The sequence below is a fragment of the Oncorhynchus kisutch genome, linkage group LG21, assembly GCF_002021735.2.
Source record: "Oncorhynchus kisutch isolate 150728-3 linkage group LG21, Okis_V2, whole genome shotgun sequence".
NCBI lineage: Eukaryota > Metazoa > Chordata > Actinopteri > Salmoniformes > Salmonidae > Oncorhynchus > Oncorhynchus kisutch.
In genome coordinates this window covers 43,566,272-43,710,450 of record NC_034194.2, presented here as the reverse complement: position 1 = coordinate 43,710,450, position 144,179 = coordinate 43,566,272, and the positions used below count along the sequence as shown (strand labels likewise).

At 43.5% G+C, this 144,179-nt stretch overlaps 1 protein-coding gene across 1 annotated transcript; it reads left to right on the top strand.

Annotated features, from left to right (window-relative positions):
• The first annotated feature begins 46,249 nt into the window (after window positions 1-46,249).
• On the top strand, window positions 46,250-132,892 carry LOC109880966 (fibronectin type III domain-containing protein 4). Its single transcript, XM_020473145.2, has 6 exons — window positions 46,250-46,863; window positions 85,532-85,647; window positions 102,542-102,746; window positions 117,040-117,129; window positions 120,416-120,549; window positions 131,722-132,892. The coding sequence occupies exons 1-6, from the start codon at window positions 46,788-46,790 to the stop codon at window positions 131,761-131,763; spliced, it is 663 nt and encodes a 220-aa protein (XP_020328734.1). The 5' UTR covers window positions 46,250-46,787; the 3' UTR covers window positions 131,764-132,892.
• Window positions 132,893-144,179: the final 11,287 nt, after the last annotated feature.

Sequence of the window (144,179 nt, the reverse complement as noted above, 5' to 3'; positions counted from 1 at the left end):
TACACTGTCTGTTGATCAATGTGTTTCTCTCTAATAATCAGGCTGAATACAGACAGAAGTGCTGATTAGCTCTACCACCTGTGCCCTTGACAAATATCAGTCTGCTTCCCAAGCACCCTATTTCCTATATAGTGCTCTATTTGGGCTCTGGTCAGAAGTAGTGCACTATGTAGGGAATAGGGTGCCATTTGGGATTCACATCAGTCCTGATAAATAACTCACTTCAGTCTTCATTTATGTATCAGACAGTATTCTAATGAGCTTTAACTCGGTGGCTTCCCTGTGAATATTAAGACAACACTGAGCATTTAGTGGTTTTCAGACAACACTCAGCAATTAGTGGTTTTCAGACAACACTCAGCAATTAGTGGTTTTCAGACAACACTCAGCAATTAGTGGTTTTCAGACAACACTCAGCAATTAGTGGTTTTCAGACAACACTCAGCAATTAGTGGTTTTCAGACAACACTCAGCAATTAGTGGTTTTCAGACAACACTCAGCAATTAGTGGTTTTCAGACAACACTCAGCAATTAGTGGTTTTCAAACAACACTCAGCAATTAGTGGTTTTCAGACAACAAATGCAGGTTTTTAGGAATCCAAAATAATGATCTTCTTATTTTATATTATGTTGGTAGAGGATTTTCATATTTAAAAAAAAAAAAAATGTTATTTTGTATTCATGTAATATGGCATTTTCATTTATATACTGTATGGCATCTTAGAGCACGTTTGGCTAAAACGCCCAAAATTGCTAATCTCATTACATATCCACAAATCATATTAGAAAAGTCAAGTCAAGGCAATCTAATTTACAGAGAAAGGAGAGGTAGGAAGTTCCCAGTCCCCTTGCTACCATAACACTCACTAATCCAATTGTGGTGTTTAGCATACAATCCTGCAAAGTGGTACCCTTTTCATCCATTAAATCACAACAGCGGTGGGTCAAATGTAGTGCACTATGTAGGGAATAGGCTTCCATAAGGCCCTGGTCAAATGTAGTGCACTATGTAGGGAATAGGCTTCCATAAGGCCCTGGTCAAATGTAGTGCACTATGTAGGGAATAGGCTTCCATAAGGCCCTGGTCAAAAGTAGTGCACTATGTAGGGAATAGGTTTCCATAAGGCCCTGGTCAAAAGTAGTGCACTATGTAGGGAATAGGGTGCCATTTGGGCACACATCCTCTGATGACTGCTAAAGAAACAAAAGCTTGGATTAACTTCATGTGAAACTGTAAAAGAAACCGCTGGCCCGGAAGTCAAATAAAACCAATAACAACAGAGTATTCCCTGCATAGTATTCAAATGACGGAACCTAAAGTAGGGGCCACGGTTCTTCTATCCATTCATTGGCTGTCTGTGTCCCAATATTCTCCAATAGTATCCTTTCCTGTTTTTTTCTCTTTCTAATAAACTTTAAGCAATGCTTAAAGTTGAGAATGAGAATCTATCTATTTCCTGTGTTTGAGGGCTGCAAAATCCACTTGTTACTTAAATCTCGCTGGATTGAATGGCGTTCATTTGACTCCTGCGATTCTTTCATACTGTCGCTTGTGCCTGTCGTTTAGTCCCGTTAACCTTTACGACCGCAGAAATGTTTGTAAATGACTTGTCAAACACGTCCCGGTACAGGCTGAAATGGGCTCAATGGAATACATGGTCTTTTCCAGTTAAATCTATAAGAACTCTACAGCTTTGTCTGGGATTTAACGCATCTTCTCGACCCCTTACGTCACAAGAAAGAGAAGAAAGAGAACTTTATTCTGATGGGTGTTCATTTTAAATAGTTAAATGAGAAAATAGATGCGCTGAAATGAAAGTAACTTCCAAAAATGAACACTTGGATTATAGCAGGATTTCACAAACAATGTAAAGTACACGTAAATAATTTAACAAAGACCATTATCCAGAGAAGCTGACACGAGGGAGTGGTTACATTTGTCATGCTTGATCCCCATGGGAATTGAACCTACAACCCTGGAATTGAGTGCACCATGCACTACCAACTGAGCCACATGGGACCACTACAACAGTAGGTATAGCTAGGTGTAATCTTTTTTTAATCTTGACTTTTTATCTTTTATCTTTTATACTGCTATTGACACACTTGTTGAATTATGCAAGAGAATATGACAACAATAGTAATTAATGAGGCACTCTATACAGTGTAGGTAGGCATGGACAGACAGCCCTGTTCCACTACGTTATGTTAATCTATTCATATATGCAAACACACCCTGTGTTTTTATGCAAATGAGGCACCTATTATTTTCTTGGTTTTAACACAAAATAAAAATAAATACATGATACCACTATAAAATGTGTATATGAATGCATTTGAAGAAGAAGAAAAAAGTGACATTTGACAATACATTGAATAACTGAATTCCTACCAAAATCCTTGAACTTTACGTGCTAAAATTCAGTCAAATATCTGATGGCTTAAAACAAAATTTAGAGTTTAGAGTAAAAGTTTAGAGTATCTTCATCAATTGTCCAACTGAGGCATCGACTAAACTTGTTTTAAAAAACTTTTTAAAACAATTTGAAAGACGATTGCTAAATAAACCCTTGTGTGTATGCAAGCCTAATGGTGGAAATATTTCACATGATTTCATTAATCAGAAAGGCTATACTCATAAAGAGCAGGATACGAAACAGAAAACCATTGAATAGTATTGGGAACCAGTCATTAAAGCCATTAAATAGTATTGGGAACCAGTCACCAAAGCCATTAAATAGTATTGGGAACCAGTCACCAAAGCCATTAAATAGTATTGGGAACCAGTCACCAAAGCCATTAAATAGTATTGGGAACCAGTCACCAAAGCCATTAAATAGTATTGGGAACCAGTCACCAAAGCCATTAAATAGTATTGGGAACCAGTCACCAAAGATATTAAATAGTATTGGGAACCAGTCACCAAAGATATGAAATAGTATTGGGAACCAGTCACCAAAGATATGAAATAGTATTGGGAACCAGTCACCAAAGATATGAAATAGTATTGGGAACCAGTCACCAAAGCCATTGAATAGTATTGGGAACCAGTCACCAAAGACATTGAATAGTATTGGGAACCAGTCACCAAAGCCATTGAATAGCATTGGGAACCAGTCACCAAAGGTATTAAATAGTATTGGGAACCAGTCACCAAAGCCATTGAATAGTATTGGGAACCAGTCACCAAAGGTATTAAATAGTATTGGGAACCAGTCACCAAAGCCATTGAATAGTATTGGGAACCAGTCATTAAAGCCATTGAATAGTATTGGGAACCAGTCACCAGAGTTATTAAATAGTATTGGGAACCAGTCACCAAAGCCATTAAATAGTATTGGGAACCAGTCACCAAAGATATGAAATAGTATTGGGAACCAGTCATTAAAGCCATTGAATAGTATTGGGAACCAGTCATTAAAGCCATTAAATAGTATTGGGAACCAGTCACCAAAGCCATTGAATAGTATTGGGAACCAGTCACCAAAGCCATTGAATAGTATTGGGAACCAGTCACCAAAGCCATTGAATAGTATTGGGAACCAGTCACCAAAGCCATTGAATAGTATTGGGAACCAGTCACCAAAGCCATTGAATAGTATTGGGAACCAGTCACCAAAGATATTGAATAGTATTGGGAACCAGTCACCAAAGCCATTGAATAGTATTGGGAACCAGTCATCAAAGCCATTGAATAGTATTGGGAACCAGTCATCAAAGCCATTGAATAGTATTGGGAACCAGTCACCAAAGCCATTGAATAGTATTGGGAACCAGTCACCAAAGATATGAAATAGTATTGGGAACCAGTCACCAAAGCCATTGAATAGTATTGGGAACCAGTCATCAAAGCCATTGAATAGTATTGGGAACCAGTCACCAAAGCCATTGAATAGTATTGGGAACCAGTCACCAAAGATATGAAATAGTATTGGGAACCAGTCACCAAAGCCATTGAATAGTATTGGGAACCAGTCACCAAAGATATGAAATAGTATTGGGAACCAGTCACCAAAGATATGAAATAGTATTGGGAACCAGTCACCAAAGATATGAAATAGTATTTGGAACCAGTCACCAAAGCCATTGAATAGTATTGGGAACCAGTCACCAAAGATATGAAATAGTATTGGGAACCAGTCACCAAAGATATGAAATAGTATTGGGAACCAGTCACCAAAGCCATTGAATAGTATTGGGAACCAGTCATCAAAGCCATTGAATAGTATTGGGAACCAGTCACCAAAGCCATTGAATAGTATTGGGAACCAGTCACCAAAGCCATTAAATAGTATTGGGAACCAGTCACCAAAGCCATTAAATAGTATTGGGAACCAGTCACCAAAGATATGAAATAGTATTGGGAACCAGTCACCAAAGCCATTGAATAGTATTGGGAACCAGTCACCAAAGCCATTGAATAGTATTGGGAACCAGTCACCAAAGCCATTGAATAGTATTGGGAACCAGTCACCAAAGCCATTGAATAGTATTGGGAACCAGTCACCAAAGCCATTGAATAGTATTGGGAACCAGTCACCAAAGCCATTGAATAGTATTGGGAACCAGTCACCAAAGCCATTGAATAGTATTGGGAACCAGTCACCAAAGATATGAAATAGTATTGGGAACCAGTCACCAAAGATATGAAATAGTATTGGGAACCAGTCACCAAAGCCATTGAATAGTATTGGGAACCAGTCACCAAAGCCATTGAATAGTATTGGGAACCAGTCACCAAAGCCATTGAATAGTATTGGGAACCAGTCACCAAAGTCATGAAATAGTGTTGGGAACCAGTCACCAAAGCCATTATTAAATAGTGTTGGGAACCAGTCACCAAATATATTAAATAGTATTGGGAACCAGTCATCAAAGCCATTGAATAGTATTGGGAACCAGTCACCAAAGATATGAAATAGTATTGGGAACCAGTCACCAAAGATATGAAATAGTATTGGGAACCAGTCACCAAAGCCATTGAATAGTATTGGGAACCAGTCACCAAAGATATGAAATAGTATTGGGAACCAGTCACCAAAGATATGAAATAGTATTGGGAACCAGTCACCAAAGATATGAAATAGTATTGGGAACCAGTCACCAAAGCCATTGAATAGTATTGGGAACCAGTCACCAAAGATATGAAATAGTATTGGGAACCAGTCACCAAAGATATGAAATAGTATTGGGAACCAGTCACCAAAGCCATTGAATAGTATTGGGAACCAGTCATCAAAGCCATTGAATAGTATTGGGAACCAGTCACCAAAGCCATTGAATAGTATTGGGAACCAGTCACCAAAGCCATTAAATAGTATTGGGAACCAGTCACCAAAGCCATTAAATAGTATTGGGAACCAGTCACCAAAGATATGAAATAGTATTGGGAACCAGTCACCAAAGCCATTGAATAGTATTGGGAACCAGTCACCAAAGCCATTGAATAGTATTGGGAACCAGTCACCAAAGATATGAAATAGTATTGGGAACCAGTCACCAAAGATATGAAATAGTATTGGGAACCAGTCACCAAAGCCATTGAATAGTATTGGGAACCAGTCACCAAAGCCATTGAATAGTATTGGGAACCAGTCACCAAAGCCATTGAATAGTATTGGGAACCAGTCACCAAAGATATGAAATAGTATTGGGAACCAGTCACCAAAGCCATTGAATAGTATTGGGAACCAGTCACCAAAGCCATTGAATAGTATTGGGAACCAGTCACCAAAGATATGAAATAGTATTGGGAACCAGTCACCAAAGATATGAAATAGTATTGGGAACCAGTCACCAAAGATATGAAATAGTATTGGGAACCAGTCACCAAAGCCATTGAATAGTATTGGGAACCAGTCACCAAAGCCATTGAATAGTATTGGGAACCAGTCACCAAAGATATGAAATAGTATTGGGAACCAGTCACCAAAGATATGAAATAGTATTGGGAACCAGTCACCAAAGCCATTGAATAGTATTGGGAACCAGTCACCAAAGCCATTGAATAGTATTGGGAACCAGTCACCAAAGATATGAAATAGTATTGGGAACCAGTCACCAAAGATATGAAATAGTATTGGGAACCAGTCACCAAAGCCATTGAATAGTATTGGGAACCAGTCACCAAAGCCATTGAATAGTATTGGGAACCAGTCACCAAAGATATGAAATAGTATTGGGAACCAGTCACCAAAGCCATTAAATAGTATTGGGAACCAGTCACCAAAGATATGAAATAGTATTGGGAACCAGTCACCAAAGATATGAAATAGTATTGGGAACCAGTCACCAAATATATTAAATAGTATTGGGAACCAGACACCAAAGGTATTAAATAGTATTGTGAACCAGACACCAAAGGTATTAAATAGTATTGGGAACCAGTCACCAAAGCCATTAAATAGTATTGGGAACCAGACACCAAAGCCATTAAATAGTATTGGGAACCAGTCACCAAAGTCATGAAATAGTGTTGGGAACCAGTCACCAAAGGTATTAAATAGTGTTGGGAACCAGACACCGAAGCCAATAAATAGTATTGGGAACCAGTCATTAAAGCCATTAAATAGTATTGGGAACCAGTCACCAAAGTCATGAAATAGTGTTGGGAACCAGTCACCAAAGGTATTAAATAGTGTTGGGAACCAGACACCGAAGCCAATAAATAGTATTGGGAACCAGTCATTAAAGCCATTAAATAGTATTGGGAACCAGTCACCAGAGTTATTAAATAGTATTGGGAACCAGTCACCAAAGCCATTAAATAGTTTTGGGAACCAGTAATCAAAGCCATTAAATAGTATTGGGAACCAGTCACCAAAGATATTAAATAGTATTGGGAACCAGTCACCAAATATATTAAATAGTATTGGGAACCAGACACCAAAGATATTAAATAGTGTTGGGAACCAGTCACCAAAGCCATTAAATAGTATTGGGAACCAGACACCAAAGCCATTAAATAGTATTGGGAACCAGACACCAAATATATTAAATTGTATTGGGAACCAGTCACCAAAGCCATTAAATAGTATTGGGAACCAGACACCAAATATATTAAATAGTATTGGGAACCAGTCACCAAAGTCATGAAATAGTGTTGGGAACCAGTCACCAAAGCCATTATTAAATAGTGTTGGGAACCAGTCACCAAATATATTAAATAGTATTGGGAACCAGTCACCAAAGGTATTAAATAGTGTTGGGAACCAGTCACCAAAGCTATTAAATCGTATTGGGAACCAGTCACCAAAGTCATGAAATAGTGTTGGGAACCAGTCACCAAAGGTATTAAATAGTGTTGGGAACCAGTCACCAAAGGTATTAAATAGTGTTGGGAACCAGTCACCAAAGATATTAAGTAGTACTGGGAACTACTCCACATGCCTAACAACACAATCGTCATTACAAAAGACAATGTGTTCTCATTGACTTACCTGATTAAATACAGGCAAAAGATAATGTATTCTCAATGACCTACCTGATTAAAGGGCACTATGAAGAAAAAGTCACTTCCTGGTTGCTAAAACTAAATGTTCTACTAATTTCAGTTTATGTGACAAAACAAAAGTATATTATAGAGTATCACTGTACCATCTAAACTACTGTAAAAATTATATTTTCCATAACCGAAGATATTGCATTTTCAGCTGTTTGAAACTTTGCTGTACAAAACTGAAAGTAAAAGACACAAAAACAATACTTAACAACTGGAAGCATAGAAAGAGCACACATAGAACAAATCAATCAAAGATGGCGCCGGAGGAGATGGCTGCTGGAAATCACGATCGGCGATCACTGCCCTCGGATTAGACAAATATTTTTTTCAACAACAAGCAGGACTCACACGATATTCTCCAAACACCCCACAGGGCAGACATCCCAATTATTTGCAAAAGGAAGCGACGCGGAGGACGAAGAGCCAGATGCCTCTTCCGGACCCGCAGAAGGCAACTAGGAAAGCTGCCGTTACCGTCAATATTACTCGCCAACGTGCAATCATTGGACAATAAACTAGACGAGGTACGACCATGAATATCGTACCAACGGGACATCAAAAACTGTAATATCCTATGTTTCATGTAATCGTGGCTAAATGACGAGGGGGGCGGTCTGTGCATATATGTAAACAACAGCTGGTGCACGAAATCTAAGGAAGTCTCTAGATTCTGCTCGCCTGAAGTAGAGTATATTGTGATAAATTGCAGGCCACACTACTTGTCTAGAGAGTTCTCAGCTATACTTTTCGTGGCTGTATATTTACCACCACAGACAGATGCACTAAGACTGCACTCAGTCAGCTGTATAAGGAAATAAGCAAACAGGAAACCACTCACCCAGAGGCGGCGCTCCTATTGGCCGGAGACTTTAATGTAGGGAAACTTAAATCCGTTCTACCAAATCTATCAACATGTTAAATGTGCAACCAGAGGGAAGAAAATTCTAGATCACCTGTACTCCACAGAGATGCGTACAAAGCTCTCCCTCGCCCTCCATTTGGTCAATCCGACCACAACTCTATCCTCCTGATTCCTGCTAACATTAAAAAATGAAAGCAGGAAGCACCAGTGACTCAGTCTATAAAAAAGTGGTCAGATGAAGCAGATGCTAAACTACAGGACTGTTTTGCTATCATAGACTGGAACATGTTCCAGGATTCTTCAGATTGCATTGAGGAGTACACCACATCAGTCACTGACTTTATCAGTAAGTGCATCGAGGACGTCGTCCCCACAGTGACTGTATGTACATACCCCAACCAGAAGCCATGGATTACAGGCAACATTTGCAACAACACCCTAAAGATTGATTCTATACATAGTTTGACAAGTTTTTTCGACCTGTAATATAACTTTTTGAAGTTTTCGTCCGACGTTCGGATGGACCTGCACGAGCGTTTGGGTTTGTATACCTAAGCCCTAACAAAAGTAGCTACTTGGACATTAATGGACATTATCGAACAAATCAAGCATTTATTGTGGAACTAGGATTCCTGGGAGTGCATTCTGATGAAGATCATCAAAGGTAAGGGAATTATTTATCATGTTATTTCTGGTTTCTGTTGACTCCAACATGGCTGATAATTTTATTTATTTTCTGAGCGCCGTCTCAGATTATTGCATGGTGTGCTTTTTCCGTAAAGTTGAAAAAAAATCTGACACAGCGTTTGCATTAAGGAGAGGTACAGTGGGGCAAAAAAGTATTTACAGTGCCTTGCGAAAGTATTCGGCCCCCTTGAACTTTGCGACCTTTTGCCACATTTCAGGCTTCAAACATAAAGATATAAAACTGTATTTTTTTGTGAAGAATCAACAACAAGTGGGACACAATCATGGAACGACATTTATTGGATATTTCAAACTTTTTTAACAAATCAAAAACTGAAAAATTGGGCGTGCAAAATTATTCAGCCCCTTTACTTTCAGTGCAGCAAACTCTCTCCAGAAGTTCAGTGAGGATCTCTGAATGATCCAATGTTGACCTAAATGACTAATGATGATAAATACAATCCACCTGTGTGTAATCAAGTCTCCGTATAAATGCACCTGCACTGTGATAGTCTCAGAGGTCCGTTAAAAGCGCAGAGAGCATCATGAAGAACAAGGAACACACCAGGCAGGTCCGAGATACTGTTGTGAAGAAGTTTAAAGCCGGATTTGGATACAAAAAGATTTCCCAAGCTTTAAACATCCCAAGGAGCACTGTGCAAGCGATAATATTGAAATGGAAGGAGTATCAGACCACTGCAAATCTACCAAGACCTGGCCGTCCCTCTAAACTTTCAGCTCATACAAGGAGAAGACTGATCAGAGATGCAGCCAAGAGGCCCATGATCACTCTGGATGAACTGCAGAGATCTACAGCTGAGGTGGGAGACTCTGTCCATAGGACAACAATCAGTCGTATATTGCACAAATCTGGCCTTTATGGAAGAGTGGCAAGAAGAAAGCCATTTCGTAAAGATATCCATAAAAAGTGTTGTTTAAAGTTTGCCACAAGCCACCTGGGAGACACACCAAACATGTGGAAGAAGGTGCTCTGGTCAGATGAAACCAAAATGGAACTTTTTGGCAACAATGCAAAATGTTATGTTTTGCGTAAAACAACACAGCTCATCACCCTGAACACACCATCCTCACTGTCAAACTTGGTGGTGGCAGCATCATGGTTTAGGCCTTCTTTTCTTCAGCAGGGACAGGGAAGATGGTTAAAATTGATGGGAAGATGGATGGAGCCAAATACAGGACCATTCTGGAAGAAAACCTGATGGAGTCTGCAAAAGACCTGAGACTGGGACGGAGATTTGTCTTCCAACAAGACAATGATCCAAAACATAAAGCAAAATCTACAATGGAATGGTTCAAAAATAAACATATCCAGGTGTTAGAATGGCCAAGTCAAAGTCCAGACCTGAATCCAATCGAGAATCTGTGGAAAGATATGAAAACTGCTGTTCACAAATGCTCTCCATCCAACCTCACTGAGCTCGGGCTGTTTCGCAAGGAGGAATGGGAAAAAATGTCAGTCTCTCGATGTGCAAAACTGATAGGGACATACCCCAAGCGACTTACAGCTGTAATCGCAGCAAAAGGTGGCGCTACAAAGTATTAACTTAAGGGGGCTGAATAATTTTGCACTGACAATTTTTCAGTTTTTGATTTGTTAAAAAAGTTTGAAATATCCAATAAATGTCGTTCCACTTCATGATTGTGTCCCACTTGTTGTTGATTCTTCACAAAAAATACAGTTTTATATCTTTATGTTTGAAGCCTGAAATGTGGCAAAAGGTCGCAAAGTTCAAGGGGGCCGAATACTTTCGCAAGGCACTGTAGTCAGCCACCAATTGTGCAAGTTCTCCCACTTAAAAAGATGAGAGAGGCCTGTCATTTTCATCATAGGTACACTTCAACTATGTCAGACAAAATGAGAAAAAATATCCTGAAAATCACATTGTAGGATTTTTAATGAATTGATTTGCAAATTATGATGGAAAATAAGTATTTGGTCAATGACAAAAGTTTATCTCGATACTTTGTTATATACCCTTTGTTGGCAATGACAGAGGTCAAACATTTTCTGTAAGTCTTCACAAGGTTTTCACAAACTGTTGCTGGTATTTTGGCCCATTCCTCCATGCAGATCTCCTCTAGAGCAGTGATGTTTTGGGGCTGTTGCTGAGCAACACGGACTTTCAACTCCCTCCAAAGATTTTCTATGGGGTTGAGATCTGGAGACTGGCTAGGCCACTCCAGGACCTTGAAATGCTTCTTACCAAGCCCCTCCTTCGTTGCCCGGGCAGTGTGTTTGGGATCATTGTCATGCTGAAAGACCCAGCCATGTTTCATCTTCAATGCCCTTGCTGATGGAAGGAGGTTTTCACTCAAAATCTCATGATACATGGCCCCATTCATTCTTTCCTTTACACGGATCAGTCGTCCTGGTCCCTTTGCAGAAAAACAGCCCCAAAGCATGATGTTTCCACCCCCATGCTTCACAGTAGGTATGGTGTTCTTTGGATGCAACTCAGCATTCTTTGTCCTCCAAACACGACGAGTTGAGTTTTTACCAAACAATTTTGGTTTCATCTGACCATATGACATTCTCCCAATCTTCTTCTGGATCATCCAAATGCTCTCTACCAAACTTTAGACGGGCCTGGACATGTACTGGTTTACATGTCTGTCTGTAACATGTTTCAAGCAGACCACCATAGTCACTGTGCCCAAGAACACTAAGGTAACTTTCCTAAATGACTATAGACCCGTAGCACTCATGTCTATAGGCTGGAAAAGGCTGGTAATGGCTCACATCAACACCATTATCCCAGAAACTCTAGACACACTCCAATTTGCATACCGCCCAAACAGATCCACAGATGATGCAATCTCTATTGCACTCCACACTGCCCTTTCCCACTTGGACAAAAAGAACACCTATGTGAGAATGCTATTAATTGACTACAGCTCAACGTTCAACACCATAGTACCCTCAAAGCTCATCACTTATCTAAGGAACCTGGGACTAAACACCTCCCTCTGCAATCGGGCTATCTGCATTGTGTCCCACCACCCGCCAACCCCTCTTTTTACACTACTCTCTGTTCATCATATATGCATAGTCACTTTAACCATATCTACATGTACATACTACCTCAATCAGCCTGACTAACCGGTGTCTGTATAGAGCCTTGCTACTAACAGGTGTCTGTATAGAGCCTTGCTACTAACAGGTGTCTGTATAGAGCCTTGCTACTAACAGGTGCCTTGCTACTAACAGGTGTCTGTATAGAGCCTTGCTACTGTTATTTTCAAATGTCTTTTTACTGTTTTATTTCTTTACACACACACACACACACACACACACACACACACACACACACACACACACACACACACACACACACACACACACACACACACACACACACACACACACACACACACACACACACACACACACACACACACACACACACGCACACACACACACACACACTATTGGTTGCTGGATATTGGCGAGAACAGGAACATGCTGTCATACACGTTGATCCAGAGGATCCTAAACATACTCAATGGGTGGTAACATGTCTGGTGAGTATGCAGCCCATAAAAGAACTGGGGCATTATCAGCTTCCATTGTGTACAGATCCTTGCGACATGTGGCCGTGCATTATCATGATGAAACATGAGATGATGGCAGCGGATGAATGGCACAACAATGGGCCTCAGGATCTTGTCACGGTATCTCTGCACATTCAAATTATAATCAATAAAATGCAATTGTGTTTGTTGTCCTTGGCTTATGCCTGCCAATACCATAACCCCACAGCCACTCAGTTCACAACCTTGGCATCAGCAAAACACCCACCCACACGACACCATACACGATTTCTGCCATCTGCCCGATACAGTTGAAACCGGGATTCATCTGTGAAGAACACATTTTGCCAGCATGCCAGTGACCATCAAAGCTGAACATTTGTAGTCGGTTATGACGCTGAACTGCATTCAGGTCAAGATTCAGGTGAGGACGACAAGAACGCAGATTCCCTGAGACGGTTTCTGACAGTTTGTACTAAAATTCTTTGGTTGTGCAAACTCACAGTTTCATCACCTGTCCGAGTGGCTGGTCTCAAACCATCCCGCAGGTGAAAAAGACAGATGTGGAAGTCCTGGTTTGTCATGGTTACACGTGGTCTGCGGTTTTGAGGCCAGTTGAACATTGAAGGCGGCTTATGGTAGAGAAATTAACATTAAATAATCTGGCAACAGATCTGGTGGACATTCCTGCAGTCAGCATGCCAATTGCACTCTCCTTTAAAACTTGAGACATCTGTGGCGTTGTGTTGTGTGACAAAGCTGTACATTTTAGAGTGACCGTTTATTGTCCCCAGCACAAGTTGCACCTGTGTATTTTTTTATTTTTTTTAAATTTTTAAATTTTACCTTTATTTAACCAGGCAAGTCAGTTAAGAACAAATTCTTATTTTCAATGACGGCCTGGGAACAGTGGGTTAACTGCCTGTTCAGGGGCAGAACGACAGATTTCTACCTTGTCAGCTTGGGGGTTTGAACTCGCAACCTTCCGGTTACTAGTCCAACGCTCTAACCACTAGGCTACCCTGCCGCCCCTGTATTGATCATACCGTTTAATCATCTTCTTGATATGCCACACCTGTCAGGTGGATTGATTACCTTGGTAAAGGAAAAATGCTCACTAATAGGGATTTAAACAAATTTGTACCAGAACATTTGAGAGAAATCAGCTTTTGTGCATATGTACAATATCCGGGATCTTTTATTTCAGCTCATGAAACATGGGACCAACACTTTACATGTTGTGTTTATATTTTTGTTCAGTCTACTTAGCCTCCATTTAAACACCACCACAAAAGCTTTGCCATTTAGCATCTTCCCAATTAAGTATCCTAGTTTTGTTGTTTGGCTACTTGAAGAGAACTAGAGACTATCACTCGCAGCCCACCTCTTCCAATGCATTAAGGAAAAGTGTACATCTAATCCTACTAGACGAAGAGCAGAAATGAGTACAACATCCTGGCATTTAAATCATACTCGATTTTCAAAAATGTACATACTATACAACATTTTATTTTGGCATACTGAGAATGCGTCATGCGCGATTGCGTTGTTTCCCGCTATTCGTTGATGTCGGTAGCTCCTCGCCATATCTAATCATCAGCTGTTGTCAAAGCCAAAATGAGTATAACATCCGGGCATTTAAAGTATACTTGATTTTCGAAATGTGGCATACTATTAAACCATATTTTTTCCGCATACTCAAACGGCACACTATTTAGGACATAAGTATGGGTATTTGGACAGTGCCAATGTGTTCTCAACAACTTACCTGATTAAATAAAGGCAAAAGATCATGTGTCTTCAAAAAAAAAAAAAAAATACAAGATATACATTTTTTTAAGACAATACAAAACATACCCATAAAAAAATACAATACACAGACACCTGCCCAGACCCACCTATTCTCAGCCCTCTCTCCAGGTCCATCACACCTGCCCAGACCCACCTATTCTCAGCCCTCTCTACAGGTCCATCACACCTGCCCAGACCCACCTATTCTCAGCCCTCTCTACAGGTCCATCACACCTGCCCAGACCCACCTATTCTCAGCCCTCTCTCCAGGTCCATCACACCTGCCCAGACCCACCTATTCTCAGCCCTATCTCCAGGTCCATCACACCTGCCCAGACCCACCTATTCTCAGCCCTATCTCCAGGTCCATCACACCTGCCCAGACCCACCTATTCTCAGCCCTATCTCCAGGTCCATCACACCTGCCCAGACCCACCTATTCTCAGCCCTATCTCCAGGTCCATCACACCTGCCCAGACCCACCTATTCTCAGCCCTATCTCCAGGTCCATCACACCTGCCCAGACCCACCTATTCTCAGCCCTATCTCCAGGTCCATCACACCTGCCCAGACCCACCTATTCTCAGCCCTATGTCCAGGTCCATCACACCTGCCCAGACCCACCTATTCTCAGCCCTCTCTCCAGGTCCATCACACCTGCCCAGACCCACCTATTCTCAGCCCTCTCTCCAGGTCCATCACACCTGCCCAGACCCACCTATTCTCAGCCCTCTCTCCAGGTCCATCACACCTGCCCAGACCCACCTATTCTCAGCCCTATCTCCAGGTCCATCACACCTGCCCAGACCCACCTATTCTCAGCCCTCTCTACAGGTCCATCACACCTGCCCAGACCCACCTATTCTCAGCCCTCTCTCCAGGTCCATCACACCTGCCCAGACCCACCTATTCTCAGCCCTCTCTCCAGGTCCATCACACCTGCCCAGACCCACCTATTCTCAGCCCTCTCTCCAGGTCCATCACACCTGCCCAGACCCACCTATTCTCAGCCCTATCTCCAGGTCCATCACACCTGCCCAGACCCACCTATTCTCAGCCCTATGTCCAGGTCCATCACACCTGCCCAGACCCACCTATTCTCAGCCCTCTCTCCAGGTCCATCACACCTGCCCAGACCCACCTATTCTCAGCCCTCTCTCCAGGTCCATCACACCTGCCCAGACCCACCTATTCTCAGCCCTATCTCCAGGTCCATCACACCTGCCCAGACCCACCTATTCTCAGCCCTATCTCCAGGTCCATCACACCTGCCCAGACCCACCTATTCTCAGCCCTATCTCCAGGTCCATCACACCTGCCCAGACCCACCTATTCTCAGCCCTATCTCCAGGTCCATCACACCTGCCCAGACCCACCTATTCTCAGCCCTATCTCCAGGTCCATCACACCTGCCCAGACCCACCTATTCTCAGCCCTCTCTCCAGGTCCATCACACCTGCCCAGACCCACCTATTCTCAGCCCTCTCTCCAGGTCCATCACACCTGCCCAGACCCACCTATTCTCAGCCCTCTCTCCAGGTCCATCACACCTGCCCAGACCCACCTATTCTCAGCCCTATCTCCTTGTCCATCACACCTGCCCAGACCCACCTATTCTCAGCCCTCTCTCCAGGTCCATCACACCTGCCCAGACCCACCTATTCTCAGCCCTATCTCCAGGTCCATCACACCTGCCCAGACCCACCTATTCTCAGCCCTATCTACAGGTCCATCACACCTGCCCAGACCCACCTATTCTCAGCCCTATGTCCAGGTCCATCACACCTGCCCAGACCCACCTATTCTCAGCCCTCTCTCCAGGTCCATCACACCTGCCCAGACCCACCTATTCTCAGCCCTATCTCCAGGTCCATCACACCTGCCCAGACCCACCTATTCTCAGCCCTATCTCCAGGTCCATCACACCTGCCCAGACCCACCTATTCTCAGCCCTCTCTCCAGGTCCATCACACCTGCCCAGACCCACCTATTCTCAGCCCTATCTCCAGGTCCATCACACCTGCCCAGACCCACCTATTCTCAGCCCTCTCTCCAGGTCCATCACACCTGCCCAGACCCACCTATTCTCAGCCCTCTCTCCAGGTCCATCACACCTGCCCAGACCCACCTATTCTCAGCCCTCTCTCCAGGTCCATCACACCTGCCCAGACCCACCTATTCTCAGCCCTCTCTCCAGGTCCATCACACCTGCCCAGACCCACCTATTCTCAGCCCTATCTCCAGGTCCATCACACCTGCCCAGACCCACCTATTCTCAGCCCTATCTCCAGGTCCATCACACCTGCCCAGACCCACCTATTCTCAGCCCTCTCTCCAGGTCCATCACACCTGCCCAGACCCACCTATTCTCAGCCCTCTCTCCAGGTCCATCACACCTGCCCAGACCCACCTATTCTCAGCCCTCTCTCCAGGTCCATCACACCTGCCCAGACCCACCTATTCTCAGCCCTCTCTCCAGGTCCATCACACCTGCCCAGACCCACCTATTCTCAGCCCTCTCTCCAGGTCCATCACACCTGCCCAGACCCACCTATTCTCAGCCCTCTCTCCAGGTCCATCACACCTGCCCAGACCCACCTATTCTCAGCCCTATGTCCAGGTCCATCACACCTGCCCAGACCCACCTATTCTCAGCCCTCTCTCCAGGTCCATCACACCTGCCCAGACCCACCTATTCTCAGCCCTCTCTCCAGGTCCATCACACCTGCCCAGACCCACCTATTCTCAGCCCTATGTCCAGGTCCATCACACCTGCCCAGACCCACCTATTCTCAGCCCTATGTCCAGGTCCATCACACCTGCCCAGACCCACCTATTCTCAGCCCTCTCTCCAGGTCCATCACACCTGCCCAGACCCACCTATTCTCAGCCCTCTCTCCAGGTCCATCACACCTGCCCAGACCCAACTATTCTCAGCCCTCTCTCCAGGTCCATCACACCTGCCCAGACCCACCTATTCTCAGCCCTCTCTCCAGGTCCATCACACCTGCCCAGACCCACCTATTCTCAGCCCTCTCTCCAGGTCCATCACACCTGCCCAGACCCAACTATTCTCAGCCCTCTCTCCAGGTCCATCACACCTGCCCAGACCCACCTATTCTCAGCCCTCTCTCCAGGTCCATCACATCTGCCAGACCCACCTATTCTCAGCCCTATCTCCAGGTCCATCACACCTGCCCAGACCCACCTATTCTCAGCCCTATCTCCAGGTCCATCACACCTGCCCAGACCCACCTATTCTCAGCCCTATCTCCAGGTCCATCACACCTGCCCAGACCCACCTATTCTCAGCCCTCTCTCCAGGTCCATCACACCTGCCCAGACCCACCTATTCTCAGCCCTCTCTCCAGGTCCATCACACCTGCCCAGACCCACGTATTCTCAGCCCTATCTCCAGGTCCATCACACCTGCCCAGACCCACCTATTCTCAGCCCTATCTCCAGGTCCATCACACCTGCCCAGACCCACCTATTCTCAGCCCTATCTACAGGTCCATCACACCTGCTCAGACCCACCTATTCTCAGCCCTCTCTCCAGGTCCATCACACCTGCCCAGACCCACCTATTCTCAGCCCTATCTCCAGGTCCATCACACCTGCCCAGACCCACCTATTCTCAGCCCTCTTTCCAGGTCCATCACACCTGCCCAGACCCACCTATTCTCAGCCCTCTCTCCAGGTCCATCACACCTGCCCAGACCCACCTATTCTCAGCCCTATCTCCAGGTCCATCACACCTGCCCAGACCCACCTATTCTCAGCCCTATGTCCAGGTCCATCACACCTGCCCAGACCCACCTATTCTCAGCCCTATCTACAGGTCCATCACACCTGCCCAGACCCACCTATTCTCAGCCCTATCTCCAGGTCCATCACACCTGCCCAGACCCACCTATTGTCAGCCCTCTCTCCAGGTCCATCACACCTGCCCAGACCCACCTATTCTCAGCCCTATCTCCAGGTCCATCACACCTGCCCAGACCCACCTATTCTCAGCCCTATCTCCAGGTCCATCACACCTGCCCAGACCCAACTATTCTCAGCCCTATCTCCAGGTCCATCACACCTGCCCAGACCCACCTATTCCCAGCCCTATCTCCAGGTCCTGCACTACTCTCTGCCACATTTCCTCAAATGGGTCCATTTTGTTCCTCTCCGTCGCCCGCTCTCTTTCAAATTTTAGATAATGAAGCATATGATTTTTTCCATTGTCTTAACGATGGAGGATTGGTTGATTTCCAGTTTTTAAGTATATGTTTTTTTCAAGGTAATTGACGAGAAGAGTATTGTCCAATCCATCGGGTATCTCACTGCACCCTCTTATGGCATGTCTTGAAGTATGCAGACACACGGATTAAAAGAACATGTTCTCATTTACAACTGCGACCTCTGGCCAAGATAAAGCAAAACAGTTTGACACGTACAACAACACAGCGTTACACATGGAATAAACAAGACTCCCCACTCATGAAGCTGGTTGAGAGAATGCCAAGAGTGTGCAAAGCTGTCATCAAGGCCAATGGTGGCTACTTTGAAGAATCTCAAATATTAAATACATTTAGTTTTGTTTAACACTTTTTGGGTTACTACATGATTTCATATGTGTTATTTCATAGTTTTGATGTCTTCACTATTATTCTACAAAGTAGAAAATAATAAAAAATAAAGAAAAACCCTTAATGAGTAGGTGTTCTAAAACTTTTGACCGGTTGTGTACATTGTAACAGCCAACTTTGCAACCCATAACTTTTTGGACATTATAGGGTTATGGTTAGACAATGACATACCTGATTAAATACAGAAACTCTGTAGTAGGATTCAGTCATTCTCTTTGGGAACATCCTCTGATGTCAAGATATAGTTTATATACCAAATGGTTCCCTATTCCCTAGTCTAATAACTATGGGCCCTGGTCAAAAGTAGTGCACTACAAATGGGAATAGGGTGCCATTTGGTCCTGATATAAAGTAGTGCACTACAATAGGGAATAGGGTGCCATTTGATCCTGGTCTAAAGTAGTGCACTACAATAGGGAGTAGGGTGCCATTTGATCCTGGTCTAAAGTAGTGCACTACAATAGGGAATAGGGTGCCATTTAGTCCTGATCTAAAGTAGTGCACTACAATAGGGAATAGGGTGCCATTTGATCCTGGTCTAAAGTAGTGCACTACAATAGGGAATAGGGTGCCATTTGATCCTGGTCTAAAGTAGTGCACTACAATAGGGAATAGGGTGCCATTTGGGACACAATCACAATAGAGAGATGTGGACAGAACATGCACCTTGCTGGACGCCTCTGCAAAGTCCTCTGGGTAACAATGAGCTCAACACTATCACTGCTATTAAGAGATGGTGTTTACAGAGATGATGTCCCTGTTTCTTGTTGTTGACTTTGGTCTTTAAGATTCTATTTATTTATTTTTTTCTCCATTAGCGGTTCAATGTTTTTTTTCATAAAGTGAATCAAATAAAATATGTTCACATGTCAAACAAAGTTATTTAGTTATTCAAATCTGAGTCTGATACTGGTTTTGAATGTGTCTGGTGTAAATACCTTTATTGTTTGGTTTCTATGGTGACCAAATAGCTGATCGTTGTTGTAATACGTTCCAGGACTCTTCGGCTGTTTCTTAATGGCTCTTTTATGGCACATTATCTACTTGGTAAAACAACAACAGCAGTAGTCTTTCTCTCGAGGAGGAGGAGCACAGGAGGCTCTAAAAATCCAGCAACACATTATTATGTCTTTTGACAGGTTTCTAATGAGCTATTTCCAACCCCTTTGATATGGATACTAGGCAAAGTTATTTTCTCTATGTTACAAAACAACACTTCCCTTTTCATAATGACAGGAAGTCAAAGATAAAAAACTATTTTCAAAGTATATCCAATCGCATTTAACATTTCTCAACAAATATATGTTGAGGAGGAAGCAACAAATATATGTTGAGGAGGAAGCAACAAATATATGTTGAGGAGGAAGCAACAAATATATGTTGAGGAGGAAGCAACAAATATATGTTGAGGAGGAAGCAACAAATATATGTTGAGGAGGAAGCAACAAATATATGTTGAGGAGGAAGCAACAAATATATGTTGAGGAGGAAGCAACAAATATATGTTGAGGAGGAAGCAACAAATATATGTTGAGGAGGAAGCAACAAATATATGTTGAGGAGGAAGCAACAAATATATGTTGAGGAGGAAGCAACAAATATATGTTGAGGAGGAAGCAACAAATATATGTTGAGGAGGAAGCAACAAATATTTTGTTGGGGAGGAAGCACCTTACTACAAGGTATATTATAAAGGTACTGTAGGCGATGCTTGGTGCTGGAATTCGTCAAGATTGGACAGTGGTGTCTGAGATATCTTGTTGGTTAGCTAGACTCATATCCCCGAGCATGTGTGCCAAATTTCATCAATCATCAATCATACAGATCAAGAGATATAAACATGTGCCCGTTATAGCGCCACCGTGTGGTCGATTTGGATGTTCTTGTATATGTTGAGACTGGACAGTGTTTGCAACATGTGTACCACATTTTGTTACAATATGAATATCCTTATTTATGTGCGTTTATGTGCCAGACCAAGCCCTCGTGAATGTTTATTGGTCAATGTGTTGTTTTAGGAACTAGTCTGGAAAATGTTGAATTGAGAGATCTTTGTCCATAGATGTCACATATCAAATTTTGTGCAGACCGGTCATGCGGTGCCAGAAAATGAGCATTTTAAGTGTTTTTCACAAACTTCTAAATGGCGGACCTTACGGACCAAATCCATAAGGGCGGACCTTATGGGACCATGATGCAAATGTGTTCCTTGTGATGAGAGGCACCTATGTACCGAATTTCATGACTTTGCATCAAACGGGGAGATGGGCGTGAGCTTTCAAAGATTGCATTCTCTTGTTATTTTTATTTGATTTCACCATTATTTAACCAGGTAGGCTAGTTGAGAACAAGTTCTCATTTGCAATTGCGACCTCTGGTCAAGATAAAGCAAAGCAGTGTGACACAGACAACAACACAGAGTTACACATGGAGTAAACAATAAACAAGCCAATGACACAATAAACAAGTCAATGACACAGTAGAGAAAAGAAAGTCTATATACAGTGTGTGCAAAAGGCATGAGGAGGTAGGCAATAAATAGGCCATAGGAGTGAATAATTACAAGTTAGGAAATTAACACTAGAGTGATAAATGAGCAGATGATGATGTGCAAGTAGAGATACTGGTGTGCAAAAGAGCAGAAAAGTAAATAAAATAAAAACAGTATGGGGATGATGTAGATTGGGTGGGCTATTTACAGATGGACTATGTATAGTTATAGCACCACCATTTAGCCAATCAGTGTAGTTTTGTAAATTCCTGATCTCTATTGCAAGAAGCATCATTCACCCAAGTTTTGTCAAAATCAGGCCAGTGCTGTCTGAGAAATCATGTGTGACTAACGTACGAATGTTTGAAAGGACAAACGGAGACGGAGACAGATCCATAGGTCCCCTCCCCGACAATATCAAAACATCCTCCACGATTTCAGTAAAAAGCTGAAAGAGTTATGGATGCAAGGATTGACCATCCACGATATCAACAGTATAGTTTAAACCATGTTTTGAGGCGACACAGTGTTTGTTTACATGATGATGCCGAACGTAGAGTCATATGACGCGAAATGCATCCTACAGGGATGATTTCAGAATTATGAAAGTTACATATCTTGAAAACTTGATTGCTGATTAACAAAACATTTTGGGATTATGTCAACAATGGACGAATGAAAAAAAAAAGGTTTTGGGTGGAAAAAAATAAATAAATAAACGATCTAATGGTTTTGAAAAAGTGGCAAGGAGAGAGGAGGCAAGGAATCAAGGCAATGCAACTGAGTGAAGACAATATTTGACACCATACTGCCAGATCCACTCGTTGTAAGTCTTACCAATTAGAACATTGCATATTGCAGCTGAGTGCAGCTGATGCACCCTATCCCCTATTTAGTGTACTTGCTATATATGCTAATCATATTTACTTCTCATTCCACCACCTTGCCTCCGTCTCGTTTTCCAGACCATCAGCGTTGAACGAGTGAGGAGAATGCCAAGCAGTGGGGGGGAAAAGGGAAAACTAAAGAAATGGACTTGGAAAAAGATTGAATTCATTAGTTCCTCCCTTGCTCATACATTACAGATAGATGCAGAATGAATCGTAGTTATTTCTTGATCAATATAGATTTTTATGAAGTGGGACAGGCACTAATGGAGTTTCCACTGAGGAGGCCAATGCAGAGACCTGCAGCACCTGGGGCAACGATGGATTTATGGGCGTCCGTTTCTTGCCGCCCGCTCCCCGGGACTGTCAAGATGGATTTGCCGGGATTGACATCTTGCCTGAGTCCCAAATGGAAAACCCTATTCCCGATATAGTGCACTACTGGGTCCTGGTTCAAAGTAGTGCACTATATAGGGAATAGGTTGCCATTTGGGACTCAGACGTTCTCTTGATATAATGGGAGCGTGACCATTTAGAATCCTAGGCCTTAGTGAGGAGGCATGCAGTAGGTTAAGGGCTGACGTGTGGTGCTTGGTAATGGACCATGTTGGTTGTGTCCTATTTATTAGTGAAACTAAAATGTTGTAACCTACAGTTGAAGTGGGAAGTTTACGTCCACTTAGGTTGGAGTCATTACAACTAGTTTACATACACTTAGGTTGGAGTCATTACAACTAGTTTACATACACTTAGGTTGGAGTCATTAAAACTAGTTTACATACACTTAGGTTGGAGTCATTAAAACTAGTTTACATACACTTAGGTTGGAGTCATTAAAACTAGTTTCCATACACTTAGGTTGGAGTCATTAAAACTAGTTTACATACACTTAGGTTGGAGTCATTAAAACTAGTTTACATACACTTAGGTTGGAGTCATTAAAACTAGTTTACATACACTTAGGTTGGAGTCATTAAAACTAGTTTCCATACACTTAGGTTGGAGTCATTAAAACTAGTTTACATACACTTAGGTTGGAGTCATTAAAACTAGTTTACATACACTTAGGTTGGAGTCATTAAAACTAGTTTACATACACTTAGGTTGGAGTCATTAAAACTAGTTTACATACACTTAGGTTGGAGTCATTAAAACTAGTTTAGGTACACTTAGGTTGGAGTCATTAAAACTAGTTTACATACACTTAGGTTGGAGTCATTAAAACTAGTTTACGTACACTTAGGTTGGAGTCATTAAAACTAGTTTAAATACACTTAGGTTGGAGTCATTAAAACTAGTTTACATACACTTAGGTTGGAGTCATTAAAACTAGTTTACATACACTTAGGTTGGAGTCATTAAAACTAGTTTACATACACTTAGGTTGGAGTCATTAAAACTAGTTTACATACACTTAGGTTGGAGTCATTAAAACTAGTTTACATACACTTAGGTTGGAGTCATTAAAACTAGTTTACATACACTTAGGTTGGAGTCATTAAAACTAGTTTACATACACTTAGGTTGGAGTCATTAAAACTAGTTTACATACACTTAGGTTGGAGTCATTAAAACTAGTTTACATACACTTAGGTTGGAGTCATTAAAACTAGTTTACGTACACTTAGGTTGGAGTCATTAAAACGAGTTTACATACACTTAGGTTGGAGTCATTAAAACTAGTTTACATACACTTAGGTTGGAGTCATTAAAACTAGTTTACATACACTTAGGTTGGAGTCATTAAAACTAGTTTACATACACTTAGGTTGGAGTCATTAAAACTAGTTTACGTACACTTAGGTTGGAGTCATTAAAACGAGTTTACATACACTTAGGTTGGAGTCATTAAAACTAGTTTACATACACTTAGGTTGGAGTCATTAAAACTAGTTTACATACACTTAGGTTGGAGTCATTAAAACTAGTTTACATACACTTAGGTTGGAGTCATTAAAACTAGTTTACGTACACTTAGGTTGGAGTCATTAAAACTAGTTTACGTACACTTAGGTTGGAGTCATTAAAACTAGTTTACATACACTTAGGTTGGAGTCATTAAAACTAGTTTACGTACACTTAGGTTGGAGTCATTAAAACTAGTTTACATACACTTAGGTTGGAGTCATTAAAACTAGTTTATGTACACTTATTTTGGAGTCATTAAAACAAGTTTACATACACTTAGGTTGGAGTCATTAAAACTAGTTTACATACACTTAGGTTGGAGTCATTAAAACTAGTTTACATACACTTAGGTTGGAGTCATTAAAACTAGTTTACATACACTTAGGTTGGAGTCATTAAAACTAGTTTACGTACACTTAGGTTGGAGTCATTAAAACTAGTTTACATACACTTAGGTTGGAGTCATTAAAACTAGTTTACATACACTTAGGTTGGAGTCATTAAAACTAGTTTACATACACTTAGGTTGGAGTCATTAAAACTAGTTTACATACACTTAGGTTGGAGTCATTAAAACTAGTTTACATACACTTAGGTTGGAGTCATTAAAACTAGTTTACATACACTTAGGTTGGAGTCATTAAAACTAGTTTACATACACTTAGGTTGGAGTCATTAAAACTAGTTTACATACACTTAGGTTGGAGTCATTAAAACTAGTTTACATACACTTAGGTTGGAGTCATTAAAACTAGTTTACATACACTTAGGTTGGAGTCATTAAAACTAGTTTACATACACTTAGGTTGGAGTCATTAAAACGAGTTTACGTACACTTAGGTTGGAGTCATTAAAACTAGTTTACATACACTTAGGTTGGAGTCATTAAAACTAGTTTACGTACACTTAGGTTGGAGTCATTAAAACTAGTTTACGTACACTTAGGTTGGAGTCATTAAAACTAGTTTACATACACTTAGGTTGGAGTCATTAAAACTAGTTTACATACACTTAGGTTGGAGTCATTAAAACTAGTTTACATACACTTAGGTTGGAGTCATTAAAACTTGTTTTTCAACCACTCTACACATTTCTTGTTAACAAACTATAGTTTTGGGAAGTCGGTTAGGACATCTACTTTGTGCATGACACAAGTCATTTTTTCCAACAATTGTTTATAGACAGATTATTTAACTTATAATTCACTGTATCACAATTCCAGTGGGTCAGAAGTTTTCATACACTAAGTTGACTGTGCCTTTAAACAGCTTGGAAAATTCCAGAAAATTATGTCATGGCTTTAGAAGCTTCTGATAGGCTAATTGACATCATTTGAGTCAATTGGAGGTGTACTTGTGGATGTATTACAAGGCCTACCTTCAAACTCAGTGCCTCTTTGCTTGACATCATGGGAAAATCTAAAGAAATCAGCCAAGACCTCAGGAAAAAATTGTAGACATCCACAAGTCTGGTTCATCCTTGGGAGCAATTTCCAAATATCTGAAGGTACCACGTTCATCTGTACAAACAATAGTACACAAGTATAAACACCATGGGACCACGCAGCACGTACTTTTTGGAGAAATGTCCTCTGGCATGAAGAAACAAAAATAGAACTGTTTGTCCATAATGAGCATCGTTATGTTTCGAGGAAAAAGGGGGAGGCTTACAAGGTGAAGACACCACCGAAGACACCAAAAGGGTGAGGCTTGCAAGCCGAAGACACCCAACCGTGAAGCACGGGGGTGGCAGCATCATGTTGTGGGGGTGCTTTGCTGCAGGAGTGACTGGTGCACTTCACAAAATAGATGGCATCACGAGGCAGGAATATTATGTGGATATATTGAAGCAACATCTCAAGACATCAGTCAGGAAGTTAAAGCTTGGTCGCAAATGTCACGCCCTGGTCTTAGTATTTTGTGTTTTCTTTATTTATTTGGTCAGGCCAGGGTGTGACATGGGTTTATTTTGTGGTATGTTTATGTATTGGGGTTTTTCGTAGGTTTTGGGATTGTGGCTTAGTGGGGTTTTCTAGCATAGTCTATGGCTGTCTGAATTGGTTCTCAATTAGAGGCAGGTGATTATCGTTGTCTCCGATTGGGAACCATATTTAGGCAGCCATATTCTTTGAGTGTTTCGTGGGTGATTGTTCCTGTCTCTGTGTTATTGTCACCAGATAGGCTGTATAGGTTTTCACGTTCCGGTTTTTGTTTTTGTATTATCGTGTTTTTTTCATTTATTAAACATGTATGAAAATTACCACGCTGCATTTTGGTCCGACTCTCCTTCGACGGAAGAAAACCGTAACAGCAAATGGGTCTTCCAAATGGACAATGACCCCAAGCATACTTCCAAAGTTGCGGCAAAATGGATTAAGGACAACAAAGTCAAGGTATTGGAGTGGCCATCACAAAGCCCTGACCTCAATCCTACTGACCATTTGTGGGAAGAACTGAAAAAGCGTTTGCGAGCAAGGAGGCCTACAAACCTGACTCAGTTACACCAGCTCTGTCAGGAGGAATGGGCCAAAATTCACCCAACTTATTGTGGGAAACTTGTGGAAGTCTACCCGAAACGTTTTACCCAAGTTAAACAATTTAAAGGCAATCCTACCAAATACGAATTGAGTGCATGTAAATTTCTGACCCACTGAGAATGTGATGAAAGAAATTAAAGCTGAATTAAATCATTCTCTCTACTATTATTCTGACATTTCAAATTCTAAAAATAAAGTGGTGATCCTATCTGACCTAAGACAGGGAATTTTTACTAAGATTAAATGTCAGGAATTGTGAAAAACTGAGTTTAAATGTAGTTGGCCAAGGTGTATGTAAACCTCCGACTTCAACTGTGTGAGTCAAGCTCAATGGCCCTTCTGGTAACTATACTGGGGAATATAATTACAGACCAGTGCACTGGTGTGGTAACAAGTTTCGCTAGCCAGTACGGTAACCAGTAATACGCATCACTAAACAGTATGGTAGCCAGTATTAAGCATCGCTAGCCAGTATGGTAACTAGTAATACGCATCGCTAGCCAGTACGGCAACCAGTAATACCCATCGCTAAACAGTACGGTAACCAGTAATAAGCACCGCTAGCCAGCACAAATCAAATCAAATGTATTTGTCACATACACATGGTTAGCAGATGTTAATGTGAGTATAGCGAAATGCTTGTGTTTCTAGTTCCGACAATGCAGTAATAACCAACGAGTAATCTAACCTAACAATTCCAAAACTACTACCTTATACACACAAGTGTAAAGGGATAAAGAATATGTACATAAAGATATATGAATGAGTGATGGTACAGAGCGGCATAGGCAAGCATTAAGCATCGCTAGCCAGTACCGTAACCAGTATTAAGCATCGCTAGCCAGTACAGTAACCACTAACACGCATCGCTAGCCAGTACGGTAACCAGTATTAAGCATCGCTAGCCAGTTCGGTAACCAGTATTAAGCATCGCTAGCCAGTACAGTAACCAGTATTAAGCATCACTAGCCAGTACAGTAACCAGTAATCCGCATCGCTAGCCAGTACGGTAACCAGTAATAAGCATCGCTAGCCAGTATGGTAACCAGTAATAAGCATCTCTAGCCAGTACGGTAACCAGTATTAAGCATCGCTAGCCAGTACAGTAACCAGTATTAAGCATCGCTAGCCAGTACAGTAAACAGTATTAAGCATCGCTAGCCAGTACAGTAACCAGTAATATGCATCACAAGCCAGTAGGGTAACCAGTAATACGCATCGCTAGCCAGTATGGTAACCAGTATTAAGCATCGCTAGCCAGTACGGGAACCAGTAATAAGTAGCACTAGCCAGTACGGTAACCAGAATTAAGCATCGCTAGCCAGTACGGTAACCAGTAATAAGTAGCACTAGCCAGTACAGTAACCAGTAATAAGTAGCACTAGCCAGTACGGTAACCAGTAATAAGTAGCATTAGCCAGTACGGTAACCAGTAGTTAGTAGCACTAGCCAGTACAGTAACCAGTAATAAGCATCACTAGCCAGTACAGTAACCAGTAATACGCATCACTAGCCAGTACGGTAACCAGTAATAAGCATCGCTAGCCAGTACGGTAACCAGTATTAAGCATCACTAGCCAGTACAGTAACCAGTAATACGCATCACTAGCCAGTACGGTAACCAGTAATAAGTATTACTAGCCAGTACTGTAACCAGTAATAAGTATTACTAGCCAGTACGGTAACCAGTAATAAGTATTACTAGCCAGTACGGTAACCAGTAATAAGTATTACTAGCCAGTACGGTAACCAGTAATAAGTATTACTAGCCAGTACAGTAACCAGTAATAAGTATTACTAGCCAGTACGGTAACCAGTAATAAGTATTACTAGCCAGTACGGTAACCAGTAATAAGTATTACTAGCCAGTACGGTAACCAGTAATACGTATTACTAGCCAGTACGGTAACCAGTAATAAGTATTACTAGCCAGTACAGTAACCAGTAATAAGTATTACTAGCCAGTACAGTAACCAGTAATAAGTAGCACTAGCCAGTACGGTAACCAGTAATAAGTATTACTAGCCAGTACAGTAACCAGTAATAAGTATTACTAGCCAGTACGGTAACCAGTAATAAGTATTACTAGCCAGTACAGTAACCAGTAATAAGTAGCACTAGCCAGTACGGTAACCAGTAATAAGTATTACTAGCCAGTACGGTAACCAGTAATAAGTATTACTAGCCAGTACGGTAACCAGTAATAAGCATCACTAGCCAGTACGGTAACCAGTAATAAGTATTACTAGCCAGTACGGTCACCAGTAATAAGTATTACTAGCCAGTACGGTAACCAGTAATAAGTATTACTAGCCAGTACGGTAACCAGTAATAAGTATTACTAGCCAGTACGGTAACCAGTAATAAGTATTACTAGACAGTACGGTAACCAGTAATAAGTATTACTAGACAGTACGGTAACCAGTAATAAGTATTACTAGCCAGTACGGTAACCAGTAATAAGTATTACTAGCCAGTACGGTAACCAGTAATAAGTATTACTAGCCAGTACGGTAACCAGTAATAAGTATTACTAGCCAGTACGGTAACCAGTAATAAGTATTACTAGCCAGTACGGTAGAAATGTGAGTACTGTACTATGTGCTTCTACAGAATACTTGTGTTGCTAGAACATCTGAAGCAAAGAAAATAGAAAGTACACATAAATGTAAATATTTGGACATTTGTTGGTACATGTTTTGTCTATGGCATCTGACTCAAAGGTGGCGAAGTTACACATGATAAAATAGACAACAAAGTATCATGTTTAATCCTCTTATTTGTAAAAGCAGGGTACGCTAACTAAGAACGGATGGTGTTCCAGGGCGAGTGCTCAGTGCATGCGCAAATCAACTAGCAGGCATATTCACTGTAATTTTCAACCTCTTTTTGTCCCAGTCTGTAATACAGGGAGGATGTAGTGACCTGGCAGTGTGGTGCCAGGACAACATCCTCTCCCTCAATGTCAGTAAGACCAAAGAGCTGATCATGTACAGGAAAAGGAGGGTTGAACACTCCCCCATTCACATCAACAGGGCTGTAATGGAGCAGCTCGAGAGTTTCAAGTTCCTTGGTGTCCACATCACCAACAAACTAGCATGGTCCAAACACACCAAGACAGTCATGAAGATGGCACGACAACACCTTTTCCCACTCAGGAGACTTAAAAGATTTGGCATTGGTTCACAGATCCTCAAAGTTCTACAGCTGCACCATCGAGAGCATGGTTGCATCACTGCCTGGTATGGCAACTGCTCAGCATCCAACCGTAAGGCGCTACAGAGCGTAGTGTGTACTGCCCAGTACATCACTGGGGCCAAGCTTCCTTCCATCCAGGACCTATATACTAGGCTGTGTCAGAGGAAGCCCCAACAAAATTGTCAAAGACTCCAGTCACCCAAGTCAAAGACTGTTCTCTCTACTACCACACAACAAGCGGTACCGGAGCACCAAGTCTAGGTCCAAAAGGCTCCTTAACAGCTTCTACCCCCAAAGCCATAAGACTGCTGAACAGCTAATTAAATGGCTATTTACATTGAGAGCCCCTCCCAACCCCACCCCCCTTTGTTTTTACACTGCTGCTACTCGCTGTTTATTATCGATTTATCTATGCAGAGTCTATTTACCCCTACCTACATGTACAAATTACCTCAATTAACCTGTACCCCCGCACACTGACTCACTACCGGTTCCCCCTGTATATAGCCTTATTGTTGTTATTTTACTGTTAAAAATTACTTTAGTTTATTTAGTAGATATTTTCTTAACTCTATTTCTTGAACTGTATAGTTTGTATTAAGGGCTTGTCAGTAAACATTTCACAGTAAGGTACTATTGTATTCAACGCATGTGACAATACTTGTTTCATTTGATTTGAAATAAAAAACCTTTTGGTTTGTCTCAATCTCTGACACCCTGACACAGCTGTTTCTAAATGGTACGCAGTTATATATTCCCCACGGGTTAAAGGGATGATTCTGACCATAATGGTTAATTACAGCTGTTTCTAAATGCTACGCAGTTATATATTCCCCACGGATTAAAGGGATGATTCTGACCATAATGGTTAATTACATCTGTTTCTAAATGCAAACAGCCAAGGTCGTGCACAAGCACTGAGGCTGAAAACAATTGTTATTAATCAATGGTTATCTCCTACCGGTGTGTGTATTATGCTCTAAGGATCATTTGATAAATCATACATTTTCTATGCGTAGGACCACTGTAAATTACATTCGTAAGTAGTATTGTCAAACAGTTTTTACGCAATATTGACAAATGAGGCTCCTGTTGGTTACGAAGCATGTGAAGCCAGAAACACTCTTTGAAATTGGAAATGATTCCTTCATCATAAGTCATATAAGCAAGCCTTGTCCGAGCCGAGAACGGCTCATAGGAGCAGGAGCCTATATCCTGTTTCTGTAGCGTGAAGGCATCTTGGTGTACAAATACACCACCATCGTAATGTTTCCATTTGAAGTATTCTAAAGGTAACCAAGAGAAGTGGACAGAAGTAGAAATGTGTGCCTTAGGAGAAGTGGACAGAAGTGGAAATGTGTGCCTTAGGAGAAGTGGAAATGTGTGTCTTAGGAGAAGTGGACAGAAGTGGAAATGTGTGCCTTAGGAGAAGTGGAAATGTGTGTCTTAGGAGAAGTGGACAGAAGTGGAAATGTGTGCCTTAAGAGAAGTGGACAGAAGTGGAAATGTGTGCCTTAGGAGAAGTGGAAATGTGTGCCTTAAGAGAAGTGGACAGAAGTGGAAATGTGTGCCTTAGGAGAAGTGGAAATGTGTGCCTTAGGAGAAGTGGAAATGTGTGCCTTAGGAGAAGTGGAAATGTGTGTCTTAGGAGAAGTGGACAGAAGTGGAAATGTGTGCCTTAGGAGAAGTGGAAATGTGTGCCTTAGGAGAAGTGGAAATGTGTGCCTTAGCTATTTCCACCAGCAACTCCATTCAAACTCTTCGGGTACGTCTGAAATGGTATCCTATTCCTTATAAAGTGCATTGCTTTTGACCAGGGGCCCAAAATGGTGCCATTTTGTGTCTCATCCCTGGACTCCATTTAAAGCTCTGGTGCTTCTCGCCAAGTACTTTAACAAGGCACTGAACACAAAGCAATTAACATTTGATTCTTTCCCAAAGCCAGCGAGGGGAACCTGTGTTCTCTCTCTCCTTTGGCAACATTGGGGTTGTTGGACGCTACAAAACTCATGAGAATAATTAAAGTCGTGAACAATATTAAGGAAAGATGGTTTAGCTGACGCAGGGAGGATGAAGTGAGAAATTTATGCCCCTTCTGTGTTGAGTCCAAAAGCCAAAGCTTTTGTGTGGGTTTGGAAAGCGAGATGATGACCTGTGCATTTTAAGAACTGCCTCCACCATCACAGCTGGATTCAGTTAGTATTTAAAAATAATTTCTGAAAACATGCTTTGCATAAAATAAAATTTCAACGTCTGAACTCATTTAAACAAGCACCTCTAATACCTCTAACATCTCTAATACCTCTAACATCTCTAATACCTCTAACATCTCTAATACCACTAACATCTCTAATACCTCTAACATCTCTAATACCTCTAACATCTATAATACCTCTAACATCTCTAATACCTCTAACATCTCTATTACCTCTAGCATCTCTAATACCTCTAACATCTCTAATACCTCTAACACATCTAATACCTCTAACACCTTTAATACCACTAACATCTCTAATACCTCTAATACCTCTAACACATCTAATACCTCTAACACCTTTAATACCACTAACATCTCTAATACCTCTAATACCACTAACATCTCTAATACCTCGAACACCTCTAATACCTCTAACATCTCTATTACCTCTAACATCTCTAATACCTCTAACATCTCTATTACCTCCAACATCTCTAATACCTCTAACATCTCTATTACCTCTAACATCTCTAATACCTCTAACATCTCTATTACCACTAACATCTCTAATACCTCTAACATCTCTATTACCTCTAACATCTCTATGACCTCTAACATCTCTAATACCACTAACATCTCTATTACATCTAACATCTCTATTACCTCTAACGTCTCTATTACCACTAACATCTCTAATACCTCTAACATCTCTATTACCTCTAACATCTCTATGACCTCTAACATCTCCAATACCACTAACATCTCCAATACCACTAACATCTCTATTACCACTAACATCTCTAATGCCTCTAACATCACTATTACCTCTAACATCTCTATGACCTCTAACATCTCTATGACCTCTAACATCTCTAATACCACTAACATCTCTATTACATCTAACATCTCTATTACCTATAACATCTCTATTACCTCTAAAATCTCTATGACCTCTAACATCTCTAATACCACTAACATCTCTATTACATCTAACATCTCTATTACATCTAACATCTCTATTACCTCTAACACCTCTGTTACCTCTAACATCTCTATTACCTCTAACATCTCTATTACCTCTAACACATCTATTACCTCTAACATCTCTAATACCTCTAACATCTCTAATACCTCTAACATCTCTATTACCTCTAACATCTCTATTACCACTAACATCTCTATTACATCTAATACCTCTAGCATCTCTAATACCTATAACATCTCTATTACCTCTAACATCTCTAATACCTCTAACATCTCTAATAGCACTAACATCTCTATTACATCTAATACCTCTAATACCTCTAACATCTCTAACACCTGTTACACCTCTAACATCTCTATTACCTCTAACATCTCTATTACCTCTAACATCTCTAATACCTCTAACATCTCTATTGCCACTAACATCTCTAATACCTCTAACATCTCTGATAGCACTAACATCTCTATTACATCTAATACCTCTAATACCTCTAACATCTCTAACACCTGTTACACCTCTAACATCTCTAATACCTCTAACATCTCTATTACCTCTAACATCTCTATTACCTCTAACACCTCTAACATCTCTATTACCTCTAACATCTCTAACATCTCTATTACCTCTAATACCTCTAACATCTCTATCACCTCTAATACCTCTAACATCTCTATTACCTCTAACATCTCTAATACCACTAACATCTCTAACATCTCTATTACCTCTAACATCTCTATCACCTCTAACATGTCTAATACCTCTAACACCTCTAACATCTCTAATACCTCTAACACCTCTATCACCTCTAACATGTCTAATACCTCTAACACCTCTAACATCTCTAATAGCTCTAACACCTCTAACACCTCTAACACCTCTAATACCTCTAACATCTCTATTACCTCTAATACCTCTAACATCTCTAACACCTCTAATACCTCTAACATCTCTATTACCACTAACATCTCTAATACCTCTAACATCTCTAATAGCACTAACATCTCTATTACATCTAATACCTCTAATACCTCTAACATCTCTAACACCTGTTACACCTCTAACATCTCTAATGCCTCTAACATCTCTATTACCTCTAACATCTCTATTACCTCTAACACCTCTAACATCTCTATTACATCTAACACCTCTATTACCACTAACATCTCTAATACCTCTAACATCTCTAATAGCACTAACATCTCTATTACATCTAATACCTCTAATACCTCTAACATCTCTAACACCTGTTACACCTCTAACATCTCTAATACCTCTAACATCTCTATTACCTCTAACACCTCTAACATCTCTATTACCTCTAACATCTCTAACATCTCTATTACCTCTAATACCTCTAACATCTCTATTACCTCTAATACCTCTAACATCTCTATTACCTCTAACATCTCTAATACCTCTAACATCTCTAATACCACTAACATCTCTATTACATCTAACATCTCTATTACATCTAACACCTCTATTACCTCTAACACCTCTATTACCTCTAACGTCTCTATTACCTCTAACACATCTATTACCTCTAACATCTCTATTACCTCTAACATCTCTAATACCTCTAACATCTCTTATACCTCTAACATCTCTATTACCTCTAACATCTCTATTACCACTAACGTCTCTATTACATCTAATACCTCTAACATCTCTAATACCTCTAACATCTCTATTACCTCTAACATCTCTAGTGCCACTAACATCTCTATTACCTCTAACATCTCTATTACCACTAACATCTCTAATACCTCTAACATCTCTAATAGCACTAACATCTCTATTACATCTAATACCTCTAATACCTCTAACATCTCTAACACCTCTAACATCTCTAACACCTGTTACACCTCTAACGTCTCTATTACCTCTAACATCTCTATTACCTCTAACATCTCTAATACCTCTAACATCTCTATTACCACTAACATCTCTAATACCTCAACATCTCTAATAGCACTAACATCTCTATTACATCTAATACCTCTAATACCTCTAACATCTCTAACACCTGTTACACCTCTAACATCTCTATTACCTCTAACATCTATATTACCTCTAACATCTCTATTACCTCTAACACCTCTAACATCTCTATTACCTCTAACATCTCTAACATCTCTATTACCTCTAATACCTCTAACATCTCTATTACCTCTAATACCTCTAACATCTCTATTACCTCTAACATCTCTATTACCTCTAATACCTCTAACATCTCTAACACCTCTAACATCTCTATTACCTCTAATACCTCTAACATCTCTATTACCTCTAACACCTCTATCACCTCTAACATGTCTAATACCTCTAACACCTCTAACATCTCTAATAGCTCTAACACCTCTAACACCTCTAACACCTCTAATACCTCTAACATCTCTATTACCTCTAATACCTCTAACATCTCTAACACCTCTAATACCTCTAACATCTCTATTACCACTAACATCTCTAATACCTCTAACATCTCTAATAGCACTAACATCTCTATTACATCTAATACCTCTAATACCTCTAACATCTCTAACACCTGTTACACCTCTAACATCTCTAATACCTCTAACATCTCTATTACCTCTAACATCTCTATTACCTCTAACACCTCTAACATCTCTATTACATCTAACACCTCTATTACCACTAACATCTCTAATACCTCTAACATCTCTAATAGCACTAACATCTCTATTACATCTAATACCTCTAATACCTCTAACATCTCTAACACCTGTTACACCTCTAACATCTCTAATACCTCTAACATCTCTATTACCTCTAACACCTCTAACATCTCTATTACCTCTAACATCTCTAACATCTCTATTACCTCTAATACCTCTAACATCTCTATTACCTCTAATACCTCTAACATCTCTATTACCTCTAACATCTCTAATACCTCTAACATCTCTAATACCACTAACATCTCTATTACATCTAACATCTCTATTACATCTAACACCTCTATTACCTCTAACACCTCTATTACCTCTAACGTCTCTATTACCTCTAACACATCTATTACCTCTAACATCTCTATTACCTCTAACATCTCTAATACCTCTAACATCTCTTATACCTCTAACATCTCTATTACCTCTAACATCTCTATTACCACTAACGTCTCTATTACATCTAATACCTCTAACATCTCTAATACCTCTAACATCTCTATTACCTCTAACATCTCTAGTGCCACTAACATCTCTATTACCTCTAACATCTCTATTACCACTAACATCTCTAATACCTCTAACATCTCTAATAGCACTAACATCTCTATTACATCTAATACCTCTAATACCTCTAACATCTCTAACACCTCTAACATCTCTAACACCTGTTACACCTCTAACGTCTCTATTACCTCTAACATCTCTATTACCTCTAACATCTCTAATACCTCTAACATCTCTATTACCACTAACATCTCTAATACCTCAACATCTCTAATAGCACTAACATCTCTATTACATCTAATACCTCTAATACCTCTAACATCTCTAACACCTGTTACACCTCTAACATCTCTATTACCTCTAACATCTATATTACCTCTAACATCTCTATTACCTCTAACACCTCTAACATCTCTATTACCTCTAACATCTCTAACATCTCTATTACCTCTAATACCTCTAACATCTCTATTACCTCTAATACCTCTAACATCTCTATTACCTCTAACATCTCTATTACCTCTAATACCTCTAACATCTCTAACACCTCTAACATCTCTATTACCTCTAATACCTCTAACATCTCTATTACCTCTAACATCTCTAATACCACTAACATCTCTAACATCTCTAACATCTCTATGACATCTAACATCTCTATTACCTCTAACATCTCTATTACCTCTAACATCTCTATTACCTCTAACATCTCTATGACCTCTAACATCTCTATTACATCGAACATCTCTATTACATCTAACATCTCTATTACCTCTAACACATCTATTACCTCTAACATCTCTATTACCTCTAACATCTCTAATACCTCTAACATCTCTAATACCTCTAACATCTCTATTACCTCTAACATCTCTATTACCACTAACATCTCTATTACATCTAATACCTCTAACATCTCTAATACCTCTAACATCTCTATTACCTCTAACATCTCTATTACCACTAACATCTCTATTACCTCTAACATCTCTATTACCTCTAACATCTCTAATACCTCTAACATCTCTAATAGCACTAACATCTCTATTACATCTAATACCTCTAATACCTCTAACATCTCTAACACCTGTTACACCTCTAACATCTCTATTGCCTCTAACATCTCTATTACCTCTAACATCTCTAGTACCACTAACATCTCTAATACCTCTAACATCTCTAATGGCACTAACATCTCTATTACATCTAATACCTCTAATACCTCTAACATCTCTAACACCTGTTACACCTCTAACATCTCTAATACCTCTAACATCTCTATTACCTCTAACATCTCTATTACCTCTAACATCTCTATTACCTCTAACACCTCTAACATCTCTATTACCTCTAACACCTCTAACATCTCTATTACCTCTAACATCTCTAACATCTCTATTACCTCTAATACCTCTAACATCTCTATTACCTCTAATACCTCTAACATCTCTATTACCTCTAACATCTCTATTACCTCTAATACCTCTAACATCTCTATTACCTCTAATACCTCTAACATCTCTATTACCTCTAATACCTCTAACATCTCTATTACCTCTAACATCTCTATTACCTCTAACATCTCTATTACCTCTAACATCTCTATGACCTCTAACATCTCTATTACATCTAACATTTCTATTACATCTAACATCTCTATTACCTCTAACACCTCTATTGCCTCTAACATCTCTATTACCTCTAACACATCTATTACCTCTAACACATCTATTACCTCTAACATCTCTATTACCTCTAACATCTCTAATACCTCGAACATCTCTATTACCTCTAACATCTCTATTACCACTAACATCTCTATTACATCTAATACCTCTAACATCTCTAATACCTCTAACATCTCTATTACCTCTAACATCTCTATTACCACTAACATCTCTATTACCTCTAACATCTCTAATAGCACTAACATCTCTATTACATCTAATACCTCTAATACCTCTAACATTTCTAACACCTGTTACACCTCTAACATCTCTATTACCTCTAACATCTCTAACATCTCTATTACCTCTAATACCTCTAACATCTCTATTACCTCTAATATCTCTATTACCTCTAACATCTCTATTACCTCTAATATCTCTATTACCTCTAGCATCTCTATTACCTCTAATACCTCTAACATCTCTATTACCTCTAATACCTCTAACATCTCTAATACCACTAACATCTCTAACATCTCTATTACCTCTAATACCTCTAACATCTATATTACCTCTAACATCTCTAATACCACTAACATCTCTAACATCTCTATTACCTCTAATACCTCTAACATCTCTATTACCTCTAACATCTCTAATACCACTAACATCTCTAACATCTCTATTACCTTTAATATCTCTATTACCTCTAACATCTCTATTACCTCTAATACCTCTAACATCTCTAACACCTGTTACACCTCTAACATCTCTAATACCACTAACATCTCTAACATCTCTATTACCTCTAATACCTCTAACATCTATATTACCTCTAACATCTCTAATACCACTAACATCTCTACCATCTCTATTACCTCTAATACCTCTAACATCTATATTACCTCTAACATCTCTAATACCACTAACATCTCTAACATCTCTAACATCTCTATTACCTCTAACATCTCTATCACCTCTAACACCTCTAACACCTCTAACACCTCTAATACCTCTAACATCTCTATTACCTTTAATACCTCTAACATCTCTAACACCTGTTACACCTGTTACATCAGCCTATTTAGACTGTAAACTCTCCTTCCAGACTCACATTAAGCATCTCCAATCTAAAATTAAATCTGGAATAGGCTTCCTATTTCGCAACAAATCATCCTTCACTTCACTGCCAAACATACCCTTGTAAAACTGACTATCCTACCGATCCTCGACTTCGGCGATGTCATTTACAAAATAGCCTCCAACACTCTACTCAACAAATTGGATGCAGTCTATCACAGTGCCATCCGTTTTGTCACCAAAGCCCCATATACTACCCACCACTGAGACCTGTATGCTCTCGTTGGCTGGGCCTCGCCCCATTCTCGCCGCCAAACCCTTCCTGGTTAAATAAAGGTTAAATAAAAAATCCCACTGGCTACAGGTCATCTACAAGCCTCTGCTCGGTAAAGCTTATCTCAGCGCACAGGTCACAATAGCAGCACCCACTCGTAGCACGTGCTCCAGCAGGTATATCTCACTGGTCACCCCCAAAGCCAATTCTTCCTTTGGCTGCCTTTCCTTTCAGTTCTCTGCTGCCAATGACTGGAACAAACTGCAAATATCACTGAAGCTGGAGACTCATATCTCCCTCACTAGCTTTAAGCACCAGCTGTCAGAGCAGCTCACAGATCACTGCACCTGTACATAGCCCATCTGTAAATAGCCCATCCAACTACCTCATCCCCATACTGTATATATTTATTTATCTTGCTCCTTTGCACCCCAGTGTCTCTACTTACACATTCATCTTCTGCACATCTACCATTCCAGTGTTTAATTGCTATATTGTAATTACTTCACCAACATGGCCTATTTATTGCCTTAACTCCCTTATCTTACCTCATTTGCACACACTGTATATAGACTTTTTGTTTGATTTTTTCTATTGTATTATTGACTGTATGTTTGTTTTACTCCATGTGTAACTCTGTGTTGTTGTATGTGTCGAACTGCTTTGCTTATCTTGGCCAGGTTGTAAATGAGAACTTGTTCTCAACTACCCTACCTGGTTAAATAAAGGTGGAATTAAAAAATTAAAATAACATTTCTCAATGCAATCAAACCTGCATTGCAGTATTTACACAGTAGCTATTTTTCCAATTGTCAAATTAACCAGACAGACTGGTCTTGGGTACTGTATAAAAACCTAAAACTACTACCAGGATGACCCCCCTCACTGGTGAGTGTGTGGGCTCGGGATGAATATTGTAAATAAAGAAACTATCCTAGCCTTAGACATCCATGTCATAACAAGGAAAGCTTAGATGGCGTTTGTTTATCAATGTTGAGAGCATTCAGGCTCTGTTTTTAGGGAGAATCCATTCACAATAGCTCCCCAATACCCTGCATGGTCGGAGGTACTCTATTCTGTCAATATAAAAGCTCATATGAAGCTAAATGCCACAGAAATGTCAGGCTATTTCTACAAACAGATACTGTGGGCTGGGACAGCTGTCATGGCAACTCTAATGTAATATTTACAAGGCCAATGTCAAGGCTGGACAAAAAAGCTTTGAGTCCCAAATGGCACCCTATTCCCTATATAGTGAACTTCATTTTTTGACCGGTGCCCATGGGGTATTAGTGCACTACATAGGGAATAGGGTGCCATTTGAGGCCCATCATATGTCTCCACTGAGCGGCAGGTGTCCAGAAGGATGATGATGTTGAGCGCATAGAAACCATGGCAACGTCCACGTAAAAGAAAAGGTCTATTAGCATCCCGCTGGCTGATGTTAATGGTAGAAACTTTCCACAGATCAATAGCACAACAAATGATGAACGCGTGCATATGGCCACACATAAAAGTTGCTTTGAAACATGGCGTCACCAAACGTTACCACGGAAACCCTAAATAGAACAATAAGACACAGATAGAACAATGAGTCAGATATTTCACCACATGTAGAAATATGAAGCATCCAGTTGACCTTTCCACTCACTACCAAATATGGTGATGACAGGAAGCCAAGTGGGCGGCAGTGGGAGGCAGTGGGAGGCAGTGGGAGGCAGTGGGAGGCAGTGGGAGGCAGTGGGCGGCAGTGGGAGGCAGTGGGAGGCAGTGGGAGGCAGTGGGAGGCAGTGGGAGGCAGTGGGCGGCAGTGGGAGGCAGTGGGCGGCAGTGGGAGGCAGTGGGAGGCAGTGGGAGGCAGTGGGAGGCAGTGGGCGGCAGTGGGAGGCAGTGGGAGGCAGTGGGAGGCAGTGGGAGGCAGTGGGCGGCAGTGGGAGGCAGTGGGAGGCAGTGGGAGGCAGTGGGAGGCAGTGGGCGGCAGTGGGAGGCAGTGGGAGGCAGTGGGAGGCAGTGGGAGGCAGTGGGCGGCAGTGGGAGGCAGTGGGAGGCAGTGGGAGGCAGTGGGCGGCAGTGGGAGGCAGTGGGAGGCAGTGGGAGGCAGTGGGAGGCAGTGGGAGGCAGTGGGCGGCAGTGGGAGGCAGTGGGAGGCAGTGGGAGGCAGTGGGAGGCAGTGGGAGGCAGTGGGAGGCAGTGGGCGGCAGTGGGAGGCAGTGGGCGGCAGTGGGAGGCAGTGGGAGGCAGTGGGAGGCAGTGGGAGGCAGTGGGAGGCAGTGGGAGGCAGTGGGAGGCAGTGGGCGGCAGTGGGAGGCAGTGGGAGGCAGTGGGAGGCAGTGGGAGGCAGTGGGCGGCAGTGGGAGGCAGTGGGAGGCAGTGGGAGGCAGTGGGCGGCAGTGGGCGGCAGTGGGAGGCAGTGGGAGGCAGTGGGAGGCAGTGGGAGGCAGTGGGAGGCAGTGGGAGGCAGTGGGCGGCAGTGGGAGGCAGTGGGAGATAAAAATGGAGCTAGATGGATTTTGGCAGACATTCTTCTAATTTTATTATCGATGAAGCATTTGATCTCTTTACAGTTTTCTGTTTCCAAAAAAAACTATAATCTGTAACAAATTGAGTGGACTGCGTTTTGTACACTTTAGCCTTTGTCAACGTTTTTACAAAATGGCGTTGTTTAGAAGGAGTGCATGGGAGAATTGAGTTATTGCACATGTGCACTTTACAGGGTACCTAACGAAAATATGTTAATAAGTGCTAGAACAGTCCAATAGGATCTCACTAGCTTGCGATTGGCTCTGAACACCTCCTTGCTTGTTCTGACCACTATGATTAATTTGCTCCAATTGGAAACGACAGGCTCTGGTCTATCTTGGGTAGAGATACTTTTGAGGAGATGAGAAACTCCATCGGAATCGTGTTAACGCCAATTGTGTATGTTGCCCATGTGTCGTCAATGGGCTGCACAATGCATTCTGGGCTATACTGGGAGAAGGATAGCTCTCCTTCAAGTAGTGAATGGGAGTCGATTGGGCGTTAACTCAAACCCCCAAAATTAGCATGAATTTTGTCAACATGAAGTACAACATTACAAATATTTAGTATCGTATAGCTTTGGAATTACAGCACATTCGAGGAAAATAGGCAGATTTCTCTAATCATACCTTGACTTTGAGAAGGGATTGCGGAACGATTAGTTTAGCAACAGTGTAAAGTAGCATGACTATTTGAACACGATTGGTTAACAGTCTGCTGGGTTGTGCGTTATACACTGCATGACCAAAGGTATGTGGACATCTGCTCATTGAACATCTCATTCCAAAATCATGGGCATTAATATGGAGTTTGTCCCCCCTTTGCTGCTATAACAGCCTCCACTCTTCTGGGAAGGCTTTCCACTAGATGTTGGAACATTGCTGCTATAACAGCCTCCACTCTTCTGGGAAGGCTTTCCACTAGATGTTGGAACATTGCTGCTATAACAGCCTCCACTCTTCTGGGAAGGCTTTCCAAAAGATTTTGGAACATTGCTGCTATAACAGCCTCCACTCTTCTGGGAAGGCTTTCAACTAGATTTTGGAACATTGCTGCTATAACAGCCTCCACTCTTCTGGGAAGGCTTTCCGCTAGATGTTTGAACATTGCTGCGGGGACTTGCTTCCATTCAGCCACAAGAGCATTAGTGAGGTCGGGCACTAATGTTGGGCGATTAGGCCTGGCTTGCAGTCGGCGAACCAATTCATCTCAAAGGTGTTCGATGGAGTTGAGGTCAGGGCTCTGTGCAGGCCAGTCAAGTTCTTCCACACCGAACTCGACAAACCATTTCTGTATGGACCTCGCTTTGTGCAAACTGTTGTCACAAAGTTGGATGCACAGAATAATCTAGAATGTCATTGTATGCTGTAGGTTTAAGATTTATCTTCATTGGAACTAAGTGGCCTGAACCATAAAAACAGCCCCAGACCATTATTCCTCCTCCACCAAACTTTACAGTTGACACTATGCAATGGGGCAGGTAGTGTACTCCTGGCATCCTCCAAACCCAGATTTGTCTGTTGGACTGCCAGATGGTGAAGTGTGATTCATCACTCCAGAGAACAATAGTGGTGAGTTTTACACCACTCCAGCCGACGCTTGGCATTGCACATGGGGATCTTAGACTTGTGTGCGGCTGCTCTGCCATGGAAACAAACAGTTATTGTGCTGACGTTACTTCAAGAGGCAGTTTGGAACTCGGTAGTGAGTGTTGCAACCGAGGACAGACGATTTTTACGTGCAACATGCTTCGGCACTCGGCGGTCCCGTTCTGTGAACTTGTGTGGCCTACCACTTCGCAGCTGAGCCATTGTTGCTCCTAGACATTTCCACATCACAATAACAGCCCTTATTAATTTGAAGGGGTATCCACATACTTTTGTATATATAGTGTACATTTCTCCATTAATTTCCCAATGGGATTCCCATCTCCTCCTTTCTCTAATATCTCTGTCTTGGGTTAGTTATGAAGAAAAAAAATTGGTAAAGAGGTCAATCGAACTCGACCCAAACAATGGAATCGCCATGGAAAAGCATGGGGGAAAGGGCCTCTGGGAATGATCCCGAGTCTCCTCATAACCACCCAGCAAAATGTGCCTACATTTAGGCTACTGTTTATACTGTGTGTATTTAACTCTATGTTAAAGGTACAAATGTTTGTATGGATTTCAACCTCAACACATGATCATGTCATCGTCACCAATCAACTGCATTACAGTTTTAAAAGAAAATCGACTTTGACTTCTACCACCACCACTGATTTCTGTATGCTAGCTTTCCCAACCAGTTTATATGAACGAGAGTTAGAATTTAGCGGTCACTTCTAAACCTGAAAAGGGACAACTTCTACATGTTATGCAGTCGGAAACAGACGAATATACTATACATAAATCATGATGAATATCCACTTTGTTAAATCAGACTTGCTTGAATGTGTTCCGAGCTGGTAAATGTGTTCCGAGCTGGTAAATGCGTTCCGAGCTGGTAAATGCGTTCCGAGCTGGTAAATGTGTTCCGAGCTGGTAAATATGTTCCGAGCTGGTAAATGTGTTCCGAGCTGGTAAATGTGTTCCGAGCTGGTAAATGTGTTCCGGGATGGTAAATGTGTTCCGGGCTGGTAAATGTGTTCCGAGATGGTAAATGTGTTCCGAGCTGGTAAATGTGTTCCGGGCTGGTAAATGTGTTCCGGGCTGGTAAATGTGTTCCGAGATGGTAAATGTGTTCCGAGCTGGTAAATGTGTTCCGAGCTGGTAAATGTGTTCCGAGCTGGTAAATGTGTTCCGAGCTGGTAAATGTGTTCCGAGCTGGTAAATGTTTTCCGAGCTGGTAAATGTTTTCCGAGCTGGTAAACAGAACATCTACGCTCCAATGGACTCTTCTATACAGACTATGGGGCGGCGGGCAGGCTCAGGGGCGGGGGCAGACTCAGGGGTGGGGGGCAGACTCAGGGGTGGGGGGCAGACTCAGGGGCGGGGGCAGACTCAGGGGTGGGGGGCAGACTCAGGGGTGGGGGGCAGACTCAGGGGTGGGGCGCAGACTCAGGGGCGGGGGCAGACTCAGGGGTGGGGGGCAGACTCAGGGGCGGGGGGCAGACTCAGGGGCGGGGGCAGACTCAGGGGCGGGGGCAGACTCAGGGGTGGGGGGCAGACTCAGGGGCGGGGGCAGACTCAGGGGCGGGGGCAGACTCAGGGGCGGGGGCAGACTCAGGGGCGGGGGGCAGACTAAGGCTTCCTACATAGGCATTAAATACGGACCTCAAATCAGTCCTATGATTTCAGTCCTGTATAGGATGAATGAGTACAGCCAATTATTAATATGAGTTATCACTGTGTCGGCTTTCAACACATAATTTGCTGAGACTGGGAAACGATGTAGCCTCAAGGCTGTGGAAATAAACTAGTAGCTTTTATTCATCTTTAGACTACACATCCTGCCTCCCAAGTTAGCCTACAACTTCGGAGGAACTGCCCGTTTCCTATTAAACATGCATCAGAGGGTAAGGCTACTCACTTCTAATGTAATGACTGGTGTGTGTGTGAGAGTGTGTGTGTGTGTGTGTGTGTGTGTGTGTGTGAGTGTGTGTGTGTGTGAGTGAGTGTGTGTGTATGAGTGTGTGAGTGTGTGTGTGTGTGTGTGTGTGTGCAACACTGTACACGTGAGCTGAGAGAGACACCCACCCACCCACCCATGCAGCCACTATAACTACCACTCCCCCAGACATGTCAAAAACGCTATTTGTGTCTGGCCAGAGCCACATACACATATATATATATATATATATATAATGAATGGCTGTGGATCTGTCAGAGACTACATACAATAGGTATGATTCTTGAATGGAATCATTGCCAATAATTTCAACAATGCTGTGACAGGTGGAGGTATGTGTATAGTTTGTACTTTGGACTTTGGACACCCCGAATTTCACATGAACACATGTAATTCTATGCATAGAGGAGGATTTTGCGTAAATAAATACAAACTATGGCGCGAGGGAGAGAGGCTATCACCTATCGCTGTCCTACAAGTGTTTCGTTAAATCATTATTGCGTTGAACACGGTTTCATTTGACCTCTCTCAAGAAAAAAAAGGCTTTCTGTGAGCGAGAGCACATTAAAGGGCAAGAAACGATAAAATCACTCACTGTTCATCTTCCGATATAGAACGTCAATTACAATCATCTAGAATTAAACACATGCTCCAATTGTACATTGTTGTGCCAAGTGCTATAAAAAAGCCTGTGTTCTTTAGAATTCCGTTGAAGCATAGAGAGAGAGAGGGAGAGAGAGAGAGAGAGAGAGAGAGAGAGAGGTGCGCTGCCAGATGCCAAGGCGCTTGTCTCTCTATAGTTCCAGAGCGATGTCCGTGATGCTGGACCTTCTCAACGTGTCCATTCACAGGTTACCTGTAGCCTATGCACTGACCACGAGACACGACGAACTGGAGTAGATCGAACGCCGTCAGATTCAATTTGGGTACCGCGGTTTGAGAAAAGAGAGAAGTCTTCAATATCGGTGTGATGGTTAACGAATACAAATGGGATTATTGTGGACATGAATGTACCGGGACGTGTTGACAAAATGTTCGTCAATATGATCTCTTTTGTCACATACCTGAAGTTAATTGATCTACTCTGAATACTTCGACTCAAACGTTTCAACGGTCGCTTGGATAATAAGTGATTAATTCGGGATTTTTTTACTTCTTCCAATATGCTTATGAATTGAACGCATTAAGTAGCCTGCAAGTGGGTACTTGAAGATCTGACATCTATACATTTTGATATATAGATCTGAGGAGAATAAAACACGAAGCCATGTCTTGTCTGCTGGTGTTAGTGAACTGTGTGATCCTGTTGCTCTTCGCCAGCGACATGTTGTTGGTCAGTGGAAGTAAGTGAATATATAATATATTTGGTTATTGTTCCGGGCTGGTAAATGTGGTTACCTATATTTGGTAGGTTGCTGGGTTAATGCTGTGGGTAGGTTGCTGGGTTAATACTGTGGGTAGGTTGCTGGGTTAATGATGTGGGTAGGTTGCTGGGTTAATGCTGTGGGTAGGTTGCTGGGTTAATGCTGTGGGTAGGTTGCTGGGTTAATGCTGTGGGTAGGTTGGTGGGTTAATACTGTGGGTAGGTTGCTGGATTAATACTGTGGGTAGGTTGCTGGGTTAATGCTGTGGGTAGGTTGCTGGGTTAATGCTGTGGGTAGGTTGCTGGGTTAATGCTGTGGGTAGGTTGGTGGGTTAATACTGTGGGTAGGTTGCTGGATTAATACTGTGGGTAGGTTGGTGGGTTAATACTGTGGGTAGGTTGCTGGTTTAATACTGTGGGTAGGTTGCTGGGTTAATACTGTGGGTAGGTTGGTGGGTTAATACTGTGGGTAGGTTGCTGGGTTAATGCTGTGGGTAGGTTGGTGGGTTAATACTGTGGGTAGGTTGCTGGGTTAATGCTGTGGGTAGGTTGCTGGGTTAATACTGTGGGTAGGTTGGTGGGTTAATACTGTGGGTAGGTTGGTGGGTTAATACTGTGGGTAGGTTGCTGGGTTAATACTGTGGGTAGGTTGCTGGGTTAATGCTGTGGGTAGGTTGCTGGGTTAATACTGTGGGTAGGTTGGTGGGTTAATACTGTGGGTAGGTTGGTGGGTTAATACTGTGGGTAGGTTGGTGGGTTAATACTGTGGGTAGGTTGGTGGGTTAATACTGTGGGTAGGTTGCTGGGTTAATACTGTGGGTAGGTTGCTGGGTTAATACTGTGGGTAGGTTGCTGGGTTAATACTGTGGGTAGGTTGCTGGGTTAATGCTGTGGGTAGGTTGCTGGGTTAATGCTGTGGGTAGGTTGCTGGGTTAATACTGTGGGTAGGTTGGTGGGTTAATACTGTGGGTAGGTTGCTGGGTTAATACTGTGGGTAGGTTGCTGGGTTAATACTGTGGGTGGGTTGCTGGGTTAATGCTGTGGGTAGGTTGGTGGGTTAATACTGTGGGTAGGTTGCTGGGTTAATGCTGTGGGTAGGTTGCTGGGTTAATACTGTGGGTAGGTTGGTGGGTTAATACTGTGGGTAGGTTGCTGGGTTAATACTGTGGGTAGGTTGTATTTGCTTCACCATGTTGTTGTGCTGAATTGTTATCATGTAATCACAACTTATTCAGACACATATCTGGCACATTTTAACGTCCTGATTGTTTACCTCAACTTTTATAAGTAGCCTATAACCTATTTCTAATTAGCCAGTGATTATTAACACATGGTTACAGAACTACTCACGTGTAATTAGCAACTTAAAATCTCTTACTATCCAGGAATTGATGTGAGGAAGCTCCCTATACGATCTCATTTAATGACAGAGCTCCCTATATGATCTCATTTAATGGCAGAGCTCACTATACGATCAAATTTAATGACAGAGCTCCCTATACAATCTCATTTAATGACAGAGCTCACTATACGATCTCATTTAATGACAGAGCTCCCTATACGATCTCATTTAATGACAGAGCTCCCTATACGATCTCATTTAATGACAGAGCTCCCTATACGATCTCATTTAATGACAGAGCTCCCTTTACGATCTCATTTAATGACAGAGCTACCTATACGATCTCATTTAATGACAGAGCTCCCCATACGATCTCATTTAATGACCGAGCTCCCTATACGATCTCATTTAATGACAGAGCTCCCTATACGATCTCATTTAATGACAGAGCTCCCTATACGATCTCATTTAATGACAGAGCTCCCCATACGATCTCATTTAATGACAGAGCTCCCCATACGATCTCATTTAATGACAGAGCTGTGGTCTACAATAATATTTTGGTCAAGTGTGTTTAAAAAAATCCTTGATACAGTATGTTAGTTAGCTAGCTAGACTTTATCTCCTAATCATGATTTACATACATGTTTATTACCCAGATTTACAAGTGCTCAAATCATGTCAGACATTTGTTTAATTTATAACTTAGAAAATGAAAAAGCCAGGTCTGTATCATGTGTTCCTTCCAGTAAACCAGGTCTGTATCATGTGTTCCTTGCAGTAAACCAGGTCTGTATCATGTGTTCCTTCCAGTAAGCCAGGTCTGTATCATGTGTTCCTTGCAGTAAGCCAGGTCTGTAGCGTGTGTTCCTTGCAGTAAACCAGGTCTGTAGCGTGTGTTCCTTCCAGTAAGCCAGGTCTGTATCATGTGTTCCTTGCAGTAAACCAGGTCTGTAGCGTGTGTTCCTTGCAGTAAACCAGGTCTGTAGCGTGTGTTCCTTGCAGTAAGCCAGGTCTGTAGCTCGTGTTCCTTCCAGTAAGACATTGTTCTTTTCTTTTTGTCCTAAAATGATGTCATCCTTACATTTTATGGTCAGTAAATGACAACTTCACAACAAAGTGAAAATGAGCATTATTACTTTGTGTTAGTTTTTGTTGTTGTTGAGTCCTTTGCCCGTCACCTTTAACCATTATTTAGGCTTGCCATAACGAAGGGGTTGAATACTTATTGATGCAAGACATTTCAGCTTTTCATTTTCAATGAATTTGTCAAATAAAATATTTTTTGACTTTATGGGGGTATTTTTTTGTAGATCAGTGAAACAAAATCCAAATTGAATCCGTTTTAAATTCAGGCTCTAACACAACAAAATGTGGGAAAAGTCAAGCTTTTTGGAGGCACTGTATATGTGTCACAGAAGTATTTTCTCATGATGTGTGGGTGTTTTTCAGAGGCAGGGACTGGGAGTCTAGTCAGGCTTGAGGGAAAGACGAACGGAGCACAGTACAGAGAGGTCTTTGATGAAAACCTGACACCTCGGTCTGAATTCACAATCTCATTGCCGTTCTCTACTTTTGAAATGGCAGCGAGAATGATGCACGGTGCTCCCCTGGGCGTCATTAGTTGTGTGGATTCTGTCCTTTGGGGACGTTGCGCATGCGTTTGGCCAGCTTGAGAAGGGTGCAATTACGGCCTGCAATTCGGGGTTTTCCTACATCTTTACACTTCTCTTTGTCAATTTTTATGTTTAGTACAGGCGGAGGCGCTCCAGTACAGTAGGTGGCGTTAATGCACAATAATGTTGGATAGCTAGCTAGCTAAGAAGACTCCAGTAGGTGGCGTTAATGCACAATAACGTTGGCTAGCTAGCTAGCAAGGAAGACTCCAGTAGGTGGCGTTAATGCACAATAACGTTGGCTAGCTAGCTAGCTAAGAAGACTCCAGTAGGTGGTGTTAATGCACAATAACGTTGGCTAGCTAGCTAGCCGTACATCGGTAGACGGTGTCCTTCACCCTCCACATGACGGGCACTGTTTTCCAGCAGTGCTGTTAACGATGGTGAGGATGGGGGGGGGGGGTGATTAATCTCTGTGGGAAAAAGGGAATTCTCAGAACCATCAAAATCCGTAATATCAATGAAATAATCATTAGGACTCTCATGCGTATGAATGAGTCGTTGTGAATGAGGATGATGAAATAGCTGTGGCTGTTATGTTGCCAATTGTCATCAAAGCAGAAATGAGACCGTTGGGATTTACGGTCTGTCTGACGTTCATTTGAACAGAAAACAGAATGTAAACGACTTGTGTTCAGTTTTATGGTTCCCCATTAAGTTTTACTTTCAAGATTAAATTGCATGACAGCAATGAACAGATGAGGAATTGAATGTGTGAAATAACTGTCACAGAGGGAAAATAACGAACGGCCCACCTATCACTGTTGCAGCTAGCGATCAGGTGTCCCCAAAGAATGTGTGTGTGTGTGCCAGACATGTCACATCCTGCCAGGCAGACTATGCCACCATAGAAAAAAGTGGAATTTGGTCTCTGAATAACGTGAGGTCTCTGCTCACAGACAGGTTGGTTGTTTAGCAACAAAACCAACACGTGTGCGACTATGGGGCAGAACAGACAGGGTTGGCTTAGATCGTTGACAACATGTAAACTATATTGTGCACACATTTGCACAATAAATTGTTACAGTTGTTGGCTAGCTAGCTAACCCGGTCTATTGGGCTACTGTAGAAATGTAGACATGAAGGAATACGACAAGACGTAGTCCAACTGGTGTCAGAAACAAGCTAATTTCCCCGACTGTTGTCACCAACTCACCGACATCTGCAATGTCACCATGGTCACTTGCCCCAAGGTAGAGTCCCTGCGAAGAATACAAAACGGACACACACTCACACGAACAGGAGGGAGTCAGCATGGGTTATAATAGACTAAATAACCTTGAGTTGATCTTCTCCGTCCAAATGGGTGACAAACAGAGAAGATAACTTGGGTTGATCTTCTCCGTCCAAATGGTAAGAAACAGAGAAGATAACTTGAGTTGATCTTCTCCGTCCAAATGGGTGAGAAACAGAGAAGATAACTTGGGTTGATCTTCTCCGTCCAAATGGTAAGAAACAGAGAAGATAACTTGGGTTGATCTTCTCCGTCCAAATGGGTGACAAACAGAGAAGATAACTTGGGTTGATCTTCTCCGTCCAAATGGGTGAGAAACAGAGAAGATAACTTGGGTTGATCTTCTCCGTCCAAATGGTAAGAAACAGAGAAGATAACTTGGGTTGATCTTCTCCGTCCAAATGGGTGACAAACAGAGAAGATAACTTGGGTTGATCTTCTCCGTCCAAATGGTAAGAAACAGAGAAGATAACGTGGGTTGATCTTCTCCGTCCAAATGGGTGACAAACAGAGAAGATAACTTGGGTTGTTACGGGGGCGTTTTCCACCTAGGATTTACCCTACACCAGTGTGTATGTTTTAATGTTAGCTCTAGTGTTATTGTGTGAAATTCACCCGTGTTAAGACAAACAATCATTTATGCTTTCAGATACACCAGCATGACGCTGGTGAGGATTGTATGAGGGGGTGGCAGGTAGCCTAGTGGTTAGAGCGTTGGGCCAGTAACTGGAAGGTTGCTGGATCGAATCCCTGAGCTGACAAGGTATAAAAATCTGCTGTTCTGCTCCCTGAGCAAAGCAAATAACCCACTGTTCCCTGGGCGCTGTGGCTGTTGATTAAAGCAGCCCCCCCCCCCCTGCAGCATCTCTCTGATTCAGAGGGTTAAATGAGGAAGACATGTTTTATTTTAAGGCATTCAGTTGTACTGACTAGGTATCCCCTTTTCCCTAAAGAATTAATGGAATTATACCAGCATGACGCTGGCGAGGTTGTTTGAATGCACAGCAGGAATTCATGAACGGGGCAATTTACTGAAGTCTCACTGATAAATTGGCCATGGCATTCATAAACATGATTTATTTATTACAGTTTATATTTATTTATTTAATAACCTTCATTGAACTAGGCAAGTCAATTAAGAATAAATTCATATTTACAATGACGGCCTTCCAAGAGGCAGAAGGTCTCCTGTGGGGACGGAGGCTGGGATTCAAAATAAAAATATAAGACACAACACACATCACAACGAGAGAGACACCACAATGCTACATAAAGCGAGACCTAAGACAACACAATGGCAGCAGTACAACACAGCATGCAAACAACAAAACATGGTAGCAGCACAACATGGTAGCAACACAACAACATGAAAACAACACAAAATGGTAGCGACACAACATGACATCAACACAACATGACATCAACACAACATGGTAGCAACATGGTAGCAACACAACATGACATCAACACAACATGGTAGCAACACAAACATGGTATCAACACAACATGGTAGCAACACAAACATGATAGCAACATAACATGACATCAACATAACATGATATCAACACAACATGGTAGCAACACAAACATGATAGCAACATAACATGACATCAACATAACATGGTAGCAACACAACATGGTAGCAACACAACATGACATTGACACAACATGGTAGCAACACAACATGACATCAACACATCATGACATCAATACAACATGACATCAACACAACATGACATCAATACAACATGGTAGCAACACAACATGACATCAACACAACATGACATCAATACAACATGACATCAACACAACATGACATCAACACAACATGACATCAACACAACATGACATCAACACAACATGGTAGCAACACAAACATGACATCAATACAACATGACATCAACACAACATGACATCAACACAACATGACATCAATACAACATGACATCAACACAACATGGTAGCAACACAACATGACATCAATACAACATGGTAGCAACACAACATGACATCAACACAACATGACATCAATACAACATGACATCAACACAACATGGTAGCAATACAACATGACACCAATACAACATGACATCAACACAACATGGTAGCAATACAACATGACATCAACACAACATGGTAGTAACACAACATGACATCAACACAACATGGTAGCAACACAACATGACATCAACACAACATGACATCAATACAACATGACATCAACACAACATGGTAGCAACACAACATGACATCAACACAACATGACATCAACATAACATGACATCAACACAACATGGTAGCAACACAACATGGTAGCAGCACAACATGGTAGCAACACAACATGACATCAACACAACATGACATCAACACAACATGGTAGCAACACAACATGGTAGCAACACAACATGGTAGCAACACAAAATGGTATCAACACAACACAACACAACACAACATGAGATCAACACAACATGGTAGCAACACAACATGACATCAACACAACATGGTAGCAACACAACATGGTTGCAACACAACATGACATCAACACAAACATGGTAGCAACACAACATGACATCAACACAACATGACATCAACACAACATGGTAGCAACACAAAATGGTATCAACACAACACAACACAACATGAGATCAACACAACATGGTAGCAACACAACATGACATCAACACAACATGACATCAACACAAACATGGTAGCAACACAAACATGGCACAAACATTGTTAGGTACAGAGGGGCAAAAATACCAAAATACGTCACGAAAAAGTGTCTGTAAGAGTGTTGCTAGCCAGAAACACCACGTAGTCTGATTGGGTGGGTAAGAAACATCTATCGATGGATTCAGGATGGAAACACCATCTGATTGGGTGGGTAAGACACATCTATCGATGGATTCAGGTTGGAAACACCATCTGATTGGGTGGGTAAGACACATCTATCGATGGATTCAGGTTGGAAACACCATCTGATTGGGTGGGTAAGACACATCTATCGATGGATTCAGGATGGAAACACCACGTAGTCTGATTGGGTGGGTGAGACACATCTATCGATGGATTCAGGATGGAAACACCACGTAGTCTGATTGGGTGGGTAAAGTACATCTATCGATGGATTCAGGTTGGAAACACCACGTAGTCTGATTGGGTGGGTTAAGTATATGTCGTCTAAAAATGTCATGGCAGGCCTGATGGAAACTTACCAAATGCACACTACCTTTCAAAGGTTTGGGGTCACTTGGAAATATCCTTGTTTTTGAAAGAAAATCACTTTTTTTTGTCCATTAAAATAACATCAAGTTGATCAGAAATACAGTGTAGACATTGTAAATGTTGTAAATGACTATTGTAGCTGGAAAACGGCTGATTTTTTTATGAAATATCTACATAGGCGTACAGAGGCCCGTTATTAGCAACCATCTGTGTTCCAATGGCACGGTGTGTTAGCTTATCCACGTTTATCATTTTATAAAGGTTAATTGATCATTAGAAAACCCTTTTGCAATTATGTTAGCACAGCTGAAAACTGTTGTTCTGATTAAAGAAGCAATACAACTGGCCTTCTTTAGACAAGTTGAGTATCTGGAGCATTAGCAATTGTGGGTTCGCTAGACAAGGTAGGATCTTTTAGTGTCTGTAAAATGAACTATGCAAGAAATGTTGGTGGAAACACTTTTATGTGCAAGTTTATTTATTTTACCTTTATTTAACCAGGAAAGTCAGTTAAGAACAAATTCTTATTTTCAATGACGGCCTAGGAACAGTGGATTTAACCGCCTTGTTCAGGGGTAGAACGACAGATTTTTGCCTTGTCAACTCAGGGGTTTGAACTTGGAACCTTCCGGTTACTAGTCCAACGCTCTAACCAGTAGCCTACCCTGCCGCCCGTATTGATATTCATCAAATAAAAATATATTTAAAAAAAGAAAAAAAAGAACCATCATATCAAAGTAAACTTGGAGTCACGTGATGACATGTTGTTTGTTCCTTCCCACTGGGACTCCATTCAATAAATGATGATGAACTTCACAGGCTGGTGAAAGTGCACAGTGATGAGCTTGATGCTCCTTTCCAATAAATATTGAGGGTCTTATCCTGGTGAGATGATAATTATTATGATAAATGCCGTTTCACAAATAAAAAGGATCCAGCTCTTCAATCAATCAAATCAATCAAATCAATTAATAAGGCACCTTTTTACATCAGCTGATGTCACAAAGTGCTATTACAGAAACCCAGTCTAAAACCCTAAACAGAAAGCGATGCAGATGTAGAAGCACGGTGGCTTGGGAAAAACTTCAACTCCAAGGAACCAGGCTATAAGGGGTGGCCAGTCCTCTACTGACTGTACTGGGTAGAGAGGAACCAGGCTATGAGGGGTGGCCAGTCCTCTACTGACTGTACTGGGTAGAGAGGAACCAGGCTATGAGGGGTGGCCAGTCCTCTACTGACTGTACTGGGTGGAGAGGGTGGACCAATTCAATTTGTCTGTGATGTGTATGCCGAGGAACTTAAAACTTACTACCCTCTCCACTACTGTTCCATCGATGTGGATGGGGGGGTGTTCCCTCTGCTGTTTCCTGAAGTCCACAATCATCTCCTTAGTTTTTGTTGACGTTGAGTGTGAGGTTATTTTCCTGACACCACACTCCGAGGGCCCTCACCTCCTCCCTGTAGGCCGTCTCGTCGTTGTTGGTAATCAAGCCTACCAAGTTTCACATTTTGTTAAGTTACAGCCTTATTACAAAATGTATTAAATTTCAATGTAAAAAATGTCTTCATCAATCTACACACAATACCTCATAATGACTAAGCAAAAACATGTTTTTTTTATGTAAACAAAGTGGTATTATTTGATATTCATCAAATAAAAATATATTTAAAAAATAAAATAAAATAACCATCATATCAAAGTCAACTTGGAGTCACGTGATGACATGTTGTTTGTTCCTTCCCACTGGGACTTCCGAGGGCCCTCACCTCCTCCCTGTAGGCCGTCTCGTCGTTGTTGGTAATCAAGCCTACCACTGTTGTGTCGTCCGCAAACTTGATGATTGAGTTGGAGGCGTGCGTGGACACGCAGTCGTGGGTGAACAGGGAGTACAGGAGAGGGCTCACAGAACGCACCCTTGTTGTGCCCCAGTGTTGAGGATCAGCGGGGTGGAGTTGCCTACCCTCACCACCTGGGGGCGGCCCGTCAGGAAGTCCAGTACCCAGTTGCACAGGGCGGGGTCGAGACCCAGGGTCTCGAGCTTGATGACGAGCTTGGAGGGTACTATGGTGTTGAATGCCGAGCTGTAGTCGATGAACAGCATTCTCACATAGGTATTCCTCTTGTCCAGATGGGTTAGGGCAGTGTGCAGTGTGGCTGAGATTGCATCGTCTGTGGACCTATTTGGGCGGTAAGCAAATTGGAGTGGGTCTAGGGTGTCAGGTAGGGTGGAGGTGATATGGTCCTTGACTAGTCTCTCAAAGCACTTCATGATGACGGAAGTGAGTGCTACGGGGCGGTAGTCGTTTAGCTCAGTTACCTTAGCTTTCTTGGGAACAGGAACAATGGTGGCCCTCTTGAAGCATGTGGGAACAGCAGACTGGTATAGGGATTGATTGAATATGTCCGTAAACACACCAGCCAGCTGGTCTGCGCATGCTCTGAGGGCGCGGCTGGAGATGCTGTCTGGGCCTGCAGCCTTGCGAGGGTTGACACGTTTAAATGTTTTCCTCACGTCGGCTGCAGTGAAGGAGAGTCCGCATGTTTTAGTTGCAGGCCGTGTCAGTGGCACTGTATTGTCCTCAAAGCGGGCAAAAAAGTTATTTAGTCTGCCTGGGAGCAAGACATCCTGGTCCGTGACTGGGCTGGTTTTCTTTTTGTAATCCGTGATTGACTGTAGACCCTGCCACATACCTCTTGTGTCTGAGCCGTTGAATTGAGATTCTACTTTGTCTCTATACTGACGCTTAGCTTGTTTGATAGCCTTGCGGAGGGAATAGCTGCACTGTTTGTATTTGGTCATGTTTCCGGTCACCTTGCCCTGATTAAAAGCAGTGGTTCGGGCTTTCAGTTTCACGCGAATGCTGCCATCAATCCACGGTTTCTGGTTTGGGAATGTTTTAATCGTTGCTATGGGAACGTCATCTTCAACGCACGTTCTAATGAACTCGCTCACCGAATCAGCGTATTCGTCAATGTTGTTGTCTGACGCAATACGAAACATATCCCAGTCCACGTGATGGAAGCAGTCTTGGAGTGTGGAATCAGATTGGTCAGACCAGCGTTGAACAGACCTCAGCGCGGGAGCTTCTTGTTTTAGTTTCTGTCTGTAGGCAGGGATCAACAAAATGGAGTCGTGGTCAGCTTTTCCGAAAGGAGGGCGGGGCAGGGCCTTATATGCGTCGCGGAATTTAGAATAGCAGTGATCCAAGGTTTTTCCACCCCTGGTTGCGCAATATATGCTGATAAAATTTAGGGAGTCTTGTTTTCAGATTAGCCTTGTTAAAAACCCCAGCTACAATGAATGCAGCCTCCGGATAAATGGATTCCAGTTTGCAAAAAGTTTGTTTAAAGCCATCGATGTGTCTGCATGGGGGGGAATATATACGGCTGTGATTATAATCGAAGAGAATTCCCTTGGTAGATAATGCGGTCGACATTTGATTGTGAGGAATTCTAAATCAGGTGAACAGAAGGACTTGAGTACCTGTATGTTGTTATGATCACACCACGTCAACCTTAACCATGAAGCATACGCCCCCGCCCCTCTTCTTACCAGAAAGATGTTTGTTTCTGTCTGCGCGATGCGTGGAGATACCAGCTGGCTGCACCGATTCCGATAGCGTCTCTCCAGTGAGCCATGTTTCCGTGAAGCAAAGAACGTTACAGTCTCTGATGTTCCTCTGGAATGCTACCCTTGCTCGGATTTCATCAACCTTGTTGTCAAGAGTCTGGACATTGGCGAGAAGAATGCTAGGGAGTGGTGCACGATGTGCTTATAAACCTAGAGAGGAACCAGGCAATGAGGGGTGGCCAGTCCTCTTCTGGCTGTACTGGGTGGAGAGGAACCAGGCTATGAGGGGTGGCCAGTCCTCTTCTGGCTGTACTGGGTGGAGAGGAACCAGGCTATGAGGGGTGGCCAGTCCTCTACTGACTGTACTGGGTAGAGAGGAACCAGGCTATGAGGGGTGGCCAGTCCTCTACTGACTGTACTGGGTAGAGAGGAACCAGGCTATGATGGGTGCCCAGTCCTCTACTGACTGTACTGGGTAGAGAGGAACCAGGCTATGAGGGGTGGCCAGTCCTCTACTGACTGTACTGGGTAGAGAGGAACCAGGCTATGATGGGTGGCCAGTCCTCTACTGACTGTACTGGGTGGAGAGGAACCAGGCTATGAGGGGTGGCCAGACCTCTACTGACTGTACTGGGTAGAGAGGAACCAGGCTATGAGGGGTGGTCAGTCCTCTTCTGGTTGTGCCGGGTGGAGATTATAATGAACATGGCCAAGATGTTCAAACGTTCATAGATGACCAGCAGGGTTCAATAATAATAATCACAGTGGTTGTCGAGTGTGCGACAGGTTAGCACCTCAGGAGTAAATGTCAGTTGGCTTTTCATAGCCGATCATTCAGAGTTAGAGACAGCAGGTGCGGTAGAGAGAGAGAGTCAAAAACAGCAGGTAGCACGTCCTGTGAACAGGTCAGGGATCCCAAGCCGCAGGCAGAACAGTTGAAACTGGAGTAGCAGCACGGCCAGGTGGACTGGGGACAGCAAGCAGTTATCAGGCTAGGTAGTCCTGAGGCATGGTCTCAGGGCTCAAGTCCTCCGAGAGGGAAAGGGAGAGAGAGAGAGGGGAGGGAAAGGGAGAGAGAGAGAGGGGAGGGAAAGGGAGAGAGAGAGAGGGGAGGGAAAGGGAGAGAGAGAGAGGGGAGGGAAAGGGAGAGAGAGAGAGGGGAGGGAAAGGGAGAGAGAGAGAGGGGAGGGAAAGGGAGAGAGAGAGAGGGGAGGGAAAGGGAGAGAGAGAGAGGGGAGGGAAAGGGAGAGAGAGAGAGGGGAGGGAAAGGGAGAGAGAGAGAGGGGAGGGAAAGGGAGAGAGAGAGAGGGGAGGGAAAGGGAGAGAGAGAGAGGGGAGGGAAAGGGAGAGAGAGAGAGGGGAGGGAAAGGGAGAGAGAGAGAGGGGAGGGAAAGGGAGAGAGAGAGAGGGGAGGGAAAGGGAGAGAGAGAGAGGGGAGGGAAAGGGAGAGAGAGAGAGAGAGAGGGGAGGGAAAGGGAGAGAGAGAGAGGGGAGGGAAAGGGAGAGAGAGAGAGGGGAGGGAAAGGGAGAGAGAGAGAGAGAGGGGAGGGAAAGGGAGAGAGAGAGAGGGGAGGGAAAGGGAGAGAGAGATAATTAGAGGGAGCATTTTTATTTATTTAACATTTTTAGTGTTGAGAACACCTTTATTTAACCAGGTAGGCTAGTGGAGAACACCTTTATTTAACCAGGTAGGCTAGTGGAGAACACCTTTATTTAACCAGGTAGGCTAGTTGAGAACACCTTTATTTAACCAGGTAGGCTAGTTGAGAACACCTTTATTTAACCAGGTAGACTAGTTGAGAACACCTTTATTTAACCAGGTAGGCTAGTGGAGAACACCTTTATTTAACCAGGTAGGCTAGTTGAGAACACCTTTATTTAACCAGGTAGGCTAGTTGAGAACACCTTTATTTAACCAGGTAGGCTAGTTGAGAACACCTTTATTTAACCAGGTAGACTAGTTGAGAACACCTTTATTTAACCAGGTAGGCTAGTTGAGAACACCTTTATTTAACCAGGTAGACTAGTTGAGAACACCTTTATTTAACCAGGTAGGCTAGTTGAGAACACCTTTATTTAACCAGGTAGGCTAGTTGAGAACACCTTTATTTAACCAGGTAGGCTAGTTGAAAACACCTTTATTTAACCAGGTAGGCTAGTTGAGAACACCTTTATTTAACCAGGTAGGCAAGTTGAGAACAAGTTCTTATTTACAACTGCGACCTGGCCAAGATAAAGCAAAGCAGTTCGACACATACAACAACAGAGAGTTACACATGGAGTAAAACAAACATACAGTCAATAATACAGTAGAATACAGTAGAAAAATAAGTCTATATACAATGTGTGTATTTATTTTTTATTTCACCTTTTATTTAACCAGGTAGGCAAGTTGAGAACAAGTTCTCATTTACAATTGCGACCTGGCCAAGATAAAGCAAAGCAGTTCGACACATACAACAACAGAGAGTTACACATGGAGTAAAACAAACATACAGTCAATAATACAGTAGAAAAATAAGTCTATATACAATGTGTGCAAATGAGGTGAGATAAGGGAGGTAAAGGCAAAAAAATACAATATAGCAAGTAAAACACTGGAATGGTAGATTTGCAGTGGAAGAATGTGCAAAGTAGAAATAAAAATAATGGGGTGCAAAGGAGCAAAATAAATAAATACAGTATGGGGAGAGGTAGTTGTTTGGGCTAAATTATAGATCGGCTATGTATGTAACGGCGTTCTTCGTTTGTTGAAAGAGAGTCGGACCGAAATGCAGCGTGGTGGTTACTCATGATCTTTAATGAAGGAAAAGTGACGATACATGAAATAACTAAATAAATACAAAAAAACAACAAACGGAACGAGAAACCTAATACAGCCTATCTGGTGAACACTACACAGAGACAGGAACAATCACCCACCAACCTAATACAGCCTATCTGGTGAACACTACACAGAGACAGGAACAATCACCCACCAACCTAATACAGCCTATCTGGTGACACAACACAGAGGCAGGAACAATCACCCACGAAATACAAAGCGAACTCAGGCTACCTAAATACGGAGGCAACGAGAATCACCTGACTGCTGATTGAGAACCGCCTCAGGCAGCCAAGCCTATACAACACCTCTAATCAGCCGCGATACCAAATACTACAAACCCCAATACGAAATACAATAACATAAACCCCTGTCACACCCTGGCCTGACCAAATATATAACGAAAACACAAAACACAATGACCAAGGCGTGACAGAACCCCCCCCCCAAGGTGCAGACTCCCGGACGCACCTCAAAACCATAGGGAGGGTCCGGGTGGGCGTCTGTCCTTGGTGGCGGCTCCGGCTCGGGACGTGGACCCCACTTCATTAATGTCCTAGTTCCTCCCCTTCGCGTCCTGGGATAATCCACCCTCGCCGCCGACCATGGCCTAATAGTCCTCACCCAGAACCCCACAGAACTGAGGGGCATCTCGGGACTGAGGGACAGCTCGGGACTGAGGGGCAGCTCGGGACTGAGGGGCAGCTCGGGACTGAGGGGCAGCTCGGGACTGAGGGGCAGCTCGGGACTGAGGGGCAGCTCGGGACTGAGGGGCAGCCCGGGACTGAGGGGCAGCCCGGAACTGAGAGGCAGCCCGGAACTGAGGGGAGGCCCAGTACTGAGAGGAAGCCCAGTACTGAGAGGAAGCCCAGTACTGAGATGAAGCTCAGGTAGGTAGTAGGCTCCGGTAGATCCTGGCTGGCTGGCGGATCTGGAAGATTCAGGTTGACTAGCAGATCTGGAAGATTCTGGTTGACAGGCTGATCTGGAAGAATCTGGTTGACTGGCAGATCTAGAAGATCATGGCTGACTGGCGGATCTAGCTGCTCTATGCAGACTGACAGCTATGACTGCTCCATGCAGGCTGACAGCTCCTTGCAGACTGGCAGCTCTGGCTGCTTCATGCAGACTGACAGCTCTGACTGCTCCATGCAGGCTGACAGCACCCTGCAGACTGGCAGCTCCTTGCAGACTGACAGCTCTGACTGCTCCATGCAGGCTGACAGCTCCTTGCAGACTGACAGACTGGCAGCTCCTTGCAGACTGGCAGCTCTTTGCAGACTGGCAGCTCCTTGCAGACTGGCAGCTCCTTGCAGACTGGCAGCTCCTTGCAGACTGACAGCTCCCTGCAGACTGGCAGCTCCTTGCAGACTGGCAGCTCCTTGCAGACTGACATCTCTGGCTGCTTCATGCAGACTGACAGCTCTGACTGCTCCATGCAGGCTGACAGCACCTTGCAGACTGGCAGCTCCTTGCAGACTGACAGCTCCCTGCAGACTGACAGCTCTTTGCAGACTGACATCTCTGGCTGCTTCATGCAGACTGACAGCTCCCTGCAGACTGGCAGCTCAGGCTGCTTCATGCAGGCAGGAGGCTCCGGCAGCACAGGAGAGGAGAAAGGCTCTGGCTGCGCTAAACAGGCGGGAGACTCCGACAGCGCAGGAGGGAAGGAAGGCTCTGGCTGTGCTGAACAGGCGGGAGACTCCGACAGCGCAGGAGGGAAGGAAGGCTCTGGCTGTGCTGAACAGGCGGGAGACTCCGACAGCGCAGGAGAGGCGAGGCGCACTGTAGGCCTGATGCGTGGTGCGGGCACTGGTGATACTGGAGCGAGGACACGCACAGGAAGCCTGGTGCGGGGAGCTGCTACCGGAGGACTGGTGTGTGGAGGTGGCACAGGATGTGCAAGGCTAGGGATGTGCACAGGAGGCCTGGTGCGTGAGGCTGGCACCAACTTCACCAGCCGACTAACACGCACCTCAGGACGAGTATGGAGCGCTAACTCAGGTGCCATCAAATCCCCGACACGATCCGTCGGACGAATATGATATCTATAGCACCAAGCTAGCAACTCCCTCATTACTTTCCACTCCACTTTCCCCATTAACTCCTTCACAGTCTCTGCTTCGCTCACCTCTAACACCGGCTCTGGTTCTGGTCTCCTCCTTGGCTCCTCACGATAAACAAGGAGAGTTGGCTCAGGTCCATCTCCTGACTCAGCCACTCTCCCTCTGAGCCCCCCCCCCCCAATAAATTTTTTGGGGTGACTCTCGGGTTTCGCTCTGCGCCGCCGTGTCTGTTTCTCCAACTCCATTCGCCTATAGCCTTCTTCGCACTGCTCTAGCGAATCCCATGCGGGCTCCTGCACTCTCTCTGGGTCGGCCGCCCACCTGTCGATTTCTTCCCACGTCGTATACTCCATGCCATTGCTGTCCATAACGTCCTCCTTTCGCTTTTCCTGCCTGTTACCACGCCGCTCGGTCCGTATGTGGTGGGTGATTCTGTAACGGCGTTCTTCGTTTGTTGAAAGAGAGTCGGACCGAAATGCAGCGTGGTGGTTACTCATGATCTTTAATGAAGGAAAAGTGACGATACATGAAATAACTAAATAAATACAAAAAAACAACAAACGGAACGAGAAACCTAATACAGCCTATCTGGTGACACAACACAGAGACAGGAACAATCACCCACAAAATACAAAGCGAACTCAGGCTACCTAAATACGGTTCCCAATCAGAGGCAACGAGAATCACCTGACTGCTGATTGAGAACCGCCTCAGGCAGCCAAGCCTATACAACACCCCTAATCAGCCGCGATCCCAAATACTACAAACCCCAATACGAAATACAATAACATAAACCCCTGTCACACCCTGGCCTGACCAAATATATAACGAAAACACAAAACACAATGACCAAGGCGTGACAATGTACAGGTGCAGTAATCTGTGCTTAAAGCTAGTGAGGGAGATAAGTGTTTCCCGTTTCAGAGATTTTTGTAGTTTGTTCCAGTCATTGGCAGCAGAGAACTGGAAGGAGAGGCGGCCAAAGAAATAATTGGTTTTGGGGGTTACTAGAGAGATATACCTGCTGGAGCGCGTGTTACAGGTGGGTGATGCTATGGTGACCAGCGAGCTGAGATAAGGGGGGACTTTACCTAGCAGGGTCTTGTAGATGACCTGGAGCCAGTGGGGTTGGCGACGAGTATGAAGCGAGGGCCAGCCAACGAGAGTGTACAGGTCTCAGTGGTGGGTTGTATATGGGGCTTTGGTGACAAAACGGATGGCACTGTGATAGACTGCATCCAATTTATTGAGTAGGGTATTGGAGGCTATTTTGTAAATGACATCGCCGAAGTTGAGGATCGGTAGGATGGTCAATTTTACAAGGGTATGTTTGGCAGCATGAGTGAAGGATGCTTTGTTGCGAAATAGGAAGCCAATTCTAGATTTAACTTTGGATTGGAGTTGTTTGATGTGAGTCTGGAAGGAGAGTTTACAGTCTAACCAGACACCTAGGTATTTGTAGTTGTCCACATATTCCAAGTCAGAACCGTCCAGAGTTGTGATGTTGGACGGGCGGGCAGGTGCAGGCAGCGATCGGTTGAAGAGCATACATTTAGTTTTACTTGTATTTAAGAGCAATTGGAGGTCACAGAAGGAGAGTTGTATGGCATTAAAGCTTATCTGGAGGGTTGTTAACACAGTGTCCAAAGAAGGGCCAGAAGTATACAGAATGGTGTCGTCTGCGTAGAGGTGGATCAGAGACTCACCAGCAGCAAGAGCGACATCATTGATGTATACAGAGAAGAGAGTCGGTCCAAGAATTGAACCCTGTGGCACCCCCATAGAGACTGCCAGAGGCCCGGACAACAGCCCCTCCGATTTGACACACTGAACTCTATCAGAGAAGTAGTTGGTGAACCAGGCAAGGCAATCATTTGAGAAACCAAGGCTATCGAGTCTGCCGATGAGGATGTGGTGATTGACAGTTGAAAGCCTTGGCCAGGTTAATGAATACGGCTGCACAGTATTGTTTCTTATAGATGGCGGTTAAGATATCGTTTAGGACCTTGAGCGTGGCTGAGGTGCACCCATAACCAGGTCTGAAACCAGATTACATAGCGGAGAAGGTGCGGTGGGATTCGAAATGGTCGGTAATCTGTTTGTTGACTTGGCTTTCGAAGAACTTAGAAAGGCAGGGTAGGTTAGATATAGGTCTGTAGCAGTTTGGGTCAAGAGTGTGTTCCCCTTTGAAGAGGGGGACGACCGCAGCTGCTTTCCAATCTTTGGGAATCTCAGACGACACAAAAGAGAGGTTGAACAGGCTAGTAATAGGGGTTGCAACAATTTCGGCAGATCATTTTAGAAAGAGAGGGTCCAGATTGTCTAGCCCGGCTGATTTGTAGGCGTCCAGATTTTGCAGCTCTTTCAGAACATCAGCTGACTGGATTTGGGAGAAGGAGAAATGGGGAAGGCTTGGGCGAGTTGCTGTGGTGGGTGCAGTGCTGTTGACCGGGGTAGGAGTAGCCAGGTGGAAAGCATGGCCAGCCGTAGAAAAATGCTTATTGAAATTCTCAATTATGGTGGATTTATCAGTGGTGACAGTGTTTCCTATCTTCAGTGCAGTGGGCAGCTGGGAGGAGGTGTTCTTATTCTCCATGGACTTTACATTGTCCCAGAACGTTTTTGAGTTTGTGTTGCAGGAAGCAAATTTCTGCTTGAAAAAACTAGCCTTGGCTTTTCTAACTGCCTGTGTATATTGGTTTCTAGCTTTCCTGAAAAGTTGCATATCACGAGCGCTGTTCGATGCTAATGCAGAACGCCATAGGATGTTTTTGTGTTGGTTAAGTGCAGTCAGGTCTGGAGAGAACCAAGGGCTATATCTGTTCCTGGTTCTACATTTCTTTAATGGGGCATGCTTATTTTGATGGTGAGGAAGGCATTGAAAAAAAATAACTAGGCATCCTCTACTGACGAGATGAGGTCAATATCCTTCCAAGATACCCCGGTCAGGTTGATTAGAAAGGCCTGCTCGCTGAAGTGTTTCAGGGAGCGTTTGATAGTGATGAGTGGCGGTCGTTTGACCGCTGACCCATTACGGATGCAGGCAATGAGGCAGTGATTGCTGAGATCTTGGTTGAAAACAGCAGAGGTGTATTTAGAGGGCAAGTTGGTTTGGATGACATCTATGAGGGTGTCTGTGTATATGGCTTTGGAGTTGTACCTGGTAGGTTCATTGATAATTTGTGTGATATTGAGGGCATCAAGCTTAGATTGTAGGATGGCCCGGGGTGTTAAGCATGTTCCAGTTTAGGTCGCCTAGCAGCACGAGCTCTGAAGATAGATGGGGGGCAATCAGTTCACATATGGTGTCCAGAGCACAGCTCGGGGCAGAGGGTGGTCTATAGCAGGCGGCAACAGTGAGAGACTTGTTTTTAGAGAGGTGGATTTTTAAAAGTAGAAGTTCAAATTGTTTGGGTATAGATGTTGTAGTTAGGGATGAAGATTTCAGAATTTTTGGTGGTCTTCCTAAGCCAGGATTCAGACACAGCTAGAACATCTGGGTTGGCAGAGTATGCTAAAGCAGTGAATAAAACAAACTTAGGGAGGAGGCTTCTAATGTTAACATGCATGAAACCAAGGCTTTTACGGTTATAGAAGTCAACAAATGAGAGTGCCTGGGGAATGGGAGTAGAGCTGCAGGGCCTGGATTAACCTCTACATCACCAGAGGAACAGAGGAGGAGTAGGATAAGGGTACGGCTAAAAGCTATGAGAATTGGTCGTCTAGAACGTCTGGAACAGAGAGTAAAAGGAGGTTTCTGGGGGCGATAGAATAGCTTCAAGGTATAATGTACAGACAAAGGTATGGTAGGATGTGAATACAGTGGAGGTAAACCTAGGCATTGAGTGATGATGAGAGAGATATTGTCTCTAGAATCATCATTGAAACCAGGTGATGTCATTGCATGTGTGTGAGGTGTAAGTGAAAGGTTGGATAAGGTATAACGAGCAGGGATAGAGGCTCTACAGTGAAATAAGCCAATAAACACTAACCAGAACAGCAATGGACAAGGCATATTTACATTAAGGAGAGGCATACTTAAATTCACATAGGACAGCGGATAAGATAGGAGAAATACTCCAGATATAACAGACTGATCCTAGCCCCTGAGACATAAATTACTGTAGCATAAATACTGGAGGCTGAGACGGGAGGGGTCGGGAGACACTGTGGCCCCGTCCGACGATACCCCCGGACAAGGCTAACCAGGCAGGATATACCCCTACCCACTTTGCCAAAGCACAGCCCCCACACCACTAGAGGGATATCCGCAACCCACCAATTTACTACCCTGAGACAATCAATCAATCAATCAAATGCAGTTATAAAGCTGTTTTTACATCAGCTGATATCTCAAAGTGCTGTACAGAGACACAGCCTAAAACCCCAAAAAGCAAGCAATGCAGGTGAAGAAGCACAGTGGCTAGGAAAAACTCCCTAGAAAGGCCAGTCCTCTTCTGGCTGTGCCGGGTGGAGATTATAACAGAACATGGCCAAGATGTTCAAATGTTCATAGATGACCAGCAGGGTAAAATAATTATAATCACAGTGGTTGTCAAGGGTGCAACAGGTCAGCACCTCAGGAGTAAATCAGAGTATAAATGAGTTGATTAAGTAGACAGGGCTGCTAACAAGCTGTCACGGTGTTGTCTGTTCTACAAGGCCATTTATTAAGAGTACAGTAACTGTGTATAGTGTGGTTCTCTGTAACTCTGTGTGGTTCTCTGTAACTCTGTGTGGTTCTCTGTAACTCAGTGTGGTTCTCTGTAACTCTGTGTGGTTCTCTGTAACTCAGTGTGGTTCTCTGTAACTCTGTAACTCTGTGTGGTTCTCTGTAACTCAGTGTGGTTCTCTGTAACTCTGTGTGGTTCTCTGTAACTGTGGTTCTCTGTAACTCTGGGTGGTTCTCAGTAACTCAGTGTGGTTCTCTGTAACTCCTTGTGGTTCTCAGTAACTCAGTGTGGTTCTCTGTAACTCTGTGTGGTTCTCAGTAACTCAGTGTGGTTCTCTGTAACTCTGTGTGGTTCTCAGTAACTCAGTGTGGTTCTCTGTAACTCTTTGTGGTTCTCTGTAACTGTGTGGTTCTCAGTAACTCAGTGTGGTTCTCTGTAACTCTGTAACTCTGTGTGGTTCTCTGTAACTGTGTGGTTCTCAGTAACTCAATGTGGTTCTCTGTAACTCCGTGTGGTTCTCTGTAGCTCAGTTGGTAAAGCATGGCTAGTGATAACATTGTGTTACTAACCCCTTTTCCGTAAACAATTTTTATGTGAGTAAAGTAATACCGTATAAACAAAATCACAACAGCTCTGATGGAAACAGGCAGTTTCCATCAGTGTGGTCCTCCCACTACGACTCGGGAAAAGGCAGGCAAGTTTTTTAGACTACAGATGAAATAAATTATGATGAACTTCACAGGCTGGCGAAAGTGCACTGTGATGAGCTTGATGCTCCTTTCCAATAAATATCGTGGGTCTGATTCTGGTGACATGATGATTGATGCTTGGCTGCCGTTTGACAAACACAAATAATAATGTCATCATGTAGACTAGCCAACACACACTGGATCTGTGAGCTGTTGGCTGTTGGCTGGAGAGCACGTGCCAAGACCAGAGTAGACACATTTATAATTTACTAACTGTCAGGGATGACCAAGCAGGCAACGAGAGAAAACAGTAGGGTGCAAACAAACAAGGGTTTTATTTCTCAAAACTTCAAAAATACAAATGATGACAATGGAAATAAACCAAAGTGCTTTAAAATATACAAAGGACTGTCTTACAAAGACTGTCTTACAAAGGACTGTCTTTTAAAGGACTGTCTTTTAAAGGACTGTCTTTTAAAGGACTGTCTTACAAAGGACTGTCTTATTATAAAGGTCTGTCTTACAAAGGACTGTCTTACAAAGGACTGTCTTATTATAAAGGACTGTCTTAGAAAGGACTGTCTTATTATAAAGGACTGTCTTACAAAGGACTGTCTTATAAAGGACTGTCTTATTATAAAGGACTGTCTTATTATAAAGGACTCTTATTATAAAGGACTGTCTTATTATAAAGGACTGTCTTATTATAAAGGACTCTTATTATAAAGGACTGTCTTATAAAGGACTGTCTTATTATAAAGGACTGTCTTATTATAAAGGACTGTCTTATTATAAAGGACTGTCTTATTATAAAGGACTGTCTTATAAAGGACTGTCTTATAAAGTCTTAACTTTAAAAAAAATGTCAGATCTAACGTGCAGGAACAAAATGTACATAAACCCAAAATCAACTGACTGAAGGAAGATTCCACAGAAACTATAGGGGGAGGAGTCAGTTCCAATCCCTGTTCCAAGGGACGTCTGCAAACCATCAAGTATTACATTCAGCCAATAAAGATATAACGTTTATCTTGGTTCCCTGGTCCTTAGTTCCTCTCCTTAATCAGCTTGGTTCCCTGGTCTTAGTTCCACTCCTTAATCAGCTTGGTTCCCTGGACTTAGTTCCCTGGTCTTAGTTCCACTCCTTAATCAGCTTGGTTCCCTGGTCTTAGTTCCACTCCTTAATCAGCTTGGTTCCCTGGTCCTTAGTTCCTCTCCTTAATCAGGTTGGTTCCCTGGTCCTTAGTTCCACTCCTTAATCAGCTTGGTTCCCTGGTCCTTGGTTCCCTGGTCCTTAGTTCCACTCCTTAATCAGCTTGGTTCCCTGGTCTTAGTTCCACTCCTTAATCAGCTTGGCACCCTGGTCCTTAGTTCCCTGGTCCTTAGTTCCACTCCTTAATCAGCTTGGTTACCTGGTCCTTAGTTCCCTGGTCCTTAGTTCCACTCCGTAATCAGCTTGGTTCCCTGGTCCTTAGTTCCCTGGTCCTTAGTTCCACTCCTTAATCAGCTTGGTTCCCTGGTCCTTAGTTCCACTCCTTAATCAGCTTGGTTCCCTGGTCCTTAGTTCCCTGGTCCTTAGTTCCACTCCTTAATCAGCATGGTTCCCTGGTCCTTAGTTCCCTGGTCCTTAGTTCCACTCCTTAATCAGCTTGGTTCCCTGGTCCTTAGTTCCACTCCTTAATCAGCTTGGTTCCCTGGTCCTTAGTTCCCTGGTCCTTAGTTCCACTCCTTAATCAGCTTGGTTCCCTGGTCCTTAGTTCCCTGGTCCTTAGTTCCACTCCTTAATCAGCTTGGTTCCCTGGTCTTAGTTCCACTCCTTAATCAGCTTGGTTCCCTGGTCTTAGTTCCACTCCTTAATCAGCTTGGTTCCCTGGTCCTTAGTTACCTGGTCCTTAGTTCCACTCCTTAATCAGCTTGGTTCCCTGGTCTTAGTTCCTCTCCTTAATCAGCTTTGTTCCCTGGTCCTTAGTTCCACTCCTTAATCAGCTTGGTTCCCTGGTCCTTAGTTCCCTGGTCCTTAGTTCCACTCCTTAATCAGCTTGGTTCCCTGGTCCTTAGTTCCTCTCCTTAATCAGCTTGGTTCCCTGGTCCTTAGTTCCACTCCTTAATCAGCTTGGTTCCCTGGTCCTTAGTTCCACTCCTTAATCAGCTTGGTTCCCTGGTCTTAGTTCCACTCCTTAATCAGCTTGGCACCCTGGTCCTTAGTTCCCTGGTCCTTAGTTCCACTCCTTAATCAGCTTGGTTCCCTGGTCCTTAGTTCCCTGGTCCTTAGTTCCACTCCTTAATCAGCTTGGTTCCCTGGTCCTTAGTTCCCTGGTCCTTAGTTCCACTCCTTAATCAGCTTGGTTCCCTGGTCCTTAGTTCCACTCCTTAATCAGCTTGGTTCCCTGGTCCTTAGTTCCCTGGTCCTTAGTTCCACTCCTTAATCAGCTTGGTTCCCTGGTCCTTAGTTCCACTCCTTAATCAGCTTGGTTCCCTGGTCCTTAGTTCCCTGGTCCTTAGTTCCACTCCTTAATCAGCTTGGTTCCCTGGTCCTTAGTTCCTCTGCTTAATCAGCTTGGTTCCCTGGTCTTAGTTTCTCTCCTTAATCAGCTTGGTTCCCTGGTCCTTAGTTCCACTCCTTAATCAGCTTGGTTCCCTGGTCTTAGTTCCACTCCTTAATCAGCTTGGTTCCCTTGTCCTTAGTTCCACTCCTTAATCAGCTTGGTTCCCTGGTCTTAGTTCCACTCCTTAATCAGCTTGGTTCCCTGGTCTTAGTTCCACTCCTTAATCAGCTTGGTTCCCTGGTCCTTAGTTACCTGGTCCTTAGTTCCACTCCTTAATCAGCTTGGTTCCCTGGTCTTAGTTCCTCTCCTTAATCAGCTTTGTTCCCTGGTCCTTAGTTCCACTCCTTAATCAGCTTGGTTCCCTGGTCCTTAGTTCCCTGGTCCTTAGTTCCACTCCTTAATCAGCTTGGTTCCCTGGTCCTTAGTTCCTCTCCTTAATCAGCTTGGTTCCCTGGTCATTAGTTCCACTCCTTAATCAGCTTGGTTCCCTGGTCCTTAGTTCCCTGGTCCTTAGTTCCACTCCTTAATCAGCTTGGTTCCCTGGTCTTAGTTCCACTCCTTAATCAGCTTGGCACCCTGGTCCTTAGTTCCCTGGTTCTTAGTTCCACTCCTTAATCAGCTTGGTTCCCTGGTCCTTAGTTCCCTGGTCCTTAGTTCCACTCCTTAATCAGCTTGGTTCCCTGGTCCTTAGTTCCCTGGTCCTTAGTTCCACTCCTTAATCAGCTTGGTTCCCTGGTCCTTATTTCCACTCCTTAATCAGCTTGGTTCCCTGGTCCTTAGTTCCCTGGTCCTTAGTTCCACTCCATAATCAGCTTGGTTCCCTGGTCCTTAGTTCCACTCCTTAATCAGCTTGGTTCCCTGGTCCTTAGTTCCCTGGTCCTTAGTTCCACTCCTTAATCAGCTTGGTTCCCTGGTCCTTAGTTCCCTGGTCCTTAGTTCCACTCCTTAATCAGCTTGGTTCCCTGGTCCTTAGTTCCTCTCCTTAATCAGCTTGGTTCCCTGGTCTTAGTTTCTCTCCTTAATCAGCTTGGTTCCCTGGTCCTTAGTTCCACTCCTTAATCAGCTTGGTTCCCTTGTCTTAGTTCCACTCCTTAATCAGCTTGGTTCCCTTGTCCTTAGTTCCACTCCTTAATCAGCTTGGTTCCCTGGTCTTAGTTCCACTCCTTAATCAGCTTGGTTCCCTGGTCTTAGTTCCACTCCTTAATCAGCTTGGTTCCCTGGTCCTTAGTTACCTGGTCCTTAGTTCCACTCCTTAATCAGCTTGGTTCCCTGGTCTTAGTTCCTCTCCTTAATCAGCTTTGTTCCCTGGTCCCTAGTTCCACTCCTTAATCAGCTTGGTTCCCTGGTCCTTAGTTCCCTGGTCCTTAGTTCCACTCCTTACTCAGCTTGGTTCCCTGGTCCTTAGTTCCTCTCCTTAATCAGCTTGGTTCCCTGGTCCTTAGTTCCACTCCTTAATCAGCTTGGTTCCCTGGTCCTTAGTTCCCTGGTCCTTAGTTCCACTCCTTAATCAGCTTGGTTCCCTGGTCTTAGTTTCTCTCCTTAATCACCTTGGCTCCCTGGTCCTTAGATCCACTCCTTAATCAGCTTGGTTCCCTGGTCTTAGTTCCACTCCTTAATCAGCTTGGTTCCCTGGTCCTTAGTTCCACTCCTTAATCAGCTTGGTTCCCTGGTCTTAGTTCCACTCCTTAATCAGCTTGGTTCCCTGGTCTTAGTTCCACTCCTTAATCAGCTTGGTTCCCTGGTCCTTAGTTCCCTGGTCCTTAGTTCCACTCCTTAATCAGCTTGGTTCCCTGGTCTTAGTTCCCTGGTCCTTAGTTCCCTGGTCTTAGTTCCACTCCTTAATCAGCTTGGTTCCCTGGTCCTTAGTTCGTCTCCTTAATCAGCTTGGTTCCCTGGTCCTTAGTTCCTCTCCTTAATCAGCTTGGTTCCCTGGTCCTTAGTTCCACTCCTTAATCATCTTGGTTCCCTGGTCCTTAGTTCCCTGGTCCTTAGTTCCTCTCCTTAATCAGCTTGGTTCCCTGGTCCTTAGTTCCACTCCTTAATCAGCTTGGTTCCTGGTCTTAGGTCCACTCCTTAATCAGCTTGGCACCCTGGTCCTTAGTTCCCTGGTCCTTAGTTCCCTGGTCCTTAGTTCCACTCCTTAATCAGCTTGGTTCCCTGGTCCTTAGTTCCCTGGTCCTTAGTTCCACTCCTTAATCAGCTTGGTTCCCTGGTCCTTAGTTCCCTGGTCCTTAGTTCCACTCCTTAATCAGCTTGGTTGCCTGGTCCTTAGTTCCCTGGTCTTAGTTCCACTCCTTAATCAGCTTGGTTCCCTGGTCTTAGTTCCACTCTTTAATCAGCTTGGTTCCTGGTCTTAGTTCCACTCCTTAATCAGCTTGGCACCCTGGTCCTTAGTTCCCTGGTCCTTAGTTCCACTCCTTAATCAGCTTGGTTCCTGGTCTTAGTTCCCTGGTCCTTAGTTCCCTGGTCTTAGTTCCACTCCTTAATCAGCTTGGTTCCCTGGTCCTTAGTTCCACTCCTTAATCAGTTTAGTTCCCTGGTCTTAGTTCCACTCCTTAATCAGCTTGGTTCCCTGGTCTTAGTTCCACTCCTTAATCAGCTTGGTTCCCTGGTCCTTAGTTCCACTCCTTAATCAGCTTGGTTCCCTGGTCTTAGTTCCACTCCTTAATCAGCTTGGTTCCCTGGTCCTTAGTTCCACTCCTTAATCAGCTTGGTTCCCTGGTCTTAGTTCCACTCCTTAATTTAATCAACTAGCAGCTAAATCATGATGGATTACCGCAGAGCAACAAACGAGTGGAGAGATGCTGTCGTGTGTTGTCCTGTGGATGAAGGCTGGAGGAGGGACGTTAACATGGATCGCTGGTCACCTCTTAAAGACTGGCTGTCAGATTAAGGACAGGTTGTGGTTGGGAAACACTGACTGGGTGTCATTTCACTTTAAGAGCATGCAAGTTAAGCATTTCACTGTACTTGTGCATGTGACAATAAAACTTTAATCTAGAGAGGCATTTTTCCTGACTGCTTCAGTATAAGACTGAGCTCTATACACAAACCAACAAGTGGCTTAATTAATTTATATATTTTTATTTAACCTTTATTTAACTAGGCAAGTCAGTTTAAGAACAAATTCTTATATACAATGACGGGCAAACCCGGGCGACGCTAGGCCAATTGTGCGCCGCCCTATGGGACACCCAATCATGACCGGATGTGATACAGCCTGGAATCGAACCATGGACTGTAGTGACGCCTCTTGCACTGAGATGCAGTGCCTTGGATCACTGTGCCACTCGGGAGTGGCATATTAAAGAAATCATAAATCATATCTGAATGTTCAGCAGAAATTGCCTTCAGGAGCTGGGTGTGATCACAGGTGGGACTGGCTGTGGGACTGGCTGTGGGACTGGTTGTTGGACTGGCTGTGGGACTGGCTGTGGGCCTGGTTGTGGGACTGGCTGTGGGCCTGGTTGTGGGACTGGCTGTGGGACTGGCTGTGGGACTGGTTGTTGGACTGGCTGTGGGACTGGCTGTGGGCCTGGTTGTGGGACTGGTTGTTGGACTGGCTGTGGGACTGGTTGTGGGACTGGTTGTGGGACTGGCTGTGGGACTGGCTGTGGGACTGGTTGTGGGACTGGCTGTGGGACTGGCTGTGGGACTGGTTGTGGGACTGGCTGTGGGACTGGTTGTGGGACTGGTTGTGGGACTGGCTGTGGGACTGGTTGTGGGACTGGCTGTGGGACTGGTTGTGGGACTGGCTGTGGGACTGGTTGTGGGGCTGGTTGTGGGACTGGTTGTGGGACTGGCTGTGGGACTGGTTGTGGGACTGGCTGTGGGACTGGTTGTGGGACTGGCTGTGGGACTGGTTGTGGGGCTGGTTGTGGGACTGGTTGTGGGACTGGTTGTGGGGCTGGTTGTGGGACTGGTTGTGGGACTGGCTGTGGGACTGGCTGTGGGACTGGTTGTGGGACTGGCTGTGGGACTGGTTGTGGGGCTGGTTGTGGGACTGGCTGTGGGACTGGTTGTGGGACTGGTTGTGGGACTGGTTGTGGGACTGGCTGTGGGACTGGTTGTGGGACTGGCTGTGGGACTGGCTGTGGGACTGGTTGTTGGACTGGCTGTGGGACTGGCTGTGGGCCTGGTTGTGGGACTGGTTGTTGGACTGGCTGTGGGACTGGTTGTGGGACTGGTTGTGGGACTGGCTGTGGGCCTGGCTGTGGGCCTGGTTGTGGGACTGGCTGTGGGACTGGCTGTGGGACTGGCTGTGGGACTGGTTGTTGGACTGGCTGTGGGACTGGCTGTGGGACTGGTTGTTGGACTGGCTGTGGGACTGGCTGTGGGGCTGGTTGTGGGACTGGTTGTGGGACTGGCTGTGGGACTGGTTGTGGGACTGGTTGTGGGACTGTCTGTGGGACTGGCTGTGGGACTGGTTGTGGGACTGGCTGAGGGACTGGCTGTGGGCCTGGTTGTGGGACTGGCTGTGGGACTGGCTGTGGGACTGGTTGTTGGACTGGTTGTGGGACTGGTTGTGGGACTGGCTGTGGGACTGGTTGTGGGACTGGTTGTGGGACTGGCTGTGGGACTGGTTGTGGGACTGGCTGTGGGACTGGCTGTGGGACTGGTTGTGGGACTGGTTGTGGGACTGGATGTGGGACTGGTTGTGGGACTGGCTGTGGGACTGGTTGTGGGACTGGTTGTGGGACTGGCTGTGGGCCTGGCTGTGGGCCTGGTTGTGGGACTGGCTGTGGGCCTGGTTGTGGGACTGGCTGTGGGACTGGTTGTGGGACTGGCTGTGGGACTGGTTGTGGGACTGGTTGTGGGACTGGCTGTGGGACTGGTTGTTGGACTGGCTGTGGGACTGGCTGTGGGACTGGCTGTGGGCCTGGTTGTGGGACTGGCTGTGGGACTGGTTGTGGGACTGGTTGTTGGACTGGTTGTGGGACTGGCTGTGGGACTGGCTGTGGGACTGGCTGTGGGACTGGCTGTGGGACTGGCTGTGGGACTGGTTGTGGGACTGGCTGTGGGACTGGTTGTGGGACTGGTTGTGGGACTGGCTGTGGGACTAGTTGTGGGACTGGCTGTGGGACTGGCTGTGGGACTGGCTGTGGGACTGGCTGTGGGACTGGCTGTTGGTGGAAACAGGTAGAATGAGAAGGAATAGGCACGGTAACACATCACAGAGAACTGATGAGGTGATTATCTGTTACTGTAATAATCAACAAAGGAGAAATGCTTATAAGTGCAATGATATGTATCTGTATGTTTTACAGAGAGGGTGTAGGAGTGTGTATTGGAGGCGAAGTCAGGTGCAGGAGAGCAGAGTGTAGTGAACAGGCGCACTTTTTATTCCGGTCCAAAATGACAGCACAAAATAACATAAAATGTGCCCAAAACACAGAACATAGATAAAAAGTGATGCGTGTAACAATATCCACAATACACGTAAAACGAACAATCTTACACAAAGACATGATGGGGAACAGAGGAATAAATACATGTAGATTGACTGGGGAATGAAAACCAGGTGTGCAGTGAACAAGACAAAACAAATGGATACATGAGAAATGGAGCGGCGATGGCTAGAAAGCCGGTGACGTCGACCGCCGAACGCCGCCTGAAGTCGTTACAGATAGGCTTCTGGAGCAGGGGCGAGGCGAGGGATTTAGGGCTTTAGATCTGGGCCCTGCATCCGAAATGGATGCAGGCCCGGGGCGAGGGATTTAGGGCTTTAGATCTGGGCTCTGCATCCAAAAAGGCACCCTATTCCCTTTATAGTGCACTACTTTTAACCAGGGCCCTATGGCAGCCTATTCCCTTTATAGTGCACTACTTTTAACCAGAGCCCTATGGCACCCTATTCCCTTTATAGTGCACTACTTTTAACCAGAGCTCTCTGGCACCTTATTCCCTTTATAGTGCACTACTTTTAACCAGAGCCCTATGGCACCCTATTCCCTTTATAGTGCAATACTTTTAACCAGAGCTCTCTGGCACCTTATTCCCTTTATAGTGCACTACTTTTAACCAGAGCTCTCTGGCACCCTATTCCCTTTATAGTGCACTACTTTTAACCAGAGCTCTCTGGCACCCTATTCCCTTTATAGTGCACTACTTTTAACCAGAGCTCTCTGGCACCCTATTCCCTTTATAGTGCACTACTTTTAACCAGAGCCCTATGGCACCCTATTCCCTTTATAGTGCACTACTTTTAACCAGAGCTCTCTGGCACCCTATTCCCTTTATAGTGCACTACTTTTAACCAGAGCTCTCTGGCACCCTATTCCCTTTATAGTGCACTACTTTTAACCAGAGCTCTCTGGCACCCTATTCCCTTTATAGTGCACTACTTTTAACCAGAGCCCTATGGCACCCTATTCCCTTTATAGTGCACTACTTTTAACCAGAGCTCTCTGGCACCCTATTCCCTACATAGTGAACTACTTTTAAAAAAATGTACAAAATTATATTTGATTTTTGCATTTTCCAATTAAGAACATTCAAAACAAAAGTGAAAAGATATTAGACAGCAATAGGGCAACGTGACAGTAACAGATGAGCGTAACAAAAAAATACAAAATAATTATAATTATATATACAAACATAAGTCATAATAAAGATTTTTTATTTTTTATAATTATATATACAAACATAAGTCATAATAAAGAGTTAAATAAAAATAATAATAAGACATTGGATCACATATTATACATTACGTGTGAAACATTATATAAGGATTATATAGAGATTCAATCAATGTGATGAGGGGGGAGATTCTCCATACAGTCAATAAAAGGTTGACAAATTCTGTAAAATGTCTTTAACTTATTCCTCAAGCAGTAAGTGATTTTCTCCAGTGGGATACAACTATTAACTTCCGATAGTCACATTCCAACTGGCAAGAGGGGGAATCCGATTTCCATTTCAAGGCCAAACATTTCTTGGCCATCGCTAGCAATATTTCTGTTATCTTTATAGTTTGGCTTTGCCTAAGATTGGAGTTAGTAAAGTTACCCAGTAGACAGACCTCCGGGTCTAAAGGGAATGCAACCCTGTGAATTGAGGTTATGGTATCGCATATCCCCTGCCAGAATCCGTGTAGTTTTGAACCACATCTAAAACATAGGGAGGAGATATCTGGGTTGAACTTGTGCAGTCTAGATGGGGTGATATAGAGCTGATGGAGGAAATTAAACTGGATCAGTATGTATCTGGAGTTCAATGTGGAAGTTACACCCTCCCTGCATAGGTCACTCCATAGACCCTCATCAAGATCAATACCCAGATCTTTTTCCCATCTAAGTCGGGGTTTATCTAGCCCAGGCAGTGTTAGTCCTGACATAAGAGCATCGTATACACGGGAAATGTTCTTGAACTATGGTTGGTCTGCGTGGCAGAGTTGTTCAATAGGTGACATCTTAGGTAGGTTCCATTGTCCCTTGAGAGTCACCCTAATAAAGGTTCATAGCTGTAGGTAGCTAAATAAGTCCCTGTTAGGTATTTCTGTTTCAGATGATCAAAAGACATAAGAACTCCCTCCTCGTGTTCCAGAAGAGTGATCCCCTTATCAGACCATGGTCTAAAGTTACTATTCTGGAAAAACATAGGAGGGATAGGGAGAGATTGAAACAAATATAGAAATCTGGGCAGGACATTCATTTTAATTACATTTATTCTACCCAGTAGAGTGAGAGGCAGGTCCATCCATTTACAAAGGTCACCCTCCACCTTTTGCAACAAGCTGGCCAGATTGAGTTTATAGAGGTTGTTGAGGTTACCATCCACCATTATACCCAAATATGTGAAGCCCATCTAAAAGGAAACTTGTGCTTGATGGTCAAAGACAGATGGTCAAAGACAGATGGTCAAAGACAGATGGTCAAAGACAGATGGTCAAAGACAGATGGTCAAAGACAGATGGTCAAAGACAGATGGTCAAAGACAGATGGTCAAAGACAGACCACAGTAAGATTTCGCTTTTATCAAAATTGACTTTATATCCAGAGAAAGAACTATAACACTGTAGTAGGATCTGCAAGTGAGAGAGGGAGTGTTCTGGGTTCATTAGAAATAAGACAAGGTTGTCCGCAAAGAGTGATAACTTATTGGTATGGGGTCCCACCTCAAAGGCATGTATGTCAGGGCACGTTCCAATAGCCTCAGCCAACGGTTCGATGGTGGGGGCTAATTGGGCAACCTTGTCTGTTCCCCCTATAGAGAGGGAAAGAAGAGGAAGTAATCCCATTGGTAGCAATCCTAGCTTTAGGAGATTTGTAGAGTGATTTTATCAAATTTACAAGCACGGTACCTAAACCAAACTTTTTCCAAGACGCGAAAGGGGTATGTCCATTCAACCCTATCAAAGGCCTTTTCAGCGTCGAGGGAGACTGCGACACTTAGGTATTTTGTTTTTGTTAGCAAGGTGAATTATATCAAAGAACCTTCTGAGATTATTGGAGGACAATCTATTAATTATGAAGCCAGTCTGATCTGGGTTGACCAACAGGGGAAGACATGACTCCAGTCTCTTAGACAGCATCTTGGTGACCAGTTTACGATCCGTGTTAAGGAGAGAGATTGGTCTATAGGAGGCGCACTTTAGGGGTTTTTCCCTTTCCTGTGGATTACAGTAATCACTGCTTGAGAGAAAGACTCTGGAAAGCAGTTGTCTTCCCCGGCTTTTATAAGTACCTCCATCAGGTAGGGGACCAACAGCTCCCTAAATTCTTTATAGAACTCTGGAGGGAAGCCATCCTCCCCGGGAGATTTATTAGAAGGTAAGGATTTAATGGCCTCCAACAATTCAGGAACTGTTCACTCAGGCGCTCTCTGTCTTCCTCTGACAGGGAGGTTGAGAGAGGAGAGAAAGGAGTCGATCTCTGATAGATCATCGCTTGATTGGGAAGTGTAGAGGTATTTCTTAAGAGTATCATTAATTTCAGTAGGGTCAAAAGATATCTCATTAGTAAGAGTTTCTATAGCATTAATTGTCCTCTTACTTTCCTCTGCTTTCAGTTGCCATGCCAATACTTTGTGTGCTTTCTCTCCAAGCTCGTAATAACGCTGTTTTGATTTAGTGATGGCCCTCTCAGCTTGATATGTGTTCAGAATATTATATTTCTGTTTTTTATTTACCAAAAGCCTGTATCGATCTTTAGTCGGGCCTTTTTGGTAGGTTTTCTCTAGTACAGAGATTTCAGATTCAAGGACATTCAGTTCCACACCGTGTTTTCTCTTCAGCCCTTTAGGATAGGAAAAGATCTGTCCCCTCAGATAGGCTTTCAATGTGTCCCAAAGAATGAAGCTGTCAGGAGGGTTTGTTTGTCAAAGTAAAAATATTGATCTGCTCTTTGATGAATGCACAAAATTCAGGTTGCTTTAGGAGTGTAGAATTTAGTCTCCATCTATATGCTCCATTTACCTTGGTAGGAATGGAGATTGATAATACCAGAGGAGAATGGTCACTAAGCAATCTGGGGAGATACTCGACATCTAACACTCTATGAAACAGTTGGATCGATACTAAGAAGTTATCTATGTGTGTGGGTGTGAATAAAAAGAGTAGTCCCTATCCTGTGGGTGCAATTGTCTCCAGATGTCTAGTAAATTAAGATCTTTCATGAATGACATGGTGAGCTTGCCGGCTTTGGTAAGAAGGGAGGGTTTATCAGAGGACCTATCAGGAACTGTATCGAAACAAAAATGTAAATCTCCTCCAACCAGTAGCCATCCTGGTGGTGCTTGAGTGACCTGAAGGAAGACATTCTAAATAAACATATGGTCATCGAAGTTAGGAGCATAAATATGCAATAGGGTCCAAGACTCTGAAAACATATGCCCCTGCACCAAAACAAACCTGCCAGAGGGATCAGAGATGGTGTTGTTGACGCAGAAGGGGGTGTGTCTACTTATCAAAACAAACCTGCCAGAGGGATCAGAGATGGTGTTGTTGACGCAGAAGGGGGTGTGTCTACTTATCAAAACAAACCTGCCAGAGGGATCAGAGATGGTGTTGTTGACACAGAAGGGGATGTGTCTACTTATCAAAACAAACCTGCCAGTGGGATCAGAGATGGTGTTGTTGATACAGAAGGGGATGTGTCTACTTATCAAAACAAACCTGCCAGAGGGATCAGAGATGGTGTTGTTGATACAGAAGGGGATGTGTCTACTTATCAAAACAAACCTGCCAGAGGGATCAGAGATGGTGTTGTTGACGCAGAAGGGGATGTGTCTACTTATCAAAACAAACCTGCCAGAGGGATCAGAGATGGTGTTGTTGACACAGAAGGGGATGTGTCTACTTATCAAAACAAACCTGCCAGTGGGATCAGAGATGGTGTTGTTGATACAGAAGGGGATGTGTCTACTTATCAAAACAAACCTGCCAGAGGGATCAGAGATGGTGTTGTTGATACAGAAGGGGATGTGTCTACTTATCAAAACAAACCTGCCAGAGGGATCAGAGATGGTGTTGTTGACGCAGAAGGGGATGTGTCTACTTATCAAAACAAACCTGCCAGAGGGATCAGAGATGGTGTTGTTGACGCAGAAGGGGATGTGTCTACTTATCAAAACAAACCTGCCAGAGGGATCAGAGATGGTGTTGTTGAAGCAGAAGGGGATGTGTCTACTTATCAAAACAAACCTGCCAGAGGGATCAGAGATGGTGTTGTTGACGCAGAAGGGGATGTGTCTACTTATCAAAACAAACCAGCCAGAGGGATCAGAGATGGTGTTGTTGACACAGAAGGGGATGTGTCTACTTATCAAAACAAACCTGCCAGAGGGATCAGAGATGGTGTTGTTGACGCAGAAGGGGATGTGTCTACTTATCAAAACAAACCTGCCAGAGGGATCAGAGATGGTGTTGTTGACGCAGAAGGGGATGTGTCTACTTATCAAAACAAACCTGCCAGAGGGATCAGAGATGGTGTTGTTGATGCAGAAGGGGATGTGTCTACTTATCAAAACAAACCAGCCAGAGGGATCAGAGATGGTGTTGTTGACACAGAAGGGGATGTGTCTACTTATCAAAACAAACCTGCCAGAGGGATCAGAGATGGTGTTGTTGATGCAGAAGGGGATGTGTCTACTTATCAAAACAAACCTGCCAGTGGGATCAGAGATGGTGTTGTTGACGCAGAAGGGGATGTGTCTACTTATCAAAACAAACCTGCCAGTGGGATCAGAGATGGTGTTGTTGACGCAGAAGGGGATGTGTCTACTTATCAAAACAAACCTGCCAGAGGGATCAGAGATGGTGTTGTTGATGCAGAAGGGGATGTGTCTACTTATCAAAATGACAGTTCCTCTTGCTTTGGAGTTAAAAGAGGATGCAAAAACTTGTCCTACCCATTCCCTCTTCAATTTATTGTGTTCACTGGCTGTAAGATGTGTTTCTTGTAAAAACACAATGTCAGCCTTTAATTTCTTAAGGTATGTATAGACTCTTTTCCTCTTAATCAGGATGTTAAGAAAGGAAACAACAATAAACAAAACAAAACAATAAACATAGGAAAACAAAACACCCACCCTGTTTGTCGGACTAAAACCACAATCCCAACAATCAAACATGAATACACTTGTAGAGATACGTTGCTGCTCGCTTTCCATCTTGCTCTTACTAGCTAAACCTTGGCGTAAACTAAAACCTGCGAGCTCTCTAAGTTGAAAACAAACGTTGTGAATAGACATTTATGGCTGAATATCTACTGCCCACGGTAAGGGCTGCCCCAGTAAGGGTCTCTTTTCAGGAGAGGAGGAACATAAATGGGGGGAAAGCGGTGGGCCTAAGCCCACTAATTTGCTTCGCCCAGTGGATATTGACTAAACCAAAATATACTCTTCTGTAAATGTAATAGAACTCACCCCGGGGGAGAAAAAATGGTTAGTTGAAAATGTACAAATCAATTATAGCGACCGGATAGCAGAGTAAACGGATCCAAATTCCAAGATGATATCAGCAGTTCAGTCCCAGGACAGCACGGATAAGAAAAAAAAGAAAAAAAAGTGCATCTTATCCCCCGGAGAGACCATCCTGGTTCAGACGCGGTTCAGTTCTATGAGAAAAGTGAACACTTCTCCCGGTGTGTTGAAGAGATGGCTTCAGCCTTTCTACTGAACTTTCATCCACGCATAGTGAATGAGGTAGCTGGTGATGTTCTTCTCCTTCAGTGCTTTGGCGGCAGGTCTGAACTGTTTGCGACATCTGGCGAGATCCGCGCTCATATCCGGGAAAAGGCTGACCCTCTTGCCATCGATGGTGATGTCCTCTTTGGCTCTTGTGAGTTGCAGTATCTTCTCTCTGTCCTGGAAACGGAGGAACCCCATCTGGCTGGGGTTTCGACACTGATGTTCGGTGGGTGCGTTTGATTTCCAATGGCTTGGTGAAGTTGATTATGCCTAGGACATCCGGGATCCATTGAGTGAGGAAATGGACCGGGCCACGGCCCTCGCTGTCCTCTTTCAATCCCACCACACTTATATTACTACGTCTGTTCTGGTTCTCCATCTGGTCTACCTTGTTTTTGAAGTAGGCATTGTCCTTCTGCAGCTCTATCAGAACGTGGTCATGTCGAGTGACGGTATCTTCAACTGTGCTAATGTGCAACTCAGCCTCAGTCATTCTCAAAAGGAAATAATCAATGGAGGATTTCAGGTCGTCAATGGAAGAATAGAGTTCAGCCGATTTCTTATCAACTTTTCAGAGAAAGACCTTTGTTACCATACTGAATTTCCCAGAGGAGAGTAGCCAACATGTCGGCAGGCTCGCAAGAGGCCGAGCTCTTCCCAAGATAACAATAATGCTACAGCTAGCAAGATTAGCATTATTGTTATCTTGGGAATCAATGACGTTTTGGTTGTCCTTCTTGCCTCTTGGTCGGAGGTCCATGACTCTTTGGGAAGGTAAGTACTTGACAATTTGTCAGCCAATGTTCGAATACTGTTTCAACGTTGTTATTTGGGTAATAATGGAATAACTTTGAAGAGCTCGGTTTGTCAACGTCTGCTCAGCTCCGCGGCATCACGTGCTCCCCATAGTTTACTACTTTAGACCAGGGCCCTATGGCACCCTATTCCCTATATAGTCCACTACTTTAGACCAGAGCCCTATGGCACCCTATTCCCTATATAGTACACTACTTTAGACCAGGGCCCTATGGCACCCTATTCCCTATATAGTGCACTACTTTAGACCAGAGCCCTATGGCACCCTATTCCCTATATAGTGCACTACTTTAGACCAGAACCCTATGGCACCCTATTCTCTAATTAAGGTTCACTACTTTAGACCAGAGCTCTATGGCACCCTATTCCCTATATAGTGCACTACTTTAGACCAGAGCTCTATGGCACCCTATTCCCTATATAGTGCACTACTTTAGACCAGAACCCTATGGCACCCTATTCTCTAATTAAGGTTCACTACTTTAGACCAGAGCTCTATGGCACCCTATTCCCTATATAGTGCACTACTTTAGACCAGAGCTCTATGGCACCCTATTCCCTATATAGTGCACTACTTTAGACCAGAGCTCTATGACACACAGACTGGGTGCCAGATTGGAGAGCTTTCTTGGCAGGAAACCATCTTCTTGTTAGGAGCAAGGGGAGTAACGCAAGTAGATGACACAACAAACTATTTTCCTTCCATCGGTAAAATACATTGCAATGACGGGAGCAATAGGGCAGTAGACGTGGCTGAGAATCACGTCCTAAAAGGATGGAGGGGGTTGTACTGTGTGATGAATGGAACATTCTGTGTTGATTTAGATATATACATTCAGCCAGAGAGTAAAGGGGAGAGAAGCATTCTGCTTTCCCTGTTCCGAGTACAATAATACTGGCAAAAACATTCAAGTGAATGGGTTAGAGTTTGGTGAATAGAATAGAGAATATGGTGAGTAGAATAAAGAATATGGTGAATAGATTATAGAGTGTGGTGAATAGATTAGAGAGTATGATGAGTAGATTATAGAGTGTGGTGAATGTAATTAGAGAGTGTGGTGAATTCAGTAAACATGCCTGAGACCTGAAGATTTAGAAGCTAAGCTGTTTAACACATTCTGAAACTAAGCTGTTTAACACATTCTGAAGCTAAGTGGTCTAACACATTCTGAAACTAAGCGGTCTAACACATTCTGAAGCTAAGTGGTCTAACACATTCTGAGACTAAGTGATTTAACACATTCTGAAGCTAAGTGGTCTAACACATTCTGAAGCTAAGTGGTCTAACACATTCTGAAGCTAAGTGGTCTAACACATTCTGAAGCTAAGTGGCCTAACACATTCTGAAGCTAAGTGGTCTAACACATTCTGAAGCTAAGTGGTCTAACACATTCTGAAGCTAAGTGGTCTAACACATTCTGAAGCTAAGTGGTCTAACACATTCTGAAGCTAAGTGGTCTAACACATTCTGAAGCTAAGTGGTCTAACACATTCTGAAGCTAAGTGGTCTAACACATTCTGAAGCTAAGTGGTCTAACACATTCTGAAGCTAAGTGGCCTAACACATTATGAAGCTAAGTGGTCTAACACATTATGAAGCTAAGTGGCCTAACACATTCTGAAGCTAAGTGGTCTAACACATTCTGAAGCTAAGTGGTCTAACACATTCTGAAGCTAAGTGGTCTAACACATTCTGAAGCTAAGCGGTTTAACACATTCTGAAGCTAAGTGGCCTAACATATTCTTGTGGTGCACAGGAGGCCGAAGGTTCACCACCTTCGATACAAATGATTGAATCGTTCAGTTTGAGAGACTTGTTACTCACCCCTGATATGGTCTTGTTTCTCGCTCCTCAGACCGCCCTCCTGCTCCCGTCAACGTGTCTGTGATGCACCTGAGGGCCGACTCCGCCACCGTCTCCTGGGAGGTACCTGAGGGTGACATCATCATCGGCTTCTCCATCTCACAGCAGGTGATGTGTTCTAGAGTTATTCATTTGATATAATTATTGTCTCCTTTCATTCCTGTTCATCTCAGTTAACCCAGAAGTAAAGTATTGCGCAATTGATAAGAGAAGAGAAGAGAACGAAGGAGCTCCACCCTCTCACTTTGCAAGTTAAGGAGAAGTCTATGGGCCCTCCCCTTTCCCGAAATTCGAAAGATACTAACACCTGAGAAATGGTGATTTGCCCAAATAACCAGAACTAATGTTGTTCATTCTCTCACTCGTCCCGTTGTACCACGACAGATCTACAGTATCGTTAATGTAGTCTGTCCACCAGAGATTACATTCCTGTTGACAAAATATACACATTAAATGGGTGTGTTTACATCTTGGTATAGGGTTAGTCTGCTGAGTGGATTCCACTCTAACGGTGTTTATTCAGTAAATGTCATTGTTGTACATGTGTTAGGGGGGATACTGATACCGTGCTAAATATCTGATGTGTTAGGGGGGATACTGATACCGTGCTAAATATCTGATGTGTTAGGTGGGATACTGATTTTTTTTTATTTTCACCTTTATTTAACCAGGTAGGCTAGTTGAGAACAAGTTCTCATTTGCAACTGCGACCTGGCCAAGATAAAGCATAGCAGTGTGAGCATACAACTAAGAGTTACACATGGAGTAAACAATTAACAAGTCAATAACACAGTAGAAAACAAAGGGGGGGTCTATATACAATGTGTGCAAAAGGCATGAGGAGGTAGGCAAATAATTACAATTTTGCAGATTAACACTGGAGTGATAAAAGATCAGATGGTCATGTACAGGTAGAGATATTGGTGTGCAGAAGAGCAGAAAAGTAAATAAATAAAAACAGTATGGGGATGAGGTAGGTGAAAAGGGTGGGCTATTTACCAATAGACTATGTACAGCTGCAGCGATCGGTTAGCTGCTCAGATAGCTGATGTTTGAAGTTGGTGAGGGAGATAAAAGTCTCCAACTTCAGCGATTTTTGCAATTCGTTCCAGTCACAGGCAGCAGAGTACTGGAACGAAAGGCGGCCAAATGAGGTGTTGGCTTTAGGGATGATCAGTGAGATACACCTGCTGGAGCGCGTGCTACGGATGGGTGTTGCCATCGTGACCAGTGAGCTGAGATAAGGCGGAGCTTTACCTAGCATAGACTTGTAGATGACCTGGAGCCAGTGGGTCTGGCGACGAATATGTAGCGAGGGCCAGCCGACTAGAGCATACAAGTCGCAGTGGTGGGTGGTATAAGGTGCTTTAGTGACAAAACGGATGGCACTGTGATAGACTGCATCCAGTTTGCTGAGTAGAGTGTTGGAAGCCATTTTGTAGATGACATCGCCGAAGTCGAGGATCGGTAGGATAGTCAGTTTTACTAGGGTAAGCTTGGCGGCTTGAGTGAAGGAGGCTTTGTTGCGGAATAGAAAGCCGACTCTTGATTTGATTTTCGATTGGAGATGTTTGATATGAGTCTGGAAGGAGAGTTTGCAGTCTAGCCAGACACCTAGGTACTTATAGACGTCCACATATTCTAGGTCGGAACCATCCAGGGTGGTGATGCTAGTCGGGCATGCGGGTGCAGGCAGCGACCGGTTGAAAAGCATGCATTTGGTTTTACTAGCGTTTAAGAGCAGTTGGAGGCCACGGAAGGAGTGTTGTATGGCATTGAAGCTTGTTTGGAGGTTAGATAGCACAGTGTCCAAAGACGGGCCGAAAGTATATAGAATGGTGTCGTCTGCGTAGAGGTGGATCAGGGAATCGCCCGCAGCAAGAGCAACATCATTGATATACACAGAGAAAAGAGTCGGCCCGAGAATTGAACCCTGTGGCACCCCCATAGAGACTGCCAGAGGACCGGACAGCATGCCCTCCGATTTGACACACTGAACTCTGTCTGCAAAGTAATTGGTGAACCAGGCAAGGCAGTCATCCGAAAAACCGAGGCTACTGAGTCTGCCGATAAGAATATGGTGATTGACAGAGTCGAAAGCCTTGGCAAGGTCGATGAAGACGGCTGCACAGTACTGTCTGATTTAGCACTGTCTGATTTAGCACTGATACCGTGCTAAATATCTGATGTGTTAGGGGGATGTGTTAGGGGGATACTGATACCGTGCTAAATATCTGATGTGTTAGGGGGATACTGATACTGTGCTAAATATCTGATGTGTTAGGGGGGATACTAATACCGTGCTAAATATCTGATGTGTTAGGGGGGATACTAATACCGTGCTAAATATCTGATGTGTTAGGGGGGATACTGATACCGTGCTAAATATCTGATGTGTTAGGTGGGATACTGATACCGTGCTAAATATCTGATGTGTTAGGTGGGATACTGATACCGTGCTAAATATCTGATGTGTTAGGGGGGATACTGATACCGTGCAAAATATCTGATGTGTTAGGGAGGATACTGATACCGTGCTAAATATCTGATGTGTTAGGTGGGATACTGATACCGTGCTAAATATCTGATGTGTTAGGTGGGATACTGATACCGTGCTAAATATCTGATGTGTTAGGTGGGATACTGATACCGTGCTAAATATCTGATGTGTTAGGGGGGATACTGATACCGTGCTAAATATCTGATGTGTTAGGTGGGATACTGATACCGTGCTAAATATCTGATGTGTTAGGGGGGATACTGATACCGTGCTAAATATCTGATGTGTTAGGGAGGATACTGATACCGTGCTAAATATCTGATGTGTTAGGGGGGATACTGATACCGTGCTAAATATCTGATGTGTTAGGTGGGATACTGATACCGTGCTAAATATCTGATGTGTTAGGGGGATACTGATACCGTGCTAAATATCTGATGTGTTAGGGGGATACTGATACCGTGCTAAATATCTGATGTGTTAGGGGGGATACTAATACCGTGCTAAATATCTGATGTGTTAGGGGGGATACTAATACCGTGCTAAATATCTGATGTGTTAGGGGGGATACTGATACCGTGCTAAATATCTGATGTGTTAGGTGGGATACTGATACCGTGCTAAATATCTGATGTGTTAGGTGGGATACTGATACCGTGCTAAATATCTGATGTGTTAGGGGGGATACTGATACCGTGCAAAATATCTGATGTGTTAGGGAGGATACTGATACCGTGCTAAATATCTGATGTGTTAGGTGGGATACTGATACCGTGCTAAATATCTGATGTGTTAGGTGGGATACTGATACCGTGCTAAATATCTGATGTGTTAGGTGGGATACTGATACCGTGCTAAATATCTGATGTGTTAGGGGGGATACTGATACCGTGCTAAATATCTGATGTGTTAGGTGGGATACTGATACCGTGCTAAATATCTGATGTGTTAGGGGGGATACTGATACCGTGCTAAATATCTGATGTGTTAGGGAGGATACTGATACCGTGCTAAATATCTGATGTGTTAGGGGGGATACTGATACCGTGCTAAATATCTGATGTGTTAGGTGGGATACTGATACCGTGCTAAATATCTGATGTGTTAGGGGGGATACTGATACCGTGCTAAATATCTGATGTGTTAGGGGGGATACTGATACCGTGCTAAATATCTGATGTGTTAGGTGGGATACTGATACCGTGCTAAATATCTGATGTGTTAGGGGGGATACTGATACCGTGCTAAATATCTGATGTGTTAGGTGGGATACTGATACCGTGCTAAATATCTGATGTGTTAGGGGGGATACTGATACCGTGCTAAATATCTGATGTGTTAGGGGGGATACTGATACCGTGCTAAATATCTGATGTGTTAGGTGGGATACTGATACCGTGCTAAATATCTGATGTGTTAGGGGGGATACTGATACCGTGCTAAATATCTGATGTGTTAGGGGGGATACTAATACCGTGCTAAATATCTGATGTGTTAGGTGGGATACTAATACCGTGCTAAATATCTGATGTGTTAGGGGGGATACTGATACCGTGCTAAATATCTGATGTGTTAGGGGGGATACTGATACCGTGCTAAATATCTGATGTGTTAGGTGGGATACTCATACCGTGCTAAATATCTGATGTGTTAGGGGGGATACTGATACCGTGCTAAATATCTGATGTGTTAGGTGGGATACTAATACCGTGCTAAATATCTGATGTGTTAGGGGGGATACTGATACCGTGCTAAATATCTGATGTGTTAGGTGGGATACTCATACCGCGCTAAATATCTGATGTGTTAGGGGGGATACTGATACCGTGCTAAATATCTGATGTGTTAGGGGGGATACTGATACCGTGCTAAATATCTGATGTGTTAGGTGGGATACTGATACCGTGCTAAATATCTGATGTGTTAGGGGGGATACTGATACCGTGCTAAATATCTGATGTGTTAGGGAGGATACTGATACCGTGCTAAATATCTGATGTGTTAGGGGGGATACTGATACCGTGCTAAATATCTGATGTGTTAGGTGGGATACTGATACCGTGCTAAATATCTGATGTGTTAGGGGGGATACTGATACCGTGCTAAATATCTGATGTGTTAGGGGGGATACTGATACCGTGCTAAATATCTGATGTGTTAGGTGGGATACTGATACCGTGCTAAATATCTGATGTGTTAGGGGGGATACTGATACCGTGCTAAATATCTGATGTGTTAGGTGGGATACTGATACCGTGCTAAATATCTGATGTGTTAGGGGGGATACTGATACCGTGCTAAATATCTGATGTGTTAGGGGGGATACTGATACCGTGCTAAATATCTGATGTGTTAGGTGGGATACTGATACCGTGCTAAATATCTGATGTGTTAGGGGGGATACTGATACCGTGCTAAATATCTGATGTGTTAGGGGGGATACTAATACCGTGCTAAATATCTGATGTGTTAGGTGGGATACTAATACCGTGCTAAATATCTGATGTGTTAGGGGGGATACTGATACCGTGCTAAATATCTGATGTGTTAGGGGGGATACTGATACCGTGCTAAATATCTGATGTGTTAGGTGGGATACTCATACCGTGCTAAATATCTGATGTGTTAGGGGGGATACTGATACCGTGCTAAATATCTGATGTGTTAGGTGGGATACTAATACCGTGCTAAATATCTGATGTGTTAGGGGGGATACTGATACCGTGCTAAATATCTGATGTGTTAGGTGGGATACTCATACCGCGCTAAATATCTGATGTGTTAGGGGGGATACTGATACCGTGCTAAATATCTGATGTGTTAGGGGGGATACTGATACCGTGCTAAATATCTGATGTGTTAGGTGGGATACTGATACCGTGCTAAATATCTGATGTGTTAGGGGGGATACTGATACCGTGCTAAATATCTGATGTGTTAGGTGGGATACTGATACCGTGCTAAATATCTGATGTGTTAGGGGGGATACTGATACCGTGCTAAATATCTGATGTGTTAGGTGGGATACTGATACCGTGCTAAATATCTGATGTGTTAGGGAGGATACTGATACCGTGCTAAATATCTGATGTGTTAGGGGGGATACTGATACCGTGCTAAATATCTGATGTGTTAGGGGGGATACTGATACCATGCTAAATATCTGATGTGTTAGGGGGGATACTGATACCGTGCTAAATACCTGATGTGTTAGGGGGGATACTAATACCGTGCTAAATATCTGATGTGTTAGGGGGGATACTGATACCGTGCTAAATATCTGATGTGTTAGGTGGGATACTAATACCGTGCTAAATATCTGATGTGTTAGGTGGGATACTGATACCGTGCTAAATATCTGATGTGTTAGGGGGGATACTGATACCGTGCTAAATATCTGATGTGTTAGGGGGGATACTGATACCGTGCTAAATATCTGATGTGTTAGGGGGGATACTGATACCGTGCTAAATACCTGATGTGTTAGGGGGGATACTAATACCGTGCTAAATATCTGATATGTTAGGGGGGATACTGATACCGTGCTAAATATCTGATGTGTTAGGTGGGATACTAATACCGTGCTAAATATCTGATGTGTTAGAGGGGATACTGATACCGTGCTAAATATCTGATGTGTTAGGTGGGATACTCATACCGCGCTAAATATCTGATGTGTTAGGGGGGATACTGATACCGTGCTAAATATCTGATGTGTTAGGGGGGATACTGATACCGTGCTAAATATCTGATGTGTTAGGTGGGATACTGATACCGTGCTAAATATCTGATGTGTTAGGGGGGATACTGATACCGTGCTAAATATCTGATGTGTTAGGGGGGATACTGATACCGTGCTAAATATCTGATGTGTTAGGGGGGATACTAATACCGTGCTAAATATCTGATGTGTTAGGGGGGATACTGATACCGTGCTAAATATCTGATGTGTTAGGGGGGATACTGATACCGTGCTAAATATCTGATGTGTTAGGGGGGATACTGATACCGTGCTAAATATCTGATGTGTTAGGGGGGATACTGATACCTTGCTAAATATCTGATGTGTTAGGGGGGATACTGATACCGTGCTAAATATCTGATGTGTTAGGGGGGATACTGATACCGTGCTAAATATCTGATGTGTTAGGGGGGATACTGATACCGTGCTAAATATCTGATGTGTTAGGTGGGATACTGATACCGTGCTAAATATCTGATGTGTTAGGGGGGATACTGATACCGTGCTAAATATCTGATGTGTTACGGGGGATACTGATACCGTGCTAAATATCTGATGTGTTAGGGGGGATACTGATACCGTGCTAAATATCTGATGTGTTAGGGGGGATACTGATACCGTGCTAAATATCTGATGTGTTAGGTGGGATACTGATACCGTGCTAAATATCTGATGTGTTAGGGGGGATACTGATACCGTGCTAAATATCTGATGTGTTAGGGGGGATACTGATACCGTGCTAAATATCTGATGTGTTAGGGGGGATACTGATACCGTGCTAAATATCTGATGTGTTAGGGGGGATACTGATACCGTGCTAAATATCTGATGTGTTAGGGGGATACTGATACCGTGCTAAATATCTGATGTGTTAGGGGGGATACTGATACCGTGCTAAATATCTGATGTGTTAGGGGGGATACTGATACCGTGCTAAATATCTGATGTGTTAGGTGGGATACTGATACCGTGCTAAATATCTGATGTGTTAGGGGGGATACTGATACCGTGCTAAATATCTGATGTGTTAGGTGGGATACTGATACCGTGCTAAATATCTGATGTGTTAGGGAGGATACTGATACCGTGCTAAATATCTGATGTGTTAGGGGGGATACTGATACCGTGCTAAATATCTGATGTGTTAGGTGGGATACTGATACCGTGCTAAATATCTGATGTGTTAGGGGGGATACTAATACCGTGCTAAATATCTGATGTGTTAGGGGGGATACTGATACCGTGCTAAATATCTGATGTGTTAGGGAGGATACTGATACTGTGCTAAATATCTGATGTGTTAGGGGGGATACTGATACCGTGCTAAATATCTGATGTGTTAGGTGGGATACTGATACCGTGCTAAATATCTGATGTGTTAGGGGGGATACTGATACCGTGCTAAATATCTGATGTGTTAGGGGGGATACTGATACCGTGCTAAATATCTGATGTGTTAGGTGGGATACTGATACCGTGCTAAATATCTGATGTGTTAGGGGGGATACTGATACCGTGCTAAATATCTGATGTGTTAGGGGGGATACTAATACCGTGCTAAATATCTGATGTGTTAGGTGGGATACTAATACCGTGCTAAATATCTGATGTGTTAGGGGGGATACTGATACCGTGCTAAATATCTGATGTGTTAGGGGGGATACTGATACCGTGCTAAATATCTGATGTGTTAGGTGGGATACTCATACCGCGCTAAATATCTGATGTGTTAGGGGGGATACTGATACCGTGCTAAATATCTGATGTGTTAGGTGGGATACTAATACCGTGCTAAATATCTGATGTGTTAGGGGGGATACTGATACCGTGCTAAATATCTGATGTGTTAGGTGGGATACTCATACCGCGCTAAATATCTGATGTGTTAGGGGGGATACTGATACCGTGCTAAATATCTGATGTGTTAGGTGGGATACTAATACCGTGCTAAATATCTGATGTGTTAGGGGGGATACTGATACCGTGCTAAATATCTGATGTGTTAGGTGGGATACTCATACCGCGCTAAATATCTGATGTGTTAAGGGGGATACTGATACCGTGCTAAATATCTGATGTGTTAGGGGGGATACTGATACCGTGCTAAATATCTGATGTGTTAGGTGGGATACTGATACCGTGCTAAATATCTGATGTGTTAGGGGGGATACTGATACCGTGCTAAATATCTGATGTGTTAGGTGGGATACTGATACCGTGCTAAATATCTGATGTGTTAGGGGGGATACTGATACCGTGCTAAATATCTGATGTGTTAGGGGGGATACTGATACCGTGCTAAATACCTGATGTGTTAGGGGGGATACTAATACCGTGCTAAATATCTGATGTGTTAGGTGGGATACTAATACCGTGCTAAATATCTGATGTGTTAGAGGGGATACTGATACCGTGCTAAATATCTGATGTGTTAGGTGGGATACTCATACCGCGCTAAATATCTGATGTGTTAGGGGGGATACTGATACCGTGCTAAATATCTGATGTGTTAGGGGGGATACTGATACCGTGCTAAATATCTGATGTGTTAGGTGGGATACTGATACCGTGCTAAATATCTGATGTGTTAGGGGGGATACTGATACCGTGCTAAATATCTGATGTGTTAGGGGGGATACTGATACCGTGCTAAATATCTGATGTGTTAGGGGGGATACTAATACCGTGCTAAATATCTGATGTGTTAGGGGGGATACTGATACCGTGCTAAATATCTGATGTGTTAGGGGGGATACTGATACCGTGCTAAATATCTGATGTGTTAGGGGGGATACTGATACCGTGCTAAATATCTGATGTGTTAGGGGGGATACTGATACCTTGCTAAATATCTGATGTGTTAGGGGGGATACTTATACCGTGCTAAATATCTGATGTGTTAGGGGGGATACTGATACCGTGCTAAATATCTGATGTGTTAGGGGGGATACTGATACCGTGCTAAATATCTGATGTGTTAGGTGGGATACTGATACCGTGCTAAATATCTGATGTGTTAGGGGGGATACTGATACCGTGCTAAATATCTGATGTGTTACGGGGGATACTGATACCGTGCTAAATATCTGATGTGTTAGGGGGGATACTGATACCGTGCTAAATATCTGATGTGTTAGGGGGGATACTGATACCGTGCTAAATATCTGATGTGTTAGGTGGGATACTGATACCGTGCTAAATATCTGATGTGTTAGGGGGGATACTGATACCGTGCTAAATATCTGATGTGTTAGGGGGGATACTGATACCGTGCTAAATATCTGATGTGTTAGGGAGGATACTGATACCGTGCTAAATATCTGATGTGTTAGGGGGGATACTGATACCGTGCTAAATATCTGATGTGTTAGGGGGGATACTGATACCGTGCTAAATATCTGATGTGTTAGGGGGGATACTGATACCGTGCTAAATATCTGATGTGTTAGGGGGGATACTGATACCGTGCTAAATATCTGATGTGTTAGGTGGGATACTGATACCGTGCTAAATATCTGATGTGTTAGGGGGGATACTGATACCGTGCTAAATAATAATAAAAGAAAATAAACAGAACATAGAACACAGAGAACAAAGCTATATACTGGTGTCGTCAGATCTGGAGGACATGAGAACTGAGCCGTGCAACTGAAAGCCCTGTCACCCATGGTTTTTAGGCAGCTGCCGGGCTGCTGAAGGGAGACGGACCTGGAGGTGCGAAGTGTGCGTGTGAGGCAGGAGGGTAGAATGAGGTCAGACAGGTACTTGGGGCCAGAGTTGTGGATAGCTTGGTAGGTAGGATGAGGTCAGACAGGTACTTGGGACCAGAGTTGTGGATAGCTTGGTAGATAGAATGAGGACAGACAGGTACTTGGGTCCAGAGTTGTGGATAGCTTGGTAGATAGAATGAGGACAGACAGGTACTTGGGTCCAGAGTTGTGGATAGCTTGGTAGATAGAATGAGGACAGACAGGTACTTGGGTCCAGAGTTGTGGAAAGCTTGGTAGATAGAATGAGGACAGACAGGTACTTGGGTCCAGAGTTGTGGATAGCTTGGTAGGTAGAATGAGGACAGACAGGTACTTGGGTCCAGAGTTGTGGAAAGCTTGGCAGATAGAATGAGGACAGACAGGTACTTGGGTCCAGAGTTGTGGATAGCTTGGTAGGTGTGAACCAAGATGTTGTACTCGATGCAGGAACATATGGGGAGCTATTGGAGGTTGAACAACACTGGAGTGATGTGCTCTCAGGGGAGAGGTGTGGGTGAGGACACCTGCAGCACAGTTCTGGACATATTGTAGCCTGTTTATGCACTTGGCAGATGCTCCAACAAAATGTCTGATGTGCTATGGTGAATAAAGATGTCTGTAAAGCCTGGCCTTCAATTTTACACTGTTTGGTTTCCTCAGCATTACCGAAAGACTTGGTTCACATGCTAATATAAATGACGATGAAGGAAAGTTTGACTCTCACCAAAGCCTCCCAAACTAAGAATCTTAAATAAACCTCAACATGTTTAATATACGGTTCCAGGGTGAATATCCACAGCTGCCAGAGAGCAATTTTCGGGTTGAATAGCTTTGAGAATGCTTAGAATACTTAGAATGCTTAGAATGCTTAGAATAGTGGAACTACCTATGAATACTGATCTCTATTCTCACTCTCTGTGCATACTAGGAAAATAACACCTCATACCTGTTTCACTTCATGGACTTTTATGGAGTTTTAGTTCCAACCTGATCTAAGGTAGCAGGCGTAAAATAAATGTTTAAGTGCTCTACGTACTCTACGCAAACGGAGTGACGGTGGTCTGTTTGCGTCGCTCTCTGCGTAGTTCTGCGTACTTTTGTGTGGCTGAATTTTTGGAACGGACCGTATGTGACGCTCAGTCGCCCTGTTTGCATATAGTGTGTCGAGCCCTTTAGGACTGGTTTCCCAGACACAGGTTGTTTCTAGTTCTGGACTAAAAAGCTTTCTCCACTTTTTAGTTCAGGACTAGGCTTATTTGTGTCCAGGAAACTGGCCCTTATACAACTCACCATCTGTCTAATTCAAACGGCATAAAATCACAGTAATTTTCGTTAATGCCTGGAACCAGACAAGGTTGTCCTGTATCGCCTCTTTTAATAGCTTTTGTCATAGAGCCATTTCCCATCTCTTTTAGAATAGTGAAACTACCTGCTGATAAAAAAAAAAGGGATATACAGCCTCCTCTCTGTTTAGGTTTTCTAGAATTCCAAAGAATTCAAGTTAAAGTCGGAAGTTTACATACACCTAAGCCAAGTACATTTCAACTCAGTTTTTCACAATTCCAGACATTTAATCCTAATAAAAATGTATTGTCTTAGGTCAGTTAGGACCACTTTATTTTAAGAATGTGCAATGTCAGAATAATAGTAGAGAGAATTATTTATTTCAGCTTTTATTTCTTTCATCACATTCTCAGTGGGTCAGAAGTTTACATACACTCAATTAGTATTTGATAGCATTGCCTTTAAATTCATTTGGGTCAAACATTTTGGGTAGCCTTCCACAAGCTTCCCACATTATGTTGGGTGAATTTTGGCACATTCCTCCTGACAGAGCTGGTGTACCTGAGTCAGGTCCCTCGCACATGCTTTTTCAGTTCTGCTCACAAATGTTCTATAGGATTGAGGTCAGGGCTTTGTGTTGGCCACTCCAATACCTTGACTTTGTTGTCCTTAAACCATTTAGCCACAACTTGTCGATATAGGACTCGTTTTGCTGTGGATATAGATACTTTTGTACCTGTTTCCTCCAGCATCTTCACAAGGTCCTTTGCTGTTGTTCTGGTATTGATTTGCACGCTTCGCACCAAAGTATGTTCATCTCTAGGAGACAGAACGCGCCTCCTTCCTGAGCGGTATGATGGCTTTGTGGTTCCATGGTGTTTATACTTGCGTACTATTGTTTGTACAGATGAACGTGGTACCTTCAGGTGTTTGGAAATTGCTCCCAAGGATGTACCAGACTTGTGGATATCTACAATTATTTTTCTGAGGTCTTGGCTGCTACTCATCTCCAGCACACATGCAAGAGACTCTGAACTTACAATGGCCCCAAGTTGTTATATATTTTTCTTGTGCTTTATGCTTTTTTCATCATGACTCCTGTGTGGTTTGTGGACTATGAACTTGCTTGTTTACCCAACCATGGGCCAGACTATGTTTGTTCCCACACTTGGGACTCTGACTCTCTATTGGTTACACAGACTATTGACCTCCCATCTTATTCTAACCACCCCTCGCCAGCTTTGTTTTCATGCTACCGTATGAAATTGCTGTACAATAATATCTTGTTGCCATCTGATGATGCACATTCAGATGTCATAAATCAACACTGCAGAGCTCTCCCTGTCCTCTGCCGTGCCTTGATTGTATTACTGCTGATGATATCTGGAAATGTGCCTGTACACACTGGCCCAGCTACCTTTGCCAGCCCCAATTCTGACTTGTGCTCTGATATTTGCTTCACTGATTTCTGCTCTGGTAAAAGCCTGTGTTTTCTGCACGTTAACACTAGAAGCTTATTACCGAAAATGTATAAATTGAAAGTGTGGCTTTACAGCTCCAATCCAGATGTGTTGGTCATTACTAAGACATGGGTAAGAAATACCTTTCTGGTATGTAACCTTTTTCAGTTTGACAGATCTACCAAAGGGGGTGGAGTGTCAATCTTTACCAAGGAACACCTTCAGTGCTCGGTTATCTCCACCAAGTCTGTCCCCAAACAATTTGATTTGCTGGTTATAAGGATTAAACTTTCAAATAGCTCTTTGTTGATTGTTGCTGGGTGTTATCGTCCACCATCAGCACCGGCCTGTACCCTACCTGCAGTAAGTCCCTACCTGTACCCTACCTGCAGTAAGTCCCTATCTGTACCCTACCTGCAGTAAGTCCCTACCTGTACCCTACCTGCAGTAAGTCCCTACCTGTACCCTACCTGCAGTAAGCCCCTACCTGTACCCTACCTGCAGTAAGTCCCTATCTGTACCCTACCTGCAGTAAGTCCCTACCTGTACCCTACCTGCAGTAAGCCCCTTACACTAAGTCTGAATTTGTCCTACTTGGTGATCTAAACTGGGACATGGTAAAACCAAGTCTTAAAGCAATGGGACTAAATCTTTCTCAGATTATTCCCACAATGTATGACTCAAACACCCAGAAAAGGCTACTCTCATTGATGTTATCCTCACAGATAATCCTGATAGGTGTCAGTCTGGTGTTTTCTGTAATGACCTTAGTGATCACTGTTTTTACAGCTTGTGTTCGTAATGGCTGCTCAGTGAAACGACCTGTCCTGAATTAAAAAAACTTTAATGAGCAAGCCTTCCTTCATGATCTGGCTTCTGTAAATTGGTATAGAATCAGCTTGGTCCCCTCAGTCGAATACGTTTGCACCTTCTTTTTTTATATTTCTAGTGCCATTGTTCTAGAAAACAGTTAAAGACCTGGAGAATAAACCCGGCTCCTCACAGCTGCCCCATGTCACTCAATGTTGATGATGTTGTTGTTACTGACAAGAAGCAGATGGCTGAGCTCTCCTTGCCCATCCAACATTTCCTCATCTCCCAACCCTTCTAATGCGAGTTGCCCCGATGCTCCTCCCTCTTTTTCCCCTGCCCCGCTACAAAGTTTCTCCCTGCAGGGAGTCACTGAGTCCGAGGTGCTAAAGGAGCTCCTTAAACTTGACACCCCAAAAAATCTGCGTTAGATGGTTTAGACCCTTTCTTCTTTAAGGTTGCTGCCCCTATCATCACCAAGCCTCTCTCTGACCTGTTTAACCTGTCTCTCCTCTCTGGGGAGGTTCCCATTGCTTGGAAGGCAGCCACATTGCATCGTTTATTTAAAGGGGGAGATCAAGCTGATCCTAACAGTAAAAGGCGAATTTCTATTTTGCCATTCATCAAAAGTGTTGGATAAACTTGGCAATAGTCAACTGACTGTCTTTCTTGATATCTATAGTATTCTCTCTGGTATGCAATCTGGTTTCCTCTCTGATTATGGATGTTTCACTGCAACCTTAAAGGTCCTAAATGATGTCACCATTGCCATTGATTCTCAGCAATGTTGTGCTGCTATTTTTATTGACAACGCTTTTGATACGGTAGACCATTTCATGCTTGTGGGCCGGCTAAGGAGTATTGGTGTCTGAGGGGTCTTTGGCCTGGTTTGCTAACTACCTCTCTCAAAGAGTGCAGTGCATAAAGTCAGAATATTTGCTGTCTCAGCCACTGCCTGTCATCAAGGGAGTACCCCAAGGCTCGATCCTCGGCCCCACGCTCTTCTCAATTTACATCAACAACATAGCTCAGGCAGTAGGAAGCTCTCTCATCCATTTATATGCAGATGATACAGTCTTATACTCAGCTGGCCCCTCCTTGGATTTTGTGTTAAATGCTCTACAACAAAGCTTTCTAAGAGTCCAACAAGATTTCTCTGCCCTTAACCTTGTTCTGAAAACCTCCAAAACAAAAGTAATGTGGTTTGGTAAGAAGAATGCCCCTCTCCCCACAGGAGTTATTACTACCTCTGAGGGTTTAGAGCTTGAGGTAGTCACCTCATACAAGTACTTGGGAGTATAGCTAGACGGTACACTGTCCTTCTCTAAGCACATATCCAAGCTGCAGGCTAAAGTTAAATCTAGAGTTGGTTTCCTTGATTGTAATCGCTCCTCTTTCACCCCAGTTATTACCTGTTACTTCGTGTATGTAGCCATGTTATTACCTGGTACTCCCTGTATATAGCCATGTTAATACCTGGGACTCCCTGTATATAGCCATGTTATTACCTGGTACTCCCTGTATATAGCCATGTTATTACCTGGTACTCCCTGTATATAGCCATGTTATTACCTGGTACTCCCTGTATATAGCCATGATATTACCTGGTACTCCCTGTATATAGCCATGTTATTACCTGGTACTCCCTGTATATAGCCATGTTATTACCTGGTACTTCCTGTATATAACCATGTTATTACCTGGTACTCCCTGTATATAACCATGTTATTACCTGGTACTTCCTGTATATAGCCATGCTATTACCTGGTACTCCCAGTATATAGCCATGTTATTACCTGGTACTCCCTGTATATAGCCATGTTATTACCTGGTACTCCCTGCATATAGCCATGTTATTACCTGGTACTTCCTGTATATAGCCATGTTATTACCTGGTACTTCCTGTATATAGCCATGTTATTACCTGGTACTCCCTGCATATAGCCATGTTATTACCTGGTACTTCCTGTATATAGCCATGTTATTACCTGGTACTCCCAGTATATAGCCATGTTATTACCTGGTACTCCCTGTATATAGCCATGTTATTACCTGGTACTCCCTGTATATAGCCATGTTATTACCTGGTACTCCCTGCATATAGCCATGTTATTACCTGGTACTCCCAGTATATAGCCATGTTATTACCTGGTACTCCCTGTATATAGCCATGTTATTACCTGGTACTCCCTGCATATAGCCATGTTATTACCTGGTACTTCCTGTATATAGCCATGCTATTACCTGGTACTCCCAGTATATAGCCATGTTATTACCTGGTACTCCCAGTATATAGCCATGTTATTACCTGGTACTCCCTGCATATAGCCATGTTATTACCTGGTACTTCCTGTATATAGCCATGCTATTACCTGGTACTCCCAGTATATAGCCATGTTATTACCTGGTACTCCCTGTATATAGCCATGTTATTACCTGGTACTCCCTGCATATAGCCATGTTATTACCTGGTACTCCCTGTATATAGCCATGTTATTACCTGGTACTCCCTGCATATAGCCATGCTATTACCTGGTACTCCCAGTATATAGCCATGTTATTACCTGGTACTCCCAGTATATAGCCATGTTATTACCTGGTACTCCCTGCATATAGCCATGTTATTACCTGGTACTTCCTGTATATAGCCATGCTATTACCTGGTACTCCCAGTATATAGCCATGTTATTACCTGGTACTCCCAGTATATAGCCATGTTATTACCTGGTACTCCCTGCATATAGCCATGTTATTACCTGGTACTTCCTGTATATAGCCATGCTATTACCTGGTACTCCCAGTATATAGCCATGTTATTACCTGGTACTCCCTGTATATAGCCATGTTATTACCTGGTACTCCCTGCATATAGCCATGTTATTACCTGGTACTTCCTGTATATAGCCATGATATTACCTGGTACTCCCTGTATATAACCATGTTATTACCTGGTACTTCCTGTATATAGCCATGCTATTACCTGGTACTCCCAGTATATAGCCATGTTATTACCTGGTACTCCCTGTATATAGCCATGTTATTACCTGGTACTCCCTGTATATAACCATGTTATTACCTGGTACTCCCTGTATATAGCCATGTTATTACCTGGTACTCCCTGCATATAGCCATGTTATTACCTGGTACTCCCTGCATATAGCCATGTTATTACCTGGGACTCCCTGTATATAGCCATGTTATTACCTGGTACTCCCTGTATATAGCCATGTTATTACCTGGTACTCCCTGCATATAGCCATGTTATTACCTGGTACTTCCTGTATATAACCATGTTATTACCTGGTACTCCCTGTATCTTTTTTTATCCTTTATCTTGTAAAACGACCCGTCAGTAAGCATTTCACTATTAGTCTACACCTGTTGTTTACCAAGCATGTGACATAAAACATAGGATTTGATTTATATGAGTACCCTATATCTCTGTCCTGTATTTCAGAGACAGCAGGGCCACACCCAGCGCTTCATCAGGGAGGTGAATACCACCAGCAAGGCCTGTGTTCTGTGGGATCTGGACGAGGAGACGGACTATATTATCCAGGTCCAGTCCATTGGTCTGTACGGAGAGAGTCAGGCCAGCAAGAGGGTCCACTTCAGAACCCTCAAGAAGTCTGACCGCTTCCTGTCCAACAGCTCCAACCAAGGTAACCCTGACCCCTAACCCTGACCCCTAACCCTGACCCCTGACCCCTAAACCTGACCCCTAACCCTGACCCTTACCATTCCCCACCAACAGCTCCAACCAAGGTACATTTACACTAACCCTGACCCCTAACCCTAACCCTTACCATTCCCCACCAACAGCTCCAACCAAGGTAACCTTGACCCTCCCCTAATGTTAATAACCTCTAACCCTGACCCTTAACCCCTTACCATTCCCCACCAACAGCTCCAACCAAGGTACATTTACACTAACCCTGACCCCTAACCCTAACCCTTACCATTCCCCACCAACAGCTCCAACCAAGGTAACCTTGACCCTCCCCTAATGTTAATAACCCCTAACCCTGACCCCTAACCCCTTACCATTCCCCACCAACAGCTCCAACCAAGGTACATTTACACTAACCCTGACCCCTAACCCTTACCATTCCCCACCAACAGCTCCAACCAAGGTACATTTACACTAACCCTGACCCCTAACCCTGACCCCTAACCCTTACCATTCCCCACCAACAGCTCCAACCAAGGTAACCTTTACCCTACCCCTAATGTTAATAACCCCTAACCCTGAACCCTAACCCTTACCATTCCCCAATCAACAGCTCCAACTAAGGTACATTTACACTAACCCTGATCCCTAACCCTAACCCTCACCATTCCCCACCAACAGCTCCAACCAAGGTAACACTTACCCTACCCCTAATGTTAACCCGTAACCCTGACCCCTAACCCTTACCATTCCCCACCAACAGCTCCAACCAAGGTAACCCTTACCCTACCCCTACCCCTAATGTTAACCCCTAACCCTGAACCCTAACCCTTACCATTCCCCACCAACAGCTCCAACCAAGGTACATTTACACTAACCCTGACCCCTAACCCTAACCCTTACCATTCCCCACCAACAGCTCCAACCAAGGTAACCCTTACCCTACCCCTACCCCTTACCCTACCCATGTTAACCCCTAACCCTGACCCCTAACCCTTACCATTCCCCACCAACAGCTCCAACCAAGGTAACCCTTACCCTACCCCTACCCCTAATGTTGACCCCTTGCTCTGACCCCCAACTCTGACTATGACACTAACCCTGACCCCTAACTCCTTGCACTTCAGTTTTATATAGAACCTTCATATGGGCTATGGGATTTGTGTGTTCGTTTTCTATTATCCATTCAGTGTCTATTGTGACATTTTAATGAGGTGCTGATCATAGAAAATGTCAATGTCATTGTAATTTATGGGTAATTAACAATGCCTGTTTATTGATGTCTGTCTAGGGCGGTAGGGCTCTAGGGCCTTCGTTGCTGCATTACATAATGGAGCAGAAGTGTTTTGAGAGGCACATCATGTTCTATCACACCTGAGATACCTTCTGGAGAGACACCTCATGTTCTATCACACTTGAGATACCTTCTGGAGAGACACCTCATGTTCTATCACACCTGAGATACCTTCTGGAGAGACACATCATGTTCTATCACACCTGAGATACCTTCTGGAGAGACACATCATGTTCTATCACACATGAGATACCTTCTGGAGAGACACATCATGTTCTATCACACCTGAGATACCTTCTGGAGAGACACATCATGTTCTATCACACCTGAGATACCTTCTGGAGAGACACCTCATGTTCTATCACACCTGAGATACCTTCTGGAGAGACACATCATGTTCTATCACACCTGGCCCACCCACCTGAGGTACCTTCTTGCCTGCAGGCACAGATGGAGAGGAAGCCCCTGTTTTAGAAAAGGACTGCCCTGCTTTCTCTCTCTGCCTCTTTGTGGTGTTGTTGCATTTCTGCATGCAGATACAGAATGAGGCAGATACACAATGAGGTAGATACAGAATGAAGCAGATACGCAACGAGGTAGATACAGAATGAGGTAGATACAGAATGAGGCAGATACAGAACGTGGTAGATACAGAAATAGGAACAAACAGAATGAGGTAGATACAGAACGAGGCAAATACAGAATGAGGCAAATACAGAATGAGGAACAATTAGTCAGATACAGAATTAGTCAGATACAGAAATAGGCAGATACAGAATGAGGCAGAATGAGGCAGATACAGAACGAGGTAGATACAGAATGAGGTAGATACAGAACGAGGTAGATACAGAATGAGGCAGATACAGAATGAGGTAGATACAGAATGAGGTAGATACAGAAATAGGAACAAACAGAATGAGGAACAATTAGTCAGATACAGAATTAGTCAGATACAGAATTAGTCAGATACAGAATGAGGTAGATACAAAATGAGGTAGAATGAGATAGATACATAATACGGCAGATACAAAATGAGGCTGTCAGATTCGTGTGTATAGGTGGCAGGGAAGGCAGGCGCAGGAGAATCAAACTGAGTTTAATGGAGTTATTTAATAACAATGAACGAAACTTACTCCAAACACTAAATGTAACAATTAACAAAAATGGGTACGAGGACCCGACACGCACCAATACAAAAATAAATACAACACTGAAATACAAACAATCTCTGACAAAGACATGAAGGGAAACAGAGGGTTAAATATACAACAGGTAATGAATGGGATTGAAACCAGGTGTGTAGGAAGACAAAACCAATGGAAAATGAAAAATGGATCAATGATGGCTAGAAGACCGGTGACGTCAACCGACGAGCACCGCCCGAACAAGGAGAGGCTTCGACTTCGGCAGAAGTCGTGACCGAGGCAGATAAAGAATGACATAGATAAAGAATGAGGTAGATACAGAAATAGGAACAAACAGAATGAGGAACAATTAGTCAGATACAGAATGAGGTAGATACAAAATGAGGTAGATACAGAACGAGGTAGATACAGAACGAGGCAGATACAGAATGAGGTAGATACAGAATGAGGTAGAATGAGGCAGATATACAATGATGTAGATACATAACGAGGTAGACAAAGGCAGATACAGAATGAGGCAGATACACAATGATGTAGATACATAACGAGGTAGACAAAGGCAGATACAGAATGAGGCAGAATGAGGCAGATACACAATGATGTAGATACATAACGAGGTAGACAAAGGCAGATACAGAATGAGGCTGGATGAGGCAGATACAGAATGAGGCTGGTACAGAATGGGTTAGAATTAGGTAGATACAGATTGAGGCAGATACAGAATGAGGTATATATAAAGGCAGATACAGAATGAGGCAGAATGAAGCAGATACAGAATTAGGTAGTTACAGAATGAAGTAGATACAGAATGAGGCAGATAAAGAATGAGGCTGGATGAGGCAGATACAGAATGAGGCAGGTACAGAATGGGTTAGAATTAGGTAGATACAGATTGAGGCAGATACAGAATGAGGCTGGTACAGAATGGGTTAGAATTAGGTAGATACAGATTGAGGCAGATACAGAATGAGGCTGGTACAGAATGGGTTAGAATTAGGTAGATACAGATTGAGGCAGATACAGAATGAGGCAGGTACAGAATGGGTTAGAATTAGGTAGATACAGATTGAGGCAGATACAGAATGAGGCTGGATGAGGCAGATACAGAATGAGGCAGATACAGAATGAGGCAGGTACAGAATGGGTTAGAATTAGGTAGATACAGATTGAGGCAGATACAGAATGAGGTATATATAAAGGCAGATACAGAATGAGGCAGGTACAGAATGGGTTAGAATTAGGTAGATACAGATTGAGGCAGATACAGAATGAGGCAGGTACAGAATGGGTTAGAATTAGGTAGATACAGATTGAGGCAGATACAGAATGAGGCTGGTACAGAATGGGTTAGAATTAGGTAGATACAGATTGAGGCAGATACAGAATGAGGCTGGTACAGAATGGGTTAGAATTAGGTAGATACAGATTGAGGCAGATACAGAATGAGGCAGATACAGATTGAGGCAGATACAGAATGAGGTATATACATAATAAGGTACAGAATGAGACAGATTTAAAAATGAGGTAGATATAGAATAAGGTGCAGAACTGGGTTTAAATGCTATTTTAAATATTTTAAAATACTTTAGCTGGGCTTTATTGAGCTGGCAATGGAACCAATGGAATAGTTGGAAAAACTGCAAACTCCGCCCATCTGGCACTACAGGCAGGCTAAATACAAAACGTGGAAGTAAAGCACATTCTTAAATGTATTTCAAATATTTGTACTCAGGTCTGTAGTACACTATGCCAGTTAAGTGCCAACGGTCTCTATCTCAGTTTATTTTCTACCACCATTCAATTCAATATTGACATGGCACGAGTCGCTCTCTCTTAATTCATTATAGACAGTCTGGGCCCCCCCCCCCTTTCTCTCTCTCTCTCTCTCTCTCTCTCTCTCTCTCTCTCTCTCTCTCTCTCTCTCTCTCTCTCTCTCTCTCTCTACCTCTCTCTCTCTCTCGCTCTCTACCTCTCTCTGTCTCTCTCTCTCTGTCTCTCTCTGTCTCTCTCTCTCTCTCTCTCTACCTCTCTCTATCTCTCTCTCTCTCTCTCTCTCTCTCTCCCTCTCTCTCTCTCTCTCTCGCTCTCTACCTTTCTCTACCTCTCTCTATCTCTCTCTCATTTAGCAGACGCTCTTATCCAGAGCGACTTAGACGAGCAATTAGGGTCAAGTGCCTTGCTCAAGGGCACATAGAGAAGATATTTCACCTAGTCGGCTCGGGAATTCGGACCAGCGACCTTTCGGCTACTGGCGCACAACAACGGCTCGCTAGGCTACCTGGCATATGGCTGTGGTTGAAAATGACGGGGCTGTGACCTATCGACTGAGGCTAGCTCTCTATCCCCTCAGTATGCGCTGATGGACTGGTGAACTGAATTTGAAAGACGACTACTCTATATAGCCAGTCATGCAGATTCCTATCCCAAGGTGTTTATATTTTTTTGTTATTTTATTTAATAGCGTCATTAAAAGTGTGCTCTTTAAAAAAAAAAACTGATTGTACTGATTGTAGTCTATCAGGTTGTGTACATGGTGAACGCTGATGCTAGAGAATTATGAACGTTTCAGTTGGGCTGACTCAGGCCGGGTACCATTAGAAAGGCAGGCGTTGATCAGCTGAAGTGAAAGACCAGAAAGAGACGAGGTCAAAATCAACCCATCTATTCATTTCTCAGTGTCAAGCTCTTTCACCATTTCAATTTGACTGTTTTTTTGTTGTTGATTGAGCTGTTGACTAATGTGAATGATGTAAAACAACCAGGGACGTTACTTCCTATAAATCTACAGCCTGCTGTTTGCCGTGGCACCCCTCTAGCTGTGCTGAGACAATCCAATCACTGAGCTTCCTGTGTGAGTGGTCGTTAATGTTTGTGGTGTTTACGACACAGTTAAAAGTATCTTTCCTTGTTTATTTCCTCCACCTCTTCCATGTTATCTGTACATTATCTATATAGTTGGGTAATGTAGAGTGGAAAACTACATATCTTTGTAGTGATCAAAGTGAAATTAATAACTTGCTGTATGTTTTATGTGTTTGTTTTCACCCATCTACCAATAGGAGCCCTTCTTTGTGAAGCATTGGAAAACCTTCCTGGTCTTTGTGGTTGAATCTGTGCTTGACATTCACTGCTCGACTGAGGGACCTTGCAGATAATTGTTTGTGTGTGGTACAGAGGTGGCGTAGTCATTTAAAAATGGTTAGTGACTATTCTCGCACAGTAGTTCCTATATAGATGCTGGATCCATTTTATAAACCCGTCTCCAATAAGACCTTAAATAGATAGCTTGCTCAGAGGCCTTTTCGGCGTCAAGAGATATAACGACAAGGTCCACGTTGGGTAACCTCTGAGAATACATAATGTTGAAGAGATTGAAGAATGAGTTTCTGTTAGGAAGAAAGCCAGTCTGGTCCGAATCAACTAAAGTGCTAAGTCTGTTAGCCAGAGTTTTTGCTAAGATCTTTTGGTCTGCATTGAAGAGAGATATGGAATCTGGCTGTCTGATGTCCTTAGGCGAAGAGAGTAATTCCCCAAGATACAGATTTAACTTTGTGTATCATTTGGTAGCTCTCAGTTTTTCGAAAGTTGTCTGGCAAGTAATTTGTGCGGTTTGTCACCAAACTAAAAATATTTGTGCTTGTTATAAGAGAAAATATTTAGCCATTTTAGCTGAGAGAATCCGATTATATTCAAATTTTATTTGATTTATGTTTCTCCATAGATGTATGACTATCATTCTCCAGTAAGTGAATTTATTTTATTAATTAATTAATTTTTCAATTTCTACAACATTTTCTCTGTTTTTCTTCTGGCAGCCTGAAAGGACATGATACAGCCTCTCAAATAAGCATTCAGTGTTTCCCACAATACTAGGGATGTCTCATTCTGTGTTGTTGTTGGCATCAAAGAAAAATTATATTTGGTCTTTAAGATGTTCACAGAATGTCAGTTCTGTGAGGAGCTGAGGATTAAACCTCTAGACCCTCTCGCTTGATACGATGTCACTCAATCACAGGGAAAAAGGTCAGTGGGACTGCGGTCAGAAATTATAATATCATGATACTTCACATTACAGGTATAAGGGACTAATTTAGCATCAACCAAAAAGTAGTCAATTCGGGTATAAACATTGTGAACATGAAAGTGAAATGAGTATTCCCTACCTGTAAGATTGGAGATGATCCAAATATCAAATAAGTTAGAATTTTTGATGTAGGTATTCAAGAATTTGCTTGAATAGGAGGTAGGGGTACGCCGGGTAGAGGATCTATCCAAATATTGGTCTAGTACACAGTTAAGATCCCCCCCACCAATGACCAGGTTTAGTATGGGAGATATCTGGAATCAGGGCAAGGACTCTTTTGAAAAAGGTGAGGTTATCAATGTTTGGCCCATATATATTCAGTAGAGTTACAGAAGTAGAATGGGTCAATCCTATTACGATCGCCCTTTCTATTTGTAATAGTAGTTTTATGTAGAAAGGGAATTTCTTTCTGTACCAGAATCGCTGTGCCTCTCGTTTTGGCGGAGAAGCTAGAATGAATAACTTGAATGAATAACCACCTACATTTGAGTCTGCTATGAGAATTGTTTTTCAGATGGGCTTCTTGCAAAAAATATAATATCAGACGAGAGTGATTTCATGTGGGCTAGGACCTTGTCTCTCTTGATTGGTTTGTTAAAATCCTTGACATTCCAGGAAGAAAATGTAAGCCCCGCCCTCTTCTCGTTTGTAGTTCCTATGGTGGCCTGCATAATGGGCAACTCAATAAAAAAGTATGAAAGCGCACTAAACCATCAAGAGCAGCATACAGTGCCTTCGGAAAATATTCAGACCCCTTGACTTTTTCCACATTTTTTACATTACAGCCTTTTTCTAAAATTTATTAAATTCGTTTTTTTTCCTCAACAATCTACACACAATACCCCATAATGACAAAGCAAAAACAGGTTATTGAAAGTTTTTCAAATGTTTACATTTTTTTTAAACAGAAATAGCTTATTTATTCAGACCCTTTGCTATGAGACTCGAAATTGAGTTTCCAATGACCAGCTATGAGATGTTTCTACAACTTGATTGGAGTCCACGTGTGGTAAATTAAATTAATTGGACATGATTTGGAAAGGCAGACACCTGTCTATATAAGGTCCCACAGTTGACAGTGCATGTCAGAGCAAAAACCAAGCCATGAGGTCGAAGGAATTGTCCGTAGAGCTCAGAGACAGGATTGTATCAAGGCACAGATCTAGGGAAGGGTACCAAAAGAATTCTGCAGCATTGAAGGTTCCCAAGAACACAGTGGCACAATCGGGGTAGAAGGGCCTTGGTCAGGGAGGTGACCCAGAAACCAATGCTCACTCTGAACCTTCCAGAAGGACAACCATCTCTGCAGCACTCCACTAATAAGGCCTTTACGGTAGAGTGGCTGATAGCCCGCTTGGAGGTGCCAAAATGCACCTAAAGACTCTCAGACCATGAGAAACAAGATTCTCTGGTCTGATGAAACCAAGATTTAACTCTTTGGCCTGAATGCCAAGCGTCACGTCTGGAGAAAACCTGGCACCGTCCCTACGGTGAAGCATGGTGTTGGCAGCATCATGCTGTGGGGATGTTTTTCAGCAGGGACTGGGAGACTAGTCAGGATAGAGGCAAAGATGAATGGCGCAAAGTACAGAGAGATCGATGATAAAAACCTGCTCCAGAGCGCTCGAGACCTCAGACTGGAGCGAAGGTTCATCTTCCAACAGGACAACAAATGACACCGATTTTCCTACACTAGTAACTGGACGAGGAGTGGGACAACATTCCAAAGGCCACAATCAACAGCCTGATCAACTCTTATGTGAAGAGGATGTGTCGTGCTGCATGAGGCAAATGGTGGTCACACCAGATACTGACTGGTTTTCCGGGCCACGTCCATACCTTTTTTTAAGGTACACTGTAGATACACAAAAGTATGTGGACACACCCTCAAATCAGTGGATTTTACTATTTCAGCCACATCCGTTGCTGACAGGTGTATAAAACACAGCCATGCAATCTCCATAGACAAACATTGGCAGTAGAATGGCCTTACTGAAGAGCTCAGTGACTTTCAATGTGGCACTATCATATGATGCCACCTTTCCAACAAGTCAGTTCATCAAATTTCTACCCTGCTAGAGCTTCCCCTGGTCAAATGTAAGTGCTGTTACTGTGAAGTGGAAACGTCTAGGAGCAACAACGGCTCAGCCACAAAGTGGTAGGCCACACAAGCTCACAGAGCGGGACCGCCTAGTGATGAAGCGAGTAGCTCGTAAAAATCGTCTGTCCACGGTTGCAACACTCGCTACCGAGTTCCAAACTGCCTCTGGAAGCAACGTCAGCACAGGGACTGTTCATCGGGAGCTTCATAAAATGGGCTTCTGTCACGCCCTGATCTGTTTCACCAATCAGTGTGCTTGTCTCCACCCCCCCCCAGGTGTCGCTCATTTTCCCCATTATCCCCTGTGTACTTATACCTGTGTTTTCTGTTTGTCTGTTGCCAGTTGTTTGTCAAGCTTACCAACGTTTGTCCTGTCAGCTCCTGTCTTTTCCCAGTCTCTCTTTTTTTCACCCTCCTGGTTTTCACCCTTGCCTGTCCTGACCCCGCACGCCTGACCTGCCTGTCATCCTGTACCTTTGCCTCTGTTGCTGTAATAAACATTGTTACCTCAACACGGTCTGCATCTGGGTCTTACCTTATCCTGATAGGTTTCCATGGCAGAGCAGCTGCACACAAGCCTAAAATCACCATACGCAATGCCAAGCGTCTGCTGGAGAGGTGTAAAGCTCCCCGATATTGGACTCTGGGGCAGTGGAAACGAGTTCTCTGGAGTGAGGAATCACTCTTCACCATCTGGCAGTCCAACAGACGAATCTGGGTTTGGCGGATTCCAGGAGAATGCTACCTGCCCGAATGCATAGTGCCAACTGTAAGGTTTGGTGGAGGAGGAATAATGGTGTGGGGCTGTTTTTCATGGTTCAGGCTCCTTAGTTCCAGTGATGGGAAATGTTAACGCTACAGTATACAATGACATTCTAGATGATTCTGTGCTTCCAACTTTGTGTCAACAGTTTTGGAAGGGTCCTTTCCTGTTTCAGCATGACAATGCCACCATGCACAAAGCGAGGTCCATACAGAAATAGTTTGTGGAGATCTGTGCGGAAGAACTTGACTGGCCTGCTCAGAGCCCTGACCTCAACCCCATTGAACGCCTATGGGATGAATTGGAACGCCGACTGCGAGCCAGGCCTAATCACCAAACATCAGTGCCCGACCTCACTAATGCTCTTGTGGCTGAATGGAAGCATGTCCCTGCAGCAATGTTCGAACATCTAATGGAAAGGCTTCCCAGAAGAGTGGAGGCTGTTATAGCAGCAATGTTCCAACATCTAGTGGAACGCCTTCCCAGAAGAGTGGAGGCTGTTATAGCAGCAATGTTCCAACATCTAGTGGAAAGCCTTCCCAGAAGAGTGGAGGCTGTTATAGCAGCAATGTTCCTACATCTAGTGGAAAGCCTTCCCAGAAGAGTGGAGGCTGTTATAGCAGCAATGTTCCTACATCTAGTGGAAAGCCTTCCCAGAAGAGTGGAGGCTGTTATAGCAGCAATGTTCCTACATCTAGTGGAAAGCCTTCCCAGAAGAGTGGAGGCTGTTATAGCAGCAATGTTCCTACATCCAGTGGAAAGCCTTCCCAGAATAGTGGAGGCTGTTATAGCAGCAATGTTCCTACATCTAGTGGAAAGCCTTCCCAGAAGAGTGGAGGCTGTTATAGCAGCAATGTTCCTACATCTAGTGGAAAGCCTTCCCAGAAGAGTGGAGGCTGTTATAGCAGCAATGTTCCTACATCTAGTGGAAAGGCTTCCCAGAAGAGTGGAGGCTGTTATAGCAGCAATGTTCCAACATCTAGTGGAAAGCCTTCCCAGAAGAGTGGAGGCTGTTATAGCAGCAATGTTCCAACATCTAGTGGAAAGCCTTCCCAGAAGAGTGGAGGCTGTTATAGCAGCAATGTTCCTACATCTAGTGGAAAGGCTTCCCAGAAGAGTGGAGGCTGTTATAGCAGCAATGTTCCTACATCCAGTGGAAAGCCTTCCCAGAATAGTGGAGGCTGTTATAGCAGCAATGTTCCTACATCTAGTGGAAAGCCTTCCCAGAAGAGTGGAGGCTGTTATAGCAGCAATGTTCCTACATCTAGTGGAAAGCCTTCCCAGAAGAGTGGAGGCTGTTATAGCAGCAATGTTCCTACATCTAGTGGAAAGCCTTCCCAGAAGAGTGGAGGCTGTTATAGCAGCAATGTTCCTACATCTAGTGGAAAGCCTTCCCAGAAGAGTGGAGGCTGTTATAGCAGCAATGTTCCAACATCTAGTGGAAAGCCTTCCCAGAAGAGTGGAGGCTGTTATAGCAGCAATGTTCCAACATCTAGTGGAAAGCCTTCCCAGAAGTGAGGAGGCTGTTATAGCAGCAAAGAGGGAACTAACTCCATATTTATACCCATGATTTTGGAATGAGATGTTCGACGAACAGCTGTCCACGTACTTTTGTCCATGCAGTATATATAGTGCACTACTTTTGACCAGAGCTCTATGGGCCCTGGTTAAATAGTAGTACACTATAAAGGGAAAAGGGTGCCATATGGGATTCAAAAAAGAGAGTTTCTCTTTGCTCTCACAACAGTCTTCAGGCCAGCTGGGAACTGAGTGAAGTTTTAATATATTTTATTTACACAGTTTTCTAAAAGGGGATACATCTGTCCCCGGATACACACTTCAGCATCTCAAATGGTACCCTATAGTACAGGAAATAGGACGCCATTTGAGACACATCTAAGTGTGGGGACTTACCCCTCAGGAACAGGAAACAGGAAACAGCAACTGTAACTATACAGTGTTCTAAAAGGAGAGTAAATAAAGACTATAGTTCAATTTTATTACTGCCTAGTAAATAAAGAGAGGCATGTCTGTGCTGTCAAAACACATCTGAGAAAAGAGGTTCCAAATTAGTGTGAAACTTCAAAATGTTCTGACTGCTGAGTCATTATCTAAAAAAACCTTTCAGTCTGACAGCAGACATCCGTTACAGGGAGCAACGCGACACTGGCTGCTCCCCAACAAGCTAAAGACAGACTCTGTGTGTGTGTGTGTTAGTGTGTGTGTGTGTGTGTGTGTGTGTGTGTGTGTGTGTGTGTGTGTGTGTGTGTGTCTGTGTGTCTGTCTGTGTGTCTGTCTGTGTGTCTGTCTGTGTGTCTGTGTGTTAGTGTGTGTGTGTGTGTGTGTCTGTCTGTGTGTCTGTCTGTGTGTCTGTCTGTGTGTCTGTGTGTGTGTGTGTGTTAGTGTGTGTGTGTGTGTGTGTCTGTCTGTCTGTCTGTGTGTCTGTCTGTGTGTCTGTCTGTGTGTCTGTCTGTGTGTGTGTGTGTGTGTGTGTGTGTGTGTGTGTGTGTGTGTGTGTGTGTGTGTGTGTGTGTGTGTGTGTGTGTGTGTGTGTGTGTGTGTGTGTGTGTATGTCTGTCTGTCTGTCTGTCTGTCTGTCTGTCTGTCTCATGTGTGATGTACACAAATGCACATTTCTTAAAAAAATAGCAGATAAACACAAATACACCTTGGCAGGTAAAAAATATATATAAGCTTGTTTAGTTTACATCAAATTAATGGTGCATTGATTGTCTACAACTGGACTGAAGAGATCTCTCAAGAATCGTTCCGGATGTAAATCGAATCATCACCATTAAACTAGAAAACAATCCTTGATGCAGGAGAGAGAGAGAGAGCTGTGAACATCTAAAGACAATACCAACTTAGTGGCAGTCCATCAGGTTTATTGATTGTGTGTACAATTGCATCTGCTGAGTAGAAACTGGGGAGTGGTTGCATTGATTTTGTATCAGGACAAGTCTGTAGTCCAAACACATGATTTTTTACCCCATCAGCCCTTGCGCTAGCAACTTTCCCTTGGGGGGGGGGATCCCAGTCGAAATGGGATGCAGTTTGATTATCGTCTTAAGTAGAGCTCCGTTTCACTAACTTTCTCCCCTCGGCCCCCCATGATTTTTGTAGGGATGGTCACTTGTGCGGATGATATGACCCACAATTCAATGCAAACTGTAGTCACATGTCATATGTCGGCGGCTACGAAGTGTCAAATGTAATCAACACTGCTGCATGATGATGCTAGCTTGCTAAAAGAAAATATATATTTATTTAACTAGGCAAGTCAGTTAAGAAAAAATTATTATTTTCAATGACGGCCTAGGAATAGTGGGTTAACTGCCTGTTCAGGGGCAGAACGACAGATTTGTACCTTGTCAGCTCAGGGGTTTGAACTTGCAACCTTCTGGTTACTAGTCCAACACTCTAACCACTAGGCTACCCTATATATATATAAGCATTAATTTTAGCATTGGCAAATTGGCTTCAAATCAAATGTTATTGGTCACATATACGTGGTTAGCAGATGTTAATGTGAGTGTAGCGAAATGCTTGTGCTTCTAGTTCCGACCGTGCAGTAATATCTAACAAGTAATCTATCAATTTCACTACAACTATCTTACACACACAAATGTGTACATATAAATATATGGATGAACGATGGCAGAACGGCAAGATGCAGTAGATGGTATAGAGTACAGTATATACCTATGAGATGAGTAATGTAGGGTATGTAATAATTATATAAAGTGCCATTCCACCATGCTACAGGTTATAGGATGGGAGAGGGAAGGAAATGGATCTTTAGTTTTGGCCAATCCCTTTAAATTAGGATGATTAATAGTGGAGATTGATGTGTGATTTTGACCAGCACTTCCTCTCCTCTGGGGCTGAATAGCACTTCCTCTCCTCTGAGGCTGAATAGCACTTCTTCTCCTCTGAGGCTGAATAGTACTTCCTCTCCTCTGGGGCTGAATAGCACTTCCTCTCCTCTGGGGCTGAATAGCACTTCCTCTCCTCTGGGGCTGAATAGCACTTCCTCTCCTCTGGGGCTGAATAGCACTTCCTCTCCTCTGGGGCTGAATAGCACTTCCTCTCCTCTGGGGCTGAATAGCACTTCCTCTCCTCTGGAGCTGACCAGCACTTCTGACTGGTACTGACTGGTTCTGACTGGTACTGACTGGTTCTGACCAGGTCTGTTGTCTTTCTCTCTCTGCGGTGGAGGTTATAGATAAGTCACATAAATTCAAGACTAGACTTGTCTTTTGGTAGTGACAGGGTCTGGGGTGGTTTGGTATTAACAGGGTCTGTGGTCTGTACAGATACAGAGGTCCCATACTCCTCTCTTCACATTGGAATTCTTATCTTCATTTTGCCAAAACATCATCATCCCTCAGTAACTTCAAGCATAGACAAGGGATCAACCTGATGAACCAAACTACCCAGTAATCCCCTGATTTTTGCACATTTTTAAATCACATTTACATAAGTATTCAGACCATTTGCTCAGTACTCCAGGTGAAACTGGTTGAGAGAATGCCAAAAGTGTGCACAGATGTCATCAAGGCAAAGGGTGGCTACTTTGAAGAATTTAAAAATCTAAAATATTTTTAGATTTTTTTCCCCAAATTTTTTCTTCACTATCATTCTACAATGTAGAAAATAGTAGTTTTTTTAAAAATAAAGAAAAACTCTTGAATGAGTGGGTGTTTCTTCTTCTGAGTGAGTGAGTATATTCTTCTTGTTTTTGGTGTGGTTTTCATATAATCCCTTTTGGGTTTCCAACCTCACCTGCTCACCATTTTAACAGTGTTTTTATCTGATCTGTTTTGTCTTTCACTTGTTTTCTTTTGTACAAAATAATATATAGAAAAAGGGTCTGTTGTCTCTGTCCGTCACTACAGATGACCCTGCAGTGGAAGGTCTGGACAAGTCACGGCAGCTCCAGACAGGAGAGGTGATCATCATTGTGGTCGTGCTGCTCATGTGGGCAGGTAAGGAAAAGGACAGGGCAGGTAAGGAAAATGACAGGGCAGGTAAGGAAAAGGACAGGGTAGGCAATGAAAAGGGCAGGGCAGTTAAGGAAAAGGACAGGTAAGGAAAAGGACAGGTCAGGTAAGGAAAAGGACAGGGCAGGTAAGGAAAAGGACAGGGCAGGTAAGGAAAAGGACAGGTAAGGAAAAGGACAGGTAAGGAAAAGGACAGGGCAGGTAAGGAAAAGGGCAGGGCAGGTATGGAAAAGGACAGGTCAGGTAAGGAAAAGGACAGGTAAGGAAAAGGACAGGGCAGGTAAGGAAAAGGGCAGGGCAGGTATGGAAAAGGACAGGGCAGGTATGGAAAAGGACAGGTCAGGTAAGGAAAAGGACAGGTAAGGAAAAGGACAGCGCAGGTATGGAAAAGGACAGGGCAGGTATGGAAAAGGACAGGGCAGGTAAGGAAAAGGACAGGTAAGGAAAAGGACAGGGCAGGTAAGGAAAAGGACAGGGCAGGTAAGGAAAAGGACAGGGCAGGTAAGGAAAAGGACAGGTAAGGAAAAGGACAGGTATGGAAAAAGACAGGTATGGAAAAGGACAGGTCAGGTAAGGAAAAGGATAGGGCAGGTAAGGAAAAGGACAGGTATGGAAAAAGACAGGTATGGAAAAGGACAGGGCAGGTAAGGAAAAGGACAGGTAAGGAAAAGGACAGGGCAGGTAAGGAAAAGGGCAGGTATGGAAAAGGACAGGGCAGGTAAGGAAAAGGACAGGTAAGGAAAAGGACAGGGCAGGTAAGGAAAAGGGCAGGTATGGAAAAGGACAGGGCAGGTAAGGAAAAGGACAGGTAAGTAAAAGGGCAGGGCAGGTAAGGAAAAGGACAGGGCGGGTATGGAAAAGGACAGGTAAGGAAAAGGACAGGTAAGGAAAAGGACAGGACAGGTAAGGAAAAGGACAGGTAAGGAAAAGGACAGGGCAGGTAAGGAAAAGGACAGGGCAGGTAAGGAAAAGGACAGGGCAGGTATGGAAAAGGACAGGGCAGGTAATGACTTTGCATGCTACCAATAATTTAGAAGCTCGTTATTGCAGATTGAATAGGTGAGTGTTCAGTTGTCCAAGGATGCTGTTTCCACTATACATTTACATTTTAGTCATTCAGCAGACAACTATGTCTCTGTCAATCAATCAATCCATGAATCAATCAGCCAGTCGACTACAGCACTGATTTCAAGCTCATCGTTAATTTTGACAGAATCATACAAAAGCTGGGTGATATACCCCAGGGACCTGCAGGAACAACCAGGCCTGACAGGCTGTTATACCCCAGGGACCTGCAGGAACAACCAGGCCTGACAGGTTGTTACACCCCAGGGACCTGCAGGAACAACCAGGCCTGACAGTTGCCTAATATACACTATTATAGTGTATATGCCAGGAGCATTCAAATATTACCTTAGGAGGTCCAGACTACTGCTGCTTTTCTGTTCTACCTGATCATTAGTTGCACCCACCTGGTGTCCCAGGTCTAAATCAGGCCCTGATTAGAGGGGAATCACCCACCTGCTGTCCCAGGTCTAAATCAGCCCCTGATTAGAGGGGAATCACCCACCTGCTGTCCCAGGTCTAAATCAGGCCCTGATTAGAGGGGAATCACCCACCTGGTGTCCCAGGTCTAAATTAGGCCCTGATTAGAGGGGAATCACCCACCTGGTTTCCCAGGTCTAAATCAGCCCCTGATTAGAGGGGAATCACCCACCTGGTGTCCCAGGTCTAAATTAGGCCCTGATTAGAGGGGAATCACCCACCTGGTGTCCCAGGTCTAAATCAGTCCCTGATTAGAGGGGAATCACCCACCTGGTGTCCCAGGTCTAAATTAGGCCCTGATTAGAGGGGATTCACCCACCTGGTGTCCCAGGTCTAAATCAGTCCCTGATTAGAGGGGGAATCACCCACCTGGTGTCCCAGGTCTAAATCAGCCCCTGGTTAGAGGGGAATCACCCACCTGGTGTCCCAGATCTAAATCAGTCCCTGATTAGAGGCGAATCACCCACCTGGTGTCCCAGGTCTAAATCAGCCCCTGATTAGAGGGGAATCACCCACCTGGTGTCCCAGGTCTAAATCAGTCCCTGATTAGAGGGGAATCACCCACCTGGTGTCCCAGGTCTAAATCAGTCCCTGATTAGAGGGGAATCACCCACCTGGTGTCCCAGGTCGAAATCAGTCCCTGATTAGAGGCGGAATCACCCACCTGGTGTCCCAGGTCTAAATCAGCCCCTGATTAGAGGGGAAGAATGGGGGGGAAGCAGTGAAACTGGCTCCAGGTCCAGATTTTTATTTGAGGGATAAACACTATTATATATGCACCCAGCTAACTTTCTCATTCAGAGGACCAAACAGGCAGATCACCCAACAAACATTCTCATCCAGAGAACCAAACAGGCAGATCAACCAGCTAACATTCTCATCCAGAGAACCAAACAGGCAGATCAACCAGCTAACATTCTCATCCAGGAAACCAAACAGGCAGATCAACCAGCTAACATTCTCATCCAGGGAACCAAACAGGCAGATCAACCAGCTAACATTCTCATCCAGGGAACCAAACAGGCAGATCAACCAGCTAACATTCTCATCCAGAGAACCAAACAGGCAGATCACCCAGCTAACATTCTCATCCAGGAAACCAAACAGGCCGAACGGGCCTACCAACTCCTGTTGAGGGCCCAATGTAGCTCAACGGGCCTACCAACTCCTGTTGAGTGCATAATGTAGCTCAACGGGCTGTGTAGTTATTACAAAACAAATGTCTCTATTGCCTTCTCTATTGCCTTACATGCAGCAGCACCCCGAACTAACCCATCCAGATGCTGCAGTTGTATTACTCTATTAAGGTCCACTCTAACAGCCAGCAAACACACATAGGGAAAGTATATCGATGGTGCTGTAGCTGTATGACAACAGTGAAGACATTGACTTCGTTCCAAATTGCACCATATTCCCAATATAATGCACTACTTTTGACCAGAGTCCTATTGGTCCTGGACAAAAGTAGTGCACTAGTGAGTATGGTTCCATTTCCTTCACAACCATTGGGTAGATATAATTATCTTCCCTGCTCAAAGATAAAGACACCACCATCGTCACCACCATCGTCACGCCATACCCCCCCAGGGAATGATCCACGTACCCTCTACTATGTCTCCACTACTAGTTACATGAGGTGGTGGTGACAGGGCTGTAAGTGACCCATGACATTATGTTAATCCCCATCTCTCGTCTCTCTACCCCACCCCCCCCCCCACCCCTGCAGCTGTCATTGCCCTGTTCTGTCGGCAGTATGACATCATCAAGGACAACGACTCTAGTACCGGCAAAGACAAGGTAAAGCCGTCGTCGTTGGCGAGCACGCCAGAACACTGCTCCGGAGGACTGCTAAGGAATAAGGTAAATAGATGAATGACTTAAGCAATTAATTAATCAATCAATCAACAGCACAGGACTGCTAACGAGAAAGGCAAGGTCAACCAGAGGGCATTCACTCAGACCATGGGATACATTTTGTAGGTTGCACAGTCAACTACAGGAGGACTGCTAATGAGCAAGGTACATAGTTAATGGTCAACTGATTAGCCATTTTAAGTCAAGTACCCATACTGTAACATTAAGCAATTACTCTGGTTGTAGTCATTGTAATTTACATGTACTATAGTATTTGTAATATAATTGTACTGTAGTAATTGTAATATAATTGTACTATAGTATTTGCAATATAATTGCACTATAGTAATTATAATATAATGTTAATATACATGTACTATAGTACTTGTAATGTAATTGTACTATAGTAATAGTAATGTAATTGTACTATAGTAATAGTAATGTAATTGTACTATAGTAATTGTAATATAATTGTAATATAATTGTACTATAGTAATTGTAATGTAATTGTACCATAGTAATTGTAATAGAATTGTAATGTAATTGTACTATAGTAATTGTAATGTAATTGTACTATAGTAATTGTAATGTAATTGTACTATAGTAATTGTAATGTAATTGTACTATAGTAATTGTAATGTAATTGTACTATAGTAATAGTAATGTAATTGTAATATAGTAATAGTAATGTAATTGTACTATAGTAATTGTAATGTAATTGTAATATAGTAATAGTAATGTAATTGTAATGTAATTGTAATATAGTAATAGTAATGTAATTGTACTATAGTAATAGTAATGTAATTGTACTATAGTAATAGTAATGTAATTGTACTATAGTAATTGTAATGTAATTGTAATGTAATTGTAATAGAATTGTAATGTAATTGTACCATAGTAATAGTAATGTAATTGTACTATAGTGTAATAGTAGGCACCACATTGTATACCTGATGATGTATTCATGTACTTGCATCAAATATCACGTTCAGAAGCAGTCACATACTGTACAACAACACCTGCAATCTCTACAGCTCCACCACGTTACACCCTGACTGCATCCACATATCACTCCACCACGTTACACCCGGACTGCATCCACATATCCCTCCACCACGTTACACCCTGACTGCTGGGCTGAATCATAGACTCTCCACTCTCCACTCAGAGGAGCCCATTTCTGTTGCTGCCCTCTCAGTAACCTCTATAGTGGTGCCCATTTCTGTTGCTGCCCTCTCAGTAACCTCTATAGTGGTGTCCATTTCAGCCTTGAAACCTAAGTATATCCCAGCACTCCATTTCAACTGTGAACTTCTCTGTGTGTGTGTGTGTGTGTGTTCCATTTAAAGGGAAAGATGGGATACCTAGTCAGTTGTACAACTGAATGCCTTCAACTGACATGTGTATTCCGCATTTAACCTGACCCCTCTGAATCAGAGAGGTGCTGTGGGGGGGGGCTGCCTTATTCGACATCCTCGTCTTCGGGCGCCCGGGGAACAGTGGGTTAACTACCTTACCATCAGGGGCCAAAACGACCGATTTTTACCTTTGTCAGCTCAGGGATTCGATCCAGCAGCCACTAGCTCTAACAACTAGTTTACCTGTGACCTTCTCTGTGAAAGATTCCCCTGTCGTCTAACAACCCCAGTGACATACCACGTTATGTTCACAGGCAGCCCCTCGTCACCATGGCAACCTGTACTGTTGAACTATAGGAATATACAGAACGTCCCATTGTCACATCCCTTTCCATCTCGCAGGTGTTGTCGTCAAACTGAAAAATATATAAAAAAATAGATCTAAAAAAAAATAACATACATCCTAAATTCCATATGTCAACGATGACGCCTACATTGGGTGTTAAAATGGTGGATTGTTGTAGCAGCGTCTTTATGTGGAGGGCTGCAGCAGAGAAGTGAAGCAGAAGCTATGAAAAATACACGCAACTGGGATCTGCTTGCCAAATGGGGACAGAGAGAGAGAGTGTGTGAGGGGGTGGAACACTGAATAACACTCGGTAATATAGACAACAGGTTTAGGATTTGTCCCATATGGCACCCTATTCCATATATAGACAACAGGTTTAGGATTTGTCCCATATGGCACCCTATTCCATATATAGACAACAGGTTTAGGATTTGTCCCATATGGCACCCTATTCCATATATAGACAACAGGTTTAGGATTTGTCCCATATGCCACCCTATTCCATATATAGTGCACTATTTTTCACCGGGCTATTTTGAACGATGTCCTATGAGGTCTGGTAAAAAAAATAGTGCACTATATAGGGAATAGATGTTTATTTTCTGCCTTTTAGGGAACATGCGAAAATCTTTGAGAGCTTGGTGGTATTGAAGCCATCCGCCTGTCAATGAGATGGGGTCATCTTCATTATAATGTTCACCAACACCCAGCTTCATAATAGCGTTTCAATCGGTGACCTTGAAGTAGTGGTTCGTCTTGCTCTGCAAGGGCTGCGGCTTTTGTGGCACGATGGGTAACGATGCTTCGAGGATGTCTGTTGTCGTTGTGTGCAGAGGGTCCCTGGTTCGGGGCGAGGAGAGGGACGGAAGCTATACTGTTACACCTATGTTTTTGCCAGATGTAATTTGATTCTATGTATTCTTCAATCACAGCTGTTTTCTGACCTGCTGTTCCTTCGGGGTTTTTTTATTAGTGCATTTCTGTACTGTTTTAGTGTTCTGGGTCTCTTCGGTTTTGGTTGGATAGGTTCCTCAACTTCTTTATTAGGTTTTTTCACTCTTCATCAAACCATTTCTCATTGCTGTTAATTTTCTTAGGTTTTCTGCTTGATTTTGTATTTATTTGTTAGCCGATATGTCAAATATACTGTTCAGGCTTTCTACTAAGTGAACACTTTCACTATTGCAGGGAAACATTTTGCAGAGGAAGTTGTCTCTGAGGGATTGGATTCGTTTTTTTTGTCCAATTATTCTTTGGTCGGCTTCTACACTATCTTCCTTCCATCGATAGCATTTTTTAATAGCATGCAGTTTGTTGGGCTTTGATGCCTCATGGTTGAGTATTGTTCTGTTCAAGTAGGTTGTGATTTTGCTGTGATCTGATAGGGGTGTCAGTGGACTGACTGTGAACTATCTGAAAGACTTTGGGTTGAGGTCAGTGATAGAGTAGTCTACAAGGGTTGTTGGTGTACCTACCGTAGGAAGCCCCTCAAAGCATACCATTGACTATGTACAGATCCAGCATGCGACAGCTCTGTTTTTGTTGGTTATGTTGTCGTAGTTGAATTCTGTCATCTCCAAGTACATTCGGAAAGTATTCAGACCCCTTGACTTTTTCCACATTTTCTAAAATTGATTAAATTGTTTTTTTTCCCTCATCAAACTATACACACACAATACCCCATAATGACAAATGTATAAAAAATGTATAAAAAAAAAGAACATTTACATAAGTAAGACCCTTTACTCAGTACTTTGTTGAAGCACCTTTTGGCAGCGATTACAGCCTCGAGTCTTCTTGGGTATGACGTTACAAGCTTGGCACACCTGTATTTGAATGGGGAGCATTGCTGCGTAGCTGTTTTCAGGTCTCTCCAGAGATGTCCGATCGGGTTCAAGTCCGGGCTCTGGCTGGGCCACTCAAGGACAGAGACTTGTCCCAAAGTCACTCATGCGTTGCCTTGGCTATGTGCTTAGGGTTATTGTCCTGTTAAAAGTGAAACTGAAACTGTCACGTCTAATCAAGGTGGGTGGAATGGCGCAGGCGCAGAGAGCGATAATAAAGTTTATTCTCCGGTGAACAAAACAAACACGGTCAACCCAAACACACACAGGGTGAAATTATCCAACATAGGATAACAAACAAACACGGTCAACCCAAACACACACAGGGTGAAATTATCCAACACAGGATAACAGACAAACCGGAGAATAAGAAACACAATAACACCGACAGACGAAAATGAATGACAAAATAAACAATCCCGCACAAAACAAGGGTGGGACAACCTACATTATATACAGACACTAATTATCTAAACAACACACAGGTGAAACCAATCAGACAAAACCAACAGATACGCGAAAAGGGATCGGTAGTGGCTAGTAGGACGGAAGTGGTGACAGAAACTTCACCCCAGTCTGATGTCCTGAACGCTCTTTGCATGGCTCCGTTCATCTTTCCCTCAGTCCCTGCCGCTGAAAAACATCATGATGCTGCCACTACCAAGCTTCACCGAAGGGATGGTGCCAAGATTCCTCCAGACATGACGCTTGGCATTCTGGCCAAAGAGTTAAATCTTTGTTTCATCAGACCAGAGAATCTTGTTTCTCATGGTCTGAGTCCTTTAGGTGCCTTTTGGCAAACTCCAAGTGGGCTGTCATGTACCTTTTACTGAGGAGTGGCTTCCGTCTGGCCACTCTTATCATAAGGGCCTTATTGGTGGAATCCTACAGAGATGGTTGTCCTTCTGGAAGGTTCTCCCATTTCCACAGAGGAACTCTGGAGCTCAGTCAGAGGCCCTTCTCCCTCGATTGCTCAGTTTGTCCGGTCGGCCAGCTCTAAGAAGAGTCTTGGTGGTTTCAAACAACTTCCATTTAAGAATGATGGTGGCCACTGTGTTCTTGGTGAAACTTCAATGCTGCAGAGATGTTTTGGTACCCTTCCCCAGATCTTTGCCTTGATACAATCCTATCTCTGTCTACAGACAATTCCTTTGACCTCATGGCTTTGTTTTTGCTCTGACTTGCACTGCCAACTGTGGGGCCTTATATAGACAGGTGTGTGCATTTCCAAACCATATCAGATCAATTGAATTTACCACACCTGGACTCCAATCAAGTTGTAGAAACATTTCAAGGATGATCAATGGAAACAGGATGAAACCGGAGCTCAATTTTGAGTCTCATAACAAAGGGTCTGAATACTTATATATTTTTAATACATTTATAATACAGTTTCTTAAAACATGTTTTTGCTTAGTCATTATGAGGTATTGTGTGTAGATTGATGAAGACATTTTTTAAATTGAAATTGAATACATTTTGTAATAAGGCTTAACTTAACTTAACAAAATGTGAAACTTGGTAGGCTTGATTACCAACAACGACGAGACGGCCTACAGGGAGGAGGTGAGGGCCCTCGGAGTGTGGTGTCAGGAAAATAACCTCACACTCAACAAAGTGTGTCAACAAAACAAAACTAAGGAGATGATTGTGGACTTCAGGAAACAGCAGAGGGAACAACCCCCCTATCCACATCGATGGAAAAGTAGTGGAGAGGGTAGTAAGTTTTAAGTTCCTCGGCGTACACATCACAGACAAACTGAATTGGTCCACCTACACAGACAGCATCGTGAAGAAGGTGCAGCAGCGTCTCTTCAACCTCAGGAGGCTGAAGAAATTCGGCTTGTCACCAAAAGCACTCACAAACTTCTACAGATGCACAATCGAGAGCATCCTGTTGGGCTGTATCACCGCCTGGTACGGCAACTGCTCCGCCCACAACCGTAAGGCTCTCCAGAGGGTAGTGAGGTCTGCACAACGCATCACCGGGGGCAAACTACCTGCCCTCCAGGACACCTACACCACACGATGTCACAGGAAGGCCATTAAGATCATCAAGGACAGCAACCACCCGAGCCACTGCCTGTTCACCCCGCTATCATCCAGAAGGCGAGGTCAGTACAGGTGCATCAAAGCTGGGACCGAGAGACTGAAAAACAGCTTCTATCTCAAGGCCATCAGACTGTTAAACAGCCACCACTAACATTGAGTGGCTGCTGCCAACACACTCACTCAACTCCAGACACTTTAATAATGGGAATTGATGGGAAATGATGTAAAATATATCACTAGCCACTTTAAACAATGCTACCTAATATAATGTTTACATACCCTACCTTATTCATCTCATATGTATACGTATATACTGTACTCTATACCATCTACTGCATCCTTATGTAATACATGTATCACTAGCCACTTTAACTATGCCACTTTGTTTACATACTCATCTCATATGTATATACTGCACTCAATACCATCTACTGTATCTTGCCTATGCCGCTCTGTACCATCACTCATTCATATATCTTTATGTACATATTCTTTATCCCCTTACACTTGTGTCTATAAGGTAGTAGTTTTGGAATTGTTAGCTAGATTACTTGTTGGTTATTACTGCATTGTCGGAACTAGAAGCACAAGCATTTCGCTACACTCGCACTAACATCTGCTAAACATGTGTATGTGACAAATAAAATTTGATTTGATTTGATTTAGCCTAGTAGCCTAGTGGTTAGAGTGTAGAGGCGACAGGGTAGCCTAGTGGTTAGAGTGTAGAGGCGGCAGGGTAGCCTAGTGGTTAGAATGTAGAGGTGGCAGGGTAGCCTAGTGGTTAGAGTGTAGAGGTGGCAGGGTAGCCTAGCGGTTAGAGTGTAGAGGCGGCAGGGTAGCCTAGTGGTTAGAGTGTAGAGGCGGCAGGGTAGCCTAGTGGTTAGAGTGTAGAGGTGGCAGGGTAGCCTAGTGGTTAGAGTGTAGAGGTGGCAGGGTAGCCTAGTGGTTAGAGTGTCAGGGGAGTGTCTCGCAGGGGCCATTGCTCTTGTGTTAGGTGTTTGTGGCTGTCAGGGGAGTGTCTCGCGGGGTCCATTGCTCTTGTGTTAGGTGTTTGTGGTTGTCAGGGGAGTGTCTCGCGGGGTCCATTGCTCTTGTGTTAGGTGTTTGTGGTTGTCAGGGGAGTGTCTCGCAGGGTCCATTGCTCTTGTGTTAGGTGTTGGACACAGTCACCGGAAATGATTGCGTTTAACCGCCTTATGGTAGTGGAAGTCTTATCGTGGTAGCAGGGTGGAAGTCTTATCATGGTAGCAGGGTGGAAGTCTTATCGTGGTAGCAGGGTGGAAGTCTTTTCGTGGTAGCAGGGTGGAAGTCTTATCGTGGTAGCAGGGTAGAAGTCTTTTCGTGGTAGCAGGCTGGAAGTCTTATCGTGGTAGCAGGGTGGAAGTCTTATCGTGGTAGCAGGGTGGAAGTCTTATCGTGGTAGCAGGGTGGAAGTCTTATCGTGGTAGCAGGGTGGAAGTCTTATCGTGGTAGCAGGGTGGAAGTCTTATCGTGGTAGCAGGGTGGAAGTCTTATCGTGGTAGCAGGTTGGAAGTCTTATCGTGGTAGCAGGGTGGAAGTCTTATCGTGGTAGCAGGGTGGAAGTCTTATCGTGGTAGCAGGGTGGAAGTCTTATCGTGGTAGCAGGGTGGAAGTCTTATCGTGGTAGCAGGGTGGAAGTCTTATCATGGTAGCAGGGTGGAAGTCTTATCGTGGAGATCACCACTCATGAGTTGTGGAAGAAGCTTTTTTCAGCCACTCCATTGGGTGTTGTTGCCACCCTTTCCTGCTGTGTGCTGGGGGGGGGGGGGGGGTTGTTTCTCCACTTGGGGTTGCTCGTCTGTGGGGCTGTTTAAGGAAGGGGTCTGGTCTTAGTTGTTTGGGTTGGGGGAATCGTCACCAAGAAAAGAGCTTCTCCTGCTGTTCACCCTCTTTGATTCTGTGGAAGTCTTGCTGAAACTGTTTGGAGTTGCCCTGTACCAATACTGTTCCAGACTTACAGGTTGACATTGGCTGTCTCAGAGTCCTCATTGTCTGGGTACCCTGAGTTTGCACACATCGCTAACGCCCCCTCCCTTGACAGATGAATAGTGTGTTAATATAGCAGGCATCCCCTGGCGCCATGCCAGGGGATGATCTGTGTGGAAGATTAAGTTGCTTACGTTCTCATTTTTGTAGCAGTCAGCAAAAAAAACTGTCTGTGGATTGTCCACGAGGAGCTTCTTTTTCTACTCTTTCCATGCCCTCTCTTTTCTTTTCTGTTTTTACATCCAAAGGGTACTGTACTGTGATGACCTCTGCTCAGGGGGGAAGCCATGGAACAAGGGGACCAAAGAGGCCTCTGCATTTGGGAGGCTGTGAAACTCTGCAGCCATTGTTGGTCTCAAGGGCTTTCACACCTTTCACTTTACACCTCTGTACAAATTGAAGTTGCAGGGTATGTTTTGTCCTTGCAAGCTTGGTAGCCTTTTAAGTTAGCATTCAGACTTTATTAAGTCAAATATCTAGAGATTATTGTAAGGTATTTTTCTTCTTGGCTTTAGAAGTAGCTTCAGACTAAACATTACTCACTCAGTTCCAGGTTGGATGGTATTTTGGGGGATTTCTGCTTCTTTTGCTGGTTGTTGATTTGCCAGAGAATTTGCTGGACAGTCGTTGGCAGTAAGAATCCTTAGTAGGAGGAATCCTTCCAGGTAATTTTGACCAAAATCAGGTTGTAGGTTTGGAGTAGGAGTGGAGTTTTTGGAGTGGTTATGTTGTGGAGGGTAGTATGCTATATATGTCCTTCTGAAAAAAATCTAAGTTTATCCAAGACTAAACCATAAAAAATATTGCTGAAATGTTCTTTCTCTCTCTCTTGCTCTCTCTCTCTCTCTCTCCAATTCAATTCAATGGGTTTTATTGGCATGGGAAACATATGTTTGCATTGCCACAGCAAGTGAAATAGATAATAAACAAAAGTGAAATAAACAATGTAAAATGAACAGTAAACATTACACTCACAGAAGTTCCAAAGGAATAGAAACATTTTAAATGTCATATTATGTTTTTATACAGTGTTGTAATGATGTGCAAATAGTTAAAGTACAAAAGGGAAAATAAATAAACATAAATACAGGTTGCATTTATGTTTTCGATCTTCACTGCCCTTTTCTTGTGGCAACAGGTCAAATATCTTGCTGCAGTGATTCACACCGTGGTATTTCACTCGATAGACATTGGAGTTTATCAAGATTGGATTTGTTTTCTAATTCTTTGTTGGATCTGTGTAATCTGAGGGAAATATGTGTCCTCTAATATGGTCATACATTTGGCAGGAGGTTAGGAAGTGCAGGTCAGTTTCCACCTCATTTTGTGGGCTGTCCTGGGGCTTTGTCCAGGTTCATCTCTCTGTAGGTGATGGCTTTGTTATGGAAGGTTTGGGAATGGCTTCCTTTTAGGTGGTTGTAGAATTTAACGGCTTTTTTATGGATTTTTGATAATTAGCGGGTATCGGCCTGATTCTGCTCTGCATTGGTGTTTTACGTTGTACACAGAGGATATATTTATCAGAATTCTGCATGCAGTCTCAATTTGGTGATTGTCCATTTAGTGAATTCTTGGTTGGTGAGCGGACCCCAGACCCCCTCACTCACATTCAGACCATTTTGTTTCCCTCTGACAGTATAATAATAACAAATGAACCTGTTTAACAGCAGAGAAATTATATTTTTTCAACATGAAATTTGATTACTTTTCCTAGAGTGACCCCAACATTAGAAAAAGTGAAACATCTCCTTTGTTCATATTTCCATGAAAGCTGTACAACACCAGGGGACAAAGGTTGTCTTAGGATCATTTTTGACCCGGCAGTTATAAAATCGTTGACACACCACAAAGACACACACAGATACAATGAGAAATTGAGATTATGTGAGCTACTGATTGAACAAAGCCAGCAGCTCCTGAAGATGAAGATCACCATGGTTGGCATAGTTAGAAAGAACAAGCCTGAACTCCCCCCTGCACTCCTCATAACAATGGGGAAAGAGGCCTTCTCATCAAAATTTGCCTCAACCCCTCCACCCCTCTAGTTTCTTACCTCCCAAAGAGGAACAAGAATGTGGTCCTCCTGAGCACACTGCACAAAATGGCTGAGATCAGTGATCGTGAGGACAGGAAGCCAACCATCATCCTGGACTACAACCACAACAAAGGAGGCGTAGACAACCTGGACAACCTGGACAAGGTGATTGGAACTTACAGCTGCAGGAGGATGTCCGCTGGCCCCTGGTCATCTTCCATAACATCATTGATGTGTCCTCATACAATGCCTTTGTGATATGGAACAATATCAAACCTACTTGGATGCCTGATAAGCAGAACAAGAGGAGGGTGTTCCTAGAGCAGCTGGGAAAGGCACTTGTAACCCCACACATTCAAAGACAGGAGCACCTCCCCCGCACAGCAGCCTCTGCAGCGCTTGTGAAAGCTGTTCAGGGGGCTGAATCTTGTCCTGATCCACCTGAGGCTGCAGCTGGGGCAGGCAAGAGAAGGAGATGCCAATTCTGCCCCCCAAAGGACTGTAAATCAAATACTATGTGCTGCACATGTGAGGAATACATCTGCAAAGTCCATGCACACACTTGTATACTGTCCTACATGTGCTAATTAGAGTTGATTGATTCATGTTCTTCACTATTTGTATCTATTATTCTTAATTTATTCTTATTTATTGTTGTTGTTTATAAACCTTGTGGGTGGGGGCAATGGTTAAAAAATGGGAGAAGACTAGTATTTTGTAGTTGAAGTCCTCGATGGTACAGTATATAAGAATATATATCACTATGTTACCAAAAAAGTTCAAGACCGTTATTGTTCCCCTTCAATAAAATGCATTCAAAATTACTTTCTGCACATTTCTGCTACTTTCTTAGGCTATACAAGTGCTATCTCTTGCTAATTTTTTTAAATTTTATTTACACCTATACAGTACCTTTATCAATAATAATACAAATAAACCTCTACTATAGTAAAGAAAACAATTATGACAAGTGTGTTGTAATAAAAACGAGTGTTGTCCACTGACTAAATGCAGTCTTACTGCTCTGTGAAGAGGGAAAACCCAGACAGTTGGTGATGAATGATGGGTTCTTCATGAAAAATAGATTTGGTGTTTAAAATTAAATTAAGCTGCTTTATTTTAGGGGTTTAGTAAAGGCGGGTCATTTTTTACCCTTAGGACAAGGGGGGTATACAGAATGTTAAGACGACACAATAATTTTGCACGCCCAATTTTTCAGTTTTTGATTTGTTAAAAAAAGTTTGAAATATCCAATAAATGTCGTTCCACTTCATGATTGTGTCCCACTTGTTGTTGATTCTTCACAAAAAAATACAGTTTTATATCTTTATGTTTGAAGCCTGAAATGTGGCAAAAGGTCGCAAAGTTCAAGGGGGCCGAATACTTTCGCAAGGCACTGTAAGTTTTGGCCTCTACAATGGCCTTCTTTAGAACACAAAAATAATAATTTGGTTGTGTTTATGAAGGTCTTAGGTAACGTTAGAATATTGCTCACGAAGCCTGATGTGTCTGGTCTGTTTCCATCTATTCCAGTTTCATCCGTCGCTACAATCCATCAACATAATTGAGGTGTAAGGGAAGAATGCAGAAAGCAGACGCCAATTCCAACCTTCCTCCTCCGTCGCTACGTTCTCCAACTCCTCAAATCGTCTCTCCTCCTCTCTGATGAAGACGAAACAAGTCATTAGATAAACTGCCGCCCTGAGGCATGACCGTTGATGCATGTCGGCCAAGCTAATTTAGCAAAGAACACACACACACACACACACACACAGAGAGTTAAGTATACTGTACATACACTCTTTTAATGTTAATACGTTATACATAAAGTATTTCAAGTGAGATACTTGGTTTGTAATTAGTACACCACGGCCATCTCTGGGACATCTGTCTCTGTCGTAGATTCAACCCGTGTTGCTGAAGATAGATCCTCTTAAAGGCAATGTTCCTGTGTTTTCGCAGAGGCTGCAATGACTGTCCACTCTGCATATGTCGGTAGGCTCAATCGGGAAAATTCCCTTTAAAATGTTATCGTGGTAAAACACGGATCTTCCGCAATACAGACTGAATCTAGCCCTTTGTGTTCATGTTGTCCTGTGTGATTTAAAAAATATATAAACTAGATTATGGATTATGTTACTTTGATTATATCCTTGGATCAGTTTTTTTTTGCATCTTAATCCTCTTCCCCCCCCTTGTACAGTCATTTCACAATAATAACATCCCAATTGTTTGCCACAAAATACTCATACTTGGGAGTAATTATCACAGGTGAAAATATTGTGATCTGAGTCCGACAGACTATAGCGATGCTAATAAGTACAAATGATGGAAACTAGTTCTGAACACATGCAGTTGTATATGAATACATACCTTATGACCATCGTCAACGCGTTACTGACGCATGTCTGTGCATATGAAGAAATGTCTATATTCCATAAGATTGACTACTGGAGGGGCGCATGCCGGTCATTCATCCATAGTATAATATTTGATGTGCTCTCTATTTTACCAATACAAAATATGCAACAACAGAAATTATTGCAATACTGGGAAAGCAGAATATTATACATTTTTATATTATCATTTGATCATCCTTCCTTTTAATTAGGACTTGTTTGATTGGATGTTTTGACACTTGTAAATATCCTGACACTGTGTTTTATCTGAACTATTGAACAATAAAGTTTATTTCAAATTCAAACGGAATATCTGCTGCCCAGACTGATTATGATGTAACAGGGGAAATGACCCAAATTGAAATTGCATGCATATGTATCACACGGGTCTATCACGGGAGAAATCAACATCTTGACCATTAGGACATTGTCTCTTAGCCCCGAGGGTCAACACTCATTCTGAAGTCGCCGGCGGGTCTACCATCTAGCCGTCCCGTGACCATGTACTAAAACAGATCATCGTTTTTTCTATATTGTTTTCTATGTTCACCAATAGGACGATGGGGATGAAAGTTGCTCATTAACCCTCCTGCTGCGTTCCGGGTCGAATTGGACCGATTTTTCTCTCTCTGAAAAATGTAGTTCATTTAATTTGATTGTCCTAAGGTTCCATGACTTTGTCCACACAGGGCTTCTGAACACACAAAATACATTTTTATGATTTTTTTCATTAAATTATTTAACTTTTGTACACCTGTGTTGTTCCCCAGTCAAAAATAACAGGTCACTAGAATGGGTGAATGGGTGAGACTACAATTAGTGTATAAAATTGAGTTCAGGCACATGCCCATTCATCAGATGGACACACTTCCTCTCCCAGACCCCCACGTGCATGTGCCTGAACACACACACACACACCTCACTCCCCTTCTTGGCTTCCATGGCAACCCCCACGAGAACCTTTCCCCAATAGAATCTTTCCCCAATAGAATCTTTCCCCAATAGAACCTTTCCCCAATAGAATCTTTCCCCAATAGAACCTTTCCCCAATAGAACCTTTCCCCAATAGAATCTTTCCCCAATAGAACCTTTCCCCAATAGAATCTTTCCCCAATAGAACCTTTCCCCCATAGGAACCACACCTGTTGGCATTCTCACAAACAATCGCAACATTGTTTCAATAATATATAAACACTGGTATATAAAAGCTTTTTTGAGGCCTTGCTCACAATTCATTCTGTGGCGGCACAATGGCCAAACAATATACTGTATGTGAGGCTCTTGATCATATCTTTGATCTTTTTTTATTTTTTTTTAACCTTTATTTTACTAGGCAAGTCAGTTAAGAACAAATTCTTATTTTCAATGACGGCCTGGGAACAGTGGGTTAACTGCCTGTTCAGGGGCAGAACGACAGATTTGGGGTTTGAACTTGCAACCTTCCGGTTACTAGTCCAGCGCTCTAACCACTAGGCTACCCTGCCGCCCCGGCATGACACTGGTGAGAAGGAGAGAGTCCCTGTTAAACTTTGACACAAAGTAGTCTATGATAAATAGCACAATATGTTTCATCTGAGTATTTGTTATAGTCAAAATAATCCATACATTATGCTTTTTTTAAACTCAAAAACGAGTTGTATGAGCTCAGGTCAATGAGGCCTACATGCCATAAATAGCAAATAGAAGATCAAAACTTGTAATGTTCATAAGAATGTAAGTTGATAAAAAGATGTAACACAACATTAGGTGATAATATATGTATTATTATGGATTTATAAATCAGGTATAATGGGGCGGCCATTTTGGACCGGGAACACAGAATTAATTAACATGAATCAACGAACACAACAGGAGGGTTAAACTAAAGTTATCATTGTATTCTTATTTATTCATAGTAATGAATCATGTCAAATGATGACATCATCTCGTGTTATGTCTACGTTACAATTTATGGTCAACCTATTTTCTCTTGACATCATTAATTATGTTTACACCAGAATTATCAAAGATACATTTGCCAACTGCTGTGGAAGATAGTTTATGAAAGAAGATTCAACAACCAAATATGAACTGCAATTAAATTGAAACATGAACTGCAATTAGTCACACAGTAGACTAGACACCACATCCGTCACACAGTAGACTAGACACCACATCAGTCACACAGTAGACTAGACACCACATCAGTCACACAGTAGACTAGACACCACATTAGTCTCACAGTAGACTAGACACCACATCAGTCACACAGTAGACTAGACACCACATCAGTCACACAGTAGACTAGACACCACATCAGTCTCACAGTAGACTAGACACCACATCAGTCTCACAGTAGACTAGACACCACATAAGTCACAGTAGACTAGACACCACATCAGTCACACAGTAGACTAGACACCACATCAGTCACACAGTAGACTAGACACCACATCAGTCTCACAGTAGACTAGACACCACATAAGTCACACAGTAGACTAGACACCACATCAGTCACACAGTAGACTAGACACCACATCGGTCACACAGTAGACTAGACACCACATCAGTCACACAGTAGACTAGACACCACATTAGTCACACAGTAGACTAGACAGCACATCAGTCTCACAGTAGACTAGACACCACATTAGTCACACAGTAGACTAGACAGCACATCAGTCTCACAGTAGACTAGACACCACATCAGTCTTACAGTAGACTAGACACCACATCAGTCACACAGTAGACTAGACACAATTTCAGTCACACGGTAGACTAGAAACCACATCAGTCACACAGTAGACTAGACACCACATCAGTCACACAGTAGACTAGACACCACATCAGTCACACAGTAGACTAGACACCACATCAGTCACACAGTAGACTAGACACCACATCAGTCTCACAGTAGACTAGACACCACATCAGTCTCACAGTAGACTAGACACCACATAAGTCACACAGTAGACTAGACACCACATCAGTCACACAGTAGACTAGACACAATTTCAGTCACACGGTAGACTAGACACCACATCAGTCACACAGTAGACTAGATACCACATCAGTCACACAGTAGACTAGACACCACATCAGTCACACAGTAGACTAGACACCACATCAGTCACACAGTAGACTAGACACCACATCAGTCTCACAGTAGACTAGACACCACATCAGTCTCACAATAGACTAGACACCACATCAGTCACACAGTAGACTAGACACCACATCAGTCACACAGTAGACTAGACACCATTTCAGTCACACAGTAGACTAGACACCACATCAGTCACACAGTAGACTAGACACCACATCAGTCACACAGTAGACTAGACACCACATCAGTCACACAGTAGACTAGACACCACATCAGTCACACAGTAGACTAGATACAATTTCAGTCACACGGTAGACTAGACACCACATCAGTCACACAGTAGACTAGACACCACATCAGTCACACAGTAGACTAGACACCACATCAGTCACACAGTAGACTAGACACCACATCAGTCACACAGTAGACTAGACACCACATCAGTCTCACAGTAGACTAGACACCACATCAGTCTCACAGTAGACTAGACACCACATCAGTCACACAGTAGACTAGACACCACATCAGTCTCACAATAGACTAGACACCACATCAGTCACACAGTAGACTAGACACCACATGAGTCACACAGTAGACTAGACACCATTTCAGTCACACAGTAGACTAGACACCACATCAGTCACACAGTAGACTAGACACCACATCAGTCACACAGTAGACTAGACACCACATCAGTCACACAGTAGACTAGACACCACATCAGTCACACAGTAGACTAGACACCATTTCAGTCACACAGTAGACTAGACACCACATCAGTCACACAGTAGACTAGACACCATATCAGTCACACAGTAGACTAGACACCACATCAGTCTCACAGTAGACTAGACAACATTTCAGTCACACAGTAGACTAGTCACCACATCAGTCACACAGTAGACTAGACACCACATAAGTCACACAGTAGACTAGACACCGCATCAGTCACACAGTATACTAGACACCACATAAGTCTCACAGTAGTCTAGACACCATTTCAGTCACGCAGTAGACTAGACACCACATCAGTCACACAGTAGACTAGACACCACAGCAGTCACACAGTAGACTAGATACCACATCAGTCTCACAGTAGACTAGACACCATTTCAGTCACACAGTAGACTAGACACCATTTCAATCACACAGTAGACTAGACACCACATCAGTCACGCAGTAGACTAGACACCACATCAGTCACACAGTAGACTAGATACCATTTCAGTCACACAGTAGACTAGACACCACATCAGTCTCACAGTAGACTAGACAACATTTCAGTCACACAGTAGACTAGACACCACATCAGTCACACAGTAGACTAGACACCACATAAGTCACACAGTAGACTAGACACCATTTCAGTCACACAGTAGAGTAGACACCACATCAGTCACACAGTAGACTAGACACCACATCAGTCTCACAGTAGACTAGACACCACATTAGTCACACAGTAGACTAGACACCACATCAGTATCACAATAGACTAGACACCACATCAGTCACACAGTAGACTAGACACAATTTCAGTCACACAGTAGAGTAGACACCACATCAGTCACACAGTAGACTAGACACCACATCCGTCTCACAGTAGACTAGACACCATTTCAGTCACACAGTAGACTAGACACCATTTCAGTCACACAGTAGACTAGACACCACATCAGTCACACAGTAGACTAGACACCACAGCAGTCTCACAGTAGACTAGACACCATATCAGTCTCACAATAGACTAGACACCACATCAGTCACACAGTAGACTAGACACCACATCAGTCACACAGTAGACTAGACACCACATAAGTCTTACAGTAGACTAGACACCATTGCAGTCACACAGTAGACTAGACACCACATCAGTCACACAGTAGACTAGACACCACATCAGTCTCACAGTAGACTAGACAGTCACGCAGTAGACTAGACACCACATAAGTCACACAGTAGACTAGACACCACATCAGTCACACAGTATACTAGACACCACATAAGTCTCACAGTAGTCTAGACACAATTTCAGTCACGCAGTAGACTAGACACCACATCAGTCACACAGTAGACTAGACACCACATCAGTCACACAGTAGACTAGACACCACATCAGTCTCACAGTAGACTAGACACCATTTCAGTCACACAGTAGACTAGACACCATTTCAATCACACAGTAGACTAGACACCACATCAGTCACGCAGTAGACTAGACACCACATCAGTCACACAGTAGACTAGATACCATTTCAGTCACACAATAGACTAGACACCACATCAGTCACACAGTAGACTAGACAACATTTCAGTCACACAGTAGACTAGACACCACATCAGTCACACAGTAGACTAGACACCACATCAGTCACACAGTAGACTAGACAGCACATCAGTCTCACAGTAGACTAGACACCCATTAGTCACACAGTAGACTAGACAACCACATCAGTATCACTAGAAGTGACTAGACACCACATCAGTCACACAGTAAACTAGACACCCCCATTTCAGGTCAACACGGTAGACTAGACACCACATCAGTCACACAGTAGACTAGACCCCACCATCAGTCCACACAGTAGACTAGACCCAATTTCAGTCACACAGGTAGGACTATAGACACCACATCAGTCACCACAGTAGACTAGACACCACATCAGTCACACAGTTAGAACTAGACCCAATTTTCAGTCCACATAGTAGACTAGACACCACTATCAGTCACAACAAGTAGATCTAGGCACACCCACAATCAGTCACCCCAGTAGACTAGACACCACCATGCAGTCACATAGTACGACATAGACACCCACAATCAGTCACACCAGGTAGACTAGGACACCCACATCACCCCCGTCTACACAGTAGACCTAGACACCACATCAGTCCACACAGTAGGACTAGACACCACATTCAGTCACACAGGATAGACTAGGACAACCACATCAGTCTCACAGTAGACTAGACACCACATCAGGTCCACAGTGACTAGACACGCAATCACCACACAGTAAGACTAGACACACATAGTCCAGTAGACTAACCCATCAGTTCACACAGTAGACTAGACACCACTCAGTCACACAGTAGACTAGACACCACATCAGTCTCACAGTAGACTAGACACCACATCAGTCACACAGTAGACTAGACACCACATCAGTCACACAGTAGACTAGACACCACATCAGTCACACAGTAGACTAGACACCACATCAGTCACACAGTAGACTAGACACCACATCAGTCACACAGTAGACTAGACACCACATCAGTCACACAGTAGACTAGACACCACATCAGTCACACAGTAGACTAGACACCACATCAGTCACACAGTAGACTAGACACCACATCAGTCACACAGTAGACTAGACACCACATCAGTCACACAGTAGACTAGACACCACATCAGTCACACAGTAGACTAGACACCACATCAGTCACACAGTAGACTAGACACCACATCAGTCACACAGTAGACTAGACACCACATCAGTCACACAGTAGACTAGACACCACATCAGTCACACAGTAGACTAGACACCACATCAGTCACACAGTAGACTAGACACCACATCAGTCACACAGTAGACTAGACACCACATCAGTCACACAGTAGACTAGACACCATTTCAGTCACACAGTAGACTAGACACCACATCAGTCACACAGTAGACTAGACACCACATCAGTCACACAGTAGACTAGACACCACATCAGTCACACAGTAGACTAGACACCATTTCAGTCACACAGTAGACTAGACACCACATCAGTCACACAGTAGACTAGACACCACATCAGTCACACAGTAGACTAGACACCACATCAGTCACACAGTAGACTAGACACCACATCAGTCACACAGTAGACTAGACACCACATCAGTCACACAGTAGACTAGACACCACATCAGTCACACAGTAGACTAGACACCACATCAGTCACACAGTAGACTAGACACCACATCAGTCACACAGTAGACTAGACACCATTTCAGTCACACAGTAGACTAGACACCACATCAGTCACACAGTAGACTAGACACCACATCAGTCACACAGTAGACTAGACACCACATCAGTCACACAGTAGACTAGACACCACATCAGTCACACAGTAGACTAGACACCACATCAGTCTCACAGTAGACTAGACACCACATCAGTCACACAGTAGACTAGACACCACATCAGTCACACAGTAGACTAGACACCACATCAGTCACACAGTAGACTAGACACCACATCAGTCACACAGTAGACTAGACACCACATCAGTCACACAGTAGACTAGACACCACATCAGTCACACAGTAGACTAGACACCACATCAGTCACACAGTAGACTAGACACCACATCAGTCACACAGTAGACTAGACACCACATCAGTCACACAGTAGACTAGACACCACATCAGTCACACAGTAGACTAGACACCACATCAGTCACACAGTAGACTAGACACCACATCAGTCACACAGTAGACTAGACACCACATCAGTCACACAGTAGACTAGACACCACATCAGTCACACAGTAGACTAGACACCACATCAGTCACACAGTAGACTAGACACCACATCAGTCACACAGTAGACTAGACACCACATCAGTCACACAGTAGACTAGACACCACATCAGTCACACAGTAGACTAGACACCACATCAGTCACACAGTAGACTAGACACCACATCAGTCACACAGTAGACTAGACACCACATCAGTCACACAGTAGACTAGACACCACATCAGTCACACAGTAGACTAGACACCACATCAGTCACACAGTAGACTAGACACCACATCAGTCACACAGTAGACTAGACACCACATCAGTCACACAGTAGACTAGACACCACATCAGTCACACAGTAGACTAGACACCACATCAGTCACACAGTAGACTAGACACCACATCAGTCACACAGTAGACTAGACACCACATCAGTCACACAGTAGACTAGACACCACATCAGTCACACAGTAGACTAGACACCACATCAGTCACACAGTAGACTAGACACCACATTCAGTCACACAGTAGACTAGACACCACATCAGTCACACAGTAGACTAGACACCACATCAGTCACACAGTAGACTAGACACCACATCAGTCACACAGTAGACTAGACACCACATCAGTCACACAGTAGACTAGACACCACATCAGTCACACAGTAGACTAGACACCACATCAGTCACACAGTAGACTAGACACCACATCAGTCACACAGTAGACTAGACACCACATCAGTCACACAGTAGACTAGACACCACATCAGTCACACAGTAGACTAGACACCACATCAGTCACACAGTAGACTAGACACCACATCAGTCACACAGTAGACTAGACACCACATCAGTCACACAGTAGACTAGACACCACATCAGTCACACAGTAGACTAGACACCACATCAGTCACACAGTAGACTAGACACCACATCAGTCACACAGTAGACTAGACACCACATCAGTCACACAGTAGACTAGACACCACATCAGTCACACAGTAGACTAGACACCACATCAGTCACACAGTAGACTAGACACCACATCAGTCACACAGTAGACTAGACACCACATCAGTCACACAGTAGACTAGACACCACATCAGTCACACAGTAGACTAGACACCACATCAGTCACACAGTAGACTAGACACCACATCAGTCACACAGTAGACTAGACACCACATCAGTCACACAGTAGACTAGACACCACATCAGTCACACAGTAGACTAGACACCACATCAGTCACACAGTAGACTAGACACCACATCAGTCACACAGTAGACTAGACACCACATCAGTCACACAGTAGACTAGACACCACATCAGTCACACAGTAGACTAGACACCACATCAGTCACACAGTAGACTAGACACCACATCAGTCACACAGTAGACTAGACACCACATCAGTCACACAGTAGACTAGACACCACATCAGTCACACAGTAGACTAGACACCACATCAGTCACACAGTAGACTAGACACCACATCAGTCACACAGTAGACTAGACACCACATCAGTCACACAGTAGACTAGACACCACATCAGTCACACAGTAGACTAGACACCACATCAGTCACACAGTAGACTAGACACCACATCAGTCACACAGTAGACTAGACACCACATCAGTCACACAGTAGACTAGACACCACATCAGTCACACAGTAGACTAGACACCACATCAGTCACACAGTAGACTAGACACCACATCAGTCACACAGTAGACTAGACACCACATCAGTCACACAGTAGACTAGACACCACATCAGTCACACAGTAGACTAGACACCTAGACACCACATCAGTCACACAGTAGACTAGACACCACATCAGTCACACAGTAGACTAGACACCACATCAGTCACACAGTAGACTAGACACCACATCAGTCACACAGTAGACTAGACACCACATCAGTCACACAGTAGACTAGACACCACATCAGTCACACAGTAGACTAGACACCACATCAGTCACACAGTAGACTAGACACCATTTCAGTCACACAGTAGACTAGACACCACATCAGTCACACAGTAGACTAGACACCACATCAGTCACACAGTAGACTAGACACCACATCAGTCACACAGTAGACTAGACACCATTTCAGTCACACAGTAGACTAGACACCACATCAGTCACACAGTAGACTAGACACCACATCAGTCACACAGTAGACTAGACACCACATCAGTCACACAGTAGACTAGACACCATTTCAGTCACACAGTAGACTAGACACCACATCAGTCACACAGTAGACTAGACACCACATCAGTCACACAGTAGACTAGACACCACATCAGTCACACAGTAGACTAGACACCACATCAGTCACACAGTAGACTAGACACCACATCAGTCACACAGTAGACTAGACACCACATCAGTCACACAGTAGACTAGACACCACATCAGTCACACAGTAGACTAGACACCACATCAGTCACACAGTAGACTAGACACCACATCAGTCACACAGTAGACTAGACACCACATCAGTCACACAGTAGACTAGACACCACATCAGTCACACAGTAGACTAGACACCACATCAGTCACACAGTAGACTAGACACCACATCAGTCACACAGTAGACTAGACACCACATCAGTCACACAGTAGACTAGACACCACATCAGTCACACAGTAGACTAGACACCACATCAGTCACACAGTAGACTAGACACCACATCAGTCACACAGTAGACTAGACACCATTTCAGTCACACAGTAGACTAGACACCACATCAGTCACACAGTAGACTAGACACCACATCAGTCACACAGTAGACTAGACACCACATCAGTCACACAGTAGACTAGACACCACATCAGTCACACAGTAGACTAGACACCACATCAGTCACACAGTAGACTAGACACCACATCAGTCACACAGTAGACTAGACACCATTTCAGTCACACAGTAGACTAGACACCACATCAGTCACACAGTAGACTAGACACCACATCAGTCACACAGTAGACTAGACACCACATCAGTCACACAGTAGACTAGACACCACATCAGTCACACAGTAGACTAGACACCACATCAGTCACACAGTAGACTAGACACCACATCAGTCACACAGTAGACTAGACACCACATCAGTCACACAGTAGACTAGACACCATTTCAGTCACACAGTAGACTAGACACCACATCAGTCACACAGTAGACTAGACACCACATCAGTCACACAGTAGACTAGACACCATTTCAGTCACACAGTAGACTAGACACCATTTCAGTCACACAGTAGACTAGACACCACATCAGTCACACAGTAGACTAGACACCACATCAGTCACACAGTAGACTAGACACCATTTCAGTCACACAGTAGACTAGACACCACATCAGTCTCACAGTAGACTAGACACCATTTCAGTCACACAGTAGACTAGACACCACATCAGTCACACAGTAGACTAGACACCATTTCAGTCACACAGTAGACTAGACACCACATCAGTCACACAGTAGACTAGACACCACATCAGTCACACAGTAGACTAGACACCATTTCAGTCACACAGTAGACTAGACACCACATCAGTCACACAGTAGACTAGACACCACATCAGTCTCACAGTAGACTAGACACCATTTCAGTCACACAGTAGACTAGACACCATTTCAGTCACACAGTAGACTAGACACCACATCAGTCACACAGTAGACTAGACACCACATCAGTCACACAGTAGACTAGACACCATTTCAGTCACACAGTAGACTAGACACCACATCAGTCACACAGTAGACTAGACACCACATCAGTCACACAGTAGACTAGACACCATTCAGTCACACAGTAGACTAGACACCACATCAGTCACACAGTAGACTAGACACCACATCAGTCACACAGTAGACTAGACACCACATCAGTCACACAGTAGACTAGACACCACATCAGTCACACAGTAGACTAGACACCACATCAGTCACACAGTAGAC

What these genes read in the sequence shown, in the direction of transcription:
- LOC109880966 (XM_020473145.2), top strand. Translation starts at nt 46,788, where the DNA reads ATGTCTTGTCTGCTGGTGTTAGTGAACTGTGTGATCCTGTTGCTCTTC. An exon ending in GTCCAACAGCTCCAACCAAG is followed by an intron (nt 102,747 to 117,039) that starts GTAACCCTGACC and finishes CCGTCACTACAG; the next exon opens with ATGACCCTGCAGTGGAAGGT. An exon ending in GAGGACTGCTAAGGAATAAG is followed by an intron (nt 120,550 to 131,721) that starts GTAAATAGATGA and finishes CATCTATTCCAG; the next exon opens with TTTCATCCGTCGCTACAATC.